The following is a 139227-nucleotide window of genomic DNA, read 5'->3' on the forward strand; positions in this document are numbered from 1 at the left end:
GGTACTGAATGCCTACCATGTGTCTTGAGTTCTTTAATTGCATTATTTCCTTTAATACTCACTGTGATCCTAGGAAACATACTATTCTTATCACTTTACCAATGAGGAAATGGAGTCAGAATAGGAAAAATGACTCAGTCACATGGTCAGTAGTAGACTCAGGACTTGTTTCCAGGTCTGGCCGTCCACAAAGCCCGTGCTCACAAGCTGTAAGCCCGCTCTCAAGAAAGTTGTTATGGGGCAGCGCCTGTGGCTCAAAGGAGTAGGGCGCCAGCTCCATATGCCGGAGGTGGCGGGTTTAAACCCAGCCCTAGCCAAAAACTGCAAAAAAAAATAAAAATAAATAAATAAAGTAAATGATCTTTAAAAAAAAAAAAAAGTTGTTACCAAAGGGAGCTCTCAACGCCTTGTGAGCCAGTAATAAGGGTGTGTTCTCTAGTCTCTAAGGTCTTATCGTTCGGCACACTTTCCTCAATCAGCTTCCAAAGAAACGTGGTGGTCAAGGAAAAGAAGACAGGTTTTAGCCTCAGAGGGAAGAGGATTCGAATCCCAGCCCCACCACTCACTCGGAACACTAGTTTAACCTCTACGCTCTTCAGTTTCCGTATCTGTGAAGCTGGAATAGTAAAAACATCCCTCTCCGGGCGGCACCTGTGGCTCAGTCGGTAAGGCGCCGGCCCCATATACCGAGGGTGGCAGGTTCAAACCCGGCCCCGGCTGAACTGCAACCAAAAAATAGCCGGGTGTTGTGGCGGGCGCCTGTAGTCCCAGTTACTCGGGAGGCTGAGGCAAGAGAATCGCTTAAGTCCAGGAGTTGGAGGTTGCTGTGAGCTGTGTGATGCCATGGCACTCTACTAAGGGCCATAAAGTGAGACTCTGCCTCTACAAAAAACAAAAACAAAAACAAAAACATCCCTCTCCAGGACCGAAACAGTCAACATTTATTCTGCCACCTGGAGGCGCGCGTCAAACTTCAATCCTCTTAGCCCCGCCCTACCCTTCCCAGGCGCATGCGCCGCACAGCGGCGCTTTTTACGACGCGGCGGACGCAGCGCGCTTGGCGGCCCGAGCGGAGCAGAACTAGCGGGGCGGCGGGGCCGAGGGGACGTGCTGGTGGTGGCGTCGCCATGTCGCACGGCCACAGCCACGGTGGGGGTGGCTGCCGCTGCGCTGCCGAACGGGAGGAACCACCCGAGCAGCGCGGACTGGACTATGGCCTGTACCTGCGCATTGACCTGGAGCGGCTACAGTGCCTTAACGAGAGCCGCGAGGGCAGCGGCCGCGGCGTCTTCAAGCCGTGGGAAGAGCGGACCGACCGCTCCAAGGTGGGCCGCCGGGACTCCGGGCGGGCGAGGAGGGATCCGCGTGGGGCCTCTGGCTGTCCACATCTTCTCCGTCAGCCTCATTCCTGATGTTAAAAATGACAGCTCAGTCGCCAAGCATTTTCCTGTGTCTGGTCTCTTGCCAGCCTTTTGGGAGGTGGACAGGGTCAAGTCACCCTATTTTGCATATGGGGAAACTGAGGCTCAGAGGGAAAAAGGGGCGATTTGTCTCTATACAGTCTAATGCTCTATTCCAGGGCCGTGTGGTTAGTGAGGGAGGGTGGCCGTTAGGGCGTTTTCTCTTCCATTTGTCTATTGGTTCCTATGGCTGCCTTATCATATCACCCGCTGAAGACCAGCATAGGGAAATGAAGGGTAATTCTTTTTTTTTTTTTTTTTTTAATTTGGCCGGGGCTGGGTTTGAACCCGCCACCTCCGGCATATGGGACCGGCGCCCCACCCGCTGAGCCACAGGCGCCGCCCATGAAGGGTAATTCTTATCTAGACCACATTTTCTTTACCGCTGAAGGGCGACAGTCTCCTTTGATAGCCATTTGAAAGCTATGGACCCTCTCCCTAGAAATAAGCACATAAGCACCTGTCTTTCAATTCACAATTCAAGAGGCTCTTGGCCCCTGGAAATTCATCATGGGCTCCTCATTAAGAACCTTCTCATTGGATGGTCTGTGGCTGTTAGGACACTGGATAAGACTGATTAGCTTCAAGAGAACCAAGGAAGATTGACAATTTGCATTGTGCACCAGTTGTAGAACAGGGTGGGAGATGCCTGAAATTGTAGGCTCTCAGCAAATATTTGTTGCTTTCTCCTCCCCCATCCCCATCCCCTCCAGTTTGTTGAAAGTGATGCTGATGAAGAGCTTCTGTTTAATATTCCGTAAGTATCTCCTTGGTGCCTGCCTCAGGCCAAATAGGCTGTACCCAGATTCGCACTCAGATGGATTCATTCATTGGTTGTGTAGAGCACACATCTGTTTTCTAGAAATGGGGTAAATTACTTTGGTGGGTTTGAGGAGGAAAGCTTTCTTGGTGCAGACTGGAAGCAGATGTATTTGTTGAATGATAACTAGAAGTGGAGGTAAATTTCCAAACTTGAAGAATGCCAGAGGTAGACAGGATCTTAGAAATTTTCTACTAGAAGTCTGACAGATGAGTAAACTGAAGCCCAGAAAAGGGAAGGGTCTTGCCCAGAGTCACATAGTTAAGTGAGTATTCAAACCCAGCTTTACAACCTTCTCTTTTGCTTTCTGGCAGATTTACGGGCAATGTCAAGCTCAAAGGCATCATTATAATGGGAGAGAACGATGACTCACACCCCTCTGAGATGAGACTGTAAGTGGCAAGGGCTTAGGCTTTCAAAAAGCTCCTCTCTTTCTCTGGTAACACTTTAATCTAAAATAATGTCATTTTTATTTTTACTGGGTTTAATATTTTCCCTTTTAAAGTATTTTGATTCTTTTTTGCATTAGAATACACATATCTCTTCTGGAATTAATGATTTTTTTTTACATTAGGCATCTTTGAGACCAATAATTTATCTCTTTTTTTCAGAGTGCTTACTAGGGCACCATTCATACAGAAAGCATTCTGTAAATGCCATTTGTTGATGACTTTGCATTTTTCTTAAAACCAACTGCAGATCTCACATGATCTTTATGGATTTTACTCTCGGGGTTTGCTTCAAAATTTCCCCTTGCTAATTCATACACTAATAATCTTTGCGTGTGTTTCATTGACATGGAATTCCTCCATCTGAGTTTGGCCTTTAGTTAGCAAAGTTCTGTATACCTCTAGTATAGTAACTATACAGAGCTAGTACTCTCTTTTTGATGACTTACCTTAGTCCAGGATAGCCTTCCTAAAAGAAGGAGAAAACTGCTTTTTGACTGCTGGAAGAACTGCATTAAAAAAATCTCATTTATTCATAAACATCCAGTTGGCCTTGCAAAAAAAGAAGAAAAAAAATTCATTTCGGCTGTGTCTGGTGGCTCATACCTATAATCCTAGCACTCTGGGAGGCTGAGGTGAGAGGATTGCTTGAACTCATGGGTTCAAGACCAGCCTGAGTAAGAAAGAGACCCCATCTCTACTAAAAAAAGAAGAGAAAAGAAAAGAAAAAATTAGCCAGGCACTATGGTGTGTAGTCCCAGCTACCTAGGGGCTGAGACAAGAGGATCGCTTGAGCCCAGGAGGTTGCAGTGAGCTACGATGATGCCATTGCACTCTACCCAGGGCAACAGAATGAGACTCAGTCTGAAAAATTGTTTAAATGGATTTTGGAGAGATGTAAGGTATTGATACTGTTTTTGAATGTTAGAAACAGGAATTTAAAGTTGTTTTTTTTTTTTTTTTTTTGCAGTTTTTGGCCGGGGATGGGCTTGAACCCGCCACCTCCAGCATATGGGGCCGGTGTCCTACTCTGTTGAGCCACAGGTGCCGCCCAGAAACAACAATTTAAATGAAATTTCACATATTTAATAATTTAAGGAAATAGTGCTTTTTTTTTTTTTTTTTTTTTTTTTTTGAGGCAGAGTCTCACTTGGTTGCCCTGTGACATCATAGCTCACTGCAACCTCAAACTCTTGGGTTTAAGCCATTCTCTTGCCTCAATCTCCCAGGTAGCTGGGACTACAGGCGCCCGCCACAATGTCTGACTATTTTTAGACATGAGGTCTTGCTCTAGCTCAGGCTGGTCTTGAACTCATGAGCTCAGGCGATCTGCCCACCTCCATCTCCCAGAGTGCTGGGATTAGAGGTGTGAGCCACTGCACCTGGTCAGGAAATAGTACTTTTGATCTGATGTTTTTTTTTTTTTTGTTGTTGTTGTTGTTGTTGAGACAAAGTCTCACTGTGTCACCCTCAGTAGAGTGTTGTGGCGTCACAGCTTACAGCAACCTCAAACTCTTGGGCTTAAGCGATTCTCTTGCCTCAGCCTGCCAAGTAGCTGGGACGACAGGCACCTACCACGACACCTGGCTGTTTTTTGGTTGCAGTTGTTTAGTTGGCCCAGACTGGGTTTCGAACCTACCACCCTCGATGTATGTGGCTGGCAACATAATCACCGTGCTATGGGCACCAAGCCTGCTTGCTTTTTTTTTTAAGGATTGGAGAATCATTGAGGGTACAGAGAACCAGGTTACACTGCTTGCATTGTTAGTTAAAGTCCCACTTATAATTGTGTCCCACCCCAAGAGGTGTGTCACACACCGTGATCCCCCACCTCTTTCCCTTTCTCCGCTTCCCCATTCCCCCACCCCCCACCATGTGCTACCATCAGTTGTTCTCATATTAGAATTGAATATGTTGGATTCTTGCTTTTCCATTCTTTTTTTTTTTTTAAAGACAGAGTCTCAAGCTGTCGCCCTGGGGAGAGTGCTGTGGCGTCACAGCTCACAGCAACCTCAAACTCTTGGGCTTAAGTGATTCTCTTGCCTCAGTCTCCCAAGTATTTGGGACTACAGGTGCACGCCACAACACCTGGCTATTTTTTTGTTGGAGTTGTCGCTGTTTTAGCTGGCCCAGGCTGGATTTGTACCCTCCAGCTTCGGTGTATGTGGCTGGTGCCCTACCCACTGAGCTATGGTTACCATCCTGCTTCTCCATTCTTGTGATGTTTTACTGAGAAGAATGTGTTTCAGCTCCATCCAGGTTAATACAAAAGATGTAAGTCATCCTCTTTTTTACGTATACCACAGCTTGTTAATCAGTTCCTGGATTGGTGGGCATTTAGGTAGTTTCCACAATTAGGCAATTGTAAATTGAGCTGCAATAAATAGTTTGGTGTACATGTCCTTACGATAAAATGATTTTTTTTTCTTCTGGGTAGATGCCCAGTAATGGGATTGTAGGATCAAATGGGTGGTCTAATGTGAGGTCTTTGATGATTCTTCATACTTCCTTCCAGAAAGGTTGTATTAGTTTACAGTACCACCAGCAGTGTAAAAGTGTTACGTTCTCTCCACATCCACACCAGCATCTGCAGCTTTGAGACTTTGTTTATTTTATTTTATTTTTTTGAGACAGAGCCTCAAGCTGTCGCCCTGGGTAGAGTGCTATGGCATCACAGCTCACAGCAACCTCCAACTCCTGGGCTCAAGGGAGTCTCCTGCCTCCACCTCCCAAGTAGCTGGGACTACAGGTGCTTGCCACAATGCCCGGCTTTTTTTTTTTTTTTTTGGTTGCAGCTGTCATTGTTGTTTGGCGGGCCTGGGCTGGATTCGAACCCGCCAACTCAAGGTGTATGTGGCTGGCTCCTTAGCCGCTTGAGCCACGGGCACTGAACCAGCTTTGGGACTTTGTGAAGTGGGCCACTCACACTGGAGTTAGGTGCTATCTCAAGGTGGTTTTGATTTGCATTTCTCTAATAATTAGGGACGAGATGAGCATTTTTTCATGTTTGGTAGCCATTTGTCTGTCTTTTTTTTTTTTTTTTTTTTTAGAGACAGTCTCACTTTATTGCCCTCAGTAGAGTGCTGTGGCATCACAGCTCACAGCATCCTCCAACTCCTGAGCTTAGGTGATTCTCTTGCCTCAGCCTCCTGATAGCTGGGACTATAGGTGCCCGCCACAACGCCTGGCTATTTTTTTGTTGTTGTTGCAGTTTGGCTGGGCTGGGTTCAAACCCGTCACCCTTGGTATGTGGGACCGGTGCCCTACCCACTGAGCCACAGGTGCTGCCCTTGTCTGTCTTCTTTAGAGAAGGTTCTTTTCATCTCACTTGTCCATTGACATAAGGGATTGTTGGCTCTTTTTTTGTTGTTTAATTTGAGTTCTCTGTAGAGTCTACTCATCAAGCTTCTGTCCCCCAGTTCATAATATGCAAATACCTTTTCCCATTCTGATGGTTGTCTCTTTGCTTTGGTTGTTGTCTCGTTAGCTGTACAGAAGCTATTCAGTTATTTGTTTATTATTGTTGCAGTTGCTACTGGAGTTGTTTTCATAAAGTCTTTCCCTGGGCTGATACCTTTGAGTGTTTTCCCCACACTTTCTTCGAGGATTTTTATTGTTTCATGCCTTAGATTTAGATCTTTTGTTCATCTTGAATCAATTTTAGTGAGTGGGGAAAGGTGCGGGTCTAGTTTGTTAATTGCAGATTAAACATATAGGGATTCTCTCAGCTTTTGTGTGTGAAATTTCCTACAGTAAAAACTTTTTTTAGGCCAGGGGCAATGGCTTATGCCTGTAATCCTAGCACTCTGGAAGGCTGAGGTGGGAGGATACTTTGAGCTCCAGAGTTCAAGACCAGCCTGAGCAAGAGCGAGATCCCATCTCTACTAAAAATAGAAAAATTAGCCAGGCATTGTGGTGGGTGCTTGTAGTTCCATCTACTCAGGAGGCTGAGGCAGGAGGAGCTCTTGAATCCAGAACTTTGAGGTTGCTGTGAGGTAGGCTGATGTCACAGCACTCTAGCCTGGGGTTATAGAGTGAGACTCTGTCTTAAAACCACCCCCCCAAACAAAAAATGCCATCACTAGAATTGATTGAACTTGATCTTTACCTCAACTATATGACATGTACTATCACTACCCCATTTTGTAGGTGAGGAAACAGACCCAAATTTACAGAGCTGGTAAGTGACAAAGCCAGGCCTGAAACCACAGAAGTCTAGCTCCAGACATTACTTTTAACCACAGGGCTATACTGCCTCTCATAATGCTGCCCATAAGCGTTCACTGTTATTATTCTTTTGCTGTGCATCATTCTTAGAAACACTTTGAAGCAGACATTTGCTTTCTTAAATTATATGCATTTTGCTGTAGCTAATATCTAGGCCCTTTCTGTGTGGGTGTGTTAATTAAATACCTTGGAGTTTGTGGGGATATGTGGCTTAGTCCTTGAGAATTTATGGGTTATAGAGACAGCTGGTGTTTTTAGATTTTACAAAATATATTCTTCACTGGCAGCTTTACCTTGACTTTGTAAAGGTTGATGAGAGGTTGTAGCTTTTTGTGCTCTTTCAGTTCCCAAGTTTTATTTTTTTAAGAACTGTAAAATGACTGAGTGTGGGGGGTAATTTTTAGACACAAAAAATGCCTGAATACTGGGTTACCTGATCTTTTATCTGTGTGTAACATGTTTCTGCCAAAGTATGTATTTTTTTACCATGAGTAAGCTGTTTTATTTAATAACATCCTTAGCTCGGTCTGAATGTGCTGAGTGGGTTATTTTCTCCATGCATTTGCTGTACGTGACCTAGTTTGAGCCAGCTCTTTGTGTATTGCTTCTCATGTGATCGTAACCCACTCAAAGATGCCATGGGGTTGTGTTGCACTTCTCAGCCCTTTTCTCATTAGATTAAAGAGATTTGTATATAAATGCCAATAAAATGCCATTTCCAAAGTTTGGCCTTCAAATTTAATCTCCTCTTGATAAAATCAGAGGCAGTTGAGCAGTCTGTAGGAAGTTCTGAAAACATGAAAAACAGCCGGGCATTGTGGCAGGTGCCTGTAGTCCCAGTTACTTGGGAGGCTGAGGCAAGAGAATTGCCTAAGCCCAAGAGGTGGAAGTTGCTGTGAGCTGTGACTTCACGGCTGTACTGAGGGCGACAAAGTGAGACTCTGTCTCTGAAAAAAAAAAAAGAAAGAAAGAAAACCTGAAAAACATAAGGCCAGGTGCAGTGGCTTATGTCTGTAATCCTGGCATTGTGGGAGGTCAAGGAAGGTAGATTGCCTGAGCTCACAGGTTTGAGACCAACTTGAGCAAGTTCGAGACCCTGTCTCTAAAAAATAGCCGGGTGTTCTGGTGGGTGCCTATAGTCTCAGTTACTCTGGAGGTTGAGACAAGAATCGCTTGAGCCCAACAGTTTGCTGTGAGCTATGATGCCACAGCATTGTCCTGAGGGCAACAGAGACTCTGTCTCCCAAAAAAAAAAAAAAAAAACGAAAAATATGATAGTGCACATTTTTTAAAACTTTTTTTCTCTTTCCTTTCTCAGGTACAAGAACATTCCACAGATGTCCTTTGATGATACAGAAAGGGAGCCAGATCAGACCTTTAGTCTGAACCGGGATCTTACTGGAGAATTAGAGTATGCTACGAAGTAAGCGCTGAGCCTGTTTTCCATTCTCTGTGATGTCTTCTAGGGAACGAAGGTGCTCCCTCATTTGCAAAGAGCATGTATTCATTGGTGCTTACAGAGTTTGCCATTTATTTTTGGCCATTCTCTTATCATTGGGAATGAGTTTGAATAGTGGAGGAGGCTTGATCCTTAGCTTGGTCTATTTTTGGTGAAGATTTAGTGGAAGCCATAGATTTGTTAACTTATAAGTGATTGGCTGGGCACGGTGTCTCACACCTATAATTGTAGCACTCTTAGAGGCTGAGGCAAGAAAATCCCTTGAGCTCAGGAGTTCAAGACTAGCCTGAGCAAGAGGAAGACCCCATCTATACTAAAAATAGAAAAAGTAGCCAGGTGTGGGTGGCGCATGTGGCTCAGTGAGTAGGGCGCTGGCCCCATATACCAAGGGTGGAGGGTTCAAACCCAGCCCCGGCCAAACTGCAACAAAAAAAATAGCCGGGCATTGTGGCAGGCGCCTGTAGTCCCAGCTGCTTGGGAGGCTGAGGCAGGAGAATCGCGGAAGCCCAAGAGCTGGAGGTTGCTGTGAGTCCTGTGATGTCATGGCACTCTACCGAGGGCAGTAAAGTGAGACTCTGTCTCAAAAAAAAAAAAAAAAAGTAGCCAGGTGTTGTGGCAGGCACTTATAGTTCAAGCTACTCAAGAGGCTGAGGCAAGAGGATTCCTTGAACCTAGGAGTTTGAAGTTGCTATGAATGAGGCTGATGCCATGGCATTCTAGCCCAGGGCAGCAAAGTGAAGCTCTGTCTCAAAAACAAACAAACAAAAAACCCCCACCAAAACTTGTAATCAATTGGCAGATCTGAATGAGATCTGAATGAGCTCCTAGGGAGGTCTAAGGAAAGATGTTTATAGAATTCTTCTTTGCATACATAGTGAGCTTATAGCAGGCCAAGTTATACAGATCACCTTACCTCTTCACTAGTTTTCCTTTTTTTCTAAAGGAAAAAAGTCAACACGAAATATGCTTTAGAATCCTTGCTGAGTTACACAGCATTTCTCATTCCTCTTCCTTGAGGGCAAGAGCAGAAATTATTCATCTATCCCTACTCCCTTGACAGAATCTGGCAGGTGCTTAGTAAATGTTCATTGAATTAATTGCTCGTCTAGAGGAGATGAATGAAAAGGAAGAATCCAAGATATTCTGTGACATTTGCCTGGGTTTTACTACAAGTTGGAGTCAGATTGTTGTTTGACATGATGGTGAGATATTCACTGAAATGTAACCTGTGTTTTCTCTCTGTGTTCCTTTCATCTTTTAGAATTTCTCGTTTTTCAAATGTGTATCATCTCTCGATTCATATATCAAAAAACTTTGGAGCAGATACCACAAAGGTTTTTTATATTGGCCTGAGAGGAGAATGGACTGAGGTAAGATAGGGCTGGGAGGGCTGTTGCCCGTCATCTCTTTCTTTCTCTCTCTCCATCTGCACACTGGTGGTGGGAGCTTTCAGGGAAGGGGAAAGAGCAAGTAGGACATCAGTTGGTCCTAGGCTGCTTATGTTTTTCCTGGTTTCTTCTCTACAAACTGTTGGTCTCGTTTGACATTGGTGTTTTTAAGGGGCTTGAAATTATATAGTTTATACATACTGAGTTTTTCACGTTTCAGTTCTTTCCTTCTTTCAGTATATTTTGATGCTCTTTACTGTTTGAGGCAACAGAGATAAACTGATAAACAAGACAGGCAAGTTCCTGTTCTCATGGCACCCCCATTGCAGTAGGAGGAATTACTCTTTAAAAGGCGAATCATGAAAAAAGAAAAAAAAAGATGAATCATAAATAATGCTCTTTGCAGGCTTTTCAAGATAAAAAGTATCAGAAAAGGGGTGATATTAGATGATGACTTCTAGAAATGATCTTGAATAAGGGAGTTTTCCAATGTGTGTGGTCTGGGAAAGGACAGTTCTTTAATGGTTAGCTGACCCAGTCTTTTGGTTTTCTTGCAGCTTCGCCGACATGAGGTGACCATCTGCAATTATGAAGCATCAGCCAACCCAGCAGACCACAAAGTCCATCAGGTTACCCCACAGACACACTTCATTTCCTAAGTGCTGGCCAAGGCTCCCACAGAGTCGCTGTGTCAGTGAAGTTGTACAACTACGTGATGGGAAGGATAAAGGGAAGAGGCTCCAGAGAGAGTTGGCTGCCACTACCTCTGCCAAGCTTTTACTTTGAGGCTTGCTGCAGAAATTTGGCCTACGGAAGATACCACACCACTGGGAGGGTCGTGTGGATACTGAGGGACAATTGTGGTTTTCTAGGGCACTGTAGAAGTCGGGTCTTGGGCTGGGTGGCATCTGGCAGTTATGGATAATGTTTGCTTTTCCAGTGGATGTGGCCATGGGATTGCAAGTGTATTGTTGCTTTGTGGCAGGATTTTTGTGTCACTTGTTTTTAAAAAATGGAAACTATTTCTGGGCTGCAGGAAACATTCTGAAGCCTCAGGTTCATGTTTGTATTAGCCATCAGGAGGGTCTCCAACTAGAAATTTGTTCCTGCTTGCTCCTTTTTCCTGTCATTGTTGAGCATTCTTGTCAAGTTGCTAGCTTGGAGTTGTCTGTCACACATGAGTGCTCCGTGGTTCTAGCTAGAAGGGCAGGAGTCCCCTGCTGATGTGTAATAGCTTGGGGAGAAAGTCATTTTTCCCACTGCCTAGCTAAACAATATAGGGAAAGCATGGGAATCATTTCTGTGTTTGTTGGTAATTTGGTTGGGGTAAGATTGAGACTTAATTAAGATCCCCCCTTGGAACCTTTGTAAATGTTTATTAGCTTCTAACTAGTGTTGTAAGTTCACTGCCAGAATTTGAAGATCTCTGAGTTCTTTTCATGGCTTTTATTCACTGTGACTAATAAGCTTCCTAATAAATCCTTGCCAGAGACTTAACATTTGTATTTTCCTTTGAGTTCTTGATAATACTGATGAAAATTTCATTTTACTGGGAAGTGTATTGTACTTGGAAATTTTTGTTGTTTTGAACTAGGTAGATCATAAGAAATGCCATAATTAAGACTGGATCAGTTTCTTCTGGAAAGGTCAAGCTTAATTCTGTACTATAGATTAAAAATACTCCTATACCCACATATAAAAACCTATATTCCGGGTGGCGCCTGTGGCTCAAAGGGATAGAGCGCTGGTCCAATATGCCGGAGGTGGCGGGTTCAAACCCAGCCCTGGCCAAAAACCACACACACACACACAAAAACCCTATAGTCCATTTCTCATGAAGAGAAGTAATTTGTGGAGTGACATTTGCAAAATAAGAGAAAACAGATTTTAGAGCTCAACAAAAGAAATGAAGGTGAGGAAGTGAGGGGCACATGCTGTCTGAAGGTGGATCAAAGACTCTGGAATTTTGAAAGCACAGCACTTGAAAGATAATTTAAGTATCCAAAAAGACGATTTGAGATGGTCAGGATTCTTCTCTTTGCAGAAAATGGGAACAGGTGATACGAGAATTAGTACTGAATCCAATCCTCTTGAGAGAATTCCTCTTAAGGGTTGGCCCACACTGTTACTAGAAGGATATAGCCACTGTTTCTCCAGCTTGTCCTGGGCAAAATCTGCCACCACCAAGCCTTGTCAAGACTCAGAGTTTCTAAAATGAAGCTGGAAATCAACCAGAATGCAAACAGTTCTTGATGCACTAATAAAGAGTCCCATTCAGTCAGCCACAGATGGTTTCATTTCAGTAGGATCATTTTGGATGTAAGAAGGGCTATGTTTTAATTTGGAGTAGAGGGAAAAATGAAGTTAGAAATCTTAGAACAGGCTTGCCTTTTAGTAATTCCACTAGTTAACCGCACTAATCACAAGTAGCTGCCAGGACTGAGCCTCTGAAGGATTTGCTAGAAGTGCTATGGGGTCAAGTGATCCGTGATCAAGGATGCAGGAGGAACTGCTCATTCTTCTGTGAGCAGGCCCAGCAGGGATTCTGTGGGGACTGGGGTTGGATGTATTGTTTTACATTTTTAATCCCCTTTGTCTTTTGACATCCAGTCTTGGATCCTCCAGCTTGCTGTGGTCCCTTGAGCCAAAGTTTTCCTGCCCTGGAATCCTGGTATTTTAGTTATCATCTTTGTGACCTGTTGAGTACTTAAGACCAAACTGTCTCTAAGCCTGGGGAAAGTGCTTTATTGCTACCGAGTTTGTACTGTTTTCTTTCAATTTAAAGAAAAAACTAGTATCTCAGTGTGCAGTGAGATGGGTTTTAAAAAAAGAAAAAAATATATAGGTTAAGCCTGGAGAATGAGTCCTAAGCTTGAAAGACAAATGTGACTGATTTCCTGTGTACAGATCCCCACATGTTCCTCAGGGACATGCACCTTCAACTCTTTTGTCTCCCAGACTTTCCGTGGTCCCTGGCCCCTATTTCCACTTTACCAGTGCAGCAAGGAGCCCTGCCTCAACAACTGGAGTTCATCTGATGGTGATATTTGGGCACTATTTGCATGGCATTAGCTATGTAGGGCAGTGCTAATACAGCCAGTGCCTGTCCAACTATCCTGATATGGCCCAAGTATATTCTCAGGGTCCTTTTCAGAGTAATAAGACTTCACGCTGTGATTTTACAGTGTATAAAGTGTGTTCACACGACCTCATTTGAGCCTAACAGCAAAGCTATGAAGTAGGCAGGGTGGTGGTTATTACCGTTTTATAGCCAAGGAAGCAAGTCGGGGTGGGGGTGGGCAGCATTACTGTGCAATACTGAAGTTGCTGTTTATTTACAGCAACTTGCCCGAGCCTCAGTTTCCCGATCTTTAAGGTAAGATTGGAGGACTAGATGATCTCTAAGGTCTTTTCGATTTAGAGTGTATGATTCCATCTGGGATCATGGAATGGGGAATGAAAACCAGGGACGGACACCCAAGGCCATTAGCAAGTGTGTCCCACGGGGATGGTAAGATGGTAAATTTTATGCCAATAATAGTATCAGAAAAGCCTCTCCTTCTGGACAGCTTTCCTCCAGGAGGCCTATGGGTGGTGGTGTTAAGTGGCAGGTGGGAGCGGGTAAAAACTCAGCGATTCCGCAGCTGAATGACAGGGAGTGGCTCCGCCGTCTCCAACATGGCAGCTTCCATCAGCGAAGCCCTGTCCTCACTTCCGGGTTCCGTAATGCTGGCCAGGCTACTTCCGTCAGCGGGATGGCTGGGTTCCCGGGACTCGAACGGAAGTTCCGGCGGGGGCGGCCGAGGGGGAAGAGTGTGTGTTTGTGCGGGAGAAGGAGGAGAATAGCCCAAGCGGTCTCGAAAGCCCCAGGGAGTGGAGGTACCTTGGGCGGGCCGGTGGTGGAGGGACAGGATGTGGGGGAGGCCGGAGCTCCGGGAGGGTCCCGGGGTGGGGAGGGGCAGCCGAGATTCTGAAGGAGGGGGGTGGGGAGTGAGGTGCGAAGGCGCTGTCCAGTCTTGGGGACTTTGGGAGTGGAGCGGGGGGTAAGCAAGAGACTGCCCGGGTATGATGAGGGGGACTTAGCGGTGGAAAGTGGAAGTTCCCATTGTGGGGCAGGAGCTTCCCCAGGGTCAAAGGTAGAGGGCTCTTTGTGGGTAGGTGGGAGTCCTGGATCAGGGTGGAAAATGTCACTGTGGGGAGAGGGTGACCCATTGTGAAGTTCCCAGTGTAGGGAACCCTGGGTCAAGGTGGAAGTTTCAAGCGTGGGAGGGAGACTCTAGGCCAGGGGAGAAGGCACCCCTCTGAAAGGTGGAAGTCCCCACAGTGGAGAAGGAAGGGAATCTCAGCCGAGGGCGGGAGGTGGGTTCCCCGTCGGGAAGAGGGACCTCAGGGTCAGAGGTGAAAGATCCCACTGTGGGGAGGTACCTCGGGGGTCAGAGAGAGAAGGTGGAAGCCAGTTGGGAGGGGTGGGCGCCGCTGGGAAGGGCAGGCACTTAGAAGCAGGTAGTGGAAGCTTCCGGCGGCGAGTTTGGAGGATGATAAGGAAGGGGAGGGGCCAGGCTGCCTGACATTCTTTGTGTTTGGGAGTCCCAGAGTGTGGTCAAGCTGGGTGCTCATTTGTGGCGGCGGTAGCAGGTAGCTCTGTCAGGGGGGTATGGAGCACCAGGTTGTAGTGGGTGGTGGACCGGAGTCCTTATTCTTCCTAGGGACATGGGCAGCCCCTCCGGGCTGTTGGAATGACTGAGCCAGAAACTGCTATGCAGGGTGGATGGGGGCTGGATGGGAGGAGGGAGGTTGGAGATGTGGGGGGAGTAGGGGCTGGAAGCATATTTCCCTGGCATTTTTCTCCCTTTCATTTCCCAGTAAGGCCAGGAGTTGAGGAGGAGGGGACTCAAGGGCTCTGGGGAAGGGCTGATTGGAGCAGGGAGGAGGCAGGTAGCCACTGAGAAGGTAGCAGGCAGGCCCCAGGGACACCCTGCCTCCACCACCCGGAGGGTCCCAAGCCCTGCCTCTGCCCATCTCCAAAAAGCTTAGAGCCTGTGTGTTGGGCGGCGCCTGTGGTTCAGTGGGTAGGGCGCCAGCCTCATATACCGAGGGTGGCAGGTTCGAACCCTGCTGGGGCCAAACTGCAACAAAAAATAGTTGGACATTGTGGTGGGCGCCTGTAGTCCCTGCTACTCCGGAGGCTGACGCCGGAGGAGCGCCTAAGCCCAGGAGTTGGAGGTTGCTGTGAGCTGTGACGCCACGGCACTGTACCGAGGGTGACAGAGTGAGGCTCTGTCTCAAAGAAAGAAAGAAAAATAAAGCTAAGAGCCTTGTTTGGGCCAGAACCAAGGACATGAGTCCTGGGCCACTAGGGTGGCTGCCTCTGCCTTTCAGTCCTGGAATGGAAGGAGACTTCCTACCCCTCTGCCTGGGAACTTCTTGCCTGTTTCTCTTTCTGCCCAGAATGGAACCTGGGTGCTGTGTGGGGGCTGAAGGTCTGGGTGGGCCCCTTGAGCCTGGAGTCTCCTCTGCCTGTCATTGCTCTTGACCGCTGCCCTCATGGTACAGGCCCCCGAGGTGGAGCCCTGTGGTGTATGTGTGGTAACACCATGTCTGTGCCCCTGCTCACCGATGCTGCCACTGTGTCTGGAGCTGAGCGGGAAACGGCTGCGGTAAGGCTCCCCTTTTACCCTTGGCAGCCCCAGACCAGACCTGGTGTGTGTGGGGGGATGTGGAAAAGTGATGAGGGGGATATGGGGCAGTGATGAGAAGAGTAACCCAAGGCCACGAGGCTTGGGGTTCATAGCCCAGCTGAGTGCAACCTAGTCCCCCTGGGCCTGAGGACCTAGGGGAAACCTCCCCATCTCCCTATTTCTCATCCTTTTCCAGGTTATTTTTTTACATGGACTTGGAGACACAGGGTGAGTGAGCCAGGAGGGCTGCTCCTTGGGGAGGACACCAGGCCCAGTGGGCAGGGCCAGAGAGGCTGCCACCCTCTCTTTTTCTTCCCACATTGGGCCCCTCTCCCTTCCCCCCTACAGGCACAGCTGGGCTGACGCCCTCTCTACCATCCGGCTCCCTCACGTCAAATACATCTGTCCCCACGCGTGAGTGTCACCCCAGCAAGGGGTGTGGGGGGCACTTAGGCTGGGAATCAGCCAGAGGTGGTCCTGTGGCCCTGGCCTGTCTCTCCTGCCTGCTACATCCTGGGGCTGGGGCTCAGGGCACACAGCCAGAAATGCCCTTTTCAGCCTTGGAGTCCCCAGCTCTGGGGCCAAGTGCCAGCTCACAGCCTTAGGGCCTCCTCAAGCTCAGGTCTCCTAGAACCAGCACCTCCCTGCACCCCTTCCCCAAGCACTCACCAGCTGCTGGGACCCCGTCATGCTGAGTGTTGGGCTCTGCTGCTGCTCCTTCGCTAGTGATGCCACAACCACAGGCTCCAGCCCCACGTGGCAAGTTGCCTGGCAACACTTCAAACACAGGCTCTGCCTGCTGGGAGGGGCCCCTGGGGTGCCTCTGCCCTTGCTGGGTTCTCTGTTGTGGCTTTCTCATCCCTTCTGATCATGGTGGCCCTCTGGCTGTCCCTCCTCAGGCCTAGGATCCCTGTGACACTCAACATGAAGATGGTGATGCCCTCCTGGTGAGTTTTTTGGGGGAGTAAGGTGGGATTTGAGCTGAGGGAGCTGCAGGGGTTGGCCAGAGTCTCCCAGTAGCTGCTAACACCTCTTCTCCCCCAGGTTTGACCTGATGGGGTTGAGTCCAGATGCCCCAGAAGATGAAGCTGGCATCAAGAAGGCAGCAGAGAACAGTAAGGCCCTACCCCTCTTCAGCATCCTCCTTCCCCCACCCCAGGAAAGTGCTGGCATTACCTTTGCCAGGCTCCCTTCCTGGGCCCCTTGGCAGCTTCCCCCCTCCCACTGATCCCCCCTCCTTGCAGTCAAGGCCTTGATTGAGCACGAGATGAAGAATGGGATCCCTGCCAATCGTATCGTCCTGGGAGGCTTTTCACAGGTGAGGGGAGAGAGGGTCCGGGTGGGAAGGTGAGCTGTTCCCTCATGACCTTATTCTCTTCTTCCTCCAGGGTGGGGCCCTGTCCCTCTACACAGCCCTCACCTGCCCCCACCCTCTGGCTGGCATTGTGGCATTGAGCTGTTGGCTCCCTTTGCACCGGGCCTTCCCCCAGGTGAGTGTCCCTATAGGCCCCTTTCCTGCCCTTTGGGTCCTCCTGTGGCTGGAGATTGTGCTGCAACACTGGCTTTGCCCTCTGGGTCTTGTCTGGCCAACAGGCAGCCAATGGCAGTGCCAAGGACCTGGCCATTCTTCAGTGCCATGGGGAGCTGGACCCCATGGTGCCTGTACGGTTTGGGGCCCTGACAGCTGAGAAGCTCCGGTCTGTTGTCACACCTGCCAGGGTCCAGTTCAAGACATATCCAGGTGTTATGCATAGCTCCTGTCCTCAGGTTAGTGGGGGGACCACTCCCACCCATCTCCTTTCTCTGTCCTCCCTCCCTCTCACAATCCCCCTTTTCTTCCTGCCAGGAGATGGCAGCTGTGAAGGAATTTCTTGAGAAGCTGCTGCCTCCTGTCTAAGCAGAGTTGCTGCCTCCCAGCATAGTCCCCGAGCTCATGGGGAACCCAGAAAGCAAGCGTGGCACCATCTTGGATCTGAGCCGGTCGAGCCCCTGTCCCCACCCTTCCTGACCCCGTCCTCTTCCCATAGGCCTCTGGGGCAGATGGCAAGACCTGGCCAGGCCTTCCTTCCTGGCCTCAGCCACCTGGCCGTCTTCAGCAGGGGTGAGCTGCTTTCTTATCCCATTTCCCTGGAGGCAGGCCCCCTGGCAACAGTATTGGAGGGGCCGTAGGCAGCTGGAGAAAGGGGCCCAGCCGCTGACCCACTCACTCAGGACCTCACTCATGAGCCCCGCTTTGGGCCCCCTCCAGTGACCTCAGGGTTTGGCCCATGGGGCCCACTTGGGCCCCTGACCCCAACTGATTCTGCCCAGATAATCGTGTGTCTCTCCTGCCTCTACTCTAGCTGCTTCTCAATCATGAATATGGCCATGGCCCCAGAGGCCCCCTGCTGCTGTGGGCTCCTTGCCCTGGGCAGGAGCAATATTGAGGAGGTGGAGTCTTTCAAGGGGGCTTCCCTCAGCTGTTCCCCCCACTTGGGGGTTGGGTCCTGCCTCCCTGTTACTCTCCTCTCTGTAGGCCCGGAGCCTGCAGGGCTGGACTGAGGCTGGAGATCTTCCCCACTTGTCTCACCCCCACTTTGTTCCCACTCTAGGGCAGGAAGGTGGTGGGGAGTTGTGTCTTGTCTTCTGTCTCCATGTGTGGTTTTGGGTGTTTTTCTTGTTGTATCCTGGATTCCGATAAAATTAAAGAAATTGCTTCCTCAGTTCTCAGGCCTGGCTGATTCTATTCAGTGAGTAGAGTAACTATCTTTAAGAATATGTTCCAGTGTAAGAAAACTTTTTTATTTTAAATAGTTTGGAAAGTTTCTTGAGAACAGTATAAATTAGTGCCTGGGAGGAGGGGCTTTTACCCCCTCACTCGCTCTTGGTGGTCCTGATGAGTTCCTGGACCCTGACTCCTGGTCAGTGGAGCCCTTGGCCTCATGCCTGGTGGGCTGAGTGGGCCCAGCTGGGGTCTGAGGTAAGCAAAGCCTTGGCTTAGCCCCAGAAGCTCTGGGGCCTGGGTTCCTGCTGGAGGCTGGAGAGCAGGCAGCTGCTGCTTTTTTCCTTTTCTGGTCCTTGGTAGGGGAGGGTCCTCAGGCCTGTGTGCCGAAGCCTAAAGGATTCTGCTTCTGCCAGCGCCATAGATCCTCACCTGTGACAGAGCAAAGCCCGTGGTCAGGTCCTCCTGAGCAGCCCTGGGTGGGCATACCCAAAAGTGATCAGCTCTCCTTATCCCCTAATTCTCCCCCAGGGGCCAGGCCAACACTCACACATCCTGTCCAACCCTAAGGCTGCTGTCCAGCCCAGCTCTTCACAGGCCAGGTTGGGGTTGGCATAACAGGCGGCCACATCACCTTCCCGCCGTGCCACCACTTTGTACGGGATCTGCAAGAGGAGGTGTGTGGTTCAGCCGAGCCAGCCCTAAACTCCACCTGCCCAGCTGCTGGCCAGCAATGTCTCCTTTTCAGCACATGTGGGCCAAGGAGACTGGACAGTGCTGGGACACCCACTGGGTAGGCAAAGGGGAAGGGCCAGGACTCTTCTGCTGCTGAGAGTCGAGGGTGTGTCGGGGGTGGCCTACCTTCTTCCCAGAGGCCTTCTCCATGGCTTGGACCATCTGTAGCACTGAGTAGCCTTTGCCAGTGCCCAGGTTGTAGATCTGCCCGGGAGTGAAAAGGCTTTGTGGAAAGGGCTGGACTAGCCGCTTCTCTGGGCCCACCTTCTGGATGCAGCCCCTCCCCTCCCTCACTTTTCCCTTCTCTGCCTACCCTGCAGCCACACTGCTCCTTCAGCTTCCTCAAAGCTGCAATGTGGCCTTTGGCCAGATCCACGACATGGATATAATCCCGGACACCTGCAGAGGAGGGCATGGGTCGATGGAAGTTTGTTCATTCCACCTCTGTCTCCCTCCTGACTCCCACCCTGGGTCCTCCTGGTCCTAGGCTCACCTGTGCCATCCTCCGTGTCATAGTCATTACCAAAGACATTCAAGGCCTCCCGCCTCCCGATTGCCACCTGGAGGTAGATTTCAGGTCAGGTCCTCCCAGGTACCCTGCACCAGCTATAACACAAAGCCACCCCTGGTCTGTCCCTACCCTTCTCCTTTACCTGGGAGACATAAGGCATGAGGTTGTTGGGGATGCCCTGGGGATCCTCACCAATGCAGCCAGAGGCATGGGCGCCCGTGGGGTTGAAATAGCGCAGCAGCACTGCATTCCAGGCCTGTGGGACACAGGTCAGATGATAGGGGACAGGACACAGGCAGCGTGTCCCAGCTGAATCCACAGCCCTCTATCTCACCCCCTGTTCTCACAACTGTTCTAGAAATGAACAGGGGCTAGGGATCCCTACCAGTGTGGTGTGACCTTGGGTAAGTCACTGCCACTTACTGTGGCCTTAGCGTCTTCCTTGGAGGGGGTGCTCAGGTTCCCCCCTGCTCAGGCCCACGGTGGGCTGTAAGGAGTCAGTCTAGGAATGGAGTTGGGGCTGGGTCAAGGGGGAAACTCACCTTGTCTGCCTGGCACAGGTCCCGGATCATTTCCTCAATGAAAAACTTGGACTTGCCGTAAGGGTTGGTACAGCCACCCGTTGGGTGGGCCTCATCCAGGGGCAAGTACTGGGGGTTCCCATACACAGTGGCAGAGCTGCTGAACACCAGGTTCTTCACCCCACAGGCTTTCATGATCTGACCACGGAGGGGAGGTGTCAATGGCCTCTGCCTCACACACTATTCCCACCTACAAACACTCTGCTACTTGGTGGCGCCCATAGCTCAGTGGGTAGGGTGCCAGCCACATACAGCCAGGCTAGCGGGTTCGAACCCAGCTGGGGGCAGCTGAACAACAATAACAAATGCAACAAAAAAATATAGCTGGGCGTTGTGGTGGGCACCTGTAGTCCCAGCTACTTGGGAGGCTGAGGCAAGAGAATTTCTTTTTCTTTTTTTTCTCTTTTTTTTTATTGTTGGAGGGATTCACTGAGGGTACAATAAGCCAGGTTACACTGATTGCATTTGTTAGGTAAAGTCCCTCGGCAAGAGAATTTCTTAAGCCCAAGAGTTGGAGGTTGCTGTGAGTTGTGACGCCATGGCACTCTATCCAAGGCAACAGTGAGACTCTGTCTCAAAAACAAACTAACAATAAAACCCCTGATACTCCTCCATAGGAGGGTGGGCCTGAGGTCATGAGCACTCTCCTTTATAGATGGGGAAACTGAGGCTTGGGAAGTCGAGCCATGTGTCCAAGATGACACAGCTTGGGCTCTGCGTTTGGTACTACCTGCCAGACTGGGGCCAACTAGGGATCCTCCCAGTGTTTGTGTCCCTGCCCCATGCTTCTCACCTCTAGAAGCTGGATGGTCCCTGTTAGGTTAACTTTGTAATAATCCAGAGGCTTCTGTACTGATTCACCCACAGCCTTGAGCCCAGCAAAGTGGATGACTGCCACGAAACTGTGCTGCAGGGGCAAAGCCGGAGTCAGAAATTGTTTTGCAGGCCTTAGCCCTTGGCAGTGCCCCCTGCCTGTCTGCCTGCCAGGCACTCACCTTTTTGAAGAGACGCTGTAGGGCTGCCTGGTCCAAGATGTCCATCTCCTCAAACTCCACAGAGCAGCCTGTCAATTCCTGTACCCGCCGCAGGCTCTCAGGCATGGAGCCCCCTCCTGGTGGGGCACATGGAGCCCACCAAAATCAGGAGGCGGGGTGCTGGGTTCCCAGGGACTAGCCACACACATGTCCCTTGGTGATGGAGGTGGAACCCAGGGTTTTCCTTCTGCCACCCTCTCCAAAAGCCCCAGCCCCACCACCCCTGCTCACCACGGAAGGCATTATGAAAGTTGTCGATAACTACAGGTGAGTAGCCAGCCTCCAGCAGCTCCAGCACAGTGTGGCTGCCAATGTAGCCAGCCCCACCCGTTACCAGCACCTTCTCTGCCATGGCACCTGCGCCCAGAACACGGATTCTCAGAAATAGCTGAGGCTGCCTGCTCAGGGCCTCCTTCCCCGCAGAGTCAGGCCCCCTGAGCTTAGAGGTGGCAGTGTGCCTTGAGTAACAGAGTGGCTCTGGAGTTAGCCCTGGGGCAAGTCTGGGTACCATCATTTTTTGGCCTTAGGCTTCCAACATCACTTACCCCCTCTAGGTCTCAATTTCCATCTCTAAGATGGAGCTAACAACTGTGCAAACATCGTGTGGTAGTGCGAGGGTTAAATGAGGTGGCTTTAAGGATTGACTGCCATATACAGGTGGGGAGACTGAGGCACAAAGCAACATAGTTTTCAGTTCCATTTGACCCAGAGTTAGGAAGATGGAATGTGAGTATCCACGTTCCCTTCCTCAAGGTGACAGGCATGGGAGAGTCCTGGGCAGAACGGAACATGGCAGCAGGATTGGAACCAGGGGTTCTCTGGGCTCAGACTCAGGCCTCCTGGGCAACTCCAACACCTAGCCAGTTAGGAGTAAACTGGCTCCTGCTGCTCCATTTCCCTTAAGGGTCAGCTAGGAGGAAGCAGGAAATAGCCAGATGGCCCCAAGGGTGGGGTCCTTTACCAGGCAGGCCAAGCCCACTGCTACTGCACTGCTGCACCGCTCCTGGAGTGGGCCCCACCCCCAGCTGAACCTCTGCCCCAAGCCTGGGCCAGCCGGTCACTCCTGGCCACTCCTGGCTTGGAGCGAGAGATCCTGCCCAACATATGCTTCCCTGGATCGGACGATGTAGACGTGGACTTGGCCCAGTCTCCGCTGCCAGGTGTACACGTCCGCCCTAAACAGGCACAGGGGGGCGGGGCGGGGAAGGCGCCCCAGACAGTGAGGCCTTTCATTCTCAGAGACAGGGCCGCTGCCACCGCTGCCTTCCAGGCTGCCTCCATCCCCTTTGGGCTCCTCCAGCTCCAACCCACTTGACTCTGTGCCGGGAACTTCTGCATTATTTTCCTGACTTCCCCAAATATCCTGATGCGGCAGGTGTTATTACTGGCACCTCACAAAGAAAGATACTAGGGTCAGAGAGGTGAAGCATTTGCTTGCGGTCACACAGCCAGTGATAGCCGGGTGGAATCCGGATTTCCCAGCTGACAGCCCGGTTCCTCTTCCCAGACACTTCGTCCTTCATACGGCTCCCTGCTGGACTCTACCCGCGACACCGCCCCCACCCTGCTCTGCCACGCTGAGCCCGCGCACTGTGCGGACCCGGGAAAGTGATCGCTGAGAGGCCGTGGGGGGCAGGAAGGCTGCTGTGAGGCCGGCTTCGCCCCGGACCTGCGGAGTGACCATGCTCAGCCGTTGCCTCCTTAGTTTCCCCAGTCTGTGTGATAGAAAGGAGGGCGGCCGGGCCTTGCGCTGGACTCTGGACCGGGAATGAATGAATCCGGGCCACCCCAGCCACCGCAGCGGGGAACTGGGGTGGAGGAGGCGGACCCGCCCTGGCAGGACTCCGCTCGGGCCGCAGCCAGGGGCCTCTTGAAACTCTCTCGGTCCCCACGGACCACTCGGATCCTCCCGAGCCCATCCCTCCCTTCGTCCCGCTTTCCGAACCTGCTCGGGCTCCTCCGCCCTGCGCTGGTTCCAGCGGCGCCGCCTCCCGCGCCCCGAACAGCGGTCCCTTTAAAAACAGACAGCCGACCCTGATCCCACCCTTTCCCCGCCCCCAAAGACGTGTCGCTCAGATTGCAGCCAATACGGGCACCCCGGAAGGACAAAAGGCCTCTGCGGTTCTGAGTCGCGCGTTCCCACCGGGAGTGGGCGGGGAGCTGGGGACATCGCTGCAACTGGGGGCAAGGAGCCGCTCCTTCCTGGATTCTCGCGCCAGGCAGGCAAGCCCCAGCCCGGTTCTAACCCGCAGGGTTTCAAACTTCCCGCTGTCTGCCAACCTAATTCAAACTCTTGCATGAAATATCCAACTCTATGGAACTGAAGTCACAGAGGGCTGCGCTGAGTGACGAGATTGGGTCGGGGCCGCCAGGGGACTTGGTTCTGGGAAGTCTAGTTTGAAAATAAATGGAGGAGTTTGGAGGAAGCTCTAGAGCCACAGTAACCATCCCAGTGCCAACTCCTCACCCTCCCACCGTGGCCCTCACCTGCTGGGAATGGTCTGCGTAATAGCGCTTAGAAAATGATTTTGTGGGTTGCACCTGTGGCTCAAACGGGTAGGGCGCGGGCCACATATGCCGGAGGTGGCGGGTTCAAACCCAGCCCTGGCCAAAAACTGCAACAACAAAAAGAAAGAAAGAAAAAAAAAGATTCTGTTTAAAAGGCAGGGCTAGGGCAGATATGCAGGAAACCACGACATAGTAATGAAACCTGAATAAGTGGTAAAAGCACAGTGCACCGGTGCTCCCCACCGCAGGGCCTGGAGCATCGAGGTGGAGAGGCCTAGCAGAGCAAGTGGTGCTTGCTGCTCTGCACAGCCCAGGTCACAGAGGCAAAGCCTCAGAAACAGCCCGTCGGGTGTGCTGGCAGCAACCGCTGCAGGTAGCTTCCTTAGCCCAAAGCCATTGATTTCCGGTCACTATGGATCTGGGTTTCTGGTGGGAAAACAGGGAGGAAATGCAGCAATAAATAAACAGGCTCGAAGTCTTTCTTCTGCGTGCAATGGCTGTGAAAATATTTATTCCTCCACTCTCTCATATGCACACATAGCCATGGAATACTGGAATGGTTCTGTCATTACACCTTTAATTACATAAGCTGTTTTCAAAAATCACGCCCAGAATACAGATTTTCCAGAGATGCTGGAGTTGGCTGATGGCCACCACAGCAGCTTAGCCCTCGCTTTGTGAATCCCCTCTGCCAGCCTGGGGAAAATCTCCACGCCCCCTGCCCTAAGCAGTGGCCCCAAGGCCATGGCAGTGTGAGAGGTAGAATGCGTAGTCAGTTGGCAGATGTCATCCACAGAGTAGACTTGAGGATCCTGTCAAACAGAGAATGAGGCTCCCGGGCCCCTCAGGCATTGAACTGCAGGACCATTGGGGCCACAGTAAAGGGAGAGTTCAGCCTCTCCAAGGCCCCTCACCCACACTGAAGACTGGCTCTTCAGCCCCTCACCTCCCTTCTGCCAGAAGAGACCTCTAGGCAGAGCTGGCTGTGGTATGCCTGCTCCTTTTAAATCTCATTCTCATTTCCATGTTCCCATCCCATCTTCCATGAATCACCTGTGCACCATTTCCCTAGACCCCAGGGCTTCGTGTGTCTCAGGGTCTCATAGTTTACAGCTAGCCTGAGCCACTTTGGAGTTGGTTTTCCTGTTCAGGGCTTGACAGATAAAGTCCCCAGCTTCCAGGAGCTTCTGGAGATTCACACCCTTTGAGAAATAAGTTAGAGGACGCAGTTAAGTCACCACATGCCCCTAACACTAGGGAATTAAAAACTGGCTTAAATTAAGCTTCTAAGAGGTCCTTTATGATAGAGACCCTTCCTAGCACTGTGAGGGAAGTACTATGTTGCCTCTCCTCCCACAGACAGGGAAGGGTAAAACTGACAGTGGGTAATGTGTAACACAGAATGGCCGTAGGACAAAGGGGTAAACAAGTTTTTTATCTTCAAAAATTCTTTGCCTTTTTTTTTTTGTAACTAAAACCTATATACCTACCTCAGGCCAGTGCTCTTTGTGCTATAGGAGACAGCTCAAGATCATCTTAGTTGGCTTGGCACTCATAGCACAATGGTTACAGCCACATACACTGAGGCTGGCCAGTTCAAACCCAGCCCAGGCCAGCTAAACAACAATGACAGCTGCAACAAAAAACAGCCAGGCATTGTGGTGGGCGCCTGTAGTCCCAGCTACTTGGGAGGCTGAAGCAAGAGAATCGCTTAAGCCCAAGAGCTTGAGGTTGCTGTGAGCTGTGAGGCCACAAGACTCACAGGGTGACACAATAAGACTCTGTCTCAAAAAAAAAAAAAAAGATCATCTTAGCTGAGGATGGGACTTAGCTTGGGTGAAGGTTGCAAGACTGTTTTATTTGAAGATGGGCAGAGGCCTCAAGATTGTCTTGGCCCAAAGTGGGCTTATGGGATTAACTGGAACCTTTAAAAGCTCTGCGCTTCTGTTCAGAGGGAAAACACCAATTTTTTTTTTTTTTTTTTGAGACAGTCTTACTTTGTTGTCTCAGTAGAGTGCCATGGCATCACAGCTCACAGCAACCTCCAACTCTTGGGCTCAAGCGATTCTCTAGCCTCAGCTTCCCGAGTAGCTGGGTCTACAGGCACTCATCACAACACTGGCTATTTTTAGAGACGGGGGTCTCGCTCTTGCTCAGGCTGGTCTCGAACCCGTGAGCTCAGGCAATCCACCCACCTCAGCCTCCCAGAGTGCTAGGATTATAGGCATGAGCCACTGTGCCCAGCAGGATGATAGTAATTTTTTTTTTTTTTTTGCAGTTTTTGGCTGGGGCTGGGTTTGAACCCACCACTTTCAGCATATGGGGCTGGTGCCCTACTCCTTTGAGCCACAGGTGCTGCCCTGGATGATGGTATTTTTTGAGGCAAGAGTCTGCCAGCCTTCTCATTTGCCAGCAAGTTATTTTTATGTTATTTTTTATTTTAAGGGCTGCCAGCTGGGGGGCACCCCTGCCAGCAAGTTAATGAACTCCTTCCTTTTTTTTTTTTTTTTTTGGGTAGAGACAGAGTCTCACTGTACAGCCCTCGGGTAGAGTGCCGTGGTGTCACACGGCTCACAGCAACCTCTAACTCTTGGGCTTACACGATTCTCTTGCCTCAGCCTCCCTAGCAGCTGGGACTATAGGCACCCACCACAACGCCCGGCTATTTTTTTTTTGTTGTTGAAGTTTGGCCGGGGCTGGGTTTGAACCCGCCACCCTCAGCATATGGGGCTGGAGCCCTACTCACTGAGCCACTGAGCCACAGGCGCCGCCCGAACTCCTTCCTTTTCAAAAACAAAACAAAACAAAAAAACCCAAACAAACAAAAAAACCCACCAGTGAAACAAACACTGGACTGAACCACCATGATACTGAACAAATAAAGGTGAAGACAAACAGGCTGCTTCTGTAATAGTGGCACACCAGCAGCCTGTGAGCTCGTGTCTATCTGGCATCTGGGGTTACCCCTCTGACTCCCCTTGTATAAGATGCCTCAATCCGTGCAATGGCTTGTAGTGCCACCTCTAGGGCAGGGATCTCAGTCCTGCACCTCCAGGGCCTAGCACAGGGCCTGGCTTATGGAGGTCAAAAAGTGCATTCAGGTGGGAACTGTGAGGCCGAGAGAGAGTAGTAAGGGCCAGGCAGAAAACCTCTACTCGTAACAACAGCTCCTACTTACTGATGTGTATTATATGCTCAGCTCTGTGCCAAGCATTCTACAGACATTTTTTTTTTTTTTGAGACAGAGTCTCACTCTGTCATCCTTGGTAGAGTTCTGTGGCATGATAGCTCATAGCAACCTCAAACTCTTGGGCTCAAATGATTCTCTTGCCCCAGCCTCCTGAGTAGCTGGGACTACAGACACCTGGCACAATTCCTGGCTATTTTTTAGAGATGGCATCTCACTCTTGCTTGAGCTGGTCTCAAACCTGTGAGCTCAATCCACCTGCCTTGGCCTCCCAGAGTGCTAAACATTTTCTTACTTATCTTCAAAACAGTCCTATGCGATAGGTGCTATTATGATCCTCAGAGAGATGAAATAATTTTTGTAAGATCACACTGTGAGTGGCAAGACTAGGTTTTAAACCCAGTTCCACCTGATCCCAAGCTGCTGCCACCCCACCCCAAGGCCCTGTGGACTGTGATGGAGCCCTAGTGGCTAATTCTGCTGCCCTCATTTTACAGAGAACAAAACAAAGGCCCAGAAGGGACTGACTCATTTCAGGTCATGAACCTGATCCCTTTCTCTCCATACACCCTGGTGCCTCCTAGAACCCAAATGTCAAAGTCATACTGAGACCCTGCCCTCCTTGTGCCATACTCATGGCCTCATTCAACCACACTTTGCTACTTCAAAAACGTTTGACAAAATATCCGTAATTCCCAGGCACCCACTCCCCCACAACCCCAGACCAACCCATCAGTTTCTGTCCTCTGGCTTCAGGCCCAGCCCCAGTCAGTTCAAGGTTGTCACACCAGGGGACAGGCAGGCTTACCATGTGAATGCCCAGGCCAGATAGCATATAGACCAGGTCTTCAGTGGCCAAGTTTCCTGATGCCCCCTGTGCATAGGGGCAGCCTCCAAGTCCTGCCACAGAAGAGTCCACGACACTCACTCCCATCTGGAAATAAGGATGGTGAAACATGGCTGTTGCCAAGAACCACAGCCTACAAAGCCGGTCCCTGCAAACCTCCCAGGTGTCTATTGTCTGAGGTTCTACATTAGTGGTTCTCAACCTTCCAGTGCCACGGCTCTTCAATACAGTTCCTATGGGTTGAGACTCACAGGTAGAGAACCACTGTTCTACAGTGAGAGTTGTTCTAATTATGGCTTATGATTCTGTTGACATGAAAATCCCACTGAAAGAGACAGTGCTTTTTTTTTTTTTTTTTGTAGAGACAGAGTCTCACTTTATGTCCCTCGGTAGAGTGCCGTGGCCTCACACAGCTCACAGCAACCTCCAACTCTTGGGCTTAAGCGATTCTCTTGCCTCAGCCTCCAGAGCAGCTGGGACTACAGGCGCCCGCCACAACGCCCGGCTATTTTTTTTTTTGTTGCAGTTTGGCCGGGGCCAGGTTTGAACCCGCCACCCTCGGTATATGGGGCCAGCGCCTTACCGACTGAGCCACAGGCGCCGCCCCAACAGTGCTTCTTTTTTAAGACATGAGTTTTACTCACTCTGTGCCCTGAGTGGAGTGCCGTAGCATCATAGCTCACAGCAACCTCAAACTCCTAGGCCAAGTGATCCCCCTTGCTTCAGCCTCCCAAGTAGCTGGGACTATAGGTGCCTACCATGTTTTTCCATTTCTTTAGTAGAGACAGGGTCTTGCTCTTGCTTAGGCTAGTCTTGAACTCCTGAGCTCAAGTGATCCACCTGCCTTGGCCTCTGAAAGTGCTAGAATTACAGGTGTGAGCCACCGTGCCCAGCTGGTGATTCTCTTTTACTTTTTTGAGACAGAGTCTCACTTTGTTGCCCTCGGTAGAGTGCTGTGGCATCACAGCTCACAGCAACCTCCAGCTCTTGGGCTTAGGTGATTGTCTTGTCTCAGCCTCCTGAGTAGCTGGGACTACATGCACCTGCTACAACGCCCAGTTATTTTTTTGTTGCAGTTTGGCTGGGGCCGGGTTTGAACCTGCCACCCTTGGTATATGGGGCCGGTGCCCTACTCACCGAGCCACAGGCACCACCCTGTCTTTTACTTTCTAAAGTTTCCTCTGCCAGGAGTATCTTTCCTCCATTCCTTTCACAGTAGACTCCTTTTCACCCTTCAGGCCCCACCCTAAAAGCTACTTGCCCGAAGAGACCCTTTCTGATCCCTAACCTAACCCCCTCCCACTGCTGAGATTTCAGACCCCTGTTTACTTTGGCTTATTTATTCCTCCCCGACCGAGGGCTGCTCTCACTCCAAGTTGGGGCCTCTAACTGCACCAGGGCCATATACCATCTCTCCAGGTCAACTGCTTCTGGCTTTCCTAGATGAATATTTTGCATTCTTTTCTCTCCTTAAACCTCTACACCTTCTTCCCATCCTCATTCTCAGTTGCTTCCTTATTCAAAGGCAAAACAGATGTGATCAGAAGAGATGTCTCCACTAGTTTCCACTGCCTGCATCTGGGGCCACAGACCCACCATCCCTCATGCTACCAGGGATGAACTGTTGAGTTTCACAAGCCAAGGCCGACCCCTCCAGCTCTGCATGAGAGCTGTTCCTACCTGCTCAAGGATGTGCTGCACCAGTTAAGCCTCCCTTTCTCCTGCAACCTATTATTCCTTTTACAAGTCATTCTTACATAAGCAGCGTGAGATCACTCTGACCTTTTACAAACCCTTTTTGGAACCCTCCAATCTTCCCCATTCTTTGCCCCATGCCTGGGCTGGGCGAGGTGGCTCACACCTGTAATCTCAGCACTTTGGGAAGCCATAGCAGGAAGATGAGGCTAGGAGTTTGAAACCAGCCTGGGCAACATAGTAAGACTACATCTCTACAAAAAATAAGTTTTTGCAGTTTTTTTTTTTTTTTTGGCCGGGGCTGGTTTTGAACCCGCCACCTCTGGCACATGGGGCTGGCGCCCTACCCCTTTGAGCTACAGGTGCCACCCCCAAAAAATAAGTTTTAAAAATTAGCCAGGCATGGTGGCCGCAGCTACTTGAAAGGCTGAGGCAGAATTGCTTGAGCCCAAGAGTTCAAGGCTGTACTGAGCTATGGCACCACTGGGACACCTAATAAATGTCTCCAACTTCACAGGCCATAAAGAGAGCTCCTGATGGTTCTCCTGGGCTGGCCGCCTCTCCCTGCACACTCCAGGCATCCCTCCATGGCTCACCTCCTTGCTTTCATGGGTCTCTCTTAAATGCTGCCTCCTGAGTGAGGTTACTCTGTATAAAGACCTGGCACTCCCTTAACGTGCTCAATCTTCTTTCTCCATGGCACTTAGGAGCGCCTGGCTTACTCTATGTTTACTTGTTTATTACCTGTCTTTATTTTACTAGATTGTCAGCCTCATGAGGTCAGAGATTTTGTTTTGGTCACAGCTGAAGCCTCAGTGCTGACAAGTGTCTGGCTCAGAGTTCCGTCTTCACAGCGGAGTAAACGACCTTACAATTTGTGTTTACACATCTCTGGTCTTCATCTGTCTTCCTCGCTATGACACGAGCCCCCAGAGCGCAGGACTGGGCCTCTCTTGTTCCTATTGTCTTGTCAGCACTTAACAGAGTACCTGGCACATAGAAGTCACATGATACAATCTTTTCTGGAAAAAAAAAATTTTTTTTGAGAGGGTCTCTGTCACCCAGGCTAGAGTGCTGTGCTGTGGTGTCATAGCTCATGGCAACCTCAAATTCTTGAGTTCAAGCAACCCTCTTGACTCAGCCTCCTAAGGTAGCTACTCCCCTCCTGGAGTAGTGGGGACTATCGGCACCCAACACAATACCTGGCTAGTTTTTCTATTTTTAGTAGAGATGGGGGTCTCACTTTGCTCAGGCTGGTCTTGAATTTGTGAGCTCACCACAAATTCAAAGCAATCCACCTCCCTCCACCTCACATAATCCACCGGCCCATCCTCACATAATACAGTATCTTTAATGGCTGATCCTGTTCCCTGAGAATTTTCAAAAAGCAGATCATGAGGACATCAGGTGCCAAGAAAGAAAGAAGCACAAAGAAGCGGGAGTGTCCTGAGTGTGGCCAGGATGAAGTCTGGCCTTGGGCTCATCCTGGCTGTGCAGAAATCCCTTTTACCTGCCTGGAAAAGTGTGTGAGAGAAAGTCATTTCCCCCTTCCTGGTAGGCCAGGAAACTCACGAGCCGTAGGAAAACCGAGGGAGCAGGCCTGGGTGTCACAGCAAGCCAAGAAATGGAGGAGACCACAGAGTGGCAAATCTTAACCTTGACAACCAAACTCTGAGGAACCAGACCTGGGAAGTAATCTTATCACTGGGCTCAGCCACATGAACTTCTGGAGAAAATGGAGAAAAAAAAAAAAAAGATTGCTGGGTGGCGCCTGTGGCTCAGTGAGTAGGGCCCCGGCCCCATATACCGAGGGTGGGGGGTTCAAACCCAGCCCTGGCTGAACTGCAACCAAAAAAAAAAAAAAAAAAAAAAGCGGGGCGTTGTGGCAGGCGCCTGTAATCCCAGCTGCTCGGGAGGCTGAGGCAGGAGAATCGCGGAAGCCCAAGAGCTAGAGGTTGCTGTGAGTCCTGTGACATCATGGCACTCTACTGAAGGCGATAAAGTTAGTCTCTGTCTCTACAAAAGAAAAAAAAAAAAAAAAAGATTGCTAGGGATTGCCATCACCATCCTAAAGATGGTAGGTAGCCGGCCTCACAGGCTACGACAAGGTTGCCTGTGGTCAGACACCAAGAATGTTCCCTCTATAGGGCCACCAGCCAATGGCATCACCATTCTGGGCCAGAAGTAAACCTCAAGGGAAACCAAATTTGTGGTCTCACCCCAATCTTTGGGGAACAGCACCAAAGGCCTCCCATCTCCTGCTTCCCAATGCACACTTGCACACACTCACACCTGTGTGCTGTCACAGGGCTGGATTGTGCGAGTCCTCCCTGAACCCCACCTCAGTCTTGAGGTAGTTTCCTCCTTCCTTTTTCAACAGCTTCACTTCATGTCCATCCATAGGAGTCATGGCAGTGGATAGCCAGGGCACCCAGCCCCACTCTGGTCTCTTTTGCAAATCCTCCCTGACAGCCTCAGCTGGGATGGGGTCCTCTCTCTAGACTTCCTCCCCTTGTGGTATCTGTCATAATGCAGTAGGATTATCATGTAAATCCCTTGACTGTCTCACCAACAGATGTGGGCACCTTTAGGGCAGGGTCACCATGTCTGTGTCCAGTACGCTGGCATCAGTAAGTGCTGCTGAAAGAATAAACAAAACCAAGCTGTCCTGCTACCAAGCCTTTGGGAGAATGAGCACGACTTTAATTACCTGCAGGGCCATCAAGGTGTTAGCCAGGGCTTGGCCATAGGTGTCATGGCAGTGGACAGCCAGGGCAGCCAGAGGTACCTCGTGCATGACAGCAGTCAGCATGTCCCTCATGGTCCCTGGGGTGCCCACACCAATGGTGTCCCCCAGGGAGATCTCGTAGCAGCCCACTGAGTACAACCTCTTGGCGACCTGAGGAAGCAAGGAGGCACTTGGAGGACACGGATTCCACCAGCCAGGCGTCCAGGTGCTCAGAGGCAGGGATCCTCTGTGGAGGTAGCACAGCTCTGTGCCTGAAGCACTGAATTCCTGCTGGACCACAGGCTCCCTCAAACCGGAGTGAGAGTGATGTCCTCACTCTGCTGACCAGGGGACTGAGACTAGGGGGCAGACAGCACTGTGCTTTCCTACCCACCTGCACCCATCATGCTCCCGTCTTCACAGCCCTTCCATGCATGCTGTCAGACCCAGTAGTGACTTTGATTCCTTTCACACAGTATTCCTGTCAGTGGTAAGACCTTTGAGGCCATGGACTAAGACACTACTTCTATTTTTTGATAGAAGTACGTAACTATTACAACAAAAACAAAAAAAATAAATAAATTAAAAAAAAAAAAGTAGTACATAACTATTTAAATGTTTAGGAAGCCCATACGCAAACCCCTAAAAGTACTGTGTGTGAAACAGGAGCAGACCTGAGGAGATGCTGTCCTCACCGGACTGCTCGACAAGGTGAGGAAGCATGTGGCAGGGCCAGGGACACCGATCACACTCACCGGGGATCTGCTGGATTGGGAGTGAAATGGTGACACTCCTCCCTGCAGCACCCTGCACACTGGAATGAAGCGGCAGTGGCTGCCCTGTAGGAGGTGGTGGGTGCAACAAGAGGAACAGGCCTTAGACTCTACTCTGATGTACCTCAAGTGCCAGCTCCAGGACTTGCTAACTGTGGCAAAGGACTTACCTTTTCTGAGCTTCAATTTCTGCTCTTGAAAAATGGTGATGACCCATTGTAGGGCTATGGCGAGTACTGGCAGCAACGTGAGGCTAAGACCTAGAGCACAGCATCTGCTGTCAACCAACAGCTGCCACTGTTACTATCCCTCCTTGCTACATGGTTTTGTGGGAAAAACAAGTAGGCTTTGGAGGGAGAAAAAATAGGGTTTGTGACCTGGTTTCACCATATGCAACCTGTGTGGCAAGGTATTCAGTCTCAAATTCGCACAGTGCTTTTGAAGGAAAATGACATAAGCTCTTGGGTTGCTCAAACTTGATTCCTGCCCCGTGTTCTTCTCAGTCTTGAGGTGGTTACTATTGTTAGGGTGTCAAGGGTAGGGACTCTGGACCACTGCAAGGACTGTGGGAACTCCTGGGTGAGCAGCCCCTCACAGAGGATTATCAACTGTCAACTGATCAGATTGGAAACTGAATCGGAGGCTTTCAGGCTGGGGTAGAGGCCAGGAGCTTCAAAGACTACATGCCCAGCTAGGAGGTGGTCTCCAGGGAGCAAGTCAGGCCTGTGCCTAAAGTGGGCTTAGTGATGAAGCTGGGTGACTGAATGAATCAGTAACCTCTGGGAGAGTTGGGGAGAGGGACTTGTGTGCTCAGGGCAGACCAGGTAGCTGACCCTCACAACACCTGCCCGGACACACACACACACCTCAGCTACTTTAGCCGGGGAGATCTTCCCTTCATAGGGGCAGCCAAGTGCACAGGAGACGTACCTGTGGGAAAACAGGGGAGGAATGAAGTCAGTGCTCCCCAGCTCTCTGGCCAGCTGGGCTGAGGCAGGGTGGCATTGTGACATACATTCTCGTCAGCACGCAGCCAACACCTTCAGCTGGGCATTAGGCCGAGAACCCAGGTGAATGGCAACTTCAACAGGTGGAATGAGAGCAGAGGCAGCACGGCCCAGTGCTGGGAAGACGCAATGGAGAACCCAGGGAGGGCAGGGTGCCCATGGGCCTACAGATTAGAAAGCAGGAGTTGTATAGGCCTCAGGAGAAGCAGCCAAGGATTAACGATAAGAGGGCGAGGAGGAGAAGCTAATATAGCAACATGAGCGGGCATGGGGCAGTATGGAGACAAGGCAAAGCAGACTGATGTGCAGGGGAGCCAGGGGCAGCACTCACTGGAGACCAAGGCCTGGATGAAATCAAAGACCACAAGAGCTGAGGAGACTATGAATCAGAAATAGGCTGAGCTGGCCTGACGGCGAAGAGACTGGCTGCGCCAGTGAGCTGCCAGAAAGAGTCGTTCCCTTATTCAGTTGATGTTTACTGAGTTGCCTACCATGTGCCAGGCACTGGGAATAGACCAGTGAGCAAGAATACTAAGGTCTCCACCCTCGTGTACTTATTTCAAGTGAGGGAGATAGCCAGTGAAAAGGCAGACAATTCAGAACCATTTTAGAAAAAAATATACAACAGAATTAAGAAAAAAAAAAAAAAAAAGAAAAGGCAACCAAATAATCAGATGAGATAGTCCTAGGAAGTGATCAGTGCTACATAGAAAAGAAAAGGGAAATGAGATGGGAGCAACTAGAGACGGCCAGCTGTAGTGAGGCTGGTCTAGGAAAAGACTGCTAAGAACATTGTTCTGAGAAAGCTGGGAGATCTTCTGTATTTTATTTTTTTAAGAGACAGAGTCTCACTTTGTTCCCCTTGGTAGAGTGTCGTGGCATCACAGCTCACAGCAACCTCCAGGTCTTGGGCTTAGGCGATTCTCTTGCCTCAGCCTCCCAGTAGCTGGGACTATAGGCACCCACAACGCCCAGCTATTTTTTGTTGCAGTTTGGCTGGGGCCAGGTTCAAACCTGCCACCCTCAGTTTATGGGCCAGCGCCCTACCCACTGAGCCACAGGTACCTGTCGGGAGGGAGGTCTTTTGCAAGAGTATTCCAGGCAGAGAGCAAAGGCTGGAAAAAGCCCAGAGACAGAAGAATTAGGCATGGTCAAGACAGAACAAAGGACAGACAGCTAGGGCTCAAAGTAAGGGTGAGAGAAGTCTGAGCAGAGTTGGGAGAGGCGGCACAAGCCTGACCAGGGCTCTGGCAGTCTGTGGAAGGGGTCTGGAGCTTAGACGCAGACAGCTTCCAGCCCTACCACCCTGTTGGAATTGAGGAGTCTTTAAAGCCTTTTAGAACCAAACAAAGTATTTTGTATATAAAGAGGCAAAATAGGCACCCATAGCACAGTGGTTATGGCCCCGGCCACATGCATCGAGGTCGGCGGGTTTGAACCCAGCCCAGGCCAGCTAAACAACAATGACAACTGCAATAAAAAAATAGTCAGGCATTGTCGTGGGTGCCTATAGTCCCAGCTACTTGGGAGGCTGAGGCAAGAGAATTGCTTGAGCCAAAGAGTTTGAGGTTGCTGTGATGTCACAACACTCTACAGAGGGCAATATAGTGAGACTCTGTCTCAAAAAAAAAAAAGAGGCAAAATAAATGTTTACTGGATGAATAATTTCAGACTCATAGAAGTGTTGAATCTTCCACGTTTTCTTCAAACATTTCTGAGCAAGGAAAAGGTAAGAGAGATTTGGAGGAAACAACACAGGCCTGGGAGTTAGGCAGACATGACCTAAGCTACTACCATCAGTTACTGGGTACCTAATGTATGCAGGCCCTGAAATGGCGAGCAGAGCGCACCAGAGATGTGGGTTTCTCTTCATGGAAAAGGCAAGTGGAACCCTGGGGTGTGAAGGGGTGGGGTGGGAGGGAATTTAACAAGCAGTCAAGCTATGTTAGAGGATGCAAGGGCCTATGGGGTCCCACAGAAGGGCACTGACTTCAGCTAAGGTACAGTGAAAGCTTCTCAGAGGAACTGACATCCACAAGAAAACCTGATGTGTGAGCAGGAGGAGGAGAACTTAGGAGGAGAAGCGCTGTCAGCGTGTAGAAAGCACATGCAGGGCGGCACCTGTGGCTCAGTGAGTAGGGTACCAACCCCATACACCAATATACCAAAGGTGGTGGTTCAAACCTGGCCCAGGGCAAACTGCAACAAAAAAATAGCCGGGCGTTGTGACAGACGCCTGTGGTCCCAGCTACCTGGGAGGCTAAGGCAAAAGAATCACGTAAGCCCAAGAGTTGAAGGTTGCTGTGAGCTGTGATGCCACTGCACTCTACCGAGGGCGACAAAGTGAAACTCTGTCTCTAAAAAAAAAAAAAAAAAAAGAAAGAGAAAAAAAAGCACATGCAAAAAAGGGGAGAGTGACAAGAGGGGCATGTGGCAAATGGAAAGATGTTCTAGCTGGGCTGAAGTGTACCATGCAAAGGAAGAGGAGCCAGAAGAAAACAGTAAACAATAAGGCTGCAGAGAATGGCAGAGACCAAATCCTGCAGGGTCTTATAAACCACCTTAAAACGCCTGACCTTGGTCAGTCACTGAAAGGTTTTCAACCAGAAGCGATGTGATCAGATGTGAACATTTGAAAGATGATTTTGGCTGCAATATGGATAGCTGTGTGACTGCACAGGAGACCATTCACCCTTCCTGAGCTTCAGCTGTGGCATCTGTAAAGTGGAGACAGCCCCCTCCCTGCTGGCCTAGTATGAGGTTTTACTTAGATACTAGATATACAAAGCTAGGAACTTCTGCTATTAGAGGTGCAATGCTGGAAACTTAAGAGGCCCGCTGCAATCTTTCTCTTGCCAATATTCGTGAGGGATCCTAAATAATTAGAAGTGAAACCAGGACTAAACTTATCTCCACAAACCCCAATTAGTGTCCTGCCTTGCCATATTCCCTTGGTGAAACTGACCCAAAATTCAGGTTTGAGAGAAAGCACTTGCTAGGATTTCTTCTGACCACATTTCCTTGAGAAAAGATACCTAGGTGTGGAGTTTAGATGGCCCCAATCCAGGACAAGGGACTTGCGGTAGCAAGACTGCTTGAGTCAAAGCCTAGCTCTGTTCCAGAACGGCACTGAGGAAAAGATCCCAGTGTGGTCTGACTCACCCCCGCACAAGAATGCCCCTGGCCTGGGCTGCCTTCATGATTGAATCAAATTGCTGGAGACTCTCTTCTATAGAGCTGTTGATGTTCTTCTGGGTGAAGAGCTCTGAGGCAGCTCCGAAGATGGATACTTCCTTGGCTCCTGCAACTACCTGTCAATATCCAGGTGAACTCCTGTCAGCATTTTTCTCTTCAAGAAACATAGACACAGAGTGGCAAAAAACACATCTTATGAAATGGTGTGGTGTGTGAAGTGTGAATGTTACAGGCTGAATTGTGTCCCCTAAGAAGATGTGTTGAAGTGCTAACCCCCAGTGCTCAGAATGTGACCTCATGTGGATACAAGGTCACTGCAGATGTAATTAGTTAAGACTAGTCAAGATAAAACATAGAGTGGGTCCCTAATGTAGTTTGATTGGTATTTTAAAGGAAGACCATGTGAACATGGAGGCAGAGACTGGGGTGACACAAGCCAAGCAAGGCCAAGGAGTAGGCCACACCAGAAACCAACAGAGAAGCATGGGACAGACAGGTTCTCTTTTTTTTCTGAGAGTCTTATTTTGTCGTCCTTAGTAGAGTGCCACGGAGTCATCATAGCTCACAACAACCTCAAACTCTTGGGCACAAGCGATCCTCTTGCCTCAGCTTCCTGAGTAGCTGGGACTACAGGTGCCTTCCACAATGCCTGGCTATTTTTTTTTGTAGAGACAGAGTCTTACCTTATTGCCCTCGGCAGAGTGCTGTGGCCTCATACAGCTCACAGCAACCTCCAAATCCTTGGGCCTAGACAATTCTCTTAACTCAGCCTCCCAGGTAGCTGGGACTACAGGCGCCCGCCACAACGCCCAGCTATTTTTTTGTTGCAGTTTGGCCGGGGCTGGGCTTGAACCCGCCACCCTCGGCATATGGGGCCGGCACCCTACCCGCTGAGCCACAGGCGCCACCTGGCTATTTTTTTTTTTAAAGAGATGGGGTCTTGGCTGGGAGCCTGTAGCTCAGCAGTTAGGGTGCCAGCCACATGCACCAGGGCTCGTGGGTTCAAACCCGGCCTGGGCCTGCTAAAACAAACAAAGAAAGAAAAATAGCTGGACGTTGTGGCAGGTGCCTGTAGTCCCAGCTACTAGGGAGGCTGAGGCAAGAGAATCACTTGAGCCCAAGAGTTTGAGGTTGCTGTGAGCTATGACACTACGGCATTCTACCCATGGCGACAGCTTGAGACTCTGTCTCAAAAAAAAAAAAATAGTTTTTTTTGCCTAAATGCAAAACCAGTATCTCTAATGATTTTCTTGTCTAAAATTGTAAGAAAATTCAAAGACAAAAGTAGGTCAAAAGTAAATGGAGGGAAAAATAACATAAACATAACATAAACTACATAACTACATAAACAACATCGAAAGAAAACAAGTGCTACTCACTGTACTTAGACAAAACAGACATTAAACCATAAAAGGTCCCGGGTGGCGCCTGTGGCTTAGTGGGTAGAGCGCCGGCCCCATATACCAAGGGTGGTGGGTTCAAACCCAGTCCTGGCTGAACTGCAAACAAAAAAACAGCCGGGCATTGTGGTGGACACCTGTGGTCTCAGCTTCTCGGGAGGCTGAGGCAAGAGAATAGCCTAAGCCCAGGAGCTGGAGGTTGCTGTGAGCTGTGACACCATGGCACTCTACCGAGGGCGACATAGTGAGACTACAAAAGTCTCTACAAAAAGATAAAAATTAAAAAAAAAGGTCCTAAGAGAGAGATACAGTTGCTCATGCCCTGTAGCCCTCAAGAGACTGAGGCAGGAGGACTGCTTGAGGCCAGGAGGTCAACACTAGTCTGGGAAACATAGCAAGACTCCATTGCTACAAAAAATTAAAAAATGTAATCAGGCATGGTGATGTGCATCTGGAGTCCCAGTGGAGGCTGGGATGGGAGGATCACTTGAGCCCAGAAGTTCCAGCCTGGACAACAGAGTAAGATCTTGCCTTTTTTTGAGACAGCATCTCACTTTGTCACCCTTGGTAGAGTGCCCCAGCATCTTAGCTCACAGCAACCTCAAACTCTTTGGTTCAAGTGATTCTCCTGCCTCAGCCTCCCAGGTAGTTGGGACTACAGACACCTACTACAACACCCAGCTATTGTTTAAGAGCTGGAGTCTCACTCTTGCTTAGGTTTATCTTGAACTTGTGAGCTCAGGCAATACACCACCTCAGCCTCTCAAGTGCTGGGGTTACAGGTGTGAGCCACCCTGACTGGCCAAGATCTTGCCTTTAAGAAAATAGTAATTAGAGCAGTGCCTGTGGCTCAGTGGGTAGGGCACTGGCCCCATATACCGAGGGTGGCGGGTTCAAACTTGGCCCTGGCCAAACTGCAACAACAACAACAACAACAAAATAGCCAGGTGTTGTGGTGGGTGCCTGTAGTCCCAGCTACTCAGGAGGCTGAGGCAAGAGAATCACCTAACCCCAAAAGCTGGGGGTTGCTGTGAGCTGTGACACCATGGCACTCTACTGAGGGCGATGAAGTAAGACTCTGTCTCTAAAAAAAAAAGAAAATAGTAATTAAAAAAAGGTTCCAAGTGACGGGCGGCGCCTGTGGCTCAGTGAGTAGGGCGCTGGCCCCATATGCCGAGGGTGGCGGGTTCAAACCCAGCCCCGGCCAAACTGCAACAATAAAAAAATAGCCGGGTGTTGTGGCGGGCGCCTGTAGTCCCAGCTGCTCAGGAGGCTGAGGCAAGAGAGTCGCGTAAGCCCAAGAGTTAGAGGTTGCTGTGAGCCGTGTGACGCCACGGCACTCTACCGGAAGGCAGTACAGTGAGACTCTGTCTCTACGGAAAAAAAAAAAAAAAGTTCCAAGTGACAAAGAACGTGATATATTAATATAAGATCCAAACTATCAAGGAGACAACAATGCTAAGCATTTACACACCTAATAACAGGCCATCGGGTGGCGCCTGTATACCAAGGGTGGTGGGTTTGAACCGGGCCACGGTCAAACTGCAACAAAAAAATAGCCAGGCGTTTGGGCACGCCTGGTGGTGGGCACCCATAGTCCCATCTATTTGTAAGGCTGAGGCAAGAAGATCACTTGAGACCAAGAGTTTGAGGTTGCTGTGAGCTAGGATGCCACCGCACTCTACCCAGGGTGACAAAATTAGACTCTGTCTCAAAAAACAAACAAACAAACAAACAAAAAAACCAGGGCGGCGCCTGTGGCTCAGTGAGTAGGGCACCAGCCCCATATGCCGAGGGTGGCGGGTTCAAACCCAGCCCCGGCCAAACTGCAACAAAAAAATAGCCGGGCGCTGTGGTGGGTGCCTGTAGTCCCAGCTGCTCGGGAGGCTGAGGCAAGAGAATCGTGTAAGCCCAAGAGTTAGAGAGTTAGAGGTTGCTGTGAGCCGTGTGATGCCACGGCACTCTACCCAAGGGCGGTACAGTGAGACTCTGTCTCTACAAAAAAAAAAAAAAAAACAAAAAAAAAACAGAACCACCAGGCAGAAGAAAAAGAAGACCTGAACAACACCGTAAACCAACTAAATCTAACAGACACATAACAGAACATTCTAACAACAAAATTTACATTCTTCTCAAGTACACTTTGAACATCTTCTAGAATAAATATGTTAGATTATTAATTTAGTCTCAGTAGCTTTTAAGAGATGGGTATCATGTAATGCATTTTTCTCTGAACACCACAGAATACAGTTTGAAATAAAAGGAGAAAAACTGATATAAAAAATAATAAGGTTGGCAGATTCCTGAAACACCTATGGAGTTCCTGGTTACCTTCTCTGAAGAAGTGGGTAATAACAAGAGCTCATATGTCTCAGGTACTACACTGTGCCCTAAATCTCGCTAGGCTTGGCAGTGTTTGTGCACTCTGTCCTCTGAAATCCTCACAACATTATGTATGATCATTAGCCCTATTTTATAGACAGAACCTGAGGTTCAGAGAGGTTAAGCAACTTGTCAAGATCACAGAGCGGCCAGGTCTGTCCCAGGGTCTGACTGAAAGACAAGATGATCAGACAGACATCTCAGGACAGGGGAGGCCCCAAGACAAGGCAGGGACTCAGACCCTAAATCTCATTTCTACAGCCCCACCAACGAGCTGTCCTCTTACCGCTGCCTCAAAACCTTTCAAATTTGGGGTCAGGACTGGGTAGTTGATGCCAGGAAACTTCTTAATGCCCTTCAAGACTTCAGTGTGGTCAGCCATCTAGGAGCCAAAGAAGACATTGCCAAGTCATCACCAGGAGAGGGCAGAGAGCTCAGTTAGAGAAAATATTTCTATCACAAAATCTCTGTTGTCCAGAACCCTTGGAGAATGATGCTGCCTGCAAAGCTGAGTATCCCTAATGTTTTTATGATATAAATGCCCTAGGTTTGGGTGATGTCCAATTTTCTCTTGTGGCCCATACTGCCAGCTTTGCAGAAGCAGAGAGCAGTAATAACTACTACCAGCCACTCACTGAGAACATACTCTAAGCCAAGCACTGCATTCAGCTCTGTGTTATCTGACACTCATTTTGAATCTCTATTCTTCCCACTTGGTTGTTTCTGTGAAGTAGGGGTCGTTCCTCTTCCCCTTTTATAAACACAAAGCCACAGACAGGCACAGAGATTCTGGACTTTTAGAGCCAGAAGAGACCTGAGGGGTCATCTCAAACTTGGAGAGAAAAAAGGTCTTAGCAGGTTTACCCAGCAAGTGGTGCAGGGCTAAGACAGAGCCTAAGGCTCCCAAATCCCAGGTCACGGTTTTTTTTTTTTTTTGTAGAGACAGAGTCTCACTTTATTGCCCTCAGTAGAGTGCCATGACGTCACACAGCTCACAGCAACCTCCAGCTTTTGGGCTTATGCGATTCTCTTGTCTCAGCCTCCTGAGCAGCTGGGACTACAGGCGCCCGCCACAACGCCCCGCTATTTTTTGGTTGCAGTTTAGCCGAGGCGGGTTTGAACCTGCTACCTTGGTATATGGGGCCGGCACCCTACTCACTGAGCCACAGGCGCCACCCCCAGGTCATGTTCTTTTCCTGAGACACAGAGCTATGAATCACCAGAAATTTCTCAAGGCTACAGACCTAGAAACCTAAGTTCCCTGCTTCTCTTTGCTTTGAGGGCAAATGCAAAACTTCCCATCCTGAGAAAGGTCTCTCACTGAGGCCTGGGTCTTACCTGGGGAACCCACTTGGGAGACACAAAGCTGGTGGCTTCTATAACTGGAAGTCCTGCTTCAGAAAGCATGTCTATGAGCTTGATTTTCACTGGAGTAGGTACGATATTCTATAGTGGAGAAACACCAAAAGACAGGTCAACAAAGCTGGTAGTCAAATGGCCATAGAAAATAGTGCCTGTGGCTCAGCTCCTGTAGCTCAGCCACATACACCAGAGCTGGTGGGTTCGAATCCAGCCCTGTACTGCCAAACAATAGTGACAACTACAACCAAAAAATAGCTGGGCGTTGTGGCAGGCGTCTGTAGTCCCAGCTACTTGGGAGGCTGAGGCAAAAGAATCGCTTAAGCCCAAGAGTTTAAGATTGCTGTGAGCTGTGATGCCTTAGCACTCTACCCAGGGTGACATAGTGAGACTCTGTCTCAAAAAAAGAAAAAGGATATAAATAGTGCCTTTTAGTTCAAAACTTTTGCTAGAGCAAGCACTTCATGATCTTAACTTCCAAACACTAACATGAATTCACAGGTAATCCCCATCAAGAGGTGGGGCACAAGGCTTGTCTTAGAGCTCCACAGACAGTGTTTTGCAGTAGACCAGCGGTTCTCAACCTGTGGGTCGCAACCAATGAAAATATATCCTGCGTATCAGATACTTAAATTATGATTCAGAACAGTAGCAAAATTACAGTTATGAAGTAGCAACGAAAATAACGTGAGGAACTGTATTAAAGGGTCGCAGCATTAGGAAGGTTGAGAACCACTGCACTAGACGCAGCTTCTTACCTGAAAAGCAGTTAATATTCACATGGAAACATTTTTCTGAAATGCAGACTCTTCCTTAACTAAATGTGTGTTAACTTGTGACCCCATCACAAACAGAGAACCATGTCCGATGGCCTAAAAGGCAGAGATGACTAACCCTCTGCGTCCTGGGTTGGGGACTCCAAGTATCACACCCTCCTCTTTCACATCACCTCACTTGCATAGGACGCTTTATCCTCATGTGTTCAGCTTGTAGCTTCTTTCCCTCCCTCCTGCACCATGAGTAGTCACTTGCCAGATTCTATGATTCCTCTTTCCGAGTCTACCATCATTATCCCATGCACTTTGTCATAGTCTCATTCAATTAATTCATTCTACATAGGAATCCTCCAAAAATGCAGCCTCCATTACCTCACTTTCTTGCTCAAAACCTTTCAATGGGGCTCAGCGCCTGTAGTTGAGCGGCTAGGGTGCTAGCCACATAAACCAGAGCTGGCAATGACAACTACAACAACAACAAAAAAAGCCAGGTGTTGTGACAGGCGCCTGTAGTCCCAGCTACTTGGGAGGCTGAGGCAAGAGAATCGCTTGAGCCCAAGAGTTTCAAGTTGCTGTGAGCTGTGATACTACAGCACTCAACTGAGGGCAACATAGTGAGACTCTGTCTCAAAAACAAACAAACAAAAAAAAACCCGTTTCTATGCCTCCCTAATACCCCTAGGATTAGGTAAATAAATTCTAAGAACTCCAGATCCTTCTCAATAGGTCCTCCCACAAGACCCCTCCTCTCCAAGTTCTCTCCCACTGCTCTTAGTCCACTCCACAAATAATTTCTGAAAGCCTTCATGTTCCAGGTATTGTGTTAAGTGCTGCGGATATAGGGGTAAGGAGAACAGGCAGGAGTCTGCCTTCATGGAACATGAGCTCAAAGACTCTGTTTCCAACAAAGCACTATTAAAGCTAGCACGGGCATGCTTTAAAAGAACAAAAAAAAAAAAAGAAAAGCTTTTCTTTACTGAAAAAATAATCAATACATATTTCAGAAAAACATGCCAAAAACAAAAGAAAACTACTTTTAGGACCTTCCGCTGATAACACTATTAACATCCTTTTTGCGACTTTTTAGCTCTGTACAGTCTAACATGTTAGCCACTCACCCTGTGTGGTTAAATTTACTTAAAATCATGTAGAAGTAAAAATTCAGTTCCTTGGCCACCCCAGCCATAAAACCGCAAGTGTCTAGTGGTTACCAGATGGACAAACTCAAGTCTAGAATATTTCCATCTGCACAGAAAGTTCTAGGGGACATGCTGGTCAAGATCCTATTCTAGGTAGATGCTCCTGCATATCTATCTCTTTGTTTCTTACACAAAAGTGTAAGGTTAAAATACATGGGGCGGTGCCTGCAACTCAAGGAGTAGGGCACCGGCCCCATATACCAGGGGTGGCAGGTTCAAACCCAGCCCTGGCCAAAAAATGCAAAATAAAAAATAAATAAATTTAAAAAAAAAAATAAAATACACATTGGGCGGCGCCTGTGGCTCAGTCGGTAAGGCGCCAGCCCCATATACCGAGGGTGGCGGGTTCAAACCTGGCCCCGGCCAAACTGCAACCAAAAAATAGCTGGGCGTTGTGGCGGGTGCCTGTGGTCCCAGCTACTCGGGAGGCTGAGGCAAGAGAATCGCTTAAGCCCAGGAGTTGGAGGTTGCTGTGAGCTGTGTGAGACCACGGCACTCTACCGAGGGCCATAAAGTGAGACTCTGTCTCTACAAAAAAAATAAAATAAAATACACATGAACATTATTTTATAACCTGTTTGAGTTGCTTAATATATATATCTTTGTTATTAATGGCTTCATATTTCATGAAAAGTCCATGATATATTTAATACAACTTTCTCCATATCGAACATCAGGTTGTTTCCAGCTGTTCTGCTATTAACCAACAGGTTTGTAAGGAACCCCAAGGCTTAATCTCTGCACTTGGTCTTTAAGACTTCCTTTGGCTAAATCGCCAATCTCTTGATGTGGAATTGACATTCTCAACCTGTGAGTTGTGACTCCTTTGAAACAATGAAAATACATCATAGCATTAGGAAGGTTGAGAACCACTGCTCTACACCATTCCACCAGGCTGTGAGGGGCACTACACCTGTTGCACCATCATTTCAGATCATTTAACCATCATAGGTGCCTGACTAGCCTCCTAGACTAAGCCCATAGTCCGGCATGTCTTGCATAGCTCTGTCCACCCCCACAACACCTACCACGTAGAATACTCAAAGCAGATGCTTGAAAAGCCTATTTTGATTAATTTTCATCTTTACCTTTTCATTTTGTAGTCCATCTCGGGGACCAACTTCTACGATTTTCACCTGCTTTGGGAAAGTGCCCATAGACGAAGTACTGACCTTTGGGTTTAAAAGAGGAAACATTAGGTTATTATGAAAACATTGAAAAAAAGGAAACAAAAAGTAACAGGAAGATACTGTCACAATTTCCTGCAGGGGAAATCAAGAATTGCTGCATCTTCACTAATAATGAGACAAGAAGCAGTGTTTCTCTTTTTCTTTTCTTTTTTTTTTTTTTGTAGAGACAGAGTCTCACTTTATGGCCCTCGGTAGAGTGCCGTGGCCTCACACAGCTCACAGCAACCTCCAACTCCTGGGCCTAAGCGATTCTCTTGCCTCAGCCTCCCGAGCAGCTGGGACTACAGGCGCCCACCACAACGCCCGGCTATTTTTTGGTTGCAATTTGGCTGGGGCTGGGTTTGAACCCGCCACCCTCGGTATATGGGGCCGGCGCCTTACCGACAGCCACAGGTGCCGCCCAGCAGTGTTTCTCACTATCTGGTTCACATGTGGTGTGTTTCAGAATTAAGAATAAAATGAATATTTTACTTAGAACAAGAATGAATAAGAGATTTCCTGCTTCCTGTCAGCAGAGCTTCTCAACCTTCCTAATGCCACCATGTATTTTCAATGTTACAAAGGGGTCACGACCCACAGGTTGAGAACCGCTGCCATACAGGTTCTCCCCTGAAGTCCGGACTCACTTCTGGCTGACTAACAGCTCTACTTGCACCTCTCCAATTCAGTGGTCCCAAAACAGAACTGTTTAATTTCTCCTACAGCCTGTCCAACTCTGTAAAAGGCATCATGTGTACCCTGTGGCTTCAACCAGAATGTGACTGATTCCCTTCCCCTATCCATCCAAGACTCTGGTTTGGCTCCTGCTAAACTCACCACTCCTCCCGACATTCCAGTTCTACTTCCTGCTCCCACTCAATGCCAAGGCTAGGCTCCAGCCCCCAGGCCTTCTGCCCTCAGGAGGGCCTCCCTCAGCCCCAAGGCTCTCTTTTTATTTTATTTTATTTTTTTTTTTTTGGTTTTTGGCTGGGGCTAGGTTTGAACCTGCCACCTCCGGCATATGGGACCGGCGCCCTGCTCACTGAGCCACAGGTGCCGCCCCTTTTTACTTTTTTTGAATCAGACTCTCACTTTATTGCCCAGGCTAGAGTGCCATGGTATCTATCACTGTCAGCCTAGCTTACAGCAACCTCAAACTCCCGGGTTCAAATGATCTTCCTGTCTCAGCCTCCCAAGTAGCTGGGACTATAGGAACCTGCCAGGACACCTAGCTATTTTTTTTTCTATTTGTATAGAGACAGCTGGTCTCAAACTCTTGACCTCAACAGATCCTCCCCACCTTGGCTCCCTGGAGTGCTAGGATTACAGGTATGGAGAGCCACCACAGGGGCTCCAAGGCTCTTCACCTGGTTCTTCTCACACCTTTCAGTTCACTGTTTAGTAGCAGAAGCCTCCTCTGACCATCCTTTGCAAACTTGGCACTCATCCCATCCCCATTATTTTCTGCTTCAGGATTATAAACATTTCTTTCAAAGCACTGCAAATGTTTTCTCCAGTAGAATATAAGCTCTGTTGGGCGGTGCCTGTGGCTCAGTGGGTAGGAAGCCAAACCCATATACTGAGGAAGGTGGATTCAAGCCCAGCCCTGACCAAACAGCAACAAAAAATAGCCGGGCATTGTAGGGGGCGCCTGTGGTCCCAGCTACTTGGGAGGCTGAGGCAAGAGAATCGCCTAAGCCCAAAAGCTGGAGGTTGCTGTGAGCTGTGAGGCCACAGCACTCTATTGAGGGCAATAAAGTGAAGACTCTGTCTCAAAAAAAAAAAAAAAATACATATATATATATATATATATATATATATATGTATATATGGCCAGGCGTTGTGGCGGGTGCCTGTAGTCTCAACTACTTGGGAGGCTGAGGCAAGAGAATCACCTAAGCCCAGGAGTTGGAGGTTGCTGTGAGCTGTGTGATGCCACGGCACTTTACCAAGGACAATAAAGTGAGACTCTATCTTTACCAAAAAATTAAAGAAAAAAAAGAATATAAGATCTATTAGAGACCTTGTCTGTCTCTGCCTCCCCTTGATTCCTGGGGTACTGTACTTGGTACAAAGTTGGCATTCATTAACATTACTGAAACAACAAATAAACACATGAAGGGCACAGCTGTGCCACAGGAGGGACGTCACTGAATGTAGGGAGTCCTCCTGGACTTTGCAGGGGGTAGAATGTAGAAGGGCTCTGTTCTGTTACAATCACAGGATGGGCCATGACAAGAATGAATCTGAGAAGTGATGACACCCCCAGTAGTTTAAAACATGGAAAAAAAAAAGCCTCGAGTCTCCTCTCTATAGTCAGCCCCAAATCTTACCCACCTTTCCACCAAGTGATGCAAGATTTCTGTGGCCTCCTCCTCTACTCTTGATACTGTAACTCTTCAAATTAACTTTCGTCTGCCAGATTTAATCTGGATAAGCATCCATACTGGAGCAAAGGGAGAGGTACACTGTGTAATCTAGTAAGGATCTCAACCCCCTGAACCCATTAAGGCATTCCCTGCTTGGAAATAACTGGAATTAGAATGACTCGCCTGAACTGGCCTTGATTTTAGCCAACAATGTTTCCCAGAGACCAAGACGAACCACTGCACATTTCTTGAAGTCAACAGCTTTAGGTGGAAGGTCTCTGAAACTTCAATCTCTCTCCAAAAGGGATGTACAGCCTCTGCCTGTAAGCTACCCTAAAATTAGCTCCCTAGAATGTAAGTTTCCTTAGGCAGGAACTTTGTTTTTATGCACTGCTATATTTTCAAGGCCCTGAGATAGAGTAAAGGCACCCAATAAATAACTGTTGAATGTTGTTGAAAAAATGTAAAGCTTCCTTCCAAGTTCCTTATATTAGAACATTATAAATTCCCCTTCCTTCCCCATAACAGCTCTTCACATAACAATTCACATTTACTAAACACTTACTACTCGCCGGACACATATAAGAGGGCTTTTACATATGAAACCATGTTATCCTCTCAATGACCTTAAGGGTAAGAACTATCATAATTGCCATTTTATTGTGAGAAATCTGAGGGCCAAAGAGATTAAGTAACCTTCCCAAAGTCACATGGCTAGTCAATGAGGCAGTATCTGAATCTGGCAGTGTGGCCCTAGAACACCTGGTCCTACCCCCGAGCAACTGTTGCCTTACCACCTTTGGCTCACATTCTTCTCTGCTGGTTAAAACCAATATCTGGTTGGGTTATGTTTGCTCGTGCCTGTAATCCTAACACTTAGGGAAGTTGAGGTGGAAGTATCACTTGAAGCCAGGAGTTCAAAACCAGCCTGGGCACTATGAGACCGTCTCCACAAAAAATAAAAAATTAGCTGGGCATGGTGGCATACTCTCAAGGAGTTAAGATGACAACACTGTACTCTAGTCCAGGCAACAGAGTGAGGCCCTGTCTTTTTTTTTGTAGAGACAGAGTCTTACTTTATAGCCCTCGGCAGAGTGCCATGGCATCACACAGCTCACAGCAACCTCCAACTCCTGGGCTTCAGCGATTCTCTTGCCTCAGCCTCCCGAGTAGCTGGGACTACAGGCGCCCGCCACAACACCCAGCTATTTTTTTTTTTTTGGTTGCAGTTCAGCCGGGGCCGGGTTTTGAACCCGCCACCCTTGGTATATGGGGCCGGCGCCCTACCCACTGAGCCACAGGCACCGCCCTTTTTTTTTTTTTTTTTTGAGACAGAGCCTCAAGCTGGTGCCCTGGGTAGAGTGCTGTGGCTTCACAGCTCACAGCAACCTCCAACTGCTGGGCTCTAGCGATTCTCCTGCCTTCACCTCCCAAGTAGCTGGGACTACAGGTGCTTGCCACAATGCCCAGCTATTATTTGGTTGCAGCTGTCATTGTTGTTTGGCGAGTTCAGGCTGGATTCAAACCCGCCAGCTCAGGTGTATGTGGCTGGCGCCTTAGCCGCTTGAGCCACAGGTGCCGAGCCGAGGCCCTGTCTTAAACAAACATCCAATTTCTTCTTTCTTTTAAGTTCTGCTCAGAGAGGATTCCTAACCACACAATTACTATGCCACAGTTTCCCAAAGTAGGAAGAAACTGATCCTCAGAAAGATCATCCAAAATCACACAGCTAGACACTAACAGAGCTTGGACTTGAACCCAAGTCTGGTTCTCACAGTAACCCCCTGGAGGGCCATCTCATTACACCAGGGATTTAAAAGGATTTTTTATTTCATTTAAAAATTGGCGCCTGTGGCTCAGTGAGTAGGGCGCCAGCCCCATATGCCGAGGGTGGTGGGTTCAAACCCAGCCCCGGCCAAACTGAAACCAAAAAATAGCCGGGCGTTGTGGTGGGCGCCTGTAGTCCCAGCTGCTCGGGAGGCTGAGGCAAGAGAATCGCGTAAGCCCAAGAGTTAGAGGTTGCTGTGAGCCGTGTGACGCCACGGCACTCTACCCGAGGGCGGTACAGTGAGACTCTGTCTCTACAAAAAAAAAAAAATATATATTATACACTCACACACACAGGGTGCCAAAAAATGTATACATATTTTAAGGAAAAATCTGTATTAAAAATTTATTTTATTTTATTTTTTGCAGTTTTTGGCCAGGGCTGGGTTTGAACCTGCCACCTCCAATATATGGGGCTGGCACCCTGCTCCTTGAGCCACAGGCACCACTCCCTGTATTAAAATTTTAATGCTAGGCTCACCACCTGTAGCTCAGTGAGTAGGGTGTGAGCCACATACACAGAGCCTGGTGCGTTGGAGCCCCCACCCAACCTCCCCGGGCCTGCTAAACAACTACAACTGCAACCAAAAAATAGCCAGGCGTTGTGGCGGGCACCTGTAGTCCCAGCTACTTGGGAGGCTGAGGCAAGAAAATCATTTAAGCCCAAGAGCTGGAGGTTGCCGCACTCTACTGAGGGTGACATAGTGAGACTGTCTCAAAAAAAAAAAAAAAAAAAAAATCTTTTTTTTAATCTTTTTTTCAACTTACGTTGATAATAAAAGATGAATACAAGTCACACTGAGCACCTATTCTATTTGCAGGAGTCAAATGTGATTTGAGTATTGCAAATTCTTTTTTTTGTTTTAAGAGAGTCTTACTTTGTCACCCTCAGTAGAGTGCTGTGGCATCACAACTCACAGCAACCTCCAGCTCTTGGGCTTAGGCTATTCTCTTGTTTTAGCCTCCTGAATAGCTGGGACTACAGGCGCCTGCCATAACGCCCAGCTATTTTTTTGTTGCAGTTTGGCCAGGGCCAGGTTCGAACCCACCACCCTTGGTATATGGGGCAGGCGCCCTACTCACTGAGCCACAGGCATCCCCGAGTATTACAAATTGAATGCAGTTTTTTCCTTTCTTAAAATGTGTATACAGCAGGTCAGGCAAGGTGGCTCACACTGGTAATCCTAGCACTCTGGCAGGCCGAGGCAGGTGGATTGCCTGAGCTCACTGGTTCAAGATCAGCCTGAGCAAGAGCAAGAGCAAGTCTCTAAAAATAGCCGAGCATTGTGGCAGGCACCTGTAGTCCCAGCTACTAGGGAGGCTGAGGCAAGAGAATCACTTGAGCCCAAGAGTTTGAGGTTGCTGTGCACTGTGACACCACAGCACTTTACTGTGGGTGACAAAGTGAGACTCTGTCTCGAAAAAAAAATGTGGATGTGGGGCAGCGCCTGTGGCTCAGTGGGTAAGGTGCTGGCCCCATATACCGAGGGTGACGGGTTCAAACCCGGCCCCGGCCAAACTGCAACCAAAAAATAGCTGGGCGTTGTGGCGGGCGCTTGTAGTCCCAGCTACTCGGGAGGCTGAGGCAAGAGAATCGCTTAATGTTGGAGGTTGCTGTGAGCTCTGTGAAGCCACAACACTCTACCAAGGGCCATAAAGTGAGACTCTTGTCTCTACAAAAAAAAAAAAAAATGTGGATGTGTACATAATTTTCTTTGCACCCTATGTGTATATTTTCAACCAGGGACTTTTTTTAAGAGTACATTAATAGCCTGTAGTCCCAGCTGCTTGGGAGGCTGAGGCAAGAGAATCGCGTAAGCCCAAGTGTTAGAGGTTGCTGTGAGCCGTGGTGACCTCATGGCACTCTACCCGAGGGTGGTACAGTGAGACTCTGTCTCTACAAAGAAAAAAAAAAAGAAAAAGACTACATTAATACTCACCATCTTTATTTATTTTTTTTTTTGAGACAGAGTCTCAAACTGTTGCCCTGGGTAGAGTACCATGGTGTCACAGCTCTCAGCAACCTCAAACTCTTGGGCTTAAGTGATTCTCTTGCCTAAGTCGCCCAAGTAGCTGGGACTACAGGTGCCTGCCACAACACCTGGCTATTTTTTTTATTGTTGCAGTTATCTTTGTTGTTTTAGCTGGCCCAGATCGGTTGAAACAGCCTTGGGGTATGTGGCTGGTGCCCTACCCGCAGAGCTACAGGTCCCACCACCATCTCCTTTAATTTTCCTAACTTTGCATACTGAAATTACCATCTTCATTTTGCACATGAGCAATTGGTGGAGGTGAGTGGCCTAGAACACTAAAATGGCTTTCTGGGAGGGACCCACTGCCACCAGAGTGTAATTTCCTCCTCCCCCAAGTGGGTGTAAGTCTTTACAGAACAGGGCACGACCTGGTTATAATCCTAGCACTCTGTGAGGTCCAGGGGAGTGGAATGCTTGAGCTGAGGAGTTCCAGATGAGCCTAAGCAGGAGTGAGACCCTGTCGCTAATAAAAACAGAAAAAACTAGCCCATGGTGGCCCATGCCTGTAGTTTCTAGAGGCTGAGGCAGAGGATTGTTTGAGGTTGCTGTAATCTATTGGAATGCCAGGGTACTCTAGCCAGGGCAATAAAGTGACACTGCCTCAAAAAAAAAAAAAAAAAAAAAAAAAAAAGAGGCGGAACAATGTCAAGTGCTTTACCTACATTTTTGCTAATTTCCAATACAAACCCAAGATAATGCTATACCTTTTACGGATGAGAAAACTGAGTTTAGAGAGAATAAATGTCTAAAAAGCGGCAGAACCACCGGGACTCACAATTCGAGCTTTAATAAGCACAACTTACTCAACCTTTTATACAGCTAGGTCTCCTACACTTTCTTTCTGCTCACTGAACATGGGTGAAGAGAGAGAAAAACATCAGATTTCACCAGGTAAAAAGGACAACTCCAAGGGATCACACAGCCTGACTACAGGCGACCCAAGTCCTGCTCGGTTCCATGAGCTAAGACTTGGAAAACTCTAACACTCAACTGGGGAAAGAGGCCTGGGTCACTGGGAAGGGCCTTGGACAGGGAATCAAAACGCCTGGGATGGCGTCCTAGGTCTCTAAGGCCTGAGCAGGTCGTTCCATCTCTCCGAGCCTTGCTTTTCTCCTACCCTTCAAAGGATTTGGGAGGGTTCAAGACTCCATCACCCTCCCAACTATGGCTTGAAGAGCGTCAGCCTTCGCTTCTCACAGACAGGCTGCCACAGGTCAAGCCCTCGACCCCGACCGCCACGGTGCCTGCAGGACAGCCCCCTCAGCGGCCCGGGGCACTTACAGCCCGGAGAGACGCCAAGCCCACCAGTCGCCCGGTAAGCGATTTCCTCATCGTCGCCATCTTGACCCAGCTGCCCCTGCGGTGTCACGTGACCACCGCACGGCGCGGTCGGCGTAGCCCCGCCCCAGGCTCAGGAGCGACGCAGTGTCGCCCTGAGCTGGCTGTACCCTGATCGTGTTTCTTTTATTCTTTCTTTCTTTCTAAGTCCCGTCTTGTTCTTTTTTTTAATCATTCTTTTTTATTTTATTATTATTCTTATTATTATTTTTTGCAGTTTTTGGCCGGGGCTGGGTTTGAACCCGGCACCTCCGGCATATGGGGCCGGCGCCCTACTCATTTGAGCCACAGGTGCCGCCCAGTCCCGCCTCACTTTGTCGCCCTTGGTAGAGTGCCATGGCGTCACATCTCACAGGAACCTCCAGCTCTTGGGCTTAGGCGATTATCTTGCCTCAGCCTCCCGAATAGCTGGGACTACCGGTGCCAGCCGCAACACCCGGCTTTTGTTGTTGTTGTTGTTGCAGTTTGGCCGGGTCCGGGTTTGAATCTGCCATCCTCGGTATATGGGGCCAGCGCCCTACTCCCTGAGCCACAGGCGCCGCCGGTAACTTTATTTTTTATTTTTATTTATTTATTTATTTTGCAGTTATTTGCCGGGGCTGGGTTTGAACCCGTCACCTCTGGCATTTGGGGCAGCGCCCTACTCTGTTGAGCCACAGGCGCCGCCCTTTTTTATTTTTATTTTTTTGGAGACAGTATCACTAGGTTGCCCTCGGTAAAGTGCCGTGGCATTATAGCAGCCTCAAACTCTTGGGCTAAGCGATTCTCTTGCCTCAGCCTCCCAAGTAGTTGGGACTACAGATGCCTGCCACAACGCCTGGCTATTATTATTATTTTTTTTAAGAGACAGAGGCTCACTTTATCCCCCTTGTTAGAGTGATGTGGCATTCATAGCTCACAGCAACCTCCAACTCCTGGGCTTAGGTGATTCTCTTGCCTCAGCCTCCGGAGTAGCTGGGACTACAGGTGCCCGCCACAACGCCAGGCTATTTTTGTTGTTGCAGTTTGGCCAGGGCCGGGTTTGAACCCGCCTACCTCTGTGTATGTGGCTGGCATCCTAACTACTGAGCTACGGGCACCGAGCCCTAATGTAACTTTAAAGACAGTGTCCACTTTGAATTCTGCCATCTTGCTGCCTATGGACTCTCCCTCCTGGGTTCATGATGGCATTCAAATTATTGAGTATATTATAGCTGCCCAGATTAGACTGATCAGCCCTTGTCAGACCTGTATGAGGAATTCTTCGCAGATGGGCACAGCTTCATGGAGCATGGACACACAAAGCTGGCTATGCTGTGTGAGTTGAAGCTTAACCCACAAGGACTGAATGAGCATCAGTATTCACTAAGGCCTTTTAAAGGAAATTATTCCTAGGTTTGGACTTCTATCGCTTCTTCAGAGTGACAACAGAGCAGCCTTTGTTGCCACAATCACCCCCAAAATACCAAAGATTTAAAAACAAAAAAGATTAGAAACTGCATTAATCGTGGAGTCTTGGCTCAGCACCTTTGCCTCAAGTGGCTAAGGCGCCAGCCACATACACCTGAGTTGGCAGGTTCGAATCCAGCTGGGGCCGCCAAACAACAATGACGGCTGCAACCAAAAAATAGCCGGGTGTTGTGGTGGGCGTCTGTAGTCCCAGCTACTTGGGAGGCAGAGGTAGGAGAATCACTTGAGCCCAGGAGTTGGAGGTTGCTATGATCTGTGATGCCAGGGCACTCTACCCAGGGTGACAGCCTGAGGCTCTGTCTCAAAAAAAAAGAAAAAAATCATGGAGTCTTCAGAGACAACTGAATGGATAAATAGAATCTTAAAAAAAAAAAATCCGAAATTTGTCAAGAGACTAATTTAATTTGGAACAAAGTGTTATCTCTTGTCCTATTGAAAATTCCAGTGGCTCCCAGAAGTTGGCACTTACCCTCCTTTAAATTATATTTATTTATTTATTTATTTTTTTGTAGAGACAGTCTCACTTTACCGCCTTCAGTAGAGTGCCATGATGTCACAGGACTCACAGCAACCTCTAGCTCTTGGGCTTCCGCAATTCTCCTGCCTCAGCCTCCCGAGCAGCTGGGATTACAGACGCCCACCACAACGCCCGGCTATTTTTTGGTTGCAGTTCAGCCGGGGCTGGGTTTGAACCCACCACCCTCGGTATATGGGGCCGGCGCCCTACTCACTGAGCCACAGGCGCCACCCAATTTATTTATTTTTAATTATTTTATTTTACTTTTATTTTTATTTTTTGCAGTTTTTGGCCGGGGCTGGGTTCAAACCTGCCACCTCCGGCATATGGGGCCAGCGCCCCTTCTCCTTTGAGCCAGAGGCGCTGCCCCTTTATTTATTTATTTTGAGACAGAGTCTTATTGTGTCACCTTGGGTAGAGTGCCAGGGTCTCATAGCTCACAGCAATCTCAAACTTCTGGGCTCAAGTGACTCTCTTGGCTCAGTCTCCCAAGTAGCTGGGACTATAGGCACCTGTCACCACACCCAACTAATTTTTCTATTTTTCATAGATACAGGGTCTCACTCTTGTTCAGGATATTCTTGAACTATTTTTTTTTTTTCACAACAGAGTCTCACCCTGTCACCCTCAGTTCAGTGCCATGGTGTCACAGCTCACAGCAACCTCCAGCTCTTGGGCTTAGATGATTCTCTTGCCTCAGCCTCCCAAGTAGCTTGGACTACAGGTGCCCACCACAATGCCCAGCTATTTTTTGTTGCAGTTTGGCCAGAGGCTGAGTTCGAACCCACCACCTTTGGTATGTGGGGCTGGCACCCTACCCACTGAGCCACAGGCGCCAGCCACCCTAGTCTTGAACTCTTGAGCTCAAGTAGTCCACCTGCCTCAGCCTCCAAGAGTGCTAGGATTACGGGTGTGAGCCACTATGCCTTCGCCCCCCTTTGAAATTTTATATGAGTGGCTAGGCCCTATAATCATAGCACTCTGGGAGGCCAAGGTGGGTGGATTATTTGAGCTCAGGAGTTCAAGATCATCCTGAGCAAAGCAAGACCCTGTCTCTACTAAAAATAGAAAAATTAGCAGGGTGTTGCAGAGGGTGCCTGTAGTCACAGCTATTCAGGAGACTGAGGCAGAATGATCCCTAGGCCTACATTCATGAGCCCTGCCTCACTTTCTTATTTTTCTTATTCTGTACAATGGCTATAGAGAATTAAAAATGTTTATGTATCCTCAAAAACACTGCTTACAACCAAATTGTATAACGATGTGCCAACTTTTTATGGATAATGTTGTAATCCTTCTAAAAAAATTCTTTGTCTCTGCCTATATAAATGATATCTTTCTTTCCCCACTTTGGAAAACTGACTCCATTCCTTTGGAGCTGGTTTTCCAGGTAGCTCATCCTCACACTTTGTGCTTGGATAAACTTTTTGCATCTTTGTTCATGAGTAGACAGGGCAATTCCTATATTTTACGCTTGTCTAATTGTGGTATCAAAGTTACTAGTTTTATTAATAATTTGGAGAGTGTCCCCTTTTCTGTTATTTATACTATGAGACTTCCAGCTTCATGGAAGTTTTGTGCGACTAACCTGTAAAACCCTCTGGGTCTGGTGTTTTCTTTGTAAGAAGATTGTGCATTTCTGATTCAATTTCTTTTAATGTTAGAGGATGTTCTTGTCTATGTCTCCTTAAGCCCTTTTGCTTTAGGTTATTTTCTAGAAATGTGTTCATTTTATCTGTTGTTTTCAACCTTGGTATATAGTATTTTTTCATTTCTAAATTTTTTTGTGTGCATTATCTCTTTTCCTATTTGTCTATTTCGTGTATCTAGGAATCAGTTTTTAGCTTGTTAATGATTGTGTTCTGCTTTAGTTTCTGCATTTCATCATTTTTTTTTTTTTTTTTTTGTAGAGACAGAGTCTCACTTTATCACCCTTGGTAGAGTGTGGTGGCATCACAGCTCACAGCAACCTCTAGCTCTTGGGCTTAGGTGATTCTCTTGCCTCAGCCTCTCCAGTAGCTAGGACTACAGGCGCCGCCACAATGCCCGGCTATTTTTTGTTGCAGTTTGGCGGGGGCTAGTTTGAACCTGCCACCCTCGGTATATGGGGTCGGCACCCTACTCACTGAGCCACAGGCGCCGCCCTTCATCATTTCTTTTTAGCTTTTATTTCAACATAAAATTTGGCCGGGTGCACTGGTTTACAGCTGTAATCCCAGAGCTTTGGGAGGTAGGAAGATAGCTTGAGGCCAGGAATTCCAGACCAGCTGAGCAAAATAGCAAGACCTTATCTCTAAAATAATAATAATAATAATTTAAGGTTATACATTTTCCTAAGGGTATTTTTTTTTTTTTTTTGAGACAGAGCCTCAAGCTATCACCCTGGGTAGAGTGCCATTGCATCACAGCTTACAGCAACCTCCAACTCCTGGGCTCAAGCAATTCTCCTGCCTCTGCCTCTCAAGTAGCTGGGACTACAGGCGCCTGCCACAACACCCGGCTATTTTTCGGTCGCAGTCATCATTGTTGTTTGGTGGGCCCAGGCTGGATTTGAACCCGCCAGCTCAGGTGTATGTGGCTGGCGCCTTAGCCACTTGAACCACAGGCACCGAGCCAGGGTACTTTTTTTAAAGCTACATTTCACAGGTTTCAGTATGTGTTTTCATTACCATTCCAAGTATTTTCTAATTCCTCATATGTTAACTTCTTTAACCAAATAGTTATTTAGAAGTATTTTAAGGCCAGGCGGGGCTCAGCACCTGTAGCACAGTGGTTACAGCGCTGGCCACATACACCGATTCTGGCAGGTTCAAACCCAGTCTGGGCTAGCTAACCAACGATGACAACTGCAACAAAAAATAGCCAGTGTTGTGGCAGGCGCATGTAATCCCAGCTACTTAGGAGGCCGAGGCAAGAGAATTGCTTGAGCCCAAGAGTTGGAAGTTGCTGTGAGCTGTGACACCAAGCACTCTATTGAGGGCGACATGATGTGACTCTGTCTCAAAACAGACAAAAAGGCCAGGCGTGGTGGCTCATGCCTGTAATCCTAGCACTCTGGGAGGCCAAAGCAGGTGGCCCGTCAGACCTCAGGAGTTTGAGACTAGCCTGAGCAAGAGCAAGACCTTGTCTCTACTAAAAATAGAAAAACTAGTTGAAGCTTTGTACCCATAGCACAGTGGTTATGGCGTCAGCCACATGCACCAAGGGTGGCGGGTTGAAAACCGGCCTGGGCCAGCTAAACAACGACAACTGCAACAAAAAATAGCCGGGCATCGTGGCGAGCACCTGTAGTCCCAACTACTTGGGATGCTGGGGCAAGAGAATCACTTAAACCCAAGAGTTTAAGGTAGCTGTGATGCCATAGCACTCTACCGAGGATGACATAGTGAGATTCTGTCTCAAGAAAAAAAAAAAAAGAATAACTAGTTGGGTATGGTGGTGGGTGCTTGTAGTCCTAGCTACTTGAGAGGCTGAGGCAAGAGGATTGCTTGGGATAAGGAGTTTGAGGTTGCTGTGACACCACAGCAATCCGCACATGGTGACAGAGGGAGACTGTCTCAAAAAAAAAAAAATTTTTTTTTAATTTCCAACTAGTTTTTTTTCCCCAAGTTGTTATTGTCCTTTAATTATGCTGTAGTGTAGACAAACTATGTAGTTTGTGGTACTGCTTGTTTGGTATTTGAGATTTGCAAATATTTCATAAATGCTTGAGAAAAGCACATATTCATGAAATACTAAATACATATATTAAATAAAAAAGAAATAGAGAACTTGGTTCACTCTGTAACACTACAGAGGCTGAAGGGGTAGTGAACTCAGAAGAATGGTACTAGAAGTGAGGAGCACAAAAACCAAAGGAATTATATACTCTGTTCAGCGCAAAACCAAAGGAATTATATACTTTGTTCAGCGCTGAGACTTGGCAAGCTTTCCTTTTTAAAAAAAAAAAAACAAAAAAACAGACAAACCAGAAATTGATCATAAAATCAAAAACAGTCCAAATTCAAACTAGGAAAAGAAAGCTACAATATATATGCTTTTTGGTAGAAATGATTTAAAATACAAATTTATTTGATCATATTTAAAAGAAAGAGCAGAATCACATTCATTTCCTTAAAAGTATCACTGCAAGCATACTGAATTTTGAAGCTCTTAGTTTGCCTTAGAAATTAGTAAGAGTTGACCATTAGCAGCCTGGCAGGCCTTTTCCTTCCCCTCCAGGCTCCTCTGCCCTTTGGGGGAGGAGTGTTGGAGACAACCGATGCTATATAGCTTGCCAAATCCTTTCCACTCCTTGAACAGGCAACAGGGTGATACGGCTTATTCTTTTACTAAACTCATTGAGTAAGCAGGTAGGCTATCAAACACAGAATGGAAGGAAGGTTCCATTGTAGAGGATTCCCAAATGTAAGAATGGACGGACTCAAGAGTTTAGTTTAGCTGTTTAATCCCTTCTTTGGCTGACAGAGATACCAGCCATAGACCTCAGATTTTTGCTTGATTAAGACATTAGTGTAATGCACTCAGTTCCTTTGATTAAAATGTGTTGGAAAAGCCATCTCTGGGTGGGGAAGAGAGGTTGTTTTATTAGAGGAAATTGAAGCAGCAAACAGCAGGGGGGTATCCCTGTCCTCTTGAACTCAAATATCACTTCACTCCTGTCAGCTTTACAGTCCAAGCAAACTGTACTGGGAGAGCAGAGGGTGGCAACTGTGGCAGATTGATGAGGAGACCTTTTGCTGGATCTGTGGACCACTTCAGATCTTCTTGGATTCCCAACATCATTATCTGCAGAAAACAAAAAAGGAATAGAAAAAAATCAATAATGCCGCTGGGCGTGGTGGCTCAAACCTGTAATCCTAGAGTTCTGGGAGGCTGAGGCAGGTGGATTACTTGAGCTCATGAGTTCAAGACCATCCTGAGCAAAAGTGAAACCCCATCTCTACTAAAAATAGAAAAACTGAGGCAAGAGGATCGCTTGAGCCCGAGTTGGAGGTTGCTGTGAGCTATGATGCCACAGCACTCTACCCAGGGCAACAGCTTGAGACTGTCTCAAAAAAAAAGAAAAGAAAAAGAAAAACCAGTAATGTATTAATGAATACAAGATATAGCCTGAACATGGCGGTAAACAACTCTGCTGGGCCATTGATGGAAAGACAGTCAAAGAAATAAATATGGGGGAAACTTGGGGAGAGAAAGGAAGATGTAGAAAAGGTCTGCCAATTCCTTTAGGAAAAGTTATGCCCTGGGACTGACCAAGGCTTCTTACCGTTGTAGTTGAGGTAGTAATGGGGAATGCAAGGTTTAAGATTCCATTTTCTGGCCAGTGCAGAAAAATGGCATAAACGTGTGATCCTTTTGAGGTATACCTGGGAAAAAAGAAACATCGTTGTCAAAGATACCAGGCTTATTACCCTGACATATAACCTTATGAATTCCCTTTACAATTATCTACCCAAATATAAGACCCTGAATTTGTCACTGCTACTAGTAAGCACCAATAACTTGATACTACTTAAGGTCTATAAAACTCTTTCTGGTGAGATATTCTATTTTTCCTCTGTATTGGATTAAGTTTTCTTTAAAAATGGACTCTTCATGTTACGTGTTTTTACACTAAAGCCATTTTCTCAGATCTTTTTTCAAGTTCAAATTCATGTGAAAATAGCAGAGAATGTGGGGTGGCACCTGTGGCTCAAGGAGTAGGGCGCCGGTCCCATATGCCAGAGGTGGCGGGTTCAAAACCCAGCCCTGGCCAAAAATAAAAAAACAAACAAACAAAAAAAAAAAACAGAAAATAGCAGAGAATGTAAAAGAGGAAAGATAGGTAATGAAGACAAATTTTTTGTTCTGAGAGTTCACCATGTTTCTTTATTTTATTTTATTATTTTTTTTTGAGATACAGTCTCAAGCTGTCGCCCTGGGTAGAGTGCTGTGGTGTCACAGCTCATAGCAACCTCAAACTCCTGGGCTTAAGCGATTCTCTTGCCTTAGCCTTCCAAATAGTTGGGACTATAGGTGCCTGCCACAACACCTGGCTATTTTTTTTTTTTTTTTTGGTTGTAGTTGTCATTGTCTGGCAGGCCCGGGCTGGATTTGAACACGCCAGCTCTGGTGTATGTGGCTGGTGCCTTAGCCACTTGAGCTACAGGTGTTGAACCTTCACTGTTTTGAGAAGAGGATGCAAATCACTGCTATGGTTTTGAATGTTCCCTGACCCCAATTTATGTGTTGGAAACTTAACCCCCAAATTCATGTGTTGATGGTAAAATATCTGGAGGTGGGATCTTTGAGAGGCAACTAGGATTAAATGAGGTCTTCAGGATGGGCCCCATGATGGAACCAGTGACTTATAAGAGGAGGAAGAGAGGCTCATTTGAGATGAGAAGTCTGGACTAGCCTGAGCAAGAGTGAGATCCCATCTCTACCAAAAATAGAAAAAATTAGCTGGGTGTGGTGGTGCTTGCCTGTAGTCCTTGCCTGTAGAAGGCTGAGACACAGGAAGATTGCTTGAGCCCAGAAGTCTGAGGTTGCAGTGAGCTATGAGGATCCCACTGTACTCTGCTCACAGTGACAGAGCAAGATTATGTCCAAAAAAAAAAAAAAAAAAAAAACAAGAGGAGGAAGAGAGACCCAGGCTGGCATGCTCTTGCCCTCTAATCATGTGAGAACTCCTACCCTACCATGACAGAGCAGGAAGGCCCTCATCAGATGAGAGTACCATGTTCTTGGACTTCCCAGACTATAGAGCTAAATAAACTTTTATTCTTTAGAAATTACTCAGTCTTTGGTATTCAGCGATAGCAACAGAAAACAAAGATAATCACTAAATAGAAATTCACCCAAAACAGAGTAGGATTCATGTGCTTTCCTTGATCCAAAGATCTTTGGTATAACAACAGCAGTTAGCTTTTATCGAACACTTAGTATGTGCCTGGCACTCTGCTGAGTGCTTTACATATATTATCTCATTTAATCCCACAACAACTCTATAAAGTTAAATATCATCACTCTATTTTGCAGTTAAAAACTAGGGCCCAAGATCAAATAACTAGATTCAGAAGTTCAAGTATGAATGGAAAGAATTTAGAATGGAGCCTCATACATTGGAGGTACAATGCACAGATTAGCTATTACTATTTTTTGGAGGCAAGCTAATAATCTCAACTAAATTGATGGATGCTTTGTAGCCCCTTCCTTTAAGCTTACCACCTCCTTCACTAGTCAAAGATATCCTGGTAGCCCAGATAGAACTCAACTGGGGCACAAATTTTATAGGAAAAGAACAGCTTTTGGGTTTCCTCAAGGTGACTTCCAGCCAGTCTTGTTACACTGTGGATTCAAGGATATGCCAGTTAAGGATGGAACACAGTCCTGTTCCTGTACATAATGGAAGACACAACTCACCATACAGACGTCATGTTCTCCGATTGCACCCTCCATGGTTTGGAGGCATAGATAGCTTCCCCATTGATGCTCAGCCACTTCCCAACCGCAAGAAGCCTTTCTTGGAAGATGGGAACAATCAATCCATCTTTAGTTGGGCCGATGTTCAGAAGATAGTTGCCTCCCAAACTTACTGTCTGAACCAATTCCTGGAAAGAGCAGAAACAATGACAGCCTAGCACGGATGCCAAATCTGCCGTTATGCTTGGAACACAGAGATACTAAAAAAAGAAAAATAAACTAGGGCACATTCCCTGCTTTGTGAATATCCTTCGCCATTTTAAAATTCTACCTTTTTTTTTGGTCATTATAAAAGTAGGGAAGGCTCATATGAGAAAACTAAAGAATCCTGCTATGAGATGAAGAGATACATTAACTCATATTCCAGGAATTGGTCAAAGGCACTTTTTGTGAGACTGCACTAGGATGTAATAGGAAGGGTCATGTGTCAGAAACACAGGGTATGAACAGGGAAGCTGAGACGAGAAACAGTAGACTGTGGTCCACAGGGAGTGACGCAGAGAATATAGCGATTAGAGAGGAGACATCTGGACCAGCTACTGAGGACACTCCGGGAGCTGAAAGAGTGTGAAGATTTTCAGAACACTCACCAAGTGTTGGGCTATAATAAATGCATGTGCTGCCCTTTGGGGAAAACTGAGGTAGAGAGATATGTTCTTTAAGGCTTCTGGAGTGGAAATTGGGGGTGAATATGTGTTTACTGTGACCTTGAACAAATAAACTTCCAGGCAGCTCAGAAAAACTAAGGTCATATACAGAAAAATTTTAAAAGGAGAATCACTGCAGGACTACAAATTACTCTATATCATTAATTTCTCATGTCTCCCAGTCTTTTTCCTATGCAGGTAGTTTCATATAGTGGCAATAATATATAACTTATGTTTTCACTCAATGATCAATTATTTTATTATCTAAATTTTATTTATTTATTATTAAATCATAGCTCTGTACATTAATGCAATCATGGGGCACCATACACTGGTTTTATAGACCATTTGACATATTTTCATCACACTGGTTAACATAGCCTTCCTGGCATTTTCTTAGTTATTATGTTGAGACATTGACATTCTACATTTAGTAAGTTTCACATGTACCCTTGTAATCAATGATTAATCATATTACATTCATCAACATTTTTACCATTAAGAAAAATCCTCAAGTCTACCTAATTATCCCTCTATGGTTGCAAGAAATTGAATCAACCCACATGTCCAATTGAAAATATAATTTTGGGAAGAACCTCTAGTGTACAACTTCCCTCTGTAACTGTAACCACTTCCTTGGGATAGGTTTGTTAGTATGTTCAACAACTCTAATGGGTCCTAGTGACCCGTACTTTCACCCAGAGAGCTATTCTCACTCTCAGAAGGCTGGTTGGAGGTCAGTCGTTAAAAACTCACTCAGAGGTGCTCTTACCGCAATGATCTGAGGTTCTTTTAACACCTCAGACATCACCATGTTGCGACGATAGCCCCAGGATAGCTTGTCGATGCTGGTGCACATTTCCCACTTGTGACTTGGCAAGCTGTGTGGCGTGTATTTATCTTGACAGTTATAGAATCCTCCATGGTGACAGGAAGAGTTCTGACCCCATCGGTCATTCACTACCACCTCATCCTAAAGGGAGAAAGAGTACTTGGTTATCAGGAGTAAAGCCACTTGGCTTCTTTATGTAATGCGGCTTGAGAACTTAAGATCGTCTGTTCTGAAGCAGAGAACAGTTGGTCTAGAGCAGTGGTTCTCAACCTTCCTAATGCTGCAAGCCTTTATTTATTTATTTAAGAGAGGGAAGTTTTATTGTCTCAGAGGGGCAGAGCTACTTCCGTCCACCCTAAGGATACACACGCTCTATCCTTCCCGTGGGCCTAGCTCTGAGAGTGACCCACAGAGACAAGAGGAGGCTCATACTGTCCCCAGGGATTCTCAGGTTAGGGAGGCACCTGAAAGTGACCACATGCTTCTCAGACACATCAGCAGCTGTAAACATAGGGCTGAGGGGGGGCCTCCTTGCTCTGGAGAAGATCTTGGTCCATCCTTGGTGGGGGCAACAGGTGCCCAGCTCCTTTTCAGGCCTAAGAGCAGTTTCAGAGAGGGTCAGGGAAGCTGGGCAGTCACTAGGACAGTGTGCTACCCCTCAGGGCAGGCAGGTGAGCCATGGGCTTCATCACAGACCACACAGACACACACAGTGCACTTGGGAGCCTCGGGACAGAATGCTAGAAGATAGGGATGTAGTTGTTGATCTTGGCGTGGTGGCGCTGGGCAATCCACTCAGCAATCCACATGATGTTGCGACACTCCTGTTCCTTGAGCTTCACAAAGGCATAGAAGAAACCAAAGTGGAACTGGTTCAGGAAGGCCAACTTGTTCAGCTTCACTTTGTGCTCAAAGAATTGGTCCTCTAGGGTCTTGTCTCCAGGGTTGCTGCCTGCACCCTCAAAGAGCAGCTTTCCTACCCAGGATGGGGCACATGGCGTCGGCTGTGGTCCCACCCAGTGGGGAGCAGAACTTACAGAAGGACTGCAGGTAGATAATCTTGATGTTCATCTCATCAAGGTCCTGCTCTGAAATGCAATCCTGGAAAAAAATCTGCCAAGGGCGTGTCCACCAAAATGGCATTGCAGAGCTCAGCAGGTTTCTGAGCAATGTTCACAGCCTCCAGCTGCTTAAAGCTGCCTAGCGGGTGACATTTGGGCACGAGTTCAGCGATGGAGCACTGGTGTAGCATGCCTGTGATGAGCAGGATCACATTGTTGATCATGTAGCTGTAAGTAATGAAGTCCAGGAAGCTGGCGAGTGGTTCATAGGCATAGTTCCTTGTGTGGCAGAACTCCACCACCATCTTCTCCTTAAGACGGTCATCAAGGACTGACACTGTCAGAGGTGAAGCCTTGTTGGCCAGGAAGTTGCTGTAGTCAGTGCTCTGCAGGTGCAGTTTCAAGTCTTCGAGTGTCTTGCACTGTGCCAGGTTGAGGTAGTCTGCCTGGCTGAGCACCCTAGCTTTCAGGCCACACACCAGTCCCTCCAAGTAGCCACTGTCCACATTGTAGTAAAGCTTCAGGAAGAATGACATGGCTGCGGCGTGGATGGCGGGACAGTGGAACCCCAACCAGCTCGCACACAAAGCAACTCCACAATCAGCTGACATTGCGCCCATGCTGTGAGCCTTTAATACAGTTCCTATGGGTCATAACCCACAGGTTGAGAACCGCTGGTCTAGAACGATAGTTCTCAACTGGGGGCAATTTTTCCTTAGAGGGGACATTTGGCAGTCTATAGTCATTTTTCCTTGTCACGACTGGGGTGGTGCTACTGCCATCTACCTGTGATGCACAGTACTGGCTCCCACAACAAGTACCCAGCCCTTTATGTCAATAGAGCTGAGGATGAGAAACGCTGGTGTAGAGATACATGGTATCAGAGGCGAGTGTGTCTATTTTAAAGATGACCCAGTAAATCACTTACTCTGTTGGAGGAGAAACAGACAGGAGAGGACACTTGCCCTCTTTTGTGTTAAAAAAAAAAAGTCAAAGAGACTCAGGCTCCCTGGCAAGCTGTGATTTTGTGATTGATTGAGCCACAGGCACGGAGCCTATTTTTTTTTTTTTTTTTGAGACAGAGTCTTGTTATATTGCCCTCGGTAGAATGCTGTGGAGTCACAGCTCATAGCAACTTCAAACTCTTGGGCTTCAGCGATTCTCTTGCTTCAGCCTCCCAAGTAGCTGGGACTACATACAGACATCTGCCACAATGCTCGGTTATTTTTTTGTTGTTGTCATTGTTGTTCAGCAGGCCCAGACTGGGTTTGAGCCCGCCAGTCCTGGTATATGTGGCTGGCACCCTTACCACTGAGCTATGGACACCGAGCCATAGCTGTTTTAATTAATTTTTTTTTTTTTTTTTTGAGACAAAGTCTTAAGCTGTCACCCTTGGTAGAGTGCCATGGCGTCATCATAGCTCACAGCAACCTCTAACACTTGGGCAAAATACAAATCAGTTTTTTGTATTTTCAGTAGAGACAAGATCTCACTCTTGCTCAGGCTGGTCTTGAACCCGTGAGCTCAAGCAATCCACCTGCCTCAGCCTCCTAGAGTGCTGGGATTATAGGTGTGAGCCACTGTACCTGGCCGGCCGGCCTATCTATCTATCCATCTATCCATCCATCATCTACATGAGATAAGGTCTCTCTCTGTTGCCCCGGCTGGAATACGATGGCACAATCATAGCTCACTGAAACCTCAAACTGCTAGGCAAAAATGATCCTCCTACCTTAGCCTCTTTAGTATCTATGACTATAGGTAAGTACCACCATGTTGAGCTGCTTTTTAAAAATTTTTGTAGAGACAGGGGTCTCACTATGTTACCAGGCTGGTCTTGAACTCCTGGCCTCAAGCAATCTTCCTCCCAACTTGTTGAGATTACAAGCCTGAGTCACTTGGCTTAGCTGTGCTTTTTAAATGATGATTGGGGTTGGAATTCTCTTCCCTTTGCCAACCACGCATTTTTGCCTAATCTTTTTTCCTCTTTTGTGATGCTCCTTAATTAAGAACACTTGACCAGGGTGGCGCCTGTGGCTCAAAGGCGTAGGGGTAGGGCGCATGCCCCATATGCTGGAGGTGGTGGGTTCAAACCCAGCCCCAGCCAAAAAAAAAAAAAAAAACAAAACACTTGACCAGGGCAGTACCTGTGGCTCAGTGGGTAGGACGCTGGCTCCATATGGGGGTGGCAGGTTCGAACCCAGCCCTGGCCAAACTGCAACAAAAAAATAGCTGGGCGTTCTGGTGGGTGCCTATAGTTCCAGCTACTCAGGAGGCTGAGACAAGAGACTCGCTTAAGCCCAGGAGTTGAAGGTTGCTGTGAGCCATGACGCCACTGCACTCTCGGAGGGTGATAAATTGAGACTTTGTCTCTACAAAATAAAAGAAAAAAGAACACTCCACACAGCAAATGACGTGGCTCCAAGGGTATACACTCTGGATATGTAAAAACCACTTCAGAGGGGCAGCGCCTGTGGCTCAAGGAGTAGGGCGCTGGTCCCATATGCCGGAGGTGGTGGGTTCAAACCCAGCCCCAGCCAAAAAAAAAAAACCACTTCAGAGAAAAATAGGGGTGTTAACAATTCTAATTCGTGGTTCAGTACCCATCCATTTATTCAATAACTGTTCAACAACTACTATGACGTTCATACTATGGCAGGTACTGGGGTATCCAACGTGAATAAAATACATTTCTTTCTTTCTTTTTTTTTATTGAGACAGAGTCTCACTTTGTCACCCTTTGTAGAGTGCTGTGGCGTCTTAGCTCACAGCAACCTCAAACTCTTGGGCTCAAGCGATTCTCTTGCCTCAACCTCCCTAGTAGTTGGGACTACAGGCACCTGTCAGAATGCCCAGCTATTTTTTTTTTTTTTTTTTGCTTTGTTTTGTTTAGCAGGCCCAGGCCAGGTTCGAACCCACCAGCCCCAGAGCATGTGGACGGTGCCCTAATCACTGAGCTACAGGGCCCAGCCATACAACACATTTCTTGCCTTCAAAGATCCAGCAGAGACAGAAATGTGGGCAATTACAATCTGACATCCTATCGAAATTTATTCCCTAGGGAGGAACTGTGCATCTAGGAGTCCCCACTCATTCAGCAATGTCCAGGAAATCACTCTTAACCTTTCTTTATCCATTACATAGGATCTGTTTTGTTTTTCCTTCTTTCATTTTCTGGATTTAGTCACCCAATAACCTCCTCAGAGGTTTGTGAATCCATCAAGGTACCTCAGTTCAAACTCGTTTTGTACTTAGGTATAAAGGACACCAAGCGCCAGACGGCCTCTGAGGGAGATGATTTGCAGCTTGGGGGCAGACCCTCGGGCAACCCATCCACAGGTGTTAGTCGAGGAGAGGGAGCCCGACCCCGTGGCAATCCCTAAGCCTGGGTCATTATCTAATACTCCCCTCACTGGTCCATTACAGTCTCAATAAATAGCTACTGCGGAGGTTTCGCGGGGCTACCCTGCACTTATGGTTAGCCTGCCTCTTGCAAGCTTGTACTTCTGTCCGTGTCATGCCTGCTTCCTTCGTGTGGCAACAGGGACAGGGCGATAGAGGTCGCGACACTTAGATTTCCCTTAAAAATCTACAATGAATCTAGAACATGTAAAAAACATTTTTTCTTTTTCAGTTTTTGGCTGGGGCCAGGTTTGAACCCGCCACCTCTAGTATATGGGGCTAGCGCCCTACTCCTTGAGCCACAGGTGCTGCCCGATTTTTTTTTGAGACAGAGTCTCACTACGTCACCCTGGGTAGAGTGCCGAGACAGAGTCTCAAGTTGTCACCCTGGGTAGAGTGCTGTGGCGTCACAGATCACAGCAAACTCAAACTCTTGGGCTTAAGCAATTCTCTTGCCTCAGCCTCCCAAGTAGCTGGGCCTACAGGTGCCCACCACAATGCCTGGCTATTTTTTGGTTGTAGTTGTCATTGTTGTTTGGCAGGCCTGGGTTGGATTTGAACCCGGCATCTCTGGTGTATGTGGCTGGTGCCCTAGCTGCTGAGCTACAGGCGCAGAGCCTAGAACATGTAAAATTTTTGAAACTTTCTTTTTTTTTTTTTTTTTTTGGTTTTTGACTGGGACTAGGTTTGAACCCGCCACCTCCGGCATATGGGACCGGTGCCCTACTCCTTGAGCCACAGGCACCGCCCAAATTTTTGAAACTTTCTTTTTTTTTTTTGGTAGAGACAGAGTCTCACTTTATGGCCCTTGGTAGAGTGCCGTGGCCTCACACAGGTCACAGCAACCTCCAACTCCTGGGCTTAAGCGATTCTCCTGCCTCAGCCTCCCAAGTAGCTGGGACTACAGGCACCCGCCACAACACCCGGCTATTTTTTTTTTTTTGGTTGCAGTTTGGCCGGGGCCGGGCTTGAACCCGTCACCCTCAGTATATGGGGCCGGCGCCTAACCGACTGAGCCACAGGCGCCGCCCAATTTTTGAAACTTTCTATAGTGAAGATTAAGACTTAGTAAGTGTGCTGAAATGGAAACTATAAATGGGCAGCCATCATGCACTGGCCAATAGTGTTGATTATGGGGAGGGAAATGTGGTTCCCCCAAAGATCTAAATTTTAGGGAAATGACCTTGCTCTTTGAAGTGTTAAACTATGCAATATTGATGAGTTGGCATAGATATCTGTATTTTATTCCTACCATTTAATTATATATATATATTATTTATTTATTTTATTATTATTATTTTTTTTGAGACAGAGCCTCACTCTGTCACACTAGGTAGAGTGCTGTGGCATCATAGCTCACAACAACCTAGAAATCTTGGGCTCAAGTGATTCTCTTGCCTCAGCCTCCTGAGTAGCTGGGACTACAGGTGCCCAACACAACGTCTGGCTATTTTTAGAGGCAGAGTCTCACCCTGGCTCAGGCTAGTCTTGAGCCTGTGAGCTAAGGCAATTCACCCGCCTCAGCCCTCTCAGAGTGCTGGAATTACAGGTGTGAGCCACTGTGCCCGCACCCCACCTTCTTTTCTTGAAAGAGTCTCACTCTGTCCCCTAGGTAGAGTGTTATGGCATCATAGCTCATAGCAACCTCAAACTCTTGGGCTCAAGCAATCCTCTTGCCTCAGCTTCACGAGTAGCTGGGACTATAGGCACCATCACCATACCCACCTAGTTTTTTTCTGTTTTTTTTTTTTTTTTTAGTAAAGATGGGGTCTCAATGTTGCTCAGGCTGGTCTCAAACTTCTGAACTCAAGCAACCCATCTGCCTTAGCCTCCCAGAGTGCTAGGATTATAGGCATGAGCCACTGACCTGGGTCTAATTTTATTTGTTTTATATCTCTTTTACATTATATACTTTATCTTTTGTTACATGCTGTAATATCCTTTGTGATTTTCCTATTTATAATATTTGTCTGTTTAATAGAGTTTATTTTCTATGTAGAGGTCTGGGAAATTCATATACTATTTATTCTGCTACATAAATTTAACACTGTTTAAACCTATGTTATTTAATCAAGAATTAAAGGAGGAAAAGAAAACTTATATTTCAAGGCAGGTGGGAGAAGATTAAAGGAGAAACATTAGCATCCATTAAGTGTCCCAGTCCCCACCACCCCCGTGCTGATACTACTGTTCATTGTTGCTGCTGCTGTGGTTGTTAGTACTCTAGACTTGGCTCCTTATTACTTCCTTTTATCCTAACAGACAAATAAGAAATTAGTCATAAAATCACATACCTTGACAGGGCTATCATTGTAGAGCCAAGAAAGAAAATATGTGGAGTTCCAGTAAGTATCAGGGCATTCCCACTCCCCATCAGACCAGATCAGATCAGGCCTGTAGCTGGAAAGACATGTGATAAGAACAGAATTTACCATCTCAAGACATTCACAGTCAAGTCTTTTTTTTTTTTTTTTTTTCAGTTGTTTAGCTGGCCTGGGCCGGGTTCAAACCCACCATGTACGTGGCTAGTGCCATAACCACTGCGCTATGGGGGCCGAGCCTCACAGTCAAGTCTTATGAATTAATTATTTTTCATAGAATGGGTCTCAGCGGGGTGCGGTGGCCTCTAATCCTAGCACTCTGGGAGGCTGAGGCAGGTAATTGCTTGAGCTCAGGAGTTTGAGACCAGCCTGAGCAAAAGCAAGACCCTGTCTCTACTAAAAATAGAAAACCTGAGGCAAGAGGATTGCTTGAGCCCAAGAGTTTGAGGTTGCTATGAGCTGTGATGCCACAGAACTCTACCCAGGGCAATAGTTTGAGACTCTGTCTCTAAAAAAAAAGTATTAAAAAAAAAAAAAAAAAATATATATATATATATATATAGCATGGGGGTGGTGGTCTCACTATATTGTCCAGGCTGCAGTGCAGTGGTGTCAATCAGCATAGCTCATTGTAATCTCAGACTCCTGGGTTCAAGCCATCCTTCTACTTCAGCTTCCCAAGTAGCTGGGACTATAGTTATGTACCACTGCACTCAGTTTATTGCAACAAATATTTAAAAGTTAACTTTCCCCCATTTTGAAAGTATGTGCTAACCCTAAAAATTACCACAACGCAGAGAATGTGGAAAACTAAAGAGATAACAACTACAACAAATTACTTTGCTTATGTAACTATTGTTTAAAACAAACATAGCATTTTGATATACTTCTTCCTGATCTTTTTCTTTCTTTCTTTTTTTTGAGACTACATCTCACTTTGTCGACCTCAGTAGAGGGCCAAGTCATCCTAGCTTCTAGTAACCTCAAACTCTTAGGCTCAAGCAATCCTCTTGCCTCCTAGTAGCTGGGACTACAGGCGCCTGCCACAATGCCCGGCAGTTTTTTTGAGATGGGGTCTCATTCTTGTTCAGGCTGGTCTCAAACATCTGAGCTCAGATAATCCACCTGCCTTAACCTCCCAGAGTGCTGGGATTATACATGTGAACCACCACACCTAGCCTTTCTTCCTCATCTTTTCCTTTATGCCTTTTTAGAAAATAAGAGTAGTTGTCAGTATACATACAATTTCATTTCCTTTAGCAACAATTCCAATTAAGAGCAGTGTTTCATGGAAGTTAACAAAAAAAAGTGGTGCCCCAGAAGTATAAGACTAAGGTCTTGCTTTTAAGATCTGTTAGGAGGGCTCAGTGCCTGTAGCTCAGTGATTAGGGTGCCAGCCACATACACCAAGGCTGGTGGGTTCGAATCCGGCCCAGGCCTATTAAATAACAATGACAACTGCAACCAAAAATAGCCAGGCGTTGTGGTAGGTGCCTGTAGTCCCAGCTACTTGGGAGGCTGAGGCAAGAGAATCACTTAAGCCCAAGAGTTTGAGTTTGCCGTGAGCTGTGACGCCACAGCACTCTAGCCAGAGTGACATAGTGAAACTCTGTCTCAAAAAAAAAAAAAAAAATAATGATCAGTGTGTTGAATGATGTCTATAATCCCAGCACTCTGGAAAGCTGAGGATAGTTTGAGGCCAGGAGTTTGAGGTCAGCCTGGGCAATATAGTAAGATCATATCTCCATAAAATCTAGAAAAATTTGGCTGGGTGTGGTTGCAGGCTTCTGTAGGCCCAGCTACTCAGGAGTCTGAGGCAAGAGTTTGGGCCCAGGAGTTTGAGGTTGCTGTGAGCTAGGCTGACACTACAGCACTCTAGCCTGGGCAACAGAATGAGACTCTGTCTCCAACAAAACAAAAAGATGTCTATATGTAAGGCATTGTTACCTCACTTTACAGAGTCAGTCAGAATCATCTGAGGCTCAGAAGGGGGCTCTGCTTAAGGTTTGTAAGTAATAAAAGCCATAACACAAACACAAATCTGCCTAATACCAAATCCTACACAGAGTTTAATTAGACCATACTGCCCTTCCAAGGTCCTGACATAGGGAAAACAGCATGCACAGAGGGAATTGAAGTTATTTATTTATTTATTTTTTTGAGACAGAGTCTTACTTTGTTGCCCTCGGTAGAATGCCATGGCATCACAGTTCACAGTAACCTCCGGCTCTTGGGCTTAGGTGATTCTTTTGCCTTAGCCTCCCGAGTAGCTGGGATTACAGGTGCCCACCACAACACCCAGTTATTTTTTGTTGTTGTTGCAGTTTGGCTGGGGCCGGGTTTGAACCTGCCACCCTTGGTATATGGGGCCGGCACCCTACTCACTGAGCCACAGGCGCCGCCCGGGAACTGAAGCTTTGACCTCATTCTGAGTTTCATAAGATTGTTTCAATTTATAAAGGCAATATGATCACATTATAGAATTTTTTTTTTTTTTGTAGAGACAGAGTCTTACTTTATCGCCCTCAGTGGAGTGCTGTGGCATCACACAGTTCACTGCTACCTCCAACTCTTGGGCTTAGGTGATTCTCTTGCCTTAGCCTCCCGAGTAGCTGGGACTACAGGTGCCCGCCACAATGCCCAGCTATTTTTTTTGTTGCAGTTTGGCCGGGGCCGGGTTTGAACCTGCCACCCTCTGTATATGGGGCCGGCGCCCTACCCACTGAACCACAGGTGCCTCCTGTAACATTATAAAAGTTTTGAAAAGCAGGAAGAAAAAACAATACAACCATTTTTATCATTTTGATGTCTTCTAGATTTTCTTCATTCATCCCTCACCACCGCCAAACCCTTTTTACAACTACCCATGGGAAGCTCTGATTTCATTGATCAAAGTCATAAGGCCAAAAACATTTACCTGTTAACAAGGTCATACAGCTCTGGCATTGTTTTTGTATGGACAAAATGCTGTGTTTTGAAGCCATTTGTCTTATCAAGCAAGTACAAGGGATGAAACCACTCTAAGAGCGAGTGGTAGAGTCCGTAGCGTATGTTCCTAAAACAGAAAAACAAAATAGAAACTGTCATTAAGCAAAGAACAATTTAAGAAAAATCAGTTCCAGCATTTTTTACATCTTAGTGATAATACACATAGCTACTTTTATACTTAAATATCTTAGCATTAAAAATCATTTAAGCCATCTTTTATCTCTTAAGTCAATTATCTCAATAATGTATGGTCCTCTATTTTTGGAGACAGGATCTTACTTTGTCATTTGAGCTAGTGTAGTGGCATTACCATAGCTTACCATAACCTCAAACTCCTAGGCTCAAGTTTTCCTTCTCTAGAGTAGCTGGGACTACAGGCATGTGGCACCATGAGCAGCTAATTTTTCTATTTTTTGTAGAGACAGGGTCTCGCTGTGTTGCTCAGGCTGATCTCAAGCACCTGGTCTCAAGTGATCTTCTGGCCTTGGCCTCCCAAAGTGCTGGGAACACAGGTGTGAGCCACTGTGCCTGGCGATATAGTCCTATTTTTAAAAATGTTTCTCCTGTCAATCATAAAATTTCATATTGTAGAGATACTGGAAAATAGAGAAAAGTATAAAAAAAAATCCAAAATACTATTACTCAGAAATAATCATTAGCAACATTTTCTGCATAGTTGAAACGAATGAATATAGGTTTTTTTTAAATTTAAGATTTACTAATATTTCTTAACACACCCTAAATGAAGTGTGGTTAAAGTGATCTATTTTCATATACAATGAAACCTGTTTTGGGTTAAGGACTGTGAGTGTTACAAAAATGTAATATGTAATAATAATGTAAGTAAGAAGCAATGATATAGCTAAGAAGGAATTGAAGAGTTTCATCACATGAAACTGAGGACTAAATAAAGAGGTAAAAATCATGTGTTAAAGTCCAGATCTAATCAACATTTCAGAGTTTACAGTAGGATTACAAGCAAACCACAGCACTAGGAAACTGAATATTGAACAGGTGAGAGGAGTTAGCAAACTCTTAGAGGTCCAGATAGTACACATATTTTAGGCTTTACAGGGTAGGTGGTCTCTATCTCAATTCTCTAACTGTAGCTTGAAAGCAGTCATAGACAATGCATAAAAGAATAGGCGCAGCTGTGTTACAATCAAACTCTACCATTTATGGAAACAGGCAGCCAGCCTACCCTACACTGGAGTTACTAAATCACAGCCATGCTGAGGTTGGGAATAGTAGAAATACCATCTTTCCTTCTTTTTTTTTTTTGTAGAGACAGAGTCTCACTTTACCGCCTTCAGTAGAGTGCCATGATGTCACAGGACTCACAGCAACCTCTAGCTCTTGGGCTTCAGCGATTCTCCTGCCTCAGCCTCCCGAGCAGCTGGGACTACAGGCGCCTGCCACAACACCCAGCTATTTTTTGGTTGCAGTTCAGCTGGGGCTGGGTTTGAACCTGCCACCCTCGGTATATGGGGCCGGCGCCCTACTCACTGAGCTACAGGTGCCACCCCCATCTTTCCTTCTTATAGGTAAACATACTTAGACTGTAGGGTTCAAAGCCAGAACACCTCTCTGGGTTCAAATTCCCTCCCTGCCACTTCCTACCTCTTTGATTCCTGTAAGTTACAATACTAACTGGCAAATATTAGGGAGCATTAATTAGAATCAACTGTGTACTTTTCTACATCACTTTATGCTGCCCTACCTGCCTGTTTCAGTCACCTGTGTGACCTGCCATCTTTCCAAACCTTCCCTGAATGCATAAAGCTATGTGCTGATAGCTACAGAGGACATAAAGGGGAAGAGACTTGGTTCTTGGCCTCCACCAGACATTGGAAAAGGCCCTGGGTTTTAAGCCTTCCCAGAAGGAGTCCTTCACAGGTGCAGATGGAACATCATGGCCTATGCTATGTATCCTTTACCTAATCAGACATGGCCATGAACTCCTCTGATTGAGTCACATTTGGTCACGTGACAACTAAGCATCAAAGGCTACTAATTCAAAAGCCAAAAGCCCTTCAGGTAACTTGCTAACTGCAAACTTCTAAAACACACAAGTAGAGAATTATGGAACTCTGGACAGCTAGATCAAAAGAGAAGACAGAGCAACTGTCCGTAGACACATACCTCTTCCGGAGAGCTGCTCCCAGTTCACCAACCAAATCCCGATGGGGCCCCACATCCTTAGAATTCCAGTTCCAAGACACAGGACTCGGCCAGTTTGTGAAGCCTTCGTGATGCTTTGTTGTCAGGACTACATACCTGTGGACATCAAAACCACATAAGCAAAGGAGTAAGCAGTATGGAGGAACTTGCTAAGCATGTCTGAAGCTTTAAAATGTCTGGGAGAATCTGACTACAGGAAATGTACTTGTGTGAGTGACTCTCTTAGGCGCTGACTCCCCTTGAGTACTGCTCCAAGAATGGAAGCAAAGTTGAGCAAGTCACAGACCTTAGTTCCCAGCTATGGAACTTCCCAGAGGGAAGGAAGGAGTAGGTGAGGGAGAACAAGTGAACCTTAGCTCTCTGACTCTTCAATTCTTCTGGTATAAATCATTAACTTTCTTTAACCAGTTTCCCTGAAGGAGAAAGATCTCTGCTAGAAACAGCAGTAGAAAAGTATGCCTGGTTGGGTGCCTATAGCTCAGTGGTTAGAATGCCAGTTCTGTGCACCAGGGATGGTGAGTTTGAACCTGGCCCAGGCCTGCTTAACAAAAACAACAAAAAGTATGCTGTTTGTTTTACCAAGCCTATATGGATGACTTCTCATTTAACATAGGTGACAAAAGACCCAAAAAACTAGGAGAAAAGGCAAGTGTTGAAATAAAAATCAGATCATCCAGCATTTTGATTTCATGGCAGAAAAATAGATAATACCTACACGTGTTGTTTTAACTGTTGGCTGATGTGTGGAGCTCTGGACTTTAAGAGCCAGATAATGTTTTAGGCTATAGGTCACATAGCATATTATTATTCTTTTTTTTGCAGTTTTTGGCCAGGGCTGGGTTTGAACCCACCACCTCTGGCATATGGGGCCGGTGCCCTACTCCTTTGAGCCATAGGCGCTGCCTATTCTTTCTTTTTTCTTTTTAACATTCTTTAAATCTTTTTTTTTTTTTGAGACAGAGCCTCAAGCTGTTGTCCTGGGTAGAGTGCTGTGGCATCACAGCTCACAGCAAGCTCCAACTCCTGGGCTCAAGCGAGTCTCCTGTTTCCGCCTCCCACAATACCTGTCTATTTTTAGAGATGAGGTCTTGCTCTGGCTCAGGCTGATCTTGAACCTGTGAGCTGAGGTTGAACCTGAGGCTCAGGCTCAGGCCTCAGCCTCCCAAGTGTTGGGATTACTGGCGTGAGCCACCACACCCAGTCCCTGCTTCCATTCTTAACCTTCTCCAAGCAGCCATACGAATCCTTCTAGAACAGCTGTTCTCAACCTGTGGGTCGAGACCCCTTTGGGGGTCTAACGACCCTTTCACAGGGGTCGCCTAAGACCATCCTGCATATCAGATTCCATTAGATAACATTACGATTCATAACAGTAGCAAAATTACAGTTATGAAGTAGCAACGAAAATAATTTTACGGTTGGGGGTCACCACAACATGAGGAACTGTATTAAAGGGTGGCGGCATTGGGAGGGTTGAGAACCACTGTTCTAGAAGCTGAGAGTAACCAATCCCTGACTTAACACTTGACAACATAAGGCCTTCAAGGCTTAAGGTTCATTCCTTTGGTTCAGGACCCCACCTTCCACTCCCTCACCTGGTCCCTACCCCAGCACTCTCCACTTTCAGTTTTCTGACCAACCACTCACAACCTCCAACAGTTCTCAAAAGGATTCATCCTCTGGGAGGCTGAGGTGGTGAATTGCTTGAGCTCAGGAGTTCGAGACAGCCCCAGCAAGACGGAGACCTCGTGTCTAAAAGTAGCCAGTCATTGTAGCAGGCAGCTGTAGTCTCAGCTACACAGGGGGTTGAGGCAAGGGAATCGCTTTGAGCCCAAGAGTTTGAGGTTGCTGTGAGCTATGACACCAGAGCACTCTACCGAGGGTGGAAAAAAAAAAAAAGATTCACGCTTTTTTGGGCACTTTGTATATGCAAGGCACTGAGCAGGGCAGATGAATGAGAATCTGTACAGTTACCCAAACACCCAGCCCACCAGAACGCCTTTCCTTTTCATCTTAGAGACAAAGACTTGAAATGAACCAGTACGATCTCTTTCTGTAGGCACAGAAGGAGGCTGAAGTGACTTGTCCAAGTTCGCAGTTGAACTCAGACCAGACGCCATACCACTGATTGAAAATCCTTGAGTCCTGATTCACCTTGTCCACCTAGAAGGGACATTGGGTATCGCCTTGCTCAATCCTCTGGATATACAGATGTAGACAGCGAGGGCTTTTCAGCCCACCACCTCCCAGAAAGCTTCGTTTTTGAATCCCCAACCAGACGCACCCTCTCTTTATGAACAGGTGTGCCACCTTCGCTCCTGTATCCTTCCTAAGGCAAAACCACTGGACCCGGAGGTATCTTTAAGTCAGCCGGGCAGCCGAGTGCCCTCAGGCAAAGCCGCCCAGCCCCTCACCTCCTCTAGCTCCCGTCAGCCCAGCGGGGCAGGGGCGCCGCTGTCCGCCCCCGCGACGACACTCACTTGGCCCCAGCCGCCTGGAAGAGGCTGGCCCACTCCTCTGGGCGGAAGAAGCGCGCCGTGAACTGCGGCCCGAAGTCGGCGTAGCTGAAGCCAGGCGGGTAGTTTTCATTCATGAATCTCTGGTATTGGGCCAGCCCCTCGCCTTTCCAGTGCCACCAGAACCACTCGCTGCCCCAGGCCGGCACCGAGAACATGCCCCAGTGCACGAACACCCCGAATTTGGCCTCGTCGTACCAGGCCGGCAGCGGCCTCGAGTCCAAGCTCGGCCAGTCGGGGGTGTAGCGACGCGGAAACTGGGTCGTATGTCGAACCCGAGGCGCCAACTCGGCCACTCTGAGGACAAGCAGCAGCAGCAACGGGACACCCACCGCCCGCGACCTCACCCCCAGAGCCAGCATCTTTCTGCTCTGGGGTTGCCACCGCTCGCTCCTAACGCGCGGGCGAGGGGCGCGCGGCTCCGCCCACTCTGGCTAACGATTGGCTTGGAAGGAAAAGGGGGTAAGTTAACTGAGTCTCTTCCTCTTTGGGTCGGTCTTCCCAGGAGCGCCCCCTGGGGCCCACAGTGGGAAAGACGTAGGGAGGCGTTGACTGCGCTGCACTGGCGCAATGAAAACTTTTGGAAGGGACTCAACAGACCGGGGGTTAAGATGCGTATAAGCCATGATTTACATGGAGGTAGAGAAGGCCTAGTCATTAGGACCTAGGGTGTGTGGAGAACGCACACATTTAAGCAGTCCATTGGGAGCAGTCTATTTTGCTGCCGCAATCCTGCAGGGTAGTAGATTACAGGTTTTATCTAGTGATCAATTAGGAGCCATAAGGGGCTTTTGAGCTGTCTTGTAGAAGAGTGATCTAGTAGCTCTACCAGGTTGGAAGGGTATTGTCACAGAACAGTAACAAGGGAGGAAGCATCAAGAGGGGAGAGGAAGCAAAAAAAGTGGACACTGAAAAAGGAAGAGCAGGTTTGATCATTCTGTCTGTCCAATGTGTATTGAGTATGCTTTGGGAATTCTGAGATATTCCAAAGAGCTTAGCATCTAACTAAAAAACAAAAATAAACCATGCATAGGTTGCCACAGAGGAATATTTTAATTTTATTTATTTATTTATTTATTTTTATTTTTCTTAGAGACAGAGTTTCACTTTGCCACCCTCCGTAGAGTGCTGTGTCATTACAGCTCACAGCAACCTCCAGCTCTTGGGCTTAGGTGATTCTCTTCCCTCAACCTCCCAAGTAGCTGGGACTACAGGCACCCGCCACAATGCCCAGCTAAATTTATGTAGAGACAGAGTCTTACTCTGTCCCCCTGGGTTTAGTGCAGTTGTTCACAGCATCCTCAAACTCCTGGGCTCAAGCTATCCTTTTGCCTCAGCCTCCCTAGTAGCTGGGTCTACTGGCAAGCACCACCACACCAGGCTAGTTTTTCTGTTTTTTAGTAGAGACAGGGTCTCGCTCTTGCTCAGGCTGGTCTCGAACTCTTGAGCTTATGAAATCCACCTGCCTTGGCCTCCCAGAGTGCTGGGATTATAGGCATGAGCCACCTCGATCAGCCAGGAACATTTTTAGAATACCAGGGCCAGAAAATTGGAATCCAAGAGACACCAGACTCAAGGGATATCTGTGTGAAGCTTGCCTGGCAGGGAAGTCACTCAATCCTGTTACAACTTGTATATGCTGTATATGGTAAATTAATCTGGCATTGATAAAGCCATCAGTATGAAAAGCATGCAAGTCAGAAGTCTCATGATCCCACGTGGCACAATTAGTCCCCACATATCAATAGGAAAATGGCAACACATCAGCGTTGGAAGGAACTTTGGAGATCCTCAGCACTATCCCTGACATTTCCTGCAGAGGAGGAAGAACCGAGGACTAGTGAGGAGGGGAAGGAAGTCCCTCAAGATCATGCAGCTACTGGGAGGCCAAGGCAGGTGGATTGCCTGAGCTCACAGGTTCGAGATCAGCCTGAGCAAGAGCAAGACCCTGCCTCTAAAAATAGCCAGGCGTCATGGTGGTTGCCTGTAGTCCCAGCTACATGGGAGGCTGAGGCAAAAGAATTACTTGAGCCCAAGAGTTTGATGTTGCTGTGAGCTATGACACCAGGGCACTCTACTGAGGGCGACAAAGCAAGACTCTGTCTTGAAAAAAATAAAAAATCATGCAGCTAGTATGGATCAGAGGTAGGACTAGAATCCAGGTCTCCAGATGTAAAATCTATATGCCTTTTTCCACACCACTTCTCTCTTGCACCCTGGGAGAAGTCAGGGCTCGTGTGGACAGAACCAAGCACTTCCTCATTCTGGCATTGATAAGGAAAGACAATGGCTATTGCTGAATGAATAGCTATTTTCTTTATCTTTTGTGTTTTTGCCTCTGCATGATTATGTTGAAATTTTTTTAGACAGAGTTTCACTATGTCACCCTCAGTAGAGTCCAGTGGCATCACAGCTCACAGCAACCTCCAATTCTCTTGCCTCAGCCTCCCGAGCAGCTGGGACTACAGGCGCCCACCACAATGCCTGGCTATTTTTTGTTGCAATCTCATTGCTGTATTAGCTGGCCAGGGCCGGGTTTGAACCTGCCACCCTCGGTATATGGGGTCGGCACCCTACCCACTGACCACAGGCGCCACCTTATCTAAATGAGAGCAATTCTCAGTGCTATCCAGGTTCCTTTTGATCCCTTGCTCATCTCCTCCATAAACTCTGCTTCTCTACTTATGTCAGAGATAGAACATAATCTAATCAATCGGGCGGCGCCTGTGGCTCAGTCGGTAAGGCGCCGGCCTCATATACCGAGGGTGACGGGTTCAAACCCGGCCCCGGGGTGGCGCCTGTGGCTCAGTCGGTAAGGCGCCAGCCCCATATACCGAGGGTGGCGGGTTCAAACCTGGCCCCGGCCAAACTGCAACCAAAAAATAGCCGGGCGTTGTGGCGGGCGCCTGTAGTCCCAGCTACTCGGGAGGCTGAGGCAAGAGAATCGCTTAAGCCCAGGAGTTGGAGGTTGCTGTGTGAGGCCACGGCACTCTACCGAGGGCCATAAAGTGAGACTCTGTCTCTACAAAAAAAAAAAAAAAACCCGGCCCTGGCCAATCTGCAACCAAAAAATGGCCGGGCGTTGTGGTGGGCGCCTGTAGTCCCAGCTACTCGGGAGGCTGAGGCAAGAGAATCGCCTAAGCCCAGGAGTTGGAGGTTGCTGTGAGCTGTGTGAGGCCATGGCACTCTACCGAGGGCCATAAAGTGAGACTCTGTCTCTACAAAAAAAAAAAAAAAAACATAATCTAATCAATCTAATCATGTATAATCCAACTGCAAAAGGACAAAGGTAGAAAGTATAGAAGTACATTTAATTAAAATATTTTTAGAATCTATTTTTGTGGCTGGGCATGGTGGCTCACACCTATAATCCCAGCACTCTGGGAGGCCAAGGCAGGCAGACTGCCTGAGATCATGAGTTTAAGACCTGAGCTAGAGCAAGACCATGTCTCTAAAAATAGTTGGGTGTTGTGGCCTGCTCCTGTAGTCCCAGCTACTTGGGAGGCTGAGGCAAGAGAATTGGTTGAGCCCAAGAGCTGGAGGTTGCTGTAAGCTATGATGCCATGGCACACTACGGGGGGCAATAAAGTGAGGCTCTGTCTCAAAAAAAAAAAAAAAGAATCTACTTTTGTTTATTAAACAAATATTTACTGAGTGTCAATTTGTACTAGGCAGTTGGGTATTTTCTTTTACTAAAATAAGAAAGCCCCCCCCCCAGTGAATAAAGAAAGGAATGCTCCAAATTTAAGGAATCATAAATATGTGAACATGGAAAATCACTGTTTTTTTTTTCCTTTTTTTTTATTGTTAAATCATAGCTGTGTACATTAGTGCAATCACCTGTACCCATTCTAAGATGCACCATAGATGTGGCCCTCCCCTCCCTCCACCAAAACCTCCCCCCTCCCTTCCCCTTCCTTGGCCCTTTCCCCATAGTCTTGTGCTATAGTTGGGTTATAGTCTTCATGTGAAAGCTATAATTTAGCTTCATATAAGGGCTGGGGACATTGGATACTTTTTCTTCCATTCCTGAGATACTTTGCTAAGAAGAATATGTTCCAGCTCCATCCATGTAAACATGAAAGAGATAAAGTCTCCATCTTTCTTTAAGGCTGCATAGTATTCCATGGTATACATATACCACAATTTGCTAGTCCATTCGTGGGTCGATGGGCAAATCACTGTTTTTTGAGACAGAATCTCAAGCTGTTGCTCTGGGTAGAGTGCTGTGGTGTCACAGCTCACAGCAACCTCAAACTCTTGGGCTTAAGCAATCGTCTTGCTCAGCCTCCCAAGTAGCTGGGACTACAGGCGTCTGCCAGAACGCCCAGCTATTTTTTTGTTGCAGTTTGGCTGGGGCCGGGTTTGAACCCACCACCCTCAGTATATGGGGCCAGCGCCTTACTTACTGAGCCACAGGGGCCGCCCCCATCTATTTTTTTCTTGCCATTGTTGTTTTAGCTGGCCCAGGCCTAGTTTGAACCCACCAGCCTCTGTGTATGTGGCTGGCACCCTACCCACTGAGCTACGGGCTCTGCCCAAGGAAAATCACTTTTAAAAATGTATGCCTGGGGCCAGGTGTGGTGGCTCATGCCTGTAATCTTAGTACTATGGGAGGCCAAGGCAGGTGGATTGCCTAAGCTCACAGGTTTGAGACCAGCCTGAGCAAGACAAGACGCTGTCTCTAAAAAAAAAAAAAATAGCTAGGCGTTGTGGCAGGTGCCTGTAGTCTCAGTTACTCAGGAGACTGAGGCAAGAGGATGGCTTGAGCCCAAGAGTTTGAGGTTGCTGTGAGCTATGATGCCAGGTACTCTATTATGGGTGAGAAAGCAAGACTCTGTCTCAAAAAAAAAAAAAAGTGTGCCTGATGTGTTCCTGTAGTCTCACCTACTTGAGAGGCTGAGGCAGAAGGATTGTTTGAGCTCAGAGGTTCAAAGCCAGCCCGGGCAAGACAGTGAGACCTTGTCTTAAAACAAAACCAGAAAAATCTCCCCAAACTAAAACAAAACAGCAATGATTTAGGCCACTTCATTGCCTTACAAAAAGATAGGTATCTAGGTTAAAACATAATTTGATTTTCTAAAATACACTCAAGAGCTTTTCAGACACTTCACATCCACAGATATTGATCAGATTCCTTCAGAGTCTGCTGTGTCCTCACTGAACACTGGGCATGCAGAGGCAAACCCAGAGCTTATCTTGTGGGGGATCTTAGTGACTGCTGCTTAACACAGCCCAGAGGCTGGACTTTTTCTTTTGGGTCTGTACTGAGTTCAATAGTATCCCCCCAAACTTCATATTTACTTGCAACTTGTGAATTTGACCTCGTTTGGGAATAGGGTCTTTGTAGATGTAACTAGTTAAATTTAGATGAGGTTATATTAGATTACTGTGCTCCCATCATCCAATGATTAGTATCCTTAAAAGAAGATACCAAGAGACACAGGGGCAGAAAGGCCATGTGAAGACAGAGATGGGAGTTATTTTGCCTCAAGCCAAGGAATACCAGTGACCATCAGATGTTGGAAGAGTCAAAGATCCTCCTCTTGAAATTTTAGGGGAGCACGGCCTTACTGACACCTTAATTGGGGGCTTCTAGCCTTCCGAATATTGTGAGAAAATAAATCTCTGTTGTTTAAGCCATTCAGTTTGTGAAAATTTGTTAGAGGAAACTAAAACAGGGGCTTGAAAATTAAGTATGTTGAGAATCAATGAGTTAAGGTTGTAGCGATCTGATGTTGCAGAAAACTAATATTCTCGTGAGAAAGGCCAAGAGGTTCGTGGTTAAGAGGGCAGGTTTTGGAGTCAAACAGAACTAGTTTGGAAACCACAGTTCTGGTGTTAACTTGCAGTGTGACCTCAGGTAAATGACTTTGCCTCTCTGAAGTTTCCTCATCCCCCAAATGAGCATAACCAAGACCTTCTTCGTCAGGTTATTGTGAAAACTAAGTGAAATCGGGTATTTACAAGTACTTAGTCCAGTATCTGGCACATAGTAAAGGCTCAGTAAAAGTCAACCAGCATGTATAACCACATCTCATGGTGGGTCTACCCTACCTGAAGTCACCCTATCACATGACCCTGCCTATTTCCTTCATCGTACCATTGTAATTACCTTCTTTATTTACTAATTGGCTTTCTTCCTACAGGAATGTAGATTGTAAGCCCACAGACAGGGGCAGAGTCTCATTTGTGGTTGAATATTGAGGACCTAGTACAGGGTCTGGCACATATTGTGAGCTGTGTGACCCCATGACACTCTACTGAGGGTGGTATAGTGAGACTCTGTCTCTACAAAAAAAAAAAAAAACAGATGGATGGATAAATGAATGGTTAGTAGATACTTTGTCTTGAAAGTATTAAAAGAAGACACGTTTAATCCATATCATTCCTTTTATTCCACCTGCAGTCCCAAATAATTGCATTAGAGTTTCTCTGCAATTCTCCCTGCTACCAACAATTTCTCTTGCCTCCTGTTTTAAGCCCCCGTGGGACAACCCAGTCTCCTTGACACATAAAATATGGATCCTCTGGGATCTTCAAAAGCACAGAGCTGTATTTTTGGGGGGGACAATGGATTGTGGAATGTCAGCCCTGTGCCTAGTATATGGGAAGGAACTGGCCCTCCTCCTCCCTGCTCTGCCTACTGTGTTATAGGGGCATGGAAAAGGCAAAGGAGATGGATCAGGGGGGGTGGGGAATAGTCTGGGGGACAGATTATAAAATCTTCATGAATAATTTCCTTTTTCTGTTTCTTTTTTTATTATTATTTATTTATTTATTTTGAGACAGAGTCTTACTATGTCACCCTCGGTAGAGTGCCATGGCGTCATAGCTCACAGCAACCTCAAACTCTTGGGCTTAAACAATTCTCTTGCCTCAGCCTCCCGAGTAGCTGGGACTACAGGTGCCCGCCACGACGCCTGGCTATTTTTTTTTTTTCTGTAGTTGTCATTGTTGTTTAGCAGGCCCAGGTGAGGTTCGAACCCACCAGCCCTGATGTATGTGGCCGGAGCTCTAACCACTAAGCTACAGGCACTGAGCTTCAGAGTCAGTTTCGACTGGGCCACCACCTGCTTCAGCAGCACCACCAGGCAGGACCTCACATGGTCAATAAAATTCTCTGAACAGCCCATGTCTCAAGGGAGCTCAGCCTCCTTTGTATTCTGTAGGGATCTGGGAGGTTATGATGGCCATGAGTGGGGATTTTCAGGATCTCGGGAAGAGCCCTTGATCTAACAAGATGCCCTGAACTCAAGTTTTGTCATTTATCTCTGAAAGAGCCAGGTTGACTCTCTCCCTTGATTCTCATCCCATCACAATTCTTGGTCCTCGGTAGCAAGGGTGACCTGAAGGCAGGGCGGTTCATAGCTCCAGACCCAAGGAGGCCCCATAGTTGAGCAGGAAAAAGGGCTAGCCAGCCGTCCCTCTGATACCCCCAGTTTCCGAGAGAACAATCCTTTCTTCTTAGATTTCCTCCAAGTTTCTTATCATTGGGGCCGAAGACTCCCTCTGTGGTGCTCTCTGGGGAGGCACTAAGCTTGTCTTGTTGGGAATGTCTTTCTGATCTGATGTGAACTTTGCCTGAGGCCCACCTTCTCATTCCCGCAGGCCCTGGCAGCCCCACGGGCCATGTGCAGGTGGACACAGCCCGGCCACTCTCCATGAGTCAGTCCCAACACTTATCAGCAAACACAGATAAGTGTTTAAGCCTCTGGGCTGGTTTGGGTATAATGAGAGGGCCAAGACCCCTCTCTCTCCTCTAGGAAGTGAAAAGATTTCTGACTTGAGTTGTTTCAAACTGGGATAGAACCCTCAGTAGCAGTCAGCAATAGGGGTCTTTGGAATCTGCCCATGGGGTGATTTTCACATCAGCCTCTGTCTCGGTGACTGAGGATCTTGGGGCTTCTTTTTTTCCCTCAGGCCCAGTGCCCTTGAAGCACTTCTTCCAGCGGGCCAGGCAATGATGGGCAGAGGAGCGGATCTCCCAACTCCGCAGGGCATAGATAACAGGGTTGACCATGGAGTTGACAAGGCACAGCATGGAGCAGAAGGCAAAGACTGTCTTGACCTGGTCGCTGAGCGTGGCGACCAGGCTGTGGACCATGAGTGCCAGTACCGGGAGCCAGCACACGAGGAGCACAGTGAGCACCAGCCCCAGGGTCTTAGCCAATCTCACATCCAGCCTCATCCGGGCCATTCCCGGCCCCTGCCTGTCCTGGTGCTCGGCCAAGCTGGCTACATGCTGATGGGCCTTCCAGAGGACGTGTCCATAGGTATAGATGATGCCAGAGAAGAGGAAGGCAATGAACAGGAGCCAGCCCAACAGGTAGTCATTGGGGATCAGTGGGAAAAGCTCAGAGCAGGGCCTGGGACAGCAAGTCCATCCCATGAGGGGCAGGTAGGAGACCAGTGCCGAAAGGATCCACACAATGCCCAGGGTCACCAGTGCCCTCCCACGGGTGAGGAGAGCTTTGTATGCAGGTGGGTAGCGTAGACAGAGGTATCGGTCAATGGCAGTCAACAGTAGGCTGCTCACAGAGGCCGTGAAGGTCATGGTCACACTGCCAATCTTCAACAGGAAGATAGCCTTGGAATCTACACCATGGAAAACGTGGAAATTTATAAAGTTGCATGCAAAAACCACGCTGGCCAGGAAGTCAGCTCCAGCCAAGCTGCTGATGAACAGATATGAGGGCCTCTTGCGGAGTCGTTGGGAGGACAGGATCAGATAGAGCACAGCTAGGTTCTCCAGAGCACTTAGCAGGCCCAGAAGGGTGCACAGCACTGCAACAGCTATCTGTTGGGGACCGCTCAGGATCATGTAATTCTTCATGGGGTTGAAATTCAAGCCATCCTTGGAGCCATTGGCTGTCTCCATCACCCAGCATCCCTCCATGAGGCGGGCCCTTTGGCTTCCCCTGGGCTTGCCAAGAAGGCTCAGCTGCAGTACAATGAGAAGAAAAAAAGAGAGCCCTTTGAAATCAGCACAATAATGATCTCACTTCATAGCTGACTAGTCAAAACCTTCACCTGTGTGGATGGAGCATCTGTTGGAAAATCAATTTATATTTTATTCCCCTGTATTTTGCCCTTTTTCTAGCCAAGTGGCTGCTTCAGGGAAGATATGTGGGAATGCAACAAGCAGGAATAATCTGTGTAATTTTTGGTGCTCAAAAACGATTTAATTAATAAAATTAATTAAAGGCTTGGTGCCCGTAGCACAGTGGTTACAGCGCCAGGCACGTACACTGAGGCTGATGGGTTCAAACCTAGCCGGGGCCAGCTAAACGACAATGATAACTACAACAAAAAATAGCCAGGCATTGTGGCAGGCGCCTGTAGTCCCAGCTACTTGGGAGGCTTAAGCCCAAGAGTTTGAGGTTGCTGTGAGCTGTGATGCCAGGGCACTCTACCGAGGGTGACACTAAGACTGTCTCAAAAAAAAAAAAAAAGAAAGAAAAAGAAAAAAGAAACCAAGCCAGGCACAGTGGAGTGCATTCATAGTGCCAGCTACTGGGTAGGCTAAAGTGGGCTCGAGCCCAGGAGTTTGAGACCAGCCTGGGCAATGTATCGAGAACCCCATCTCTAAAAGTAAAATAAATAAATAAATTAATTAATTAATTAAGTAAGTGATGAAACCCACTTGGATGGGAAGGGGCTATCTTGAATGGAGGATACCCCAAGTAAGAGTATGATGGAGATGGGAGCAGATCATGTAGGTTTAAATCCCAGCTGGGTGGTTTCATTCAAAATATCTAATGCCTCAGTCTTCTCATTTCTCAAAAAAAAGTTGGTTTTTTTTTGCAAGTATTTAAGTAAATTAATGTAATACATGGAGCTGTTGTCCTTGTTGTGTTATTAGAGGCAACTTCGCATGGAGGATAATCTACCTACTTGGTGAAGTTGTTAAGAATAACATGCTTGGCCCATTGTAAGAACTTAATAAATAGCAGTCATTATAATCCAGCAGTTTCCAAATGTTTAGGAGAGCAGATGTGTTTTGCAATCAATAGATTTACTAATAAAATGAGTAAAATCTGAGTTTGTATCATCTATATCCATCTTCAAAGCAACACAAGTTCCTCTAGGAATAGATTGAAAACCTCTCATCTGATGTCATCATTTCTACCATCAAGAAAACAAACCAAGGATGGGAATATCATTTGCCTGAGGTCACCCAACATATTAATGGCAGAGCTGGAACTAGATGCCACATCCCCTGAGTCACAAGACAAAACTCTTGTGTGGTAGGTGCAAGAGGTGGTCCCACCCAGAGAAGCTGGAAGGTGATGTTTCTGTTGTTGATGACCTTTGTTGAGTGTTGCCAAGGTCACATCTGAGCTGAGATGGAAAGTGGTGTGCCAGCCCACCTCTTCACTGTGGTCACTAGTGACAATATAAGCCTTTTCAGCTCTCGTGTCCCCACCCTGCTTCTGGAAGCTTCCACTTCAGGGGGCTGAGCTACGAGGTTGCTTTAGCCCTGGCTGTTCTAGATTCCCCAGGGACTCTCTTCCCTTGTTTCTGTTGAAAAACAGACTCCTCTGGTTAATCCTTGGAGTCATTTGGCTGTCTAGAAAGATGGTGGACTCTATATGGGGTAAGGCATTGACTGGTGGTGGCTGGCATCTGTGCCTCATCTAAGCCTGGTATAGCCACCAAAATGTGGTTAGGTTATTGCCCAAAGTAGGTGAGGGCAGGAAGTACAGGCATTCAGTTAAGGTGTTGTCAAGACAGCATCCGGCAAAAGGCTGCACAGAGCAGCAGACAGAAATCCCCTTTGGAGTTAGAACATCTGGCTTCTAGAAGGGGTCTTCTTCCAGGGCGAGGATGGTGTCTGAGTGCCCAGCACACAGAGACCCAGTGCTTGCCACACTGGGCCGTTACTCTAGTTTCACCTTGGCCATGGCCTGTCACGTACTTTGGGCAAGTCCCTTCAACTTTCTGAGCCCCTTTTCTCATCTGTGAAATGTCAGTAACAACATCTGTCCTGTTCTTCTTGGGATACCAAATGGCCTGATGACTTTCATCATAGCTTTTTAACCTGGGTCAAAAAAGGTGGGCTTTTTTTTAAGACAGAGTCTTACTTTGTCACCCTTGGTAGAGTGCCATGGTGTCATAGCTCACAGCAACCTCAAACTCATAAGCTCAAGTGATCCTCTTGCCTCACTTTTTCTATTTTCAATAAAGACAAGGTCTCACTCTCACTCAGTTTGGTCTTGAACTCCTGAGCTCAATCAATCCACCTGCCTCAGACTCCCAGAATGCTAGGATTGTAGGTGTGAGCCACAGTGCCCGGCCCCATGGGTGGGCTTTGAGGGGGTATCGGTCCTTTCAAAGTGTATCTGTGACTTATGTCTGTGCATTTACTGGGGGAAAGGATTTGTACTGTTTTTCAGTGTGTCAATGGAGTTCCACATATTAATTTTAATTTTTTTTTTATTCTTGGGGATTCATTGAGGGTACAAAGAACCAGGTTACACTGCTTGCATTTGTTAAGTAAAGTCCGTCTTATAATTGTGTCCCACCCCCAAGAGGCGTGTCACACACTGTGACCCCCCCACCCTGAGTTTCACATATTAAGAACCACCAATGCATATAAGAACATTCCGTGATTCGACACTGTACAAATGTAAGATTAAAACAGAACCAACCAGGGCGGCACCTGTGGCTCAGTGAGTAGGGCGCAGGTCCCATATGCCGGAGGTGGCGGGTTCAAACCCAGCCCCGGCCAAAAAACCACAAAAAAAAAAAAAAAAAAAAAAAAAACCAGAACCAACCAACCAAGTCCTTTCCTCACTTAACAAAAATGCCAAAGCCCAGAAACCACTGGACACTTCCCACAGGGAGTCTGTCCACAAGGGGGTTGGTGTTGGGGGCTGCAGCTGAGAGCCTAACTCATGTTAGGAAAGGAACCTGAAGCCTGGGACAGCTCAGGAAAAGGAGTGCCTGGGGGGTTTTCTGAACTGAAGTGAAAATGTGAAGTGAAAGAATGCTACGCTGGCAGCTGGCCCTGCCATTGCTGCTGTGTTTAGTCATCTCAGAGCCGGAGGCATGGAAAAGGATGACTATTGAACTTGCAGTGGGAAGCTGAGATTTGATGTCTGACTGGGTCCTGGAGGCCTAGGTTCTCGTCCCTGTCTTGCCGCAGAGGGACTGTGGCTGGTCCCTCCTCCCCTCAGCCTTTCTTTTCTCATCTGCAAAGCAGAAGGGTCAATGGGGGTGATTCCCAACGTCTCCTTCAAGAAACTTAAAATGTTGGATCTCAACATTGATCTCAAACATGTTGGAATCAGACCTCTCTGCAACGTATGGGCTGTGTGACTTTGGACAAGTTACTGCACCTCTCTGATCCCGGTTTCATTCATTTGTAAACTGGGAGAAATACTACCCATAGCACATTGTTGTGTAGATTAATAATAGTTATGTACTAAATTCGTAGAGCTGTGCCTGGTTTACAGTAGGTGCCTAATCAAAGACAGAAAATGCTCAGTAGAGTTGGTTCATAGGATTCTTAAAGGATTCTGTGCTCAAGTCGTGCTCAACCTTTGTCTGATGAAGATGGAAAGATCCCCACTTACTCCCAGCTGACACTTTACCACCACTGAAGCTAAAGCATCACAATTTTTTTTTTGTTTGTTTTTGAGATGAAATCTCATTCTGTCACCTGGGGTATAGTGGCATCATTACAACTCACAACAACCTTAAACTCTTGGGCTCAAGTGATCCTCCTGCCTTAGCCTCCTGAGTAGCTGGTACTATAGACATGAAACTGGTCCAAATAACCCATCAGAAATAGAACAAGGGCCACGGCTGTGGTTCAGTGGGTAGGGCGCCGGCCCCATGTACCAAGGGTAGCAGGTTCAAACCCGGTCCTGGCCAAACTGCAACAAAAAATAGGCAGGCATCATTGCGGGCGCCTGTAGTCCCAGCTACTTGGGAGGCTAAGACAAGAGAAATCGCCTAATTCCAAGAGCTGGAGGTTGCTGTGAACTATGACGCCCCGGCACTCTACCAAGGGTGATAAAGTGAGACTATCTCAAAAAAAAAAAAAAAGAAAGAAAGAAAGAAAAAGAAGGGAGGGAGGGAGGGAGAAAGAAAATAAGGTGACCTCCTTGACCTGGTCCCCAGCTGTCAGGGCTGTTGGTGCTGTGTCCAGCCATAGAAGGGTGTCATGGGCCTCTGCGTTCTCCCTTCTCCACCTCCAAAGAAATGCTTATAAATTAATTGACTAATTTGAAATCTGCTCATAGGACAGTTTGATTGAGTCTTTTCTTTTTTTTTTTTTTTTTTTTTGTAGAGACAGAGTCTCACTGTACCGCCCTCGGGTAGAGTGCCGTGGCGTCACACGGCTCACAGCAACCTCTTAACTCTTGGGCTTACGCGATTCTCTTGCCTCAGCCTCCCGAGCAGCTGGGACTACAGGCGCCCGCCACAACACCCGGCTATGATTGAGTCTTTTCAAATACCATCTTCCTCTTATATTTTAGCAACTTCCCTTTCAGAGAGTGGAATAGTACTCACATTCATAATGTCCTTCACAACTTACCCAGCCTGGGAAGGCTCACGGCTATGAGGTAAGGCAGGTAGCAGTCCTTGAACCAACAGATACAGAGGGGGCAAGTTACTCACCCCCAAATCCATAGCAAGTGGAGGGCAAAACTAGGACTTGCATCTTTGTGTTATTACAAGGTCAAGTTGGTAGAGGGGCAGTTTGGGTGAGGGGCCCTGACAATGGACAAAGACGACCTTTTGTCTTTATAGCCAGGGGCAAATCACATCTCTTTTCTCTCTCTTTTTGAGTTTTTCTTCTGAGCAACGCTTCTCACTAATGCTTCCATTGCTACTGTTAGCTGGCACTAGATTTTGCTCTTGTCCCCAGCAGCCTGGTGGAGTCCTGAACTTTTTTTTTTTAGAGACAGAATCTCACTTTGTCACCCTCAGTAGAGTGCAGTGATGTCACAGCTCACAGCAACCTCCAGTTCTTGGGCTTAGGTGATTCTCTTGCCTCAGCCTCCCGAGTAGCTGGGATTACAGGCGACCACCACAATGCCCAGCTATTTTTTTGTTGCAGTTTGGCCAGGGCTGGGTTTGAACCCATCACCCTCGGTATATGGGGCTGGCGCCCTACTCACTGAGCCAGAGGTGCTGCCCAAATCCTGAACTTCTTATCCTTCCAAAAGTTGCCTGTCAGGCTGTTGGGCTTTAGAGCCAAACAAATCTGAGTTCTAGTCTTGGCTCAGCCAAGTATTATTAGTTTTGTGCCCTTGAATAAAGTCATTCAATTTATTCATCACTTTTCCTCAGTTTCCTCATCTGTAAAATGGGAATAACAAATGGTACTTGTCTCATTGGTGGTGGTAAGCTGAGGTGATTAATTGAGGTAGCATCACACCTCATTCGGCGCCTGCCACACACTAAACTCTCCATTACTGGCAGCTTATATATACAAAAGGTGCCAAACATATGTATACACATTTTATTTTATTTATTTTGAGACAGAGTTGTGCTTTGTTGCCCTGGGTAAAGTGACAAGCATCATAGCTCACAGCAACCTTGAACTCTAGGGCTCAAGAGATCCTCTACCTCAGGTTTTCTTTTTAATAGAGACAGGGTCTCATTCTTGCTCAGGCTGGTCTTGAACTCATGAGCTTAAGCAATCTGCCTGCCTCAGCCCCCCATAGTGTTAGGATTACTGGTGTGAGCCACTGTGCCCGGCCGCCTGTGGTTTTCTATATATACATTTTAAGAGAACAGGCTGTCCTATTCATGCTCATCGCATGGTGACACTAGTATTCATTTGATTAATACCACCTTTTGAGTGGACATCATACTACACATTGCTACCATAATTCAATTCAACTTTGAAAAGTAATACAGAGATAACAGCTCTTAAAATTAGCATACTTTTTTGGTACTCTTGGTATATACAGTAGTTCATATGTGTACATATTTTAGCTTTCCCCTCACTTTCTCAAGTTCTTTGCTGGCTAGCAACTAATGAAAGTGACAATGTCATCACTTTCGTGCCTTTGGGCTGCCAGGGGGAGGGCCAGAGAGGGAAGTGAGAGGCAGGAGGGCAGGTGGTACAGAGGGAGAGGCTCAGCGCCTGTAGCTCAGTGGCTAGGGCACCAGCATACACTGGACCTGGGGGGTTTGAATCCAGCCTGGGCCTGCCAAACAACAATGACAACTACAACCAAGAAATAGCCAGGCGTTGTGGCAAGGCACCTGTAGTCCCTGTTACTTAGGAGGCTGAGGCAAGAGAACTGCTAGAGCCCAAGAGTTTGAAGTTGCTGTGAGCTGTGATGCCACCGCACTCTGTCCAGGATGACATAGTGAGACTGTGTTTCAAAAAAAAAAAAGAAAGAATAGAGGGAGAAGAGGCTGTCTCCATTCAGGACTGCTGGAGTTGAGTGAACAGGAAGCTGAGAACATGCCAGGGAGTCTGAGTGATGCCTACCCAGGCTGGGGTAAAGAAGTCAGCACCTGCCAGGTTGCGTCATGACAAAAGTCTTGGACCAAGGGGACAGACATCTAGATGCTGGCTCTAGTCCCATGGGGAACTGATGGTTACATGACCTCAGGCACGATGGTCCCCTTTTCAGGAAGGGTTTTGTGATGAGATCTCAAAAGTTCCTTTTGACTTGGGAGTTGTGCAATTAACCACACGTGGCAGGAACTAGGGGTTTTGTGAGGTTGTAAATAAACTGTCATGAGAAAGGCCATTCAGGAAGGCCTAGAGCAGCAGTTCTCAAACTTTGCGGTCTCAGCACCCCTTTACCGTCTTAAAGTTATCTGGATCTGGCCAGGTGCAGTGGCTCACTCCTATAATCTTGGCACTCTGGGAGGCCAAGGTGGGTGGATTGCCTGAACTCACTAGTTCAAGACCAGCCTGAGCTAGAGCGAGAACCTATCTCTAAAAAAATAGGCGGGAGTTGTGGCGGGGGCCTGTAGTCCCAGCTATTTGGGAGGCCAAGGCAAGAGTCGCTTGAGCACAAGAGTTTGAGATTGCTGTGAGCTATGAAGCCACAGCATCCTAGAATAACAAAGTAGGACTCTATCTCAAAAAAAAAAAATTATCTGTAGCCTGAAGCACTTTTGTTGATGTGAATTACATCTATCAATATTTTACTGTATTAGAAAATAAAACTGAGAAAAATAAGACTTTTACACGTTAATAAAAATAACACATTTTTAAATAAAAATAACTTTTTCTTGTGGCAAATCTCTTTATTGTCTGTCTTAGGAGAAGGTACTTGATTCTCATATCCACTGAGTTCGTCCTGTGGCAACATGTTGTGGTTAAACTATATAAAGAAAATGAATTTGCCACCCTCTTGACTGCTTCCTTTGTGGCAGGCAGTATGAGAGGTTTTTTTTTATTTTTTAGAAACAGAGTGTCACTTTATCGCCCTCGGTAGAGTGCCGGAGCGTCACAGCTCACAGCAACCTCCAGCTCTTGGTCTTAGGCGATTCTCTTGCCTCAGCCTCCTGAGTAGCTGGGACTACCGGTGCCCACCACAACGCCCGGCTATTTTTTTGTTGCAGTTTGGCTGGGGCTGGGTTTGAATCCACCACCCTCGGCATATGGGGCCGGTGCCCTACCCACTGAGCCACAGGCACCCCCCAATTATGAGAGGTTTTTAACATGCATTGTCTCCTTCAATTTGATTCAACTCCATATTGTATAGTTTTTTTTTTTTTTTGTTTTTGTTTTTTTTTTTTTTAAAGCATGGTCTCCCTCTGTTGTTCACAGATATGTTCATAGCTCACTGCAGCTTCAAACTGCCCGGCTCAGGAGCAGCTGGGACTACAAGTGCACCACCACACCCAGCTTTAAAATTTTTGTAATTGAGGCCCAGTGTGGTGGCTCATGCCTATAATCCCAGCACTCTGGGAGGCCAAGGTGGCTGGATTGCCTAAGCTTGGGAGTTTGAGACCAGCCTGAGCCAGACTGAGACCCCCATCTCTAAAAAAATAGCTGGGCGTTGTGGCGGGCACCTATAGTCCCAGCTACTTGGGAGGCTGAGGCCAGAGGATTGCTTGAGCCCAATAGTTTGGGTTGTTGTGAGCTATGACACCACAGAGCTCTACCAAGGGTGACAAAGTGAGACTCTGTCTCAAAATAAATAAATAAATTAATTAATTAATAAACATTTTGTAATTCTGGCCTCTTTGCTTACTTCCCCTGGCAATGGAGGCCAATTTGCTGTCCATGGCAAATGTATTTTGCTTTGTAAGCTTTCTTACCTTGTAAACTTCTCTTTCTCTTCCTCAATAAACTTTGTTTCATGCTTGCCTTTAAAAAATTTTTTTTTCGGTTTTGTTTTTTTTTTTTTGGCTGGGGCTGGGTTTGAACCCACCACCTCCGGTATATGGGGCTGGCACCCTACTCCTTGAGCCACAGGTGCCACCCAAAAATAATTTTTTTTTTTTTTTTGTAATTTTAAGGCCAAGAAATGGTGACTCCTGCCTGTTATCCTAGCACTCTGGGAGGCCAAGATGGGAGGATTACTTGAGCTTAGGAGTCTGAGACCAGCCTGAGCAAAGTGAGACTCTATCTCTAATTAAAATAGAAAAACTAGCCAAGTGTTGCAGCAGACACCTGTCCCAGTAACTCGGGAGACTGAGGCAGGAAGATCCCTTGAACCTAGGAGTTTGAGGTTGCTCTGAGATTGGCTGACACCACGGCACTCTAGCCTGGGCAACAGAGGGAGAGTCTGTCTCAAAATAAAGAAAAAAAATTAGCTAAAAATAAATAAAAATTATTTTAATAAAGTTTTTGTAATTTTATCTTTAATTGATAAATAACAATTGTGTATATTTACGGAGTATAATACAATGTTATGATACATGTATCACAATTGATCAAAGAGTAGATTTTAAAGGTTCTCACTGCAAAGAGATGCACAGTCTGTACTTGGAAATGGATGGTCTTATTCTCACCATCTCATTCATGAGGAACCTGAAGCTCAGCTAGGATGATTTGCCCAAGGCCACACAGTGTGTAAGTGGCAGAGTCACGATTCAAACCCAGGCTGCTGTGATGTACCTGGTGCCAGACTCTGTCCCCAGAAGGAGGCTGACCTAGATGGAGGGGTAGGGCTCTCCTTCCTGGTCTCCCGTTTTTTAATTTTTATTATAATTTTTTTGAGACAGAGTCTCACTATGTCGCCCTTGGTAGAGTGCTATGGTGTCATAGCTCACAGCAACCTCCAACTCTTGGGCTTAAGCGATTCTCTTGCCCCAGTCTCCCAAGTAGCTGGGACTACAGGCACCCGCCACAATGCCTGGCTATTTTTTGGTTGCAGTCGTCATTGTTGTTTAGCAGACCCAGGCCAGCTTGACAGCTTGAACCCGCCACCCTCCGTGTATGTGGCCAGTGCTGTAACCACTGTGCTACGGGTGCTGCCCATAGTCTCTCCTTTTCATCCTTCCCCCATTTAATCTAGCCAGTGCCTAGAGCCTGACCCTGTTCCTAACCCTGACTCTAACCCTGACCCTAACCCACCAGCAGCACCACCACTAGCTCTGGGGCATTAGAATGTCTACTCCAAGAGAGCAGTGGCTCGTAGTTCTATTCACTGCTATATCTTAAGTGCAGCTGCCTGGCACATTGTAGCTGCTCAGTAAATGTTTATTGAATGGATTGGTTGAAGGCATTCTTGTTGACATGTGTGAAAATCCCCAAGGAGTCTTACCTTCTTGAAGATTTTCAAAGTGCACATAACTGACCTATAGGGAGGGGAAGAAAGAGGGCTGATGGAAAGCTCATCAGCAAGAGGGGCGTGCCTGTTTTAACATTTCAAAAGTGTTGGTGGCACCTGTGGCTCAGTGAGTAGGCGCCGGCCCCATATACCGAGGGTGGTGGGTTCAAACCCAGCCCCGCCGAACTGCAACAAAAAAAATAGCAGGGCGTTGTGGCGGGCGCCTGTAGTCCCAGCTGCTCGGGAGGCTGAGGCAAGAGAATCACCTAAGCCCAAGAGCTGGAGGTTGCTGTGAGCCGTGTGACGCCACGGCACTCTACCAAGGGCGGTACAGTGAGACTGTCTCTACAAAAAAAAAAACAAACAAAAAAAAACATTTCAAAAGTGCCCCTCAAAGGACCTGTGGCAGGAGGACTTAGGAACCTAACCTGCCATGCCCTAAATTCATGGGTAAGCGTGGGATTATGTTAATAACACTAGCTTGGGGCGGCGCCTGTGGCTCAAGAAGTAGGGCGCTGGTCCCATATGCCAGAGGTGGCGGGTTCAAACCCAGCCCCAGCCAAAAAAAAAAAAATCACAAAAAAAAAAAAAATAAAATAACACTAGCTTGTTGTGTAAACCCAGTTCGCACCCCCCACACAAGTCAAGGTGAGTGGTACCAGTGTCCCCATCTGTGTTTACAGACAAGGAGACTGAAGCACAAGGAGGTGCAGTGACTTGCCTGAGGTCATGCAAAAGGGCAGAGCCCAATGGGAGCCCGAACCCATGCCTAGGCCAGTAAACTTCACGCAGTCCTGCCTCCTGCAGCTTTTACTGGGGACCCCCACTCTTTCTAAGAGGGGGAGCTTTTGAAAAGTTAAAAATAGGTTCAGTGCCTGTGGCTCAAGCGGCTAAGGCGCCAGCCATATACACCTGAGTTGGAGGGTTCGAATCCAGACCGGCCCGCCAAACGACAATGATGGCTGCAACAAAAAAATGGCTGGGCATTGTGGCGGGGCGCCTGTAGTCCCAGCTACTTGGGAGGTGGAGGCAGGAGAATTGCTTGAGCCCAGGAGTTGAAGGTTGCTGTGAGCTGTGATGCTACAGCACTCTACCCAGGGTGACAGCTTGAGACTCTTTCTCGAAAAAAAAAAAAAAGTTAAAAATAGCATAGGGCTCCCCCTGTTCCCGCTTCACCACAGATCCCAAGGTTCATGATCTCAGAGGGCACCCTGATACACTGTCTGAAGACACGCACTTTAGCTCTGCCCCTCCAGGGGTCTCTCTTGTGATCCAGGGAATGTCCCTGTCATCCACTGTCCTTTACCTTCATCTTTATAGTAGGAATTAAAAGGCTTATTTCCCTTTCTTTTTTTTGAGACAGAATCTCACTATGTTGCCCTCAGTAGAGTGCCATGGTGTCACAGCTCACAGCAATTTGCAACTCTTGGGCTCAAGCGATTCTCTTGCCTCAGCCTCCCAAGTAGGTGGGACTACAGGCGCCCACCATAATGCCTGGCTACTTTTTTTTTTTTTTTTTTTAATTTTTTTGTAGAGACAGAGTTTCACTTTATGGCCCTCGGTAGAGTGCCGTGGCATCACACAGCTCACAGCAACCTCCAACTCCTGGGCTTAGGCGATTCTCCTGCCTCAGCCTCCAGAATAGCTGGGACTACAGGCGCCCGCCACAATGCCCGGCTATTTTTTGTTGTTGTTGCAGTTTGGCCGGGGCTGGGTTTGAACCCGCCACCCTCGGTATATGGGGCCGGCGCCCTATTCACTGAGCCACAGGCGCCGCCCGCCTGGCTACTTTGTGTTGCTGTTGTTGCAGTTGTCATTGTTGTTTAGCTAGCCCGGGCCAGGTTCAAACCCCCAGCCTATGTGTATATGGCTGGCGCTGTAACCACTGTGCTACAGGCGCGATCCTGTTTCCCTCTTTCAAAGAAAGCCGCCTACAGATTACTTTTGAGGCAGGAACAGAGTCTCACTCTGTTGCCCCAGGCTAGAGTGCTATGGCTTCAGCTTGGCTCATAGCAACCTCAGACTCCTGGGTTCAAGCAATCCTCCTGCCTCAGCCTTCCAAGTACCTGTGACTACAGGTGCCCACCATGATGCTTGGCTAATTTTTCAATTTTTAGTAGAGGTGGGGTCTTGCTCTTGCTTAGGCTGTTTTTTTTTTTTTTTTTTTGTAGAGACAGAGTCTCACTTTATGGCCCTCGGGTAGAGTGCCATGGCATCACACAGCTCACAGCAACCTCCAACTCCTGGGCTTAAGCGATTCTCTTGCCTCAGCCTCCCGAGTAGCTGGGACTACAGGTGCCCGCCACAACGCCCGGCTATTTTTTGTTGCAGTTTGGCCGGGGCTGGGTCCAAACCCACCACCCTCGGCATACGGGGCCGGCTGCTTAGGCTGTTTTTGAACTCTTGGGCTCAAGTAATCCTCTTGCCTCAGCCTCCCTCCCACTGTGCTAGGATTGCAGATGTGAGCCACTGTGCCCAGCCTCTGCTACAGAAAATTATTTTATATGAGTGATACAAAGCAAGGTATTATTATAGGTGTGAGCCTCTGCACCTGGCCTATTTATTTACTTTTGAGACAGACTCTCATTATAACTATGTGGCTTCTCTGAACAGCAGGAGTAGGACATAGTGAACCATGGTTTGCACATTCTGAATCACCTGCAGTTTCCCTCCAGGCTGCCCTGCCTCTCTCTGGCTTGGCTAGATCCCAAAGGGTGGGCTCCCTTGGCCTAGCCTTTCTTCTGCAGTGGTTCTCAACCTTCCTGATGCTGCAACCCTTTAATACAGTCCCTCATGTTGTGGTGATCCCCAACCATATGGGGGGAGTTGGCTTTTCCTGGGGACCCCCACTCCTTCTGAAGCTCAGCTAGGATAATTTGCCCAAGGCTCAAGGAGGTTGACTCCATATGGTTGGGAGCCACCACAACTTAAGGAACTGTATTAAATCACCCTGGTGATTATGACAGTTACAGCAACTGACATTGAATGAGTGTCTACTGCAAACTGTGGGCCAGGCAGTATTCTCTGCACGTTACACATTAACTCATAAATTCCATGTTAACAAGTCATCAAGAAGGACAAGGATCATTCCCGTTTAATAATTGAGGAAGCTGGCACCGGCAGGGAGTCTGAATTGCCTGGCTTTGGCTGCTGAGATCTGTGAGTGGTGGCAGAGGGCTAAAGGGGACACAGAGATGGCTGAGCAGAGGCTTATGGATGAATTGAACCCTGTGTGGGCACCTAGGCCATGGAGAGATGAGGAAAGGCCAGGCAAGGGCCAGAAATCTGGGGAGTTGATCCTCCTGTTCCTTCCGTCTACTGCCTGATAATAGAATTAATTACTGTGTATTGTGGGCCTGTTGGGTTTGGACCCCTGGGACCATGAAGAAGAAAGTGTGTTATGAGTTCTGGCCCAGGATTTGGGATGAGGACCAGCTGTGCCATTACTCACAGGACGACCCGAATTTCTATTTCCTGTTCCTGTTTTGTGTAGAGTACACAGATTCACAGTTGGTTCTGAACTTATTCTCAGAACCAACTGAGATTAAGAATGAAATATGTAGATGGTGTAAGAGGAAGCCCGAGTCACAGATGTGAGTTCTGATTCTGCCCCTTATTAAAACTACGGTGTCTTGGACAAATCACCCTGTCTTCTAGAGCCTCGGTGTCCTCATCTGTAAAATAGGAATAATCAGAGTACGTCTACTCAGGGTTGTTTTGAGGATTAAATAGAATGGCTGGCACATAGAAAATGCCTAGCACAGTGCCTGGCTGGCACTTAGTGGTCATTAAATGATAGGCTATTGGGCGGTGCCTGTGGCTCAAGGGGTAGGGCGCCGGTCCCATATGCCGGAGGTGGCGGGTTCAAACCCAGCCCCGGCCAAAACCCAAAAAAAACAAAAACAAACAAAAAAAAAAATGATAGGCTGTTAGGTTTACTGACTGTGTGTGTCTTTTCTCTGTCAGCTTATTTACTCATCATATCCAAAATTTATTTATTTATTTATTTATTTGAGACAGAGTCTCACTATGTCACCCTTGGTGGAGTGCTGTGGTGTCACAGTTCACAGCAACCTCAAACTCTTGGGCTTAAGCGATTCTCTGGCCTCAGCCTCCAAAGTATCTGGGACTACAGGTGCCCACCACAATGCCCAGCTATTTTTTTGTTGCAGTTGTCATTGTTGTTTAGCAGGCCTGGGCCAGGTTCAAACCCACCAGCCTCAGTGCATGTGGCCAGCACTGTAACCACTGTGCTATGGGTGCTGAGCCCATATCCAAAATTTAAATGGTAAAATAAAATATAACGCAGAGGTTGGATATGAGACCATCTCCAATCTTTTCTCTGAGGAATATATAAATAAACATATATATATGTGAGTTTTCCCTGAGTTTATATACATATATAAACATATATGTATGTTTTTTTTCAAGTTAATTTGAGGATAGCTCCAATTTCTTTTGAACTGGGAACCCATTCCACAGTAATACGTAATTTTATAAACTGCAGTGGGGATGACTTGAGCAATTTCATAATTTGCTACAATTTATACAAAAGGAAGTGAATTTAAATCAAATGTACTATTTTCAATAGGTGTATCCTTTTTTTTTTTTTTTTTTTGGGAGACAGAGCCTCAAGCTGTGGCCCTGGGTAGAGTGCTGTGGCATCATAGCTCACAGCAACCTCCAACTCCTGGGTTCAAGCGACTCTCTTGCCTCTGCCTCCCAAGTAGCACCTGCCACAACGCCCGGCTATTTTTTGGTTGCAGCCGGCATTGTTGTTTGGCGGGCCCAGGCTGGATTCGAACCCACCAGCTCAGGTGTATGTGGCTGGCACGTTAGCCACTTGAGCCACAGGTGCCAAGCATTGGCCTATTGAGGCATATCTTTTAAAAATTTTCTTTAAGGCTAGCTTGATGGCTCACACCTGTAATCAGAGCACTCTGAGAGGCCAAGATGGGTGGATTGCTGAGGTCAGGAGTTCCAGACCAGCCTGACCAAGAGCAAGACCCTGTCTCTACTACAAATAGGAAAACTGAGGCAGGAGAATCACTTGAGCTCAAGAGTTTGAGGTTGCTATGAGCCATGATGATACCATGGCACTCTACCCGGGGAGACAGAGTGAGGCTCTGTCTCAAAAAGTAATAAATAGGCCAGGCGCAGTGGCTCCTGTCTGTAATCCTAACCCTCTGGGAGGCCAGAGGTGGGCAAATCACTTGAGCTCATGGGTTTGAGACTAGCCTGAGCAAGAGTAAGACCCTGTCTCTAAAAATTAGGGTGTTGTGATGGGCACCTGTTACTTGGGAGGCTGAGGCAAGAGGATCACTTGAGCCCAAGAGTTTAAGGTTGCTGTGAGCTATGACACCATAGAACTCTACCAAGGGCAACAAAGTGAGACTCTGTCTCAAAAAAAGAAATAAAATAAAAATAAATAATTTCTCTAACATTTATTTTAAACCTTTAGATCAGTGGTTCTCAACCTTCCTAATGCTGCGGCCCTTTTATACAGTTGAGAACCGCTGCTTTAGATTATATGCATGATACATGAAAACAAGGGTTTTTCCCCCCTTGACATTTGGCATGTGGGCTTGATTATTTTCAATCCTTGACAGAAGAAAACCTATGGTTGCTTAAAAAATTTTCAAGTCACATTTTACTGGGGACCAAATGTACCTTAAAATGTACTGAAATGTAGTGAGAGGACAGAAACTACTTTCATGAACTGAGAGTTTGAATTCTTGTGCTTGATGGTTAAGAGGTCAATTTATATCTCTTAGAAAGAGTTTGTTTTTTGGGGGGAGACAGTGTCTCACTATGTCACCCTCAGTAGAGTGCTGTGGCGTCACATCTCACTGCAACCTCCAACTCTTGGGCTTCAGCGATTCTCTTGCCTCAGCCTCCCTAGTAACTGGGACTACAGGCACCCGCCACAACGCCCGGCTATTTTTTTGTTGCAGTTGCCATTGTTGTTTTAGCTGGCCCAGGCCGGGTTCGAACCTGCCACCGTTGGTGTATGTGGCTAGTGCCCTACTCACTGAGCTACAGACGCTGAGCTGCCATTTATGAATCTCGAGGCAAATTTTACAAAGGAGTTATCATCTTCATTCTCCTGATTTCCTGGTACTTTTTAACGATAGAGCTCCTTATGCTTCCTGTCTTTAATGATTGATTCATTAAGGGTATAAATTGGACAATATAAGATTCAGAATAAAAACCATGTGACACCGCACTTGGCCAAAGCCACTCCAGTGGCCAACTAATTAATATCCTCGTTGTCAGTCATGAGATAATTGTTTGTTTGGTTACCACTAACTGTTGCATTTGATTCTTTCATTTATTCTAGGAAGTTCTCACATTGAGATAAATATATTAATGTTAAAATAATTATTCACTAATTAAAAGAAATGTAAACTGTTGCTATGACCTTCTAATGATGTGAACTTTCTGGAATATCTCCCTTCCTGGTGGGGAAAGTTGGTATAAAATAGAAGAGAGACAGACTTGGGTTTGAATCCTGTCTCTTCCATTGACCTACTGTATCTGAGTCTCAGTGGTCTCATCTGTCAAATGGGAATTATTAAGGCTGGCTTACTGGAAGGAGGGAGGACTAGAGAATGGCAGTCAGGCACCCTCCTGCCTTCCTCATTCTCAGTGGGTTCCATCCTCTGCTTCCAGCTCCATCAGTATTCCCAGAATCCAAACAAGACGCGGCAGAAGGACTCACTGAATTCTGGCAGGGGCAATGCCGTGAATGCAGCTGTGATTCTCAGAGAGGAACTTGGGGGTGGCCTCAACCCCTAGGGAGGTAGGGGAACCACAGAGGGAAGGGGGGATGCTGGGAGGGGCTGCCTCTGACTCACCGTGTGAGCAGAAGATCAGAGGCCTCCCCTCTACGCAGGGGGAGCAGGTGAGGAGGAGAGAAGCCACAACCTCACAAGACGCCCACCCACCAAGTCACTTCTGCCTGACGTGACATAGTCAAGACAACACATCCCCCCTGTTTGGATGAGATCCCTGCCTGCTGGGGAGTCCTCCTCTCTGCCTGGCCTTAGCCCTCCTCTCTGCCTGGGGAATCCTCCCCCTATCATCTACCCCACTGATCTGCCCTAATTTGCCATTTTCTTTCCTTGGCATTTAGGGTCTTCACTGCATGGGGTGGGGGCAGATACACCCTTTCTTTTCCCAGAAGCTAGAAGGAAGAGGGAGTGGTTTTACTTCTGGGCTCTGCTGGAAGAGGCCAGAGAGACCCAGTCTTGGCAGGGTTGCTCCCCTGGGTGACCCCAGCCACACGCCTGGTTCCCACTTGCTTCCTTGCTCTTTATCCCTGGAAGGCAGTTACTCCCCCCAGGCCTTGTTTTTAGCTTCCTTATTTATAGCTTGAAGACAGAGAGAGAGAAATGCCTTTGCAGAATGGAGGTGAGGGTTAAATTAGATAGGGTTTAATTAGATAATACCAGTGACAGCCCTGAGCACAGGCAGGGAACATCTTGTCAGAGATAACTGTGGAAACAGGACAAGGGTTGGAGTCTCAGGGCTTGGGGCAGAGTAGACATGGAAAGCTGGTTGGGTTGAATTGTCCAGTTTGGGAAGGGGAGTGAAGCCAACCATATTCATTTTACGTGCCCCAGCAAAGGGTCTCAGGTTGTTCTCGTGCTGTGGCATCTGAAACACAGTACTACAAGTGATACAGTAAAGACAACAGTGACGGTTCCTTGAGCCTGCGCTGTACCTCCGTGCTGATGAGGCACCCTGCGCACCTGCTCGATTTGGTTTTCACCCAGGCTATGGACCCACCTGGGTTTAAGTCCTGGCTTTGCTACGTGCCACTGATCTTGTGACCTCGGGCGAGGTCTTAAGCCTGTAGGAGCTTCAGTTTCTCACCTCACAAATGTGGGTAGCGGGTGGCGCCCATTGCTCAGTGGGTAGAGCGCTGGCCACATACACCCAGGCTGGTGGGTTCAAGTCTGGCCCTGGTCAGCTATACAACAGTGACAACTGCAAACAACAACAACAAAAATAGCTGGGCGTTGTGGTGGGCACCCATAGTTCCAGCTGTTTGGGAGGCTGAGACAAGAGAATCGCTTAAGCCCAAGAGTTGGAGGTTGCTGTGAGCTGTGACAGCATGGCACTCTACTGAGGGCGATATAATGAGACTCTGTCTCAAAAAAAAATGTGGGCAGCGATAGTGTCTCCCTCCTAGGCTGTTGTGAGGGTTGAATGAGACCAGGTCGCAAAGTTTGAGTGTGTAGTAAATGTTCGATCAATGTTAACTCAAGAAAAAATAAGCACCCCTTTGAGGTAGGTTCGGGGGAAAATGTGATTATGGCTTCATTTTTAGAGTTGAAGAAACAGTTTTAGAAAGGTTGTGTGACTTGCCCAAGGCCACTGGACTGATTGGTGAGGGAGACTCGAGGCATCCATGTGATTCCACGTGATCGATAATTACAAGCACAAGCTCTGAGCCCATAGAGTGGGGCTCCACTCGCAGCAGCGCCACCACTCCTTAGCCACATGACTCTGAGCAAATCACTATTGTCACTGAGCCTCGAGTTTCCTTATCTATGGGAGAGAACTGCCTATATCCTCTCAAAGAATGCCTGCCCTTTGTATCTGCTGGCTTGGGGACTTTTTTGCAGAACTATTCAGAGGACAACAATTTTTTCTGTCTTTTGTGAGAAACTGAGCTCAGCGAGTCACGTCACCTTAGGCCAGGTGGGTAGGAAAAGAAGAGCTGGCATCTGCCATCCACAGCCGAGTGAGGAGACATTGCCCAGACTGGGAGGGGACTCTGCTCCCTGGGGAGATGGCGGGACCTCTGGGGGAGTCTCCAGGTAGCACACCCTGGAGGGTGAACACAAGGCACAGTGTTTTCAAGTCTTGGCAAAGAATCTGGACTCCAGGGGTGCTGGAGAAGTAGGCAAGGATGGACTTCAGGGGTTCAAGCCAATTTGGACAACGGTCATCCATTGTAGTGGCAGCCAGATGGGGCTGGGAGTGAGGGAAGCTCGGTGCATGTTGAGATTCAGTTTCACACTAGCCAGTAGGATGAGGGCTCAGAGTCCTACTGAATGTGATTAAATCAGAATAAATAAAAGAACCCTCTGTGCCCACGTGAGGGTGAGCAGGGAAAGTAGGAGGCACAGTGAGACGAGGAGGAAGAGAAGAGGCTGGCGCCGGAGGCTCTGTTCAGCTGAGACGGGCTGCCTCCTTGCCCACCTTCTCTGCCTTAGGCTGGCTGTGAGTGTCCAAAGCATAAAGGATGCACCTCACTGGGCCCTAGGCAGATCGGAGGCTACCTCCTGTGAGCCATAGGTAGTTACAGAGCTGGGGCCAGGTCCCTGGGGTGCTTCTTTCCCAGGCCTCTCTGAATGCCTCCCTGCCTCTCCTCAACCTCAATCCTGGCTTTCATGTCCCCAAAGCATCTATATGCCACTCATAAACTAGGGGAGAACAGCCCGCAGCCTCATTCCATCCTCGTCTCTGTGTACAGCAAGGGCAGATACGGGGCAGATATGGTGCCCGTCAAGCTCTTTCACGGCCGTTCAGCCTCATTCGGGTGCCCTCTGCCGCATCGCTCAGTCAACCCTCACGACAAGCCTAGGACCCATATATCTCAGAAGAGGATGCTGAGCAGGAGAGAACTGGGGGGCTTTGCCTTGGCTAGGATTCAAACCCAGGCACCGACCCCAGGGTGCACTCATAAACACCACTCTTCCACTGAGGAGACCTCCACAGAAGCGGACCCCAGGCTTTCTAGGTCCAGGGTCCCCTAACACTACAGGGTAGTTTCCCCATCTAGAAAACAAGGGCACTGGATCCACCAGGTGGTCTCTCAGGCCACTGCCAGCCCTGGGCTTTTGGAGTCTTTTCCTGGCTGCCACCTGCTGCTGAAGCCTGCACCTGGGAAGGCAGGACAGCCTGGGGGTTGAAGGGTAAGTCACTCAGCCCCCGTCTGTAAAGTGGGCACTTACTGCACACAGTTGTTGTGAAGATTAGATAAACCAAACCACAAAAGGCCCTTGGAGTGGTGCCCAGCACACAGTAAGCCTGCAGTGTGTTCGTGAGTATTGCCTCCGTAATGAAATGAAAGCCCGGACCTGATTCTTGGTCCTGTCTAAGGAGGAGGATGCCCCCAGCCCTGGGCATTCCTGCAATTGCCACACACACCCCGCCCTGCAAACCTCAGGTGACCAGAAAGGACATCAGTCCTCTGCTCCAAACAGGCCCATGTGGCTTCTTATGTCCCAGGAGGGAAGGGATAAGGTAAGAGCACAGGTTTTCTGGAATGAGGAAGAAAGCTAAAATAAAAGAACAAAAAATATCTACTCACACCTCTCTGTGGCTGAGCACCGGGAACCACTGCAGGCTGAGGAATCCACTCCGAAGGCTGGCCGTGGGTCCCACACGCAGTCCTGCTGAGGTGCTGTCCCCACACTGGCTTTCTCTTGCTTTCACACTTTCTCACAGATGAGTGAGCGTGAGCAGGTCTGGCCTTCCGTCCCTGTCACCACTTCCCCTCCAGGTCCCCGGTGCCACAACGTTCTTGCCCCTACGGTTGTTTCTCACGAGGAACTATGGCCAGGGTGGGGCCCAGGCTTAGGCCCTACAGTCAATGGGCTTGGATTCTAATCCAGCTTAGAGGTTATGATGTTGAGCAATTCACTTGATCACCCTACTGCTTGGTTCTTTCATCTGTAAAATGAAGATAACGCGCCGGTCTCATATAGATCACCTAAAAGAGTGCCGGCCCTGGGCAGCGCCTATGGCTCAAAGGAGTAGGACCGGCCCCATATGCCGGAGGTGAGGGGTTCAAACCCAGCCCCGGCCAGATACTGCAAAAAAAAAAAAACAGTGCCATCCTCAGAGGTGGTGGATTCAAACCCAGCCCCCCTGACCAAATAAATAAATAAATAAATAACCTAAAAGAATATTTCATTCTTTTTTTTTTTTTTGTAGAGACAGAGTCTCACTTTATGGCCCTGGTAGAGTGCCGTGGCCTCACACAGCTCACAGCAACCTCCAACTCCTGGGCTTAAGCGATTCTCCTGTCTCAGCCTCCCGAGTAGCTGGGACTACAGGCGCCCACCACAACGCCCAGCTATTTTTTGGTTTTGCAGTTTGGCCAGGGCCGGGTTTGAACCCACCACCCTCGGTATATGGGGCTGGCACCTTACCGACTGAGCCACAGGTGCCGCCCAGAATATTTCATTCTCATGCACCTTTATCCCTGGACCGGGACTTTGAAATGCAAATGCCTACAGTTAGCAGGTAGATAACATAAAGGGGTGATGGGTACGGGCAATGTGGAGTAATGGGGGCTGTGGGGAACAGGAGAACATAGGGGGCAGGCCCCTCTCAGCTCCAGCCAAGCTTTTCCACTTGGAGGTACAGGCCCAGCTTCAAGATGTTCCAACCTGTGGGTGGTGCCTGTGGCTCAGTGAGTAGGGCGCTAGCTCCGTATACCGAGGGTGGCAGGTTTGAACCCAGCCCTAGCCAAACTGCAACAACAACAAAAAAATAGCTGGGTATTGTGGCAGGTGCCTGAAGTCCCAGCTACTCGGGAGGCTGAGGCAAGAGTATCGCCTAAGCCCAGGAGTTGGAGGTTGCTGTGAGCTGTGACACCACAGGACTCTACTGAGGGTGACAAAGTAAGACTCCATCTCTTAAAAAAAAAAAAAAAAAGATGGGGCAGCACCTGTGTCTCAAAGGAGTAGGGCGCCGGCCCCATATGCCAGAGGTGGCGGGTTCAAACCCAGCCCTGGCCAAAACTGCAAAAAAAAAAAAAAAAAAAAAAAAGATGTTCCAACCTTTTGGAATATGTGCTGCATTTTCCAAGAGATACTAGAAATCCTGACTTATGTAATAGTTTCTGATTTTAGAATGCAAAGCATAAAGTTAGATGGTTAAAAAATGCTATGTGGGTCAAACAAAAACTACCACCTTCAGTTTATGTTTGTTAAGGTGGGTTGAAGGTATGTCCCTTAAGGTTTGCTCCGGAGCTGGATACAAACCTGCTGTAGGTCAGTGTTTTCTCTCCCATTATCAGATAAAATATTTGATAAGAATCTCTCTGTGGCGGCGCACGTAGGTCAGTGGTTATGGCACCAGTCACATGTACTGAGGCTGGCGGGTTCGAATCTGTCCAGGCCTGCTAAACAACAACGACAACTGCAACAAGAAAATAGCTGGGGGTGTTGTGGCAGGTGCCTGTAGTCTCAGCTACTTGGGAAGCTGAGGCAAGAGAATCACTTAAGCCCAAGAGTTTGAGGTTGCTGTGAGCTGTGACGCCATGGCACTCTACCGAGGGCGACATAGTGAGACTCTTTCTCAAAACCAAAACAAAACAAAAAATCAGCTGTATTTGAGACATAATTATATTAAAAATGATTTGTTGCTTGTCTGAAATCAGAATTTAACTGGACATCTTCTATTTTACCTGGCAACCCTATCTAGAGGGGACACTTGGCAGTGTCTGGAGGCATCTTTGGTTTTCAAGACCTGGCAGGGGAATTCTACTGTTATCTAGCGGGGAGAGGCTAAGAATGCTGCTCCACAGCCTGCAATGCTTGGGACACAGCCCTCCAACAGGGAATTGTCCCACTTAAAAAGTTAATATGCTGGGGCGGCACCTGTGGCTCAAAGGAATAGGGCGCTAGCCCCATATGCTGGAGGTGGCAGGTTCAAACCCAGCCCCCGCCAAAAACTGCAAAAAAAAAAAGTTAATACGCTGGGCGGTGCCCAAAGCTCAATGGGTAGGGCGCCGGCCACGTACACCAAGGCTGGCAGGCTTGAATCCAACCCAGGCCAGCTAAAACAACAATGGCATCAACAACAAAAAAATAAATAAATAATAAAAAGTTCATATGCTGAGGTTAAGACACCCTGGTCTAGACTTAGCCCGGGGCCCTTCAGTGCAAACCTGGTGCTTGGCAGGACTTTAATCTGATAATTTGTCCCGTTGGGATAGGAAACGGTGACAGCTTTCAGCTCTGTACCTCACCTAAGACAAGAAATTGACAACGAGGAACAGGCTAGAGAGCCCTGGGGTGCTGAGAAAAAGAAAAGAGAAGATCAGAGGAACTGAGGGAGGGAGGCACCCTGCAGCCCACCCAGACTTCCATCTGGGTCGGAATTGGAGCCACAGGGTGAGCTGGAAGAGATCCAGCTGAGGCTTCTGTGACCCTGAATCCTAGATCCCTGCTCCCAAGGAAGCCCCACATGGTGAAGAGAGATGAGGCTGTCCCCCAGTGCCTGGCTCTTCATTGCAGCCCAAAGTGTGTAAGGGCAGGCCGAAGGCATGAATGAGCAGAGGAATGAACATGTGAAGAAAGAAAGGAAAATACTTAAAGGCCCAGGTGGAAAGCACACAGAGAAGCCAAGTTCTCTGTGGTCTCTGCCTCTGCCTAGTAACAAGTTATTTCCTGTGTCTCAATTTCCCCTTCCCTGAAATGAGGAAGTTGGAGATAATAGGGGCTTCTAAAACACCCCGGTGTATTGGAATTAACTGGAGGGGTTGTTATATTGCTGGCCGGGTGTGGTGGCTCATACGTGTAATCCCTAGCACTCTGGGAGGCCAAGGTGGGAGGATCACCTGAGACCAAGATTTCGAGACCAACCTGAGCAAGAGCGAGACCCTATTTCTACTAAAAATAATTAGAAAAATTAGCCAGGCTTGGTGGCAGGCACCACCTGTAGTCTCAGCTACTCAGGAGGCTGAGGTAGGAGGTTCACTTGAGCCCCAGAGTATGAGGCTGCTGTGAGCTAGGGTGATGCCACCGCATTCCAGCCTGCACAACACAGTGAGACTGTGTCTCAAGAACAAAAACAAAAACCCTAGATTGCTGGGTCCCACCCTCAGATTTCGGATTCAGTATTCTTGGGTACAGCCTGAGAATCTGCTCTTCTAGCAAGTTCCCAGGTGAGGCTGCTGCTCTATTTCCCGTGGAAGGGCCAGGTGCATTTGCAGCTGGATTCCAGGAATTACTTTCCCCAGCTCGCTGAGCAGTGCCAGCTGCCCTGCGAGACGCTGCCATCTATCGGACGCATCTGCTTGGTGCATTCCCAGGAGGTATATTTTTCCTATCTGCCCACCCGAAAGCAGTCTTCATACTGTCTGAGCCAACTGACCCTTTGGATGAGTCTGTTTTCAGTGTAAATGTTGGTGTCTGAATTGACTTGGGAAAATAAAAGCAAAAGGCATCTGCAAGTGTGTGGGATAACATCTCTTCACTACTATCACTGTATAGCCCGGCATATGCTTATCTTTTTTTTTTTTTTTTTTGAGAGACAATCTCACTTGGTCACTCCCACTAGAGCGCTATGACATCATAGCTCACAGCAACCTCAAACTCTTGATCTGAAGCAATTCTCTTGCCTCAGTCTCCCAAGTAGCTGGGACTATAGGCACCTACCACAATGCCTGCCTTTTTTTTTTTTTGTAGAGACAGAGTCTCACTTTATCTCCCTTGGTGGAGTGCTGTGGCATCACACAGCTCACAGCAACCTCCAGCTCTTGGGCTTAGGCGATTCTCCTGCCTCAGCCTCCCAAGTAGCTGGGACTACAGGCGCCCGCCACAACGCCCGGCTATTTTGCCTGCCTATTTTTAGAGACAGGGTCTTGCTCAGAGTCTCACTTTATTGCCCTTGATAGAGTGCTGTGGCATCACAGCTCACAGCAACCTCCAACTCTTGGGCTTAAGCAGTTCTCTTGCCTCAGCCTCCCGAGTAGCTGGGACTACAGGTGCCTGCCACAACGCTCAGCTATTTTTTGGTTGTAGTTGTCATTATCGTTTGGCGGGCCCAAGCTGGGTTCAAACCCTCCAGCTCTGGTGTATGTGGCTGGCGCCCTAGCCACTGAGCTACAGGCGCTGAGCCCACCCCTTCATTTTTTAATATGCTAAACACAGATGTGAGTGTTGATCTTTGTATGGAAAAGGATATGTGTATCTTTACACATTTTTTACTACTGGTCCCCTTTAGATGGTTCCATAAACCATACTTAAAACACTGCAATACACTTATCAAATTAGGCAAAAAGGAAAAAGAAAATCAATAACATTGGGAGTGTGCGAAAAGAGAGTCTCCGTCTCTTGTACACTGTTGATGGGGTGCAATCTTGTGGGAAGATGCTGGATGGTGGGTTTTCCAGTGAGAAGCTGTGACTTGAGCACAGTGTCTGGAATCAAGTCAGGGAAAATCTGTATTCCTCCTGACGAGGTGCTTCCTCTTTCTGGTCTTTATTTCTTCAACCTCAAATGAGGAACTTGGAGACTGTCCATGCTTCTTTCCATCAGAATCACCTGCAGAGCTTGCTGACTGAGTAGGCATGGGGTAAGCCGGATATCCCACATTTCTAACCAGTTCCATGTCCCTTATGTGACATATGTGGCCTTGGCTATTGCACCACTGTGCACCCCAGCTTGCTCATCTGGAATCCTCAAAGCATGATTGTGGGTACCATGTGAGAGGATGCATTTAAGTTATCGTCACTCTCAGAATCTTTTTTTTTTTTTTTTTTTTGAGACAGAGCCTCAAGCTGTCACCCTGGGTAGAGTGCCATGGCATCACAGCTGACAGCAACCTCCAACTCCTGGGTCAAGCGAGTCTCCTGCCTCCTCCTCCCAAGTAGCTGGGACTACAGGCGCCCACCACAACGCCCGGCTATTTTTTGGTTGCAGCCGTCATTGTTGTTTGCTGGCCCGGGCTGGATTCGAACCCTCCAGCTCAGGTGTATGTGGCTGGCACCTTAGCCACTTGAGCCACAGGTGCTGAACCGACTCTCAGAATCTTAAATGTGGTCTGGATGCGGTGGCTCATGCCTGTAATCTTTGCACTCTAGGAGGCCAAGACAGGTGGACTGCTTGAGCTCAGGAGTTCGAGATCAGCCTGAGCAAAATGAGACCCCCGTCTCTACTAAAAATAGAAAAATTGAGGCAAGAGGATTGCTTGAGCCCAAGAGTTGGAGGTTTCTGTGAGCTACGACGCCACAGCACTCTACCCAGCCCGCCACAAAGCCTGGCTATTTTTTGTTGCAGTTGTCATTCTTGTTTAGCTGACCCAGGCCGGGTTTGAAACCACCACCATTGATTAATATGGCTGGCGTCATAACCACTGAGCTATAGGCGCTGAGCCTCCAGGGCCCCATCTCACCTTGATCCTGTCTCTAGTGATTACACACATGGGAGGGGGAACACCCTATAAATCTACCAATTAGAACTTAGCATGCTAACTGCAAAAAGAAGCAAAGGATTCTGTAGCCCATAGGCCAAGCTGCATAATTATAGTAGAGTCTTGAAGATGACCTAGAACAGCGTCATGTCATCAGTTTAAATCTACACTGTGTTCCTCATGCCTCCCATGGGCTTTCAGAGAGGCTCGTGAGAAGTTCGCATGGGCAGGAAGGAAGACTTTACATCCAAGTTGATCTCTGAATCATAAGGCAGTCCCAAAGCCTTTCTTTTCCTCAATAAACTTTGTTTCATGCTTTCCTTACTTTGGGGCATCTGATCATTCCTCAACCAAGAGTACCCCGAGAACCAAGGATGCAGACAACTGCTCGAAACCCTACAGTTGCAATGAACTGTGATGACATTACTGCTCTCTAGCCAGGGTGACAGAGTGAGCCTCCGTTTTTAAAAATTCCAAAGTGTCGGGCGGCGCCTGTGGCTCAGTGAGTAGGGCGCCAGCCCCATATGCCGAGGGTGGTGGGTTCAAACCCAGCCCCGGCCAAACTGAAACCAAAAAATAGCCGGGCGTTGTGGCGGGCGCCTGTAGTCCCAGCTGCTCGGGAGGCTGAGGCAAGAGAATCGCGTAAGCCCAAGAGTTAGAGGTTGCTGTGAGCCGTGTGACGCCACGGCACTCTACCCGAGGGCGGTACAGTGAGACTCTATCTCTACAAAAAAAAAAAAAAAAAATTCCAAAGTGTCTGAAATGAGAATTGTTGCTTTTTCAAGGGGGAGCCTTTGGTAAGTTTGTCGTAAGTCGACCCTTTTGTTACCAGATGAAGAGGGTCCAGCCACCTGTCACTGCCAGTGAATATGCAGAGACAAGGATAAGTCCACCAAATTTTATTCATCAGAAGGCCAGCAATTCTGGAGAACAGTGAGGGTAGCCTCTCCAAGACTGTTCTTCCATTTCCAAAACCACAGCTTTATACATAAAAGCTCAAAGCAAAAACTATGTTAACCCTTATCTTCAACAATAATTGGCATAACCCATTACCCATAATGAGCGATCATTGGCATAACCCATGACCCAAAACATTTCTTTTTCTTTTCTTTTTTTCCCTTATATTAGCCTGTAGTTCCAGCTATTTCGGAGGCTGAGGCAAGAGAATCGCTTAAGCCCAAGTGTTTGAGGTTGCTGTGAGCTGTGACACCACCACTCTACTGAGAGCGACGTAGTGAGACTTTGTCTCAAAACAAAACAAAACAAAACAAAAACAAAAACAAAAAACACATATACATTTTGGGGTGGTGCCTGTGGCTCAGTGGGTAGGGCACCGGCCCCATAAGCCGAGGGTGGTGGGTTGAAACCCAGCCCCAGCCAAACTGCAACAAAAAAAATAACCAGGCATTGTGGTGGGCACCTGTAGTCCTAGCTACTTGGGAGGCTGAGGCAAGCGAATCGCCTAAGCCCAGGAGTTGGAGGTTGCTGTGAGCTGTGACGCTACAGCACTGTACGGAGAGTGATAAAGTGAGACTCTGTCTCTAAAAAAAATATAAATAAATAGGGCAGCACCTGTGGCCCAAAGGAGTAGGGCACTGGCCCCATATACTGGAGGTAGTGGGTTCAAACCTGGCCCCAGCCAAAAAAATAAAAACTGCAAAAAATAATAAATAAAATAAAGTGGCCCTTAACATTAAAAAAGAGAAAGAGAGAGATGGGGTCCTGGGCCTCATCACTTGTCCTTACTCCCTAGGAGAGCTGGGTTTCTAGCTATCTACCTGACACAACCTCCAACTCCTGGGCTCAAGTGATCTTCCTACCTCAGCCTCCTGAGTATGTGGGACTCCAGGTGCCTGCCATCACACCTAGCTCATTTTTCTATTTTTTGTATAGAACAGCGGTTCTCAACCCGTGGGTCGCGACCCACAGGAACTGTATTAAAGGGCCGCGGCATTAGGAAGGCTGAGAACCACTGGTACAGAAGGAGTCTTGCTCTTGCTCAGGCTGGTCTCCAAATCCTGAGCTTAAGTAATCCTTCCACCTCAGCCTCACAGGGTGCTAGGATTACAGGCAGGAGCCACTGTGCTTGGCCACATTTTGGAAATTTTTTTTTTTTTTACAGTTTTTTTTGGCCGGGGCTGGGTTTGAACCCGCCACCTCTGGCATATGGGGCCAGCACCCTACTCCTTTGAGCCACAGGTGCTGCCCCCAATTTTTTTTTTTTTTAATATAAGGAAGAAAATAAAAATGCTTCCTGATCTCTCCACAGGGAGGTCGCCACTGGTCACTTTTTTTTTTTTGTAGAGACAGAGTTTTACTTTATTGCCCTCAGTAGAGTGCCGTGGCGTTACACAGCTCACAGCAACCTCCAACTCCTGGGCTTAGGCGATTCTCCTACCTCAGCCTCCCTAGTAGCTGGGACTACAGGCGCCCGCCACAACGCCCGGCTATTTTTTTGTTGCAGTTTGGCCAGGGCTGGGTTTGAACCCGCCACCCTCGGTATATGGGGCCGGCGCCCTGCTCACTGAGCCACAGGCACCACCCGCCACTGGTCACTTTTAGATGTGATTCTTTCTGGGCTGCCACAAGTCCAGGCTGGAGGTTTTGAGGGCCTCAGCCTACTTGTTGGTACCACGAGGACAGAGGAGAGAAGACAGTTGAGATGATTAGTAGAACTGAAAACAGCTGGGACCAAGTATTCAGAGCTGACCTTTGCCCTGCTGCATAACCCAAGCCCCAGCAGTAAACAATCAACTCTGTAAATAATCGTGTGGGCGCTAAGGGCAAATCTGAGCCTGCCAGGCATGGGGACCCAGGGCTTCTAGCAGTATAAGCACAGGCTGATAGCAGGCAGCCCTGTGAAACCAGACTGAAACAGGGGTCTTTGGTAGCAGAAGGTTAGATTTGGAGAAGCAATAAAATGCAAGATTTCAAAGTCTGGGCCCTGAGGCCAGACACACCTGGTCTTCTGTCCTACTTCTGCCACTAAACAGCTATTTTCTGTCTACTAACACTACTTAGAATTAAATGGGGAAAAAATGGAAAACACATATAAACAGCAGGAATTAGTGCAAACACGAGATAAATAAGGTAGATACAGACGCTTGAAAAGGGTTTAGCAGTATACCCAGAGAGCAGACCAGGAGAGGTTCAGGCCCAGTTTAATGAAAGGCAACAAAGACCCTCCTGGGCAAAGCTGGCAGTCGTACCGAGAGTGGTTTGGGACTTGTTTTTATATTGATCATGGGGGGAGGAAGATTCCACAGGTTGCTGGAATCTTCCACAGTTGCTTTGGCAGGCTAGGGTCTTTCTGTCCGCACTCTTGTGGTGAGGCCAGGTAGGCCTTTTGTTCTGGAAGGGGAAGGGTTTAGACCCCTATCAATCCTGTCACTGATAAACACTCTCTTTGACCAAACTTAAGCCAGGTTTCTCTGGCCTGTTTTTTTTTTTTTTGCAGTTTTTGGCAGCGGCTGGGTTTGAACCCACCACCTCTGGCATTTGTGGCTGGTGCCCTACTCCTTTGAGCCACAGGTGCATGCCACCCTGGCCTGTCTTTTTAACTAAGCATGGACCTTGGCTCTATCCTATCTTTCACCTACCCAGCATTTTTTTTTTTTTTTTTGAGACAAAGTCTCACCCTGTTGCCCCAGGCTAGAGTACCATGGCCTAAGCCTAGCTCACAGCCACCTCAAACTCCTGGGCTCAAGTGATCCTCCTGTCTCAGCTTCCTGAGTAGCTGGGACTCCAGGGGCCTGCCATGATGTCCAACTAGTTTTTCTATTTTTATTACAGATGAGGGGGTCTCACTCCTGCTCAGGCTAGTCTTGAACTCCTGAGTTCAAGTGACCCTCCCGCCTCAGCCTCCCAGAGTGGTAGGATAACAGGCACAAGCCACAGCCACTGGCCCTGCCCAGAAGTCTTAGCAAAGTATTCTGCTAAGTCATCCCCTCACCCTTGATATCTGATCGAGTTCCTCCTCCCGACCTTTGGGATATAGAAGGCTTACAGCCCGCCTTCAGCAAGAATCCTGGTAGGTCAGTTTACCAAGAATCCCTCTACCCTGGGTGTCTCTTAGAATGCTGAGCTTCTGCATTGGGCCAACAGACCAAACCAAAGTGGAGGTGTTCATGCTGAAGCTTCATGCCACTGAGTCAAAACTAAATTGTTTATCTGCCCTTTTGGGAAATCAGGAGAGAGAGAGAAGTTATAGCCAGATCCCCGACAGCTCGATTTTAGCCAGTGTGGTAAGGAAGTCCCCTCTGCTTTAACCTTAATAAGGAAAGTAACTTCGAAATGACCAATCCCCTTTGTGTTCTCTGTTTCTGATTTTCTCAGTCCTTTTCTGTCTATAAAGCCACCCTCTTCTGCTCAGCCCGTTCTACTTATAGAAAGAGGCGTTACCCAATTCTAGAATCTTAAATAAAAGCAAATTAAGTTTGTTGTAATTTTGTCTTTTTTTTTTTAAGTTAAAAGAGTGCCACAAAAAGAAAAACAAAAACAAAAAAGAAAAAAAGGGATAAAAGATGTGTCAGCATTTTCTACTTTTGTAGAAATGGGTCCTCACTACGTTGCCCAGACTGGTCTCAAACCCCTGACTTCAAGTGACCGTCCCATTTCAGCCTCCCAAAGTGCGGGGATTACAGATGTGAGCCACACTTGGCCTTGTAATATTTCACCCACTGAACTTATCATTCTGCTTCTTGGCTATTAATTTCCACTTGTTCTTATATTTGCAGTTGAGTTTGATCTTTGTCCCCTCTTGAAATACCCCTGTTGTGATAGAGTTAAATAAAATCTTCCTTATAATTTTTATAAGTATCAGAATAATTTCTCCTTAATATCCCCTGTCTGAACAAAAAATATAAAAGTGAACCCAGGAGAAAAAAACAAGTCAGGCAGTAAATCCTACGCTTTCATTGTAAATTCCATACTGTCCCAGTACCTGGCATGAACATCCAACCTCTGCTAGGCCCTCAGAAAGTATTTGTTGGATGAATAATTGCTGAGTGTCCAGGGGATGATAAAAACAATAGGAGCCATAGTGTCTGGGAGCTGAGTCTGTTGTTTTCCCCTAGTGCAGGAAGGTGGCTGGTATGGAGAGACAGAAGACTGGGGGGTCAAAGTCAAGTTCAAGCCTAGCCCCACACTGGCTCTCTCCAAACCCCAGTCCCCTCATCTGTAAAATGAACAGACTGGCTTTGTTTTCTTGTTTTGTTTTGTTTTAGAGACAGAATCTCACTTTGTCACCCTCGGTAGAGTGCTGTGGTATCATACAGCTCACAGCAACCTCCAACTCCTGGGCTTAGGCGATTCTCTTGCCTCAGCCTCCCGAGTAGCTGGGACTACAGGCACCCGCCACAACGCCCAGCTATTTTTTGGTTGCAGCCATCGTTGTTTGGCGGGCCCGGGCTGGATTTGAACCCGCCAGCTCAGGTGTATGTGGCTGGCGCCTTAGCCGCTTGAGCCACAGGTGCCGAGCCCCGGCTATTTTTTTTTTGCAGTTTGGCCAGGGCCCTCAGTATATGGGGCTGGCGCCCTACCCACTGAGCCATAGGCACCACCCCAACAGACTGGCTTTGTTAAGAGGTTTAAATTTTTTTCACCTCTTATCCCAATCCAAGAAAGATTCATTTTGTTTTTTTTTTTTTTGAAAGATTCATTTTTTATTAGAGCTCAACACATATAACATATAACACTTTTATACTGTATATAATATCCAACATCAATTTTATGAAACAGTAATAATCCTCACCATATGGGATACATTCTGATATTTTCCTTTCTGTTTTATTCTCTTCTAATTTATTCTATCTCATTGAAAAATGCTATTTGTAGCTAAATAAATCATTTTGATTACTCACCAGTGGATTGCAAACTGAAACTTAAAGAATACTTATGACAAGATTTCTAATCTGCCTGCCTGTTTCTGCCTCCACACCTTTGATCCTCCCAGCCTGCATTGCCTCCAGCTTAGAACAGTTGACCGTCCCCCCTGCACTGACCACTTCCTTTAAGTTAATTTTCATAGACCGGACATGCACCACATGTATGTATCAGTACAGTAGGCCTAGTTCTTTGTGTTTACCACCTCCATATGTTGACCAGTTTGTGACAGTCCATTGGGTGGTTGGTCAACTTACTGAGGTTCTACTGTATTTGGTTTTGACTCCTCTTTCTAGTCCTAACTCAAATCCTTCCTTCTACAGGAAGTCTTCCCTGCTCATCACAAGTCCCACTTCTCAATTTTTGTTTTGTTTTATTTCCTAAAGTTGCCACATCTGTCAAGTTAGATGATAGGTATTTATTTGTCTACTTACATGTCCAGAACTGTCCTTGGGCCCTTGGAGGAGGGTAAGATACATTCAGGGCCCCAGGCACTGAGCTGAGTGATCAGTATAACACAGAGAAAGGGACATGGGGTGGGGGGTGACAACCTCCTGAAAATCGCTCCTTCCACTCCTCACCTCTACCCCTGCAAGAATTCAGGAGGATACAGGTAGGACAAAGCAAGTTAGGGCTGAGGACAAAACCAGAGCCCAGAGAGCAGGGAGCGGCAGGAAGAGCAATTTCCTCAACCAAGAGAAGCCAGGTTCAAGGCCAAGAGTAAAAACAAATGGGTCAGAGGGAGGCTCTTCCTGCTGTGGAATGGCTGGGTCACCAGTGGTTAAGCAACCACTGCCATGCCCAGCAAGCTGTAGTTTCCACTCTGAGCAGACGCCCAAGTGAGCAGCTAGCTGGCAGGCCTGACTCAGAGTTGGCTCGGGCAGCTGTGGGTCGGCTTATCCCAAACTTTCAGGAAAAGTTGACTGAACCATTTCATGGTTTTACATCATAGGCTGTGTAGTGACAAAAATTCTCTCCTTGACCAAACTATACTTGGGCTATCTTGAACTTTTCAACTAGGCCTTGACTTGTGGATTTTTGCGTTCATCTCTGCATCAGTCATGTCAGCAAGAATCCTGCTAAGTTGGGTTTAGCTGCTTAAGTTGGGATTCCCTGTCCTCTCTACCTGATCACCCTTACTCAGTGTCTGGTTCTTTTTTTTTTTTTTTTTTGGTTTTTGGCCGGGGTAGGTTTGAACCCGCCACCCTCGGCATATGGGGCCGACGCCCTACTCACTGAGCCACAGGCGCCGCCCTCTTTTTTTTTTTTGAGACAGAGTCTCACTTTGTTGCCCTGGGTAGAGTTCCCTGGCATCACAGCTCACAGCAACCTCCAGCTGTTGGGCTTAGGCGATTCTCTTGTCTCAGCCTCCCGAGTAGCTGGGATTACAGGTGCCCGCCACAACGCCCGGCTATTTTGTTGTTGTTGTTGTTGCAGTTTGGCCGGGGCTGGGTTTGAACCCGCCACCCTTGGTATATGGGGCCGGCGCCCTACTCACTGAGCCACAGGCGCCGCCCTTCTGATCTGGTTCTTTATCCTCCATCTCCTTCCAGGTGATGTCTGATCACAGCATGAATCCTGTTATGTTGGTTTTGCTAGGATCTCCCTTCCCCCTAACCCCAATGTTTCCTCTTAGCAATTTTTCATCCACTGACCCCCCACCCTGCTCCTTGGCTATAAATTTCCACTTGCTGGTGCTGTATTTGAGGTTGAGTCCAATCTGTCACCAACTACAAAACACCATAGCTATGGTCCTTATACCTATCATAATGCTCCCCCCTTGAATAAAGTCTTCCTTACCATCTTTAACAAGTGTAATGAATAATTTTGTCTTTAGCAATACCTTGCAGGACCCAAGAAAGGGCATAGGAAATAGTCAACAGACAAGAGATGATGGGGAATATTGGGTGGATGAGATAGCAATGGTTGGAGAAAAGACCCCAGCAGGGACCGAGTTCTTGTTCTGGCTCTGCCACATTTTGGTCTTGTGATCCTGAACAAGTCTGAGCCTTAGATTCCATTTTTTTTTTTTTTTTTGAGATGGAGTCTCACTATATTGCCCTCGGTAGAGTGCTATGGCGTCACAGCTCACAGCAACCTCAAACTCCTGGGCTTAGACGATTCTTTTGCCTCAGCCTCCCAAGTAGCTGAGACTATAGGTGCCCAACACAACACCCAGCTATTATTATTATTTTTTGTAGTTGTCATTATTGTTTAGCTGGCCCCAGGCCGGGGTCAAACCCACCAGCTCTGGTGTACGTGGCCAGCGCCTTAACCACTGAGCTACGCACACTGAGCCTGAGCTTTAGATTCTTCTAGCCATTAGAGGATGGGACAGACCATCCTGCCCCGAATTTGTGTGTGAGACTGTAGTAGATGTAATCTCTGCCTTCAGTGTGTTTAGGGTCCAGCTGGAAAGGAGAGAAGCCTTGTCTATGCTGGGTCCTGACGTCATTCAGCACGTTAGCCCCAGTGGCTAGTTCTCACTGGATAGTCTATGCTTTGTAAATGTCTATTGCATAAATAAAAGGAAAATAATAATAGCCTCCTTATATAGAATCCTCACTAGGTACCAGACAGTTAAACTTTTCACAAATATTTTCTCATTTAATCTTCACAACTCTTAGCAGAAAGGATTATATATCTACATTACATTACACATGGAAATATACATAATAATCCCCACAAAGGAAGTAAGAGGAGCTCCAGGTGGTTTGGGTAAGGCAAGGCCCGCCTTGCTTTGTACCCTGGACTCTTTTTTTTTTTTTTTTTGTAGAAACAAGAGTCTCACTCTACTGCCCTCGGTAGAGTGCAGTGGCGTCACACGGCTCACAGCAACCTCCAGCTCTTGGGCTTATGTGATTCTCTTGCCTCAGCCTCCCGAGCAGCTGGGATTACAGGCGCCCGCCACAACGCCTGGCTATTTTTTTGTTGCAGTTCGGCGGGGCTGGGTTTGAACCCACCACCCTCGGTATATGGCGCTGGTGCCCTACTCACTGAGCCACAGGTGCCGCCCTGTACCCTGGACTCTTAACTTCACATGGTCCTATAGGCCAGGAGGCAAATCTCCTCCCATTTTTCACCCCAGAATTTCCTGTTCCCTGACTCATTTTATATTTTCTCCAAAACACTTACCATCACATGACATCCGGTATATACAAGGTGTCCATCAAGTTCACGTGCAATTTGAAATCGCACACTATTTTAAATTGCACATGAACTTTATGGACACCCTGTATTTTACTTATTTGTTCATTTGTCTCTTTGTCTTTCCTAAAATATAACCTCTGTGAGAACAGGGGGTTAGGTCTCACTTCTAAATCCCTGGGCCCTAGAACAGAGTTTGGTATATACCAGGTCCTCAACTAATATTTGTTAAATGAATAAATGAATAGATGAATGAATGAAGTAGGTGAACCTCAGAAAAGTTAAATAAAGCAACTTATCTGACATGACCCAGCCAGCAAGGAGCTGAGCTGAAATTCGAAACCAGATTAGGGGAGCCCTGGAGTCTCCATTTAACCACTAAACCGTAATCGTCTCATTCCTTTAACAAATATTTGCTGAGGCTTGGCGCCTGTATCTCAAGCAGCTAAGGCACCAGCCACATACACTGCAGCTGGTGAGTTCGAATCCAGCCCAGGCCTGCCAAACAACAATAACAACTACAACCAAAAAATAGCTGGGCATTGTAGTGGGCGCCTGTAGTCCCAGCTACTTGGGAGGCTGAGGCAAGAGAATTGCTTAAGCTCAGGAGTTGGAGGTTGCTGTGAGCTGTGATGCTACAGTAGTAGAGTACTGTAGCAACAGGGCAACAGCTTGAGGCTCTGTCTCAAAAAAAAAAAAATGTGCTGAAAGCCTAGCACTATTCTAGGTTCTAGGGATATAGCAGTGGCTAAATAAGACAAAATCTTTGCCCTTGTGGTGCTTGTATCTTAATACCCTCCTATAGGAAAAGAGATGCAACTTGTGAGATTGGGAGACAAGGCCCACATGCCAGATAGGTGTCCAGGGCGGACATAGTCTATCAAGGCTGTCATTCCTGCTGATCACAGATACTGCTCATAATCTTCCTCAGCACAGCAATTCAGGCTGACACTATCAACTGGAGCTGGTCTTGACATAAGTGTGATTCATCATGTCTGATTTGGTGTTGTCTCCAGTAAGGGCAGGAGTCTCAACCCTGTGCTATGCTGCTAGAACCTCTGGGACCACCAGTGGAAGTCCCATGGTTGACATAAGACTCAGGGTTCCTTCCCACTGGCCCTAGACAGTATCTGCCTCATTCTTTTCCCTAGCCACTGCCCTGCCCTGGGGGAATGAAGGGCAAGGTTAACCAAGGCAGAACCTCGAAGGCCCTAGAGACCTTTAGGTTCAAGTCATGTATAGCCTGGTGAAGAAATACGCACAAAGCCTGGAATGGGCAATTATGGGTTCAAATCATGACTTCTCTATTCATCTGTATGACTTTGGGCAAGACACTTCTTAAATGTGGGGATTATGCATTTACTTCAAAGGGCTGACATGATGATTAGGTGAAATAATCTTTTTTTTTTGAGACAGAGCCTCAAGCTGTTGCCCTGGGTAGAGTGCCATAGCATCACAGCTCACAGCAACCTCCAACTCCTGGGCTCAAGCAATTCTCCTGCCTCCGCCTCCCAAGTAGCTGGGACCACAGGCGCCCGCCACAACGCCTGGCTATTTTTTAGTTGCAGCCGTCATTGTTGTTTGGCAGGCCCGGGCTGGATTCCAACCCTCCAGCTCAGGTGTATGTGCCTCGTGCCTTAGCCGCTTGAGCCACAGGCACCGAGCCTAGGTGAAATAATCTATATAAACGGCCTAGTTTGGCATGTATCAGGCACTAAACAAATGTTGGATGAGTGAACAAATGAATATCTGATTGCTAGAGTGTTCTAGCAGGAAAACAAACATAAAAGCAAGTAGGTTGTATGGTCCAAAGACAGTCTCAATGATATCTCTCATCCATACGACTTTGACAAGTCTCCCATGGAGAGGTGAAGTCTTTGTTTCCCCCCACCCTTGAAATTGGGGAGGTTTTTGTGGCCATTTCAACCAATAGAAAAGAGTTTCTATAAACCAAAGTGGTGCCTTGTGCAAAGATCTGGAAACATTTTAAAAGTTATTTGCAACTCCTTTATAGAATTATCCTGTTCTGTCTTACCGTATACCTAGTTAATCCTGTTTCCCAGCCCATGTCTTAATTCATCTCTGCTCTTGGCATAGTTCATAATCGAGTGCCAAAGACTGGATTGGGGCTCAGAAAAAAATTTGAATAGATTGGATGCCTCTTTTAAACCAAAGCACAATTCTGTTCCAGACATCTACTTCTCTGTTTTTGTGCCAGTACCATGCTGTTTTGATCACTGTCAATTTATAGTACAGTCTCAGGTCTGGTAGTGTGATTCTTCCTGCTGTGTTTTTATTGCTGAGTATTGTTTTGGCTATTCGAGGTTTTTTCTGATTCCATATAAAATGAAGTATTATTTTTTCAAGATCTTTAAAATATGACAATGGAGCTTTAATAGGAATTGCATTAAAATTATATATTGCTTTGGTAGTATAGACATTTTAACAATGTTGATTCTTCCCAGCCATGAGCATGGTATGTTTTTCCATTTGTTAACATCTTCAGCTATTTCTTTTCTTAAAGTTTCATAGTTCTCTTTGTAGAGATCTTTCACGTCCTTTGTTAGGTATACTCCCAAATATTTCATCTTCTTTGGCACTACTGTGAAAGGAATAGAGTCCTTGACTGTTTTTTCGGCTTGGTTATTGTTGGTATACATAAAGCCTACAGATTTATGGGTGTTGATTTTGTAGCCTGAGACACTGCTGTTTTCCTTGATCACTTATAAAAGTTTTGTAGTAGAATTGCTAGTGTTTTCGAGATATACTATCATATCATCTGCAAAGAGCGAAAGTTTGATCTCTTCTGACCCTATGTGGATACCCTTGATTGCCTTTTCTTCCCTAATTTCTTTACTTTTTTTTTTTTTTTTTGTGGTTTTTGGCCGGGACTGGGTTTGAACCTGCCATCTCCGGCATATGGGACCGGCGCCCTACTCCTTGAGCCACAGGCGCTGCCCTTCTTCCCTAATTTCAATGGCTAAAACTTCCATTACAATGTTCAAGAGCAATGGAGACAATGGGCAACCTTGCCTGGTTCCTGATCTAAGTGGAAATGATTTCAATTTAACTCCATTCAATACGATATTGGCTGTGGGTTTGCTATAGGTGGCCTCTATTAGTTTAAGAAATGTCCCTTCTATACCAATTTTCTTAAGTATTCTGATCATGAAGTGATGCTGGATATTATCAAAAGCTCTTTCTGCATCAATTGAAAGAATCATATGGTCCTTATTTTTTAGTTTGTTTATGTGCTGAATTACATTTATAGATTTACGTATATTGAACCAGCCTTGAGACCCTGGGATAAATCCCACTTGGTCGTGGTGTATAATTTTTTTGATGTGTCGTTGGATTCTGTTTGTTAGGATCTTATTGAGTATTTTAGCATCAATATTCATTAGTGATATTGGTCTATAATTTTCTTTTCTTTTTTTTTTTGGCCGGGGCTAGGTTTGAACCCGCCACCTCCGGCATATGGGACCGGCGCCCTACTCCTTGAGCCACAGGCGCTGCCCTAATTTTCTTTTCTTGTTGGAATAAAATAGAGAACCAAGAGATGAATCCAGCTACTTACCATTATTTGATCTTTGACAAGCCAATTAAAAACATTCAGTGGAGGTCGGCGCCTGTGGCTCAGTGAGTAGGGCACCAGCCCCATATGCCGAGGGTGGCGGGTTCAAACCCAGCCCCGGCCAAACTGCAACAAAAAAATAGCCGGGCGTTGTGGCGGGCGCCTGTAGTCCCAGCTGCTTGGGAGGCTGAGGCAAGAGAATCGCGTAAGCCCAAGAGTTAGAGGTTGCTGTGAGCCGTGTGATGTCACGGCACTCTACCTGAGGGTGGTACAGTGAGACTCTGTCTCTACAAAAAAAAAAAAAAAAAACATTCAGTGGGGAAAAGATTTCCTGTTTAACAAATGGTGCTGGGTGAACTGGCTGGCAACCTGTAGAAGATTGAAACTGGACCCACACCTTTCACCATTAACTAAGATAGACTCTCACTGGATAAAAGATTTAAACTTAAGACATGAAACTATAAAAATACTTGAAGAAAGTGCAGGGAAAACTCTTGAAGGAATCAGCCTGGGTGAATATTTTATGAGGAGGACTCCCCAGGCAATCGAAGCAGTATCAAAAATATACTAGTGGATGATTGCAAGAGGGACTTTACCTAACAATTGCAATCAGTGTAACCTGGCTTATTGTACCCTCAATGAATCCCCCCAAAAAAACAAACAACAACAAAAAAATACACTAGTGGGACCTGATCAAACTAAAAAGCTTCTGCACAGCCAAGAACATAGTAAGTAAAGCAAGCAGACAGCCCTCAGAATGGGAGAAAATATTTGCAGGTTATACCTCCGATAAAGGTCTAATAACCAGAATCCACAGAGAACTCAATTGTATTAGCAAGAAACAAACACGTGATCTCATCTCAGGGTGGGCAAGGGACTTGAAGAGAAACTTCTCTAAAGAAGACAGAAGCGGCGGTGCCTGTGGCTCAGTGAGTAGGGCGCCGGCCCCATATGCCAAGGGTGGCGGGTTCAAACCCAGCCCCGGCCAAACTGCAACCAAAAAATAGCCAGGCATTGTGGCGGGCACCTGTAGTCCCAGCTGCTTGGGAGGCTGAGGCAAGAGAATCGCGTAAGCCCAAAGAGTTAGAGGTTGCTGTGAGCTGTCATGGCACTCTACCCAAGGGCGGTACAGTGAGACTCTGTCTTACAAAAAAAAAAGAAGACAGACACACGATCTACAAACACATGAGAAAAAGCTCGTCATCCTTAATCATCAGAGAAATGTAAATCAAAACTACTTTGAGATATCACCTAACCCCAGTAAGAGTAGCCCACATAACAAAATCCCAAAACCAGAGATGTTGGCGTGGATGTGGAGAAAAGGGCACACTTCTACACTGCTGGTGGGAATGCACACTAATACGTTCCTTCTGGAAGGATGTTTGGAGAATACCTAGAGATCTAAAAATAGACCTGCCATTTGATCCTATAATTCCTTTACTAAGTTTATACCCAGAAGACCAAAAATTACAATATAACAAAGACATCTGTACCAGAATGTTTACTGCAGCCCAATTCATAATTGCTAAGTCATGGAATAAGCCCAAGTGCCCACTGACCCACGAATGGACTAGCAAATTGTGGTACATGTATACCATGGAACATTACGCAGCCTTAAAGAAAGATGGAGACTTTACCTCTTTCATGTTTACATGGATGGAGCTGGAACATATTCTTCTTAGCAAAGTATCTCAGGAATGGAAGAAAAAGTATCCAATGTCCTCAGCCCTTATATGAAGCTAAATTATAGCTTTCACATGAAGGCTATAACCCAACTATAGCACAAGACTATGAGGAAAGGGCCAAGGAAGGGGAAGGGAGTGGGGAGGTTAGGGTGGAGGGAGGGTAATGTGTGGGGCCACACCTACAGTGCATCTTAGAATGGGTACAGGCGAAACCTACTAAAGGCAGAATACAAATGTCTACATACAATAACTAAGAAAATGCCATGAAGGCTACGTTGAACAGTTTAATGAGAATATTTCAGATTGTATATGAAACCAGCACATTGTACCCCTTGATTGTACTAATGTACACAGCTATGATTTAACAATAAGAAAAATTATTAAAAAAAAATAAACCAAAGCACTAAGACAATAATATCTACGTATAACAACATAATGAAAACAAGAAACCCTCTAAAAACACACTTGAAAAATTCTCAACATTCCCCAAACGCTTCTAATGCCACCTTTCCATTATGGGCTTTTAAACCCAACTGAGCATTTTTTTCTCTTGAGAGTTTGCAGATGTGGTCACAAAAGAAGGGTAGAAAAGAGAAGCAAAGAGTCCCTGTGACTCCATCAGACACCTCCTGACATTCCTCAGGGTGGGCAGGAGGCTGTCCATGCACAAGCATCAGAGTCCGACTGGGATGGGGGGAGCTACTTGAAAGCAGAACTCTCTGAGGACAAGAGGCTCTATGGAAACTTGTTTTCACAAAGTTCTCTGTGGCCAAGAAGCTCTGGAGAGCTTTGAGAGAGATCTTGCTGTTATGAGGCCTATGAAATTAGGTCAGAAGCCTGAAGAACCAAATAGTTTCCCATGCAGGAAGAAGGGAAATTCTTCAATGCGGGGTTGTTCCTCCTTTTCCACAGTGGCTAGCAGACTTCCATAACCGGTTGACATTGAACCAAAATAGGATTTCTCAAATTCATTTGACTAATGCTAAATAGAGCTGAGAGAGCGCATTCTTTTCCTTGTGAGCGGTCATCTGAGACTTCTGCAAATCACAAAGCTAAGCTCTAAATGGTCCTTCTGAGACATTGAAGCAACCACGTGTGGGTAGGTAGCACAATGGTTAAAAGCAGAGATTCACGGTTGGGCAGGCTGGGGTTGAATCCTAGCCCCATTCTTTTGTAGCTCTCAGGGCATAAGTAAATTGTTTATTCTCTGTAAAGCTGAATTCCCTCTATTACAAATTAGGCATCATGATAGTTCCAGATTCTCAGGGTTGTTGGGAGGACTTAAGGACCATCCACACATCTGGTTCAGGATATTAAGTCCTCCACAAATATTAGCTATTGGAGTTGGCAGCTCCTAAAATATCTCCCAGTGACCCCTGCCTTTTGGTATTCACATCCTTTGGATAATCTCTTCGCCTTGAGTTGTGAGGTGGACTTAGTAACTAGCTTCTTCTTCTTTTTTTTTTTTTTTTGTAGAGACAGTCTCACTTTATGGCCCTCGGTAGAGTGCCGTGGCCTCACATAGCTCACAGCAACCTCCAACTCCTGGGCCTAAGCGATTCTCCTGCCTCAGCCTCCCGAGTAGCTGGGACTACAGGCGCCCGCCACAACGCCCGGCTATTTTTTGGTTGCAGTTCAGCCGGGGCCGGGCTTGAACCCGCCACCCTTGGCATATGGGGCCGGCGCCCTGCTCACTGAGCCACAGGTGCCGCCCAGTAACTAGCTTCTAACAAATAGAATATAGCAAAAGATACCACGTGCCAAAGAATAAAGTTTGACCCTTACCTAACATTATATACAAAAATTAAGTAAAAAGGGATCAAGGACCTAAATGCGAGCGGTAAAACTATAAAATTTATAAGAAAACATAGGGCAAAAGCTTTATGGCATTAGATTTGGCAATAAGTTCTTGGCTATAACACAAAAAGCACAGGTAACAGAAGAACAAAATAGACAAATTAGACTTCATCAAATTTATTTATTTATTTGGTTTGGGTGTTTTTTTTTGAAACAGAGTTTCACTTTGTTGCCCTCTGTAGAGTAGTGTGGTGTCACAGCTCACAGCAACCTCAAACTCTTGGGCTCAAGGAATCCTCTTGCCTCGGCCTCCTGAGTAGCTGGGACTATAGGCGCCCGCCACATGCTCAGCTATTTTTAGAGATGGGGGTCTCATTCTTGCTGAGGCTGGTCTTGAACTGGTAAGCTCAGGCAATCTACCCACCTCAGCCTCCCAGAGTGTTAGGATTACAAGCATGAGCCACCATGCCCTGCCTTTTTTTTTTGAGACAGAATCTCACTTTGTCACCCTCACTAGAGTTCTTTGAAGTCATAGCTCACAGCAACCTCAAACTCTTTTTTTTTCTCTTTAAAATTTTTTTATTTGGGGCAGTCCCTTTGACTCAGTGGGTAGGTCGCCAGCCCCATATGCCAAGAGTGGTGGGTTTGAACCAGGCCCCAGCCAAACTGCAACAAAAAATAGCTGGGCCTTGGGGTGGGCACCTGTAGTCCCAGCTACTCGGGAGGCTGAAGCAAGAGAACTGCTTGAGCACCAGAGTTTGAGGTTGCTGTGAGTTGTGATGCCACAGCAATCTACTGTGTGCAACAAAGTGAGCCTCTGTCTCAAAAAAACAAAACAAAGAAAAAGAAAGAAAGCAAGAAAGAAAGAAAAGAAAAGAAAAGAAAAGAAGGACCCTGAAGACTAGGCCAGTGTAGCAGAATGGCTAAGAGTATAGGTTTTGATATCAGACTGGCCCAGGTTCAAATTCCATGTGTATGACTTTGGGCAAGGCACTTAACTTACCTCTCTGAACTTCAGTTTTGTCATTGGTAAAATGGGGATAACAATACAACTAACCTTGGTAGGGCTATGGTGAGAATTAAATAAGATAATGTGTATAAATTACTTAGTGCAGTGTCTTGCTCATAGTAATGTGTTCAATTCTTATCACTATTATCTAATGAGCAGTAGATTTGTAATATGCAAACAGAACAAGATATACCGGTTAAAGGCAAGATGATGGTGTAAAAATTCAATCAGGGTGAACTGGAATCAGGAGATCAGATTGTCCTCAGGCAAGATACTTCACCTACTCATGCTTTATAAACACTGTGGGCTAATGAGGATGTTCTTCTTGCCTGTTGTGCCCACGAGTGGAAATCACACCATGTTATCAACGAGAGCAGTTTTAATCATCTATTAAAACTATGTCAACCTGTTTTTCTTCTGCTGTGGCAAAATATAGGCTCTTGGGCCATGGAAACTTGATTCATCGTTTCTTTCCAAGCCCAAGCAATCAGCCAGAGGACAAACTTTGGACTGTCTGAGTCAGTGAAAAATTCCAGATGTTTGTAGCCTAGTAACTGTTAAATTGTCAGCTATGGAGAGTGTTGTTTGTGATGAGGAACATGGAGCTATAAGCTCTGCAGAAAGAGCTGTCCCATGGGCTCATTTTATAAAAGGGCCGTATATAGGGTGGCGCCTGTGGCTCAGTGAGTAGGGTGCCGGCCCCATATGCCGAGGGTGGCGGGTTCAAACCCAGCCCCAGCCAAACTGCAACAAAAAAATAGCCGGGCGTTGTGGCAGGCGCCTATAGTCCCAGCTACTTGGGAGGCTGAGTCAAGAGAATCGCCTAAGCCCAAGAGCTGGAGGTTGCTGTGAGCTGTGTGACGTCACGGCACTCTACCGAGGGCAGTAAAGTGAGACTCTGTCTCTACAAAAAAAAAAAAAAAAAAAGGGCCATATATAATGTGGTGTTTAAAAAACCTTTTAGACTCGGTACCTATGGCTCAAGCGGCTAAGGTGCCAGCCACATACACCTGAGCTGGTGGGTTCGAATCTAGCCCAGGCCTTCCAAACAACAATGATGGCTGCAATGAAAAAATAGCTGGGCGTTGTGGCGGGCGCCTGTAGTCCCAGCTACTTGGGAGACAGAGGCAGGAGACTTGCTTGAGCCCAAGAGTTGGAGGTTGCTGTGAGCTGTGATGCCACTCTACTCTACACAGCTTGAGGCTCTGTCTCAAAAAAAAAAAAAAAAACAACCTTTTAAAAGGGTTCAGCGCCTGTAACTCAGTGGGTAGGGCGCCAGCCACATACACTGGAGTTAGCGGGTTCGAATCCAGCCTGGGCCTGCCAAACAATGACAACTGCAACCAAAAAATAGCTGGACACTGTGGCAGGTGCCTATAGTCCAGCTACTTGGGAGGCTGAGGCAGGAGAATCACTTAAGCCCAAGAGTTGGAGGTTGCTGTGAGCTGTGATGTCACAGCACTCTACCCAAGGCAACAGCTTGAGAGCTCTGATGCCACAGCACTCTACTGTGTGTGACAAATCTACTGATCTGTCTCCAAAAAAGAAGAAAAAAAATTGTTTAAGCCCAAGAGTTTGAACCTGCTGTGAGCTATAATTTCAAAGCACTCTACAGAGGGTGACACAGTGAGACTCTATCTCAAAAAAAGAAAGTAAAAAAATAAAAATTCTTTAGACAATTTTCCTTCTATAAAAATTCACCAAATCCTGAGGCAGCTCCAATGTCAGAGAAGCAGCCATAAACAAGGAGGAAGAACAGTATCTTCAAAGCCAGAAGGATTGGGATTGGCCTTCGGCCTGCTTTTCAGAGTGTATATGGATGAGTAATTTCTGGAAAGCATTTGATAATATGTACCAAAAGTATTACCTATATATTTACTTCATAACCTAGTAATTTCACCCTTAGGAACTGCTAAAAGGAATTTATTTAAAGAAATGAAGATTTATCTTAAGGATGTTAAGCTCAGCATATAATAACAAAAAATTTGAGATACTGGATAATAGCAAAATTAATGACAGATGGTCATAACATAAAAAGCTGTTAACAATAATGTGGGTACATGTTTATATACATAGAAAGATGCTCACAATAGTTTGAGTTTAAAAAGTAAAACAAAAAAAGGCTCAGCGCCTGTGGCTCAAGCTGCTAAGGTGCCAGCTACATACACCTGAGCTGGTGGGTTCGAAAACCAGCCTGGGCCCGCCAAACAACAATGACGGCCGCAACCAAAAAAATAGCCGGGCTTTGTGGCGGGCGCCTATAGTCCCAGCTATTTGGGAGGCGGAGGCAGGAGAATCTCTTGAGCCCAGGAGTTGGAGGTTGCTGTGAGCTGTGATGTCACAGCACTCTACCCAGGGCGACAGCTTGAGATTCTGTCTCAAAAAAAAAAAAGTAAAACAAAAGTAACATAAATATACCATTTATTACCATGTTTGTAAAAACAATAACAACAAAAACCCCTAAGTAATGGAGGATTTTCCATGTGCCAGGCACTGTTCTAAGTACTTCAAAAATAGTTGATTTACTTCATCCTTGCACCAAATGTTAGGTATTGCTATTATTTGTAGAGAATTGAACATCATGCTTACAGTAACATGTAGAGCAGTGGTTCTCAACCTTCCTAATGCCACGGCCCTTTACTACGGTTCCCGTGGGTCGCGACCCACAGGTTGAAAACCGCTGTTGTAGAAGATTAAACATCATGCTTCCAATAGCAGTCCCCAATCTCAGAACTCCTCTGAGGAACTGCTGAGAGCAAGACATTCTCCTGGCAAGCCTTGAAATCTCACTGATTCGGGCAGTGCCTGTGGCTCAAGGAGTAGGGCGCCGGTCCCATATGCCAGAGGTGGCGGATTCAAACCCAGCCCCGGCCAAAAAAAAAAAAAGAAATCTCACTGATTCTTTCATGTGGTCACGACAATTATTCCCATTCACAGATAAGGAAACTGAAGCATCACAGTTTGAACAGCCTGCGAAAGTTAGTCATATACTAGAAGGCCGCAGAGCTCAGGTTTGAACTCTGGGCAGGCTTCGGAATCTGTGTTCTTACCACCGCTCATATAGCCTCTCGGTGCAGAAAAAAGAAAAGATAGACATTCCTTTGAAATAGTAATGATGGTAGCACTGGGAAGTGAGCTGTTGAGTCATTTTGACTTTACTTTTTATATGCCCTTTCTATAGTTAATATGTCACTTATATAATAAGCCAAATCTCCAGTGAAAATACAAGATCTCTGTTGCAGACTATTCCTGAGCCTCAGTTTTTCCATCTGGAGAATGACCATCCTTTTTATCTTGAAGAGCTTGTGGTAGGATTGAATGAAACAATACATGTGAAACGCTTTGATTTGTGTAGTTTTAGAATATGTTAAAAATGCAAGGTGCTATTACAATAAAAAGGAGAAAGTGATAAAGCAAACATGTTTACAGGAATTCAGAGACTGTCGCTAAGCAAACACAGCACGGGAGCTTCGTATCCCATTTGATTCTCTTTAGAATCTCTCATTTCTGAGCTGGAGATGGCATGTCTCTTTTTTTTGTAGAGACAGAGTCTCACTTTATGACCTGGGCCATAGCGTCACAGCTCACAGCAACCTCCAACTCCTGGGCTTAGGCGATTCTCTTGCCTCAGCTTCCCAAGTAGCTGGGACCACAGGCGCCCGCCACAATGCCTGGCTGTTTTTTGTTGCAGTTTGGCTGGGGCCAGGTTTGAACCCGCCACCCTCAGTATATGGGGCTGGCGCCCTACCCACTGAGCCACAGGTGCCGCACGGCATGTCTCTTCTTTATGTTACATGTTGGGACATGGGTATTGCCATGGTCTTACACATAAGTAGATGGCTCCTATTATTTTGGGGAAGCTGAGTATTGGATGCTTTAGATTTCCTCTGCCAATTCAGCTGCTAGTCTGAGCCTGTTTTGCTCATTTGTTCACTGTTCAGCCAGCCTGTGGCCTGAGGACTGATGCTCACACCCTGAAGTGGGCCAAGAATTGGAGAGCTGGGATCAACAGAGTAGCAGGGAGCCTTGTGGCTGAGCCTGGGAGTCCACTGTGTGAAAAACACTATTAAAAGCTAATCCAAATAACCCTGGGTGTTCAGGAGCTAGTTTCTCATTTGAGGGGGTTGGTCGGTGTGAATACTAACTTTGAGAATTACATAGGAAAAGGGGGGCCTCTGTGCATATACCCCCACACTAGAGGATCACCCTTAGAAAAACTTGTAGCAGGCTTGGCGCTTGTGGCTCAAGCGGCTAAGGCGCCAGCTCCATACACCTGAGCTGGCGGGTTTGAATCCAGCCCGGGCCCTCCAAAAAACAATGATGGCTGCAACCAAAAAATAGCTGGGCGTTGTGGTGGGTGCCTGTAGTCCCAGCTGCTTGGGAGGTGGAGGCAGGAGAATCGCTTGAGCCCAGGAGTTGGAGGTTGCTGTGAGCTGTGATACCACAGCATCTACCCAGGGTGACAGCTTGAGACTCTGTCTAAAAAAAAAAAAAAAGAATAACTTGGAGCAGTAGTTCTCCACTAGAGTGAGACCATGGAATTGGCTGGATTGCAATCCCCATACACCCATCTTCAAAGATTCTGATTCTATGATGGAGTCCGCGCATCAGAGTTCTTGAAATATCTTGAAGGTTGAACCCCTGGAGCCGAGTCAGAGGAGGTGTGGCAGTTTAGCATTGACTTCCTGTGCCCCATTTAGTAGTTAGACTGAAATGGCTGCAATGGTTGAGAACAGATTTGCAACTTCTCAGGAACCAGTGGGCATGTAGGGCCGGGCAGCAGATGCTTCCCCAGGAAACAAATTCATGATGCGGGGAGGACTGTGTTTTGATACCAGTTTGGCAACAAGATCAGAGCCCCGAGGCACATCAAAACATTGGGCAGGTGTTCCATTTTACTCTCTGGCAGGTTCCAAGAATTTGCTTGCCTATTCTAACTAAAATAAACCCTCAGCTGACAGACCTCCATGCATTCAGAGCTGATTATCTGAATTCATAGATGAGCTTGAGGGAGAAAAAGAATCAAACCAGCTTTAGTTTTGCAATGAACACACTGGTGGCGCCCGTAGCTCAATGGATAGGGTGCCGGCCACGTGCACTGAGGCTGGCGGGTTTGAACCCGACCCAGGGCCAGTTAAAACAACAATGATAACTGCAACAACAGCAACAAAAATTAGCTGGGTGTTGTGGCGGGCGCCTGTAGTCCCAGCTACTACTTGGGAGGCTGAGACAAGAGAATCGCTTAAGCCCAAGAGTCTGAGGATGCTGTGAGCTGTGACTCCATGGTACTCTACCCAGGGCGACAGCTTGAGACTCTGTCTCAAAAAAAAAAAAAAGAAATGAACACACTGGGGGTCATGGAGGAAGAAAGCTAGTCAGTCCTATCAGAGATTGTTCCAAAGGTATGCCAGGGTCACTGGTTACTCCATCCACCCTGGCACCCCACCTTGTGGAATCTAAAGTATTGATACCATAAGCTTCAGCCTACGATTTGCCCATCCTCCATGTGCTTCCAGAAACACCTTCTTTTTGCTCCACTTCTTATAGATTAAGTAGATAGTGTTTACTTAACACCATCATGATTTTGGTTCCCAGTGTGACATAGCTTGCTCCTCCTTTTCTACTTTTTGTCTGCAGGGTTCAGGCACCATGCGTGAAACCTGTACCTCCTTAGTAAGATTGGCAGGGGAGGAACGTTAAAAATCAATCTGTCCCGACCCCAGTTTCCCTCTCTGGTAAATAGTAAAGGCAACCGGTTTTGAGTTCCTTTAGAGGCTGGATGGAGCCTTGTTCACCGTTGTATCCCCAGGGCTTGGCAAAGTGCCTGGCATAAAATAACTAGGTGACAAATCTTTGCTAAATGTTTTGTTTTAAACACGCATTTATTGTGCATTTGGCTCCCAGGACAGGTGATCTATAAGCTGTTTGTTTGCATCAACATTCTCCTCATTTGAATTGAGAACCACTAATTGGATTGTGTTGGTGGAACCGATTTTTAAGACCACATGGAGAGAAGGCAGAAGCTTTATCAGATGTCCCAACGAAGGTGTTGTTTTAACTCTTGCTCTCCATTCTGACTTGTTGTGGCGCTTAGTAAATATGAATGAACGATGAAGTTGTAACTGTATTAACAGGGTACTGGGGACCCCTGGGTCAGGGTTAAAGCTTTAACAGTGCTCTCCCAAGGGAGGTCTGACTGTGACCTTCTGGCAGAGAAACTGGTTCAGCCAGATGGCAGGATGGAAGCTTCCTACTGCTGGAGTAGCCCAGGCAACAGTCAGTCAGTATCTGCTCTGGGTAAAGTACCTTTTAATGCTGGGGAAGACACAGAAATGACTCAGACACAGATGCTGGAAGAAATATGGAGGCTGGCCCCTGTGGTCTTAGTTTGTGGCTTTCAGCTTTAAACTGTCTGAGCCTCAGAGTCTTTGTCTGTACAGTAGAGATCAAAATAGCAGCTACCCCATAAAACTGTTGTGAAGATTAAATGAAATTATATAAGCAAAACAATTTAAGCACAAAGCAGGGGGGCAGAGTGTGTATTCGTTACGTATATAAAGTCAATGTTATGTGTATATACAGGTAAGATTCAGAGTGTGGCTGAAGAGTGAAAGCCTAATTCCAGATGTCAATGGCTTTGAATAATTTGTTAAATGTTTAGAGATTAGGTTTTATTATAATACACTGAGGTGTTTTATAAAAATGCAAAACCAGGGCTGGGCGCGGTGGCTCACGCCGGTAATCCTAGCACTCTGGGAGGTCTAGGCGGGTGGATTGCCTGAGCTCACTGGATCAAGACCAGCCTGAGCAAGAGAAAGATCCCATCTCTAAAACAAACAAAAAAAAAAGCGGGGCATTATGGCAGATGCCTATAGTCCCAGCTACTCGGGAGTTTGAGACAAGAGAATTACTTGAGCCCAAAAGTTTGAGGTTGCTGTGAGCTATGATGCCGGCACTGTACCAAGGATGGCAAAGTGAGATTCTGTCTCAAAAAAATAAAAAAATAAAAATATAATACTATTCAGAACCCATTAAATAAAGCCTGGCTATCACATGGCCAGATGTAAGGAAGATGCTTGAATGTTTAGAAAACAGATTACACTTTCACTAACCTACATCTTACTTGACCATGATTAACATCAGAAAGTCCCCATGCTAAAAAAAAAAAATCTATTTTATCATATTAGATTAACAAACTGCATCTTTTAAGATGCAATAACTTTTGTTAAGATCCATGGCTAGGCTTGGCGCCTGTAACTCAGTGGCTAGGATGCCAGCCACATACACCAGAGCTGGCAGGTTTGAATCCAGCCCGGCCTGCCAAACAAGGATGATAACTACCCCCACCCCACAAAAAAAGTCCCAGCTACTTGGGAGGCTGAGGCAAGAGAATCGCTTAAGCCCAGGAGTTGGAGGTTGCTATGAGCTGTGAAGCCAGGGCACTCTACCCAAGGTGACACAGTGAGACTGTCTCAAAACAAACAAACAGGGTGGCGCCTGTGGCTCAAGGAGTAGAGCGCCGGTCTCACATGCCGGAGGTGGCAGGTTCAAACCTAGCCCCAGCCAAAAACCACAAAACAAACAAACAATCCACATTGGGTTGCTTATACATTTACTCCAAAGTAAATTGCCTTTCCCCCCTTCTCGCTAGCATCATCAAGTGAACAAAATACTCTTTCTCTCCCTTTTTCCCACTTACAAATGGGGCAGAAACGGGAATAAAGGGCGCAGCCCTGATTCTCTCAGCAGACTTACTGTGCACTTGCTTGCGTGCGGTGCCGGGCTAGGGAAAATAAAACCTGCCCCCCATGCGTGGCGGCAGATACACGCACAACAGTAATAATCTGGGGTGATAAAGGGCTCTAGTTTAAAGACCACTCGTGACACAAAGGAGGAAGTGATTAACTTGATCCGTGTGTGTCCCAAATGCCTTCGCGGGGGAGGCGACTTTTGAATAACTGCGAGGCTGGAGTGGGGGAGGGCAGGCGGGACCCGCGTAGGTGGCCGTCAGTTTTGGGAACGCGAAGTAGCTGAGAAATAGAATCCGGGGCTTGCCAGAAGCAAAATCTGGACCGGTGGGCAGTGTTTTGACTGGGGGGGAAGCAACTTTTTTTTAGTATCTTCCATCTATAAAAATAGATCCGCCCTCCGGTCACCCCCAGGGAGCTCTAAGGGCGACGAACCGCCAGGGGCTCGCGGCCTTGCCGGGGCGGGTACGGCCCGCCGCCCCGGGGCCGCGCCTCGAGGAAGCGTCCGGAGTTAGTGCAGGGGCCTTCGTGGGCCAGCGGCTCGGGTCATTCTAACGCGGGTCCCCTGGGGACCGCAGGGCGGAGGCTGCGCTCGGGACAGGAGCAGTTATTCCCGACATGCTCCTCCCGGGGGGGATTTCAAAACCTTGGAAACAACCACCTCCCCCACCTCGCCCCCCGCCGGGCCCAGCAACAGGCGGTGAGGCGCTTCTCATTGGCCAGGCCCAGCGCCGTCGTGTTTTGATTGGCCGCAGACCTCCCGGCCCTGCTTCCGCGCTCGCTACTGCTTCCATTTTGTCGGTAGAGGCTGGAGGAGGAGGTCGGGAAGGAGGTATCGGGTGGTCAGCAGCCAGCTCCTCGCTACTTGTGGGCCTCGTTCGATCCGTGCCTCGTTTCTCCCTGGAAAGGGAGGGAGGCTTCGACATTGAGAGGAAGCCGCCGCCTCCGTAGTCCGAGCCTGGAGTCGGTGAGTGGAGGCGGCGCCGCGGCTGCAGCCATGTTGGTGGCCGCGCTCCCCATTGTTGGGGGAAGCGGCGAAGAGGGAGCCCCGGACCCCGGGCGGGGCGGGCGGGCGGGCGGCAGCCCCGGGACCCCGGAGCGGGCTCGAGGCCGACGGCACCACTCGGATGCCTCGCCCGCGTTGGAGGCAGCGAGTTTTCCGGGTTCGGGTTGTGAATGACTCAACGACCGGAACTCCTAATTTACCAGGGTTATTAAAAGTGGAAGGTCGCCTTACTCTTTTGAAAGGAAGGGGGTTAACTATTTCTTTAGTAACTTGGTTTATCAGACCATC

General features: G+C 47.3%; 7 protein-coding genes and 1 pseudogene across 18 annotated transcripts in view; 3 read left to right on the top strand and 5 right to left on the bottom strand.

The window, feature by feature from the left end:
- Positions 1 to 1026: 1026 nt before the first annotated feature.
- Positions 1027 to 11300, top strand: PITHD1 (PITH domain containing 1). Its single transcript, XM_053575139.1, has 6 exons — positions 1027 to 1325; positions 2174 to 2217; positions 2595 to 2672; positions 8275 to 8379; positions 9677 to 9785; positions 10361 to 11300. Exons 1-6 carry the CDS (start codon positions 1128 to 1130, stop codon positions 10460 to 10462), a joined length of 636 nt encoding a protein of 211 aa, XP_053431114.1. The 5' UTR covers positions 1027 to 1127; the 3' UTR covers positions 10463 to 11300.
- Positions 11301 to 13572: 2272 nt separating this feature from the next.
- LYPLA2 (lysophospholipase 2) lies at positions 13573 to 18183 on the top strand. 2 transcript variants are annotated; one of them, XM_053575138.1, is made up of 10 exons: positions 13573 to 13682; positions 15357 to 15460; positions 15678 to 15709; positions 15830 to 15895; positions 16381 to 16428; positions 16526 to 16596; positions 16726 to 16799; positions 16870 to 16971; positions 17075 to 17248; positions 17328 to 18183. In XM_053575138.1, exons 2-10 carry the CDS (start codon positions 15383 to 15385, stop codon positions 17376 to 17378), a joined length of 696 nt encoding a protein of 231 aa, XP_053431113.1. In that variant the 5' UTR covers positions 13573 to 13682; positions 15357 to 15382; the 3' UTR covers positions 17379 to 18183. The 2 variants fall into 2 exon arrangements, with proteins under 2 accessions (XP_053431113.1, XP_053431112.1); XM_053575137.1 differs by having other exon boundaries at positions 13599 to 13682; positions 15252 to 15460.
- Positions 18184 to 18242: 59 nt separating this feature from the next.
- Positions 18243 to 23573, bottom strand: GALE (UDP-galactose-4-epimerase). Of its 2 annotated transcripts, none has more exons than XM_053575114.1 (12): positions 23531 to 23573; positions 22155 to 23435; positions 21275 to 21399; positions 21005 to 21120; positions 20803 to 20916; positions 19971 to 20147; positions 19571 to 19684; positions 19411 to 19477; positions 19231 to 19316; positions 19044 to 19121; positions 18733 to 18847; positions 18243 to 18614 (listed from the first exon to the last, which is right to left on the bottom strand). In XM_053575114.1, exons 2-12 carry the CDS (start codon positions 22379 to 22381, stop codon positions 18556 to 18558), a joined length of 1278 nt encoding a protein of 425 aa, XP_053431089.1. In that variant the 5' UTR covers positions 22382 to 23435; positions 23531 to 23573; the 3' UTR covers positions 18243 to 18555. The 2 variants fall into 2 exon arrangements, with proteins under 2 accessions (XP_053431089.1, XP_053431090.1); XM_053575115.1 differs by lacking the exon at positions 23531 to 23573 and having other exon boundaries at positions 21275 to 21400; positions 22989 to 23055; positions 23324 to 23417.
- Positions 23574 to 23710: 137 nt separating this feature from the next.
- Positions 23711 to 52872, bottom strand: HMGCL (3-hydroxy-3-methylglutaryl-CoA lyase). 8 transcript variants are annotated; one of them, XM_053575131.1, is made up of 10 exons: positions 52779 to 52850; positions 47602 to 47714; positions 45188 to 45271; positions 42104 to 42211; positions 41052 to 41147; positions 36951 to 37099; positions 33648 to 33711; positions 31991 to 32179; positions 27547 to 27672; positions 23711 to 23977 (listed from the first exon to the last, which is right to left on the bottom strand). In XM_053575131.1, the coding sequence occupies exons 3-10, from the start codon at positions 45254 to 45256 to the stop codon at positions 23867 to 23869; spliced, it is 912 nt and encodes a 303-aa protein (XP_053431106.1). In that variant the 5' UTR covers positions 45257 to 45271; positions 47602 to 47714; positions 52779 to 52850; the 3' UTR covers positions 23711 to 23866. The 8 variants fall into 8 exon arrangements, with proteins under 8 accessions (XP_053431106.1, XP_053431103.1, XP_053431105.1 ...); XM_053575130.1 differs by lacking the exon at positions 47602 to 47714 and adding an exon at positions 24605 to 24753 and having other exon boundaries at positions 23846 to 23977; positions 52779 to 52872; XM_053575134.1 differs by lacking the exons at positions 23711 to 23977; positions 47602 to 47714 and adding exons at positions 31850 to 31920; positions 32683 to 32770 and having other exon boundaries at positions 27546 to 27672; positions 32069 to 32179; positions 52779 to 52872.
- Positions 52873 to 58833: 5961 nt separating this feature from the next.
- On the bottom strand, positions 58834 to 78647 carry FUCA1 (alpha-L-fucosidase 1). The gene is made up of 8 exons (XM_053575113.1): positions 78181 to 78647; positions 75662 to 75796; positions 73449 to 73586; positions 70505 to 70610; positions 63688 to 63888; positions 62209 to 62396; positions 60071 to 60170; positions 58834 to 59589 (listed from the first exon to the last, which is right to left on the bottom strand). The coding sequence occupies exons 1-8, from the start codon at positions 78576 to 78578 to the stop codon at positions 59449 to 59451; spliced, it is 1407 nt and encodes a 468-aa protein (XP_053431088.1). The 5' UTR covers positions 78579 to 78647; the 3' UTR covers positions 58834 to 59448.
- Positions 64064 to 65452, bottom strand: LOC128574510 (V-type proton ATPase subunit d 1-like; annotated as a pseudogene). Its single transcript, XR_008376812.1, has one exon. The product of XR_008376812.1 is annotated as a V-type proton ATPase subunit d 1-like (transcript).
- A 5937-nt stretch (positions 78648 to 84584) lies between the features above and the next one.
- On the bottom strand, positions 84585 to 107360 carry CNR2 (cannabinoid receptor 2). Its single transcript, XM_053575116.1, has 2 exons — positions 107256 to 107360; positions 84585 to 87160 (listed from the first exon to the last, which is right to left on the bottom strand). Exon 2 carries the CDS (start codon positions 87113 to 87115, stop codon positions 86042 to 86044), a length of 1074 nt encoding a protein of 357 aa, XP_053431091.1. The 5' UTR covers positions 87116 to 87160; positions 107256 to 107360; the 3' UTR covers positions 84585 to 86041.
- A 31064-nt stretch (positions 107361 to 138424) lies between these two features.
- Positions 138425 to 139227, top strand: part of PNRC2 (proline rich nuclear receptor coactivator 2) — a 5507-nt gene continuing 4704 nt past the window's right edge. For both annotated transcript variants that reach the window (XM_053575140.1, XM_053575141.1), the window contains exon 1: positions 138425 to 138900. The gene's annotated coding sequence lies outside the window, so the exon portion shown is untranslated. The remainder of the gene's footprint in view (positions 138901 to 139227) is intronic.

Source organism: Nycticebus coucang, chromosome 22 (assembly GCF_027406575.1).
Source record: "Nycticebus coucang isolate mNycCou1 chromosome 22, mNycCou1.pri, whole genome shotgun sequence".
Lineage (NCBI taxonomy): Eukaryota > Metazoa > Chordata > Mammalia > Primates > Lorisidae > Nycticebus > Nycticebus coucang.

Coding starts and splice junctions, on each gene's coding strand:
- PITHD1 (XM_053575139.1), top strand. CDS start 1,128: ATGTCGCACGGCCACAGCCACGGTGGGGGTGGCTGCCGCTGCGCTGCC. Junction 2,673..8,274: donor CACCCCTCTGAGATGAGACT/GTAAGTGGCAAG, acceptor TTCCTTTCTCAG/GTACAAGAACATTCCACAGA. Junction 8,380..9,676: donor GAATTAGAGTATGCTACGAA/GTAAGCGCTGAG, acceptor TTCATCTTTTAG/AATTTCTCGTTTTTCAAATG.
- LYPLA2 (XM_053575138.1), top strand. CDS start 15,383: ATGTGTGGTAACACCATGTCTGTGCCCCTGCTCACCGATGCTGCCACT. Junction 15,896..16,380: donor AAATACATCTGTCCCCACGC/GTGAGTGTCACC, acceptor GTCCCTCCTCAG/GCCTAGGATCCCTGTGACAC. Junction 16,429..16,525: donor AAGATGGTGATGCCCTCCTG/GTGAGTTTTTTG, acceptor CTTCTCCCCCAG/GTTTGACCTGATGGGGTTGA.
- GALE (XM_053575114.1), bottom strand. CDS start 22,381: ATGCAGAAGTTCCCGGCACAGAGTCAAGTGGGTTGGAGCTGGAGGAGC. Junction 20,148..20,802: donor GGACCATCCAGCTTCTAGAG/GTGAGAAGCATG, acceptor CTCCGTGGTCAG/ATCATGAAAGCCTGTGGGGT. Junction 19,122..19,230: donor AGGAGCAGTGTGGCTGCAGG/GTAGGCAGAGAA, acceptor ACTCCCGGGCAG/ATCTACAACCTGGGCACTGG.
- HMGCL (XM_053575128.1), bottom strand. CDS start 52,838: ATGGCGACGATGAGGAAATCGCTTACCGGGCGACTGGTGGGCTTGGCG. Junction 42,212..45,187: donor ATGGACTACAAAATGAAAAG/GTAAAGATGAAA, acceptor TCTCCACTATAG/AATATCGTACCTACTCCAGT. Junction 32,180..33,647: donor CCCCGGCTAAAGTAGCTGAG/GTGTGTGTGTGT, acceptor TTGCTTCCTCAG/GTCGCCAAGAGGTTGTACTC.
- FUCA1 (XM_053575113.1), bottom strand. CDS start 78,578: ATGCTGGCTCTGGGGGTGAGGTCGCGGGCGGTGGGTGTCCCGTTGCTG. Junction 73,587..75,661: donor GGAGCAGCTCTCCGGAAGAG/GTATGTGTCTAC, acceptor TTTCTGTTTTAG/GAACATACGCTACGGACTCT. Junction 63,889..70,504: donor ACAATGATAGCCCTGTCAAG/GTATGTGATTTT, acceptor TTCTCCCTTTAG/GATGAGGTGGTAGTGAATGA.
- CNR2 (XM_053575116.1), bottom strand. CDS start 87,115: ATGGAGGGATGCTGGGTGATGGAGACAGCCAATGGCTCCAAGGATGGC.